Source organism: Hippichthys cyanospilos, chromosome 3 (assembly GCF_059441005.1).
Source record: "Hippichthys cyanospilos isolate Australia breed blue-spotted pipefish chromosome 3, RoL_Hcya_1.0, whole genome shotgun sequence".
Classification (NCBI taxonomy): Eukaryota; Metazoa; Chordata; class Actinopteri; order Syngnathiformes; family Syngnathidae; genus Hippichthys; species Hippichthys cyanospilos.
This window is the reverse complement of record NC_142371.1, coordinates 26,687,822-26,790,127: the sequence shown is the minus strand read 5'-3', so window position 1 is coordinate 26,790,127 and position 102,306 is coordinate 26,687,822. Positions and strand designations below refer to the sequence as shown.

Here is a 102,306-nt window from a genome sequence, read left to right as displayed (position 1 = left end):
TTTATTGCAGATTGATTCAATTACTGCAAATCCGCATAAAAGTGTTATGTTTTCTTCGGCAATGTTTGCGTAAAATATTATTTTAGGAGTCTATATTAATAGAGGTCAAAGGATAGATTTCTTTATTTTCATTTGGCATTTTTCCTCTTCATTGTCCTTCTTATTTGATTCATCTAATTAGATTTGTTTTCATTGCTTAAAATGAATAAAATTAGTTGCACCTCTATGAATTATATATTTTAAAGTTGGTCTATAAAACATGCAATCAAAGATTGTTGGGTTTACCACCGAAAAGTAGTAATCCCAATATCAGTGAACGGCAAACATTAAATACAAAAACAAATAACGATAAAGTTCCAAAGTTGCACAACTGAGTGCAAACAACAGAGAAAAGGAACAAGCTGCTGTGTCCTTGGCAGACATTTAATTATCATACAGCTTTGTAGTTATTTTCCCAGACTGTGTGCTCACTTACAGTATACGTGGATCAAATTGTCTTGTTGTTTTCTCTTCTGAAACCCAGCTCAAAGATCAGTAAAGGACAAAAGGACAAAGATTAACTTTGCCGTATTTGAACATTTTTTTCAGCTCACCACAAAAAACGCTCCAACATGCCTCAAATGGCGTGGCTTGCTTCCTCATGATCAAAACCAACAGGAAACGGAGCAGTAATCAGTTTAACTGATGAAATGTTAGTGTCCAAATGCCATCATATTGATTGGCTTGACTGCTAAAGGACAGAAGCTCTTGACAAAAAAATCTCATTAATCTCTACCTATACTTCCCACTATTACTTTTATACCATCAAAATGACAGACTTCTCTAACACCTGTCATTTAGTTAGAAGTGCATATTATCTTAAAAAAAAAAAAAACATGCTAATAGCAAGCTTCAGGTATAATAGTCAAAATTAGAGCAAAATGATGAGAAGTTCTCCATGGCAACGGGCCTAACAGAGCACATGCTCCCCAGATAAATGTGCTATCTAATACATGGAAAATTGTAGCAATTATTCATTGGAGAACATAGGCAGAAGGTTTAAATATTAATAGACTACAATGAAATATAATGTGCGGCAGAGTGTGATTTGATGTCAAAAAGAAAGAGGGGGGCATCTGTGTTGCGGTGCAGCATTGCAGATAGTTGAGAAGACAGAATTTAGGAAACTAGGAAAAATACTATAGTGCCAATCAAGGGAACCAAAAAGGCCCAGCAAAATATAGATATGGACATAAAAATGATCACAGTTTCATCAAAGAATTGAAAAAAAAAAGTATTTTGAAAAATCTGTATTTAATCTCTCCTAAAAAGAACTCTCAGAAAACCCCTCAAGCAGTTGTATCTTTATTGATTTTAAATAGTATTCTCCGGAGATTAAACCATTGAGTGATTTATTTATATAATATCTTGATATAGTATTTTTTGATGGCTGAAAATCACAATAAATCAATGAAAATGTTCTGTACTCATTTTCACATTTTATACATAGCGTAGACCACACATTAGGCCCAAAACATATGATAGAAACCTATCGGCGGTATACCTACATTTCAAGAAATGCAATAAAGTGCAAAACATAAATAATAATCTGAGAACAAGTAGGTATAGTTTGATTTTTTTCCCCACCTTGTTATATTAAACAAGGTCATAGGAGGCTCATGTTTTTTACCCCCATTTTTCCATATACAGAATGCTTATCAATGCAATAGAACGACTTCATGCCAATGCATTTTAGCGGGCATCAATCATGTGCACATTTTGCCAAAACTTGGCCGGGCTGGTCCCAATCCTCAGCAAATAGTGCTTGTCAACTGTACAGTAAATGTTCTCGAATGGATCTGATCACCTTGGTGATATCCTATCGTTTTTATTTTTAACTCGCTGATCGGTAATGTGCTACAAAACCCCGATTGTGGAAAGCCTAATTGTGATATCTTGCGATTCTTCATTTCTTTATTGCCTGTTTTTATGACTGTGGTATGATAAATGTTGCAGGCTGGCTGCACTGCAATCCAATGAATTACTGGGTTATAGGTGTGACCAAGCAGGGAGATGTAGTGCCACAGTGGGGAAACAATGGGTTTGAGGCTAAATTGACCCACACATAGCATACATCAATGCCCCTCTGGCCATCTTCTGCGCATTCCATTCCACGTGCAAAACCTTCTTTTAGCCAAAGTAAACGTGTGAAACTAAGCCCCTATTTACGCCCTTCATTTGTTCTAAAAATGTCGATGTGGGGAAAGGAAAAAAAAAAGCTCTTTTCTTGTTGAGCGCTTTAAATGGATTACAGAAGAAAATAAAGTCCAGCTGGCAGCTTGGCGGCCGATGATATCGTGGACTTTGTTGGCACCGGACAAGCTTTGAGAACAGTGTTGCAATCTGTGCTTTGGAGACAGGAAGGAAGTGTGCTACCGTTCAACCCTCCTCATCAGCTTGCCCCCCCCTCCATCGCAGTATATCACCGTGATGCTTTTTAGGGGTTTACAGTGAAATCTCCCGACTGACCCCTACTGCACTGGTGCTCAATGAGTGTGCTATAAAGTTAATGGGCCAGATCCAATCTATCCTTATAACACACTTCTAGCCACACATACACACTTGCAACTCTCACTGTAAAAATGGAGCATTGAGATGAGATTCTGCTTTTACACGGGTCCTGATCTAAGCGTTTGGAAAGCTGAACGTATTAGAACAGCAGGTTGGAAGTAATGAGGATATAAGAGCTTCACATCGGCGCTCACGTTAATCAGTCATTTTTATACTTGTGTTACATGAATCACTTTTTTTTGTTCTTGTGTACAGAAGGGACATTTGGTGGCAGCCTGTTTCTATTCATCAGTTTTTGTCCTCAAGTATTTGAACATGAATAAGGCGATGACACATTGGTTGTATTTAATGATTTCTTGGATTCATTCGCATGTCTTTTTTGAGCGCAACTTCCTGTTTACAGTTTTTCAGGGGATTTTTCCGAGGCTGTAGCCATCTAATATTGATCAGATTTCATATGTTGATGGAATAAACACTCACACAAACACACACGCGCACAAAAAAAAAACACTTTTTTACTTTGAATCACAGTGGGGACATGCTATTGACATAATGCATTTCCTAACCCCGAATTCTAATCATAACTATCACAAGATCTTTTCTATGGGATTTCCAGCAATATTTTTCATCAATTATAACTCGAAACTTGAATTTGTATACTCGTTGTACTTCAAATGAATTAACAGTAATTTTGATTTGATGATGAATGATGTACTTTGTTTTGATTAGTTTTTTTTGATAATTCATTGAAATGAAATGTTGTTTTTTTAATTGACTTCAATTCTTACGGAGCCTCATCTACAAATAATGCTTTTATAAAAGAATTTGAGACTTTGAATAGGTAGTCCAGAGGTATCTAAGAAAAATCTTTCAATTGTCACTTCCTGATCACTAAGCAGGCTGAATAGTGGAAGTTAGTTGCCATTTTAGACACAATTTAGAGTCCACTGCAGTACAAGTAAATTTCATTTATGAGAAAATCCTAGTTATGGCTGGAGGGCTCAGTAGATAACACTGCTAACTTCAAACCTTGTAATCAAGGACCAACTCTGAGTCAGAGTGAAAAGTAACATCCCTGCGTCTGAAAATGGCTGACCTTATGTCAGGAAGAGGATCTAGCGAGGGGGTGGGGGGGATGACTCACTTGCTCACTTGCTTTATTCCAGAAGTCTTAAAAGTACAGTAACAGTATCTGACAGTTAATTGGATCAACTGATCAAATGATTGTTTATAGAACGTCCAGTCAAAAACACACTCAATTTAGATACACATACAGTATTTTTCCCAGATAACTAATAAAGAAATTAGATCAAAATAGTTTTTTTTTCTACTATTTCTTAAAAACTATGTGTTGTGTACATCAATCAAGAAAAAAAAGAGGAAAAGTAAAATTAAACATATGAAGTAATGTCATTGCACAAATGTCACGAAGGATGTGACTGTGTTGGGAATTATCATGTTCAAGCTAATGCCAAATGGGACTTGGCACACACCTTCCACCATTTATAGTAGCATTACTTTAATTTACCCCAAATAAAGATTTGATGTTTTAGCAGGCTTTCAATGGAGGTCAAATATTGTCCTGGAATAATAACTGGAAGTACTTGGAAGGGGAGTCTGGTTTCAATGTTACATATATTTGCATATATAGCTTTTTCTTCTTTTTTATTTTTTATTTTATTTATTTATTTATTTTTTTACAATTTAAGGCTGTCTTGTACCTTTTTTTTTATAAGACCAAGATATATATATATATATATATATATATATATATATATATATATATATATATATATATATATATATATATATATATATATATATATATAAAGCAATATAAAGCAAACACTCCCTTCCATTGCAATGCATGTATCCTAATGCAAGACGCCAAACATGACACACTATAAACTTTAAAACTTTTAATGTGTTGATGTGTGTGATCCGTCTCACTATTTCAGCTCCAGTCAACTTTTCCTCTCGATTAAAAATTGATGCACCCTTCTGCTCTGTGTCACTTGTGGGGCTGCTCCCTCTTTTTCATTGCGATGCCTCCCCTCACTAAACCTTCTCTATTTTCTGCAGGTCACCTCTATATATCACCCTTCAACACACACACACACACACACACACACACACACACACACACACACACACACACACACACACACACACACACGCACGCACACACACACACACACACACACACACACACACACAAGTGCTGTATGGCTGTGCATATGATGAATACTGCACTTGCCCTGTTCTTTGCTTCCATTCTCACTCGTACCAGCATCGCTGCGACTCACGCTTCCTTTTCCTCTTTCTTTTCAAAAACATATTTCATCAAAGGCACGCTCATAGGTAAAACTCCCGATGATCTCATTAAGTGCTGCTAAGCGCACAAAACTTGAAAGAGCACACTTTTTGAGCAAACACAAAGTAGCAGGCATGCACGCTCACATGAGTAACAGTAGTTTCGGACCAGAAAATCAAAGAGGACCCCGCTCAAGGCTCCTGTCTAATTTCTGAGGCTGAAATCAGGTTTTTCATGCATTGAAATCATTTCAGACTATAGCAAAAAGGCTCAGCTACCGGCTTGTTATTTTACATCTACACTAAATGTGTGCGTGTTTGTATTTGTCTCCTCTCTGTCTCTGTCCTGTTAGTAGTTGTATTAACCTGGGGTCTCCCTACTCTCCTGATCAGTGTAACCCCATTAACTCCCATTTAGTCTCATTACCACCCTCATGAGGATCATTACTGCTTGCTTTATCGAATTCCTGAAACACCACTGCATGCTTTTCTGGTCTTGGCGGCCAAGTACAGCATAATCTCTTGTCAAGAGCCCTTGACGTTGTATTACTTTTTATTCTTACCCAAAGGAAAAATATGAACAAATTAGGTTTCAATAGAGTTTATAATTTTTACGACATGCAGTAAATTCTCCCACTGTCATCGATTGTTTGCTGATGTGATTTGTGTGCACAATGCATCATGTGACTTGTGGGCTTTCCAGTAAGCGATTGGCAGTAATTGTGGCAATGAACTTCCTGGAAAGGAGAGTTGGTAATGCTGAGCAAACAGAAGTGAGAGCATGCAATAGAATGACAATCTGACACAATCTCAACTATAATTACACTTGGCAGTCAGAGGGATAAAAATCAGCATTTTGTGGTCACATGACCGAGTTATTTCTTGACTACCACCAGGATCTCGCATTCGCCGTGACGTTTAGTACTGTGGAGGGATTATAGTAGGACACAATATTGGATTGGACGTGATGAGCAGTGCCTCTGGCAGATTATTATAATCATGCCAGATTGACACATAATTTTCTAGTATGCAATCAACAATGTCAGAGAACATGTGGTTTGTGAGTAATTGGAATTCACTCAAGAATTTTATGATGCAGTCAAGTCTTGTAAAGTTTCCAGGATCCATCATTGATCAAAGTGTGTCTGTGTCGAGTATATACAGTGATCCCTCGCTACTTCACGCCTCAGGTTAACTATAAATGCACTTGCCACGGGCACTTCTCGGACTTACACATTTTTACTTGAATCTTAAATTATTTAACCTTATACAGTAACTGTACTGTTATCCCTTCCCATCCCTTGGGCTGTAGTATCACGGAGCTCACTGTTTACACTTGAAATTCCAACTCATTACAAAAGAAATCTGGATAAGAGATTTACAATGTGCTGCTTTCTCCTCCTCTTCCTTTATGTGTGACTTTCGGGCACTACTACTACACCTACTACATGACACGTCATTGGCACCCATCGTGACCATCAACCATTGAGGGCAGGACTTGTAATCTATTCCCACCCCTACTCCCCAACTGTGTGTGTGCGTGAGTATTCTTCAGTTTACACCAATTACCCTAGTTGTTTCTAAAAATGATTTATTATTGGGTCGATTTGGTGAATTCCATTTTTTTTTTCAAATCCATACTACTGGTCATCCCGCAAGTGTGGGTGATACTTTTATAAATTTTTGGCCTAGAGTTGAAAAATTGTTCTGAAAAGTATTGATTGGAGATATGAGGATTCCACCTGAAGCCAGCAAATTTTTCTCCCTGGAGAAACGCATTCTGAATTAAATGGCATTTATCATTGTATTTTGTTTTTCTTGGTCTCCTTTGAGAACATTGGATGATTCAAAGGTAGTTCCGTGCGACATGCAACGGAACTCTAAAATCTAATTAGGTGCATGTGCGATTTGATCCACTACACTGTGGGGTGCACTACTCAAACCATTTTGCTAAAATATGAGCAATATTGTCCAAGTCTTTTCCTCTCCTGACAATTCCACCAACAAAAAAAATGCTGTTTGCAACGGCTAGAAAAAGGGCCACTGACAACAATCAGTTGTTCTTTGACAAGAAATCCCCTGTTAAGTTCTCTGCAGGCTCCAGTGGCATTTTACTGACCACCGACTCAGCGGGATTTTATTTCAGACCCGATGTGAACATAATGTTTAACAGGAAGGATGTTTTCTCCTCTATGCGATGCCTCTCTTGCTGTCTTATCGCTATTCCTCTCTCCAGATTGGGACGCTTTCATCCAATTCCCATAACCGAGGAGCTGCACAACACTGGGAGGGAGAAAAGCACAAAGGCAAGTTAGACAACCACACACACACACAAATAGGTGGTGCAAGCAAGACACACACACACACGCGCGTAGTTGTGTATATACAGACACAGAGGGCCTTATTTCCAGATGCTGTCAGCGGGAGGGCACAAGCTGGAGGAAGCACAGGATGAATTCTCCTCTGCCTCATTCCATCAAAGTGCCGTGACACCCCTATTTACCGCCCCCATCCATCTCGGCGATGACTGTCTACCACCTCGGTCTGCCTGGTGTGCGGGAGGGGGGACGAGGTGGGCACTCAGCGTCGTGCCCTTTGCTGGCGAGGAAGAAGGGCTGTTTTTGACTTGAAACACTTCCACCGGTCCCATCAGGCAAAATGAGGAAGTGACTCGGCTCAAGTTTAAACTCTGGTTCGACCTCAACTTCACCAAGAAATCCCTTCCATTGATTCCATAATAGACCCCTCCGCCCCCCCCTCCCTTCTTGACTCTCACATTTTCGGACTTTCCGCTGGCTTTCCTTCTTCTTGTACGAGGCGTTTTCATCAGTGCGGAGCGTCAGCGCTCTGTCCAATTCCCCGACCTCATTTTGTCTCTGAGAGAAATAGTTTCTTTCACGCGCACGCGGCCTCCCTCACATCGCTGTCCTTCTGTTCCCCGAGGCCACGGCCATGCATTTTCTGCTTCGAATTATTACTTTTTTTTTGTTTGTTATCGCTGGCCACCTCTGATCCATGACCACAGAAATAGAGGGAGCAGACATTGAATGGAATGAAATGGATATTAGCAGCATAGGCCCGCTTATGCTTAGTGGAGCTTGGCAGCAGCACTTTTCAAACCGCATTACTTTTGCTGCTTCTCCTTGTTGCAGAATTTTGTTTTTAACTCGACTTTAGTTGAATTTTCAAGAAATACACCCGCATGGCATCCGTGATGTCCGTAATGTGTAACTCCGAGAGCATGTTGATCTACTTTTTCCGGGCAACTAATCAAATCCTTAAAAATGACAAAATCCTACTTCATTAAATACTTCTACATGCCAGAAATTTTGATATTTCACAGAAGCTGTTTTGTGAAATTCCTTTCTTATGAAGAACATTTCTTGACTGAAGACAGTTGAAATCAAGGAATTGTTTTTCCTTCAGATTTTAGTTAAAAATTGATTTATTTTAAGTAAAAATGACATTCTGATTAATACTAAGTTGGTGGAGTACAGATTAAACAGCAAAACGTATCTATTTGTATCTGTGGGCCATTTTGTCACTGGCAGTCACCTGAAAATGATTCACAGTTGCTCAAGTAACAACCAATCAGAGATCACCTATTTTCATATGCATATGACGTTTGCAAGATGGGACATAATTGTTTATGAATTAAGCCAATGGAAACTGTGGTGTAAATTTCAGTTGACCACAAGAGGTAAAATGTCTTCTCCCTTAAATAGATGAAAAAAAGGTGGATTTTGCTGTTTGATTCATATTCAACAAATGTGATATTAATCACAATGCTGTGTTTAGACAAGTGAGAGTCCATAGGCCATATTTAATGTAAAAAAAAAAACAAACATATATATATATATATATATATATATATATATATATATTCTTACTTCAGAAATAAAGTAAGAATAAATTGTTCACAATAATATGTTCTAAGTTAATTTGTTTTAATACATATTATATTGAATTAGAACTAGACCTCACAATGATAGTAGTATTTGTATTTTTGAGGCCTCAATCTACTGCCAGAACCAAAAATGAGCTCCAGAATCTGCAAGAATAAACACAAATATTTCAATTGTGGTGCATTATAAATAAAATAATAATAAATAACATTTTCTGAACAAAAATACATCTCTGAAACTCAAGTTTGAGCCTTCAATCTACTCACAAAAACTAAAATAAACTCAGAAGTTTGAAAAGAAAAACACAAATTTTTAAAATGTGGTACGCTATCTATAAAACGCAAATATTTCTGAACAAAATGGCATATTTAATTTTTTTAAGCTCAAGTTAAGGAAATGAATGGGAATAGTGGACAAGTGGGTCTTGGGGGAAGCTGGCTTGAGTCCAAATGAATGAGTCCAAATCTTTCATACATTTATTCATTCATTATTCATTTATTCATCATTGATAAATGATCCACATTTTTAGAAATAACTTTTCCAGGTAACCCAACATACAGACGGCTTTTCAAGTGAAATCTTATCCAACAGAATTCAAATCAAAGACTGAATCGCGCAAGATTGCATTTGGACAAGATGTTGACTGTAAATGGAATTAGCAAGAAGTTAACATGACATTTTTTTTTTTTTAATTCAACTTCACTGCCTTCTTAATTATATCTGAGGACGATGCTTGTTTAAATTGCTCATCAGAGTGAAGAAAGGACAGGCTGTATTCACAGCCACTTACTACTTACATAACTACTCTGTGTTCCACATTGTCCAAATGTTATTCAATATGTATTAAAATATGACTACTGCATATGTTTCATTGTGGCAATCTGGATAGTGACAGCTGGTTTTATTTACCGTCTACTCTCTCCATCAAGCAAATGTTCTCGTTCTAAACAAATCCACAGAAACAACAATATAATAAAATGTCCAAATCCTTGTGTGTCTTTCAGTTCAGTCCCTGACAAACGAATGGTGGCAGCAACAAACATTCGCTTTTTCATGCTTGAAACTAACATTTATCTTCCAAAATAAAAAAAAATAACAAGCATAGAACTCCCAAAGGCCGTGATGAAATTGTGCTCCTAGTAGATCTGTAGAAAAAAAAGCTGCTTGCAGCAAAAAAAAGAAAGAAATTAAAGAATACATAAAAAATTGCAATGACTCTTAAAAATGTCAAAACGTAATGGACTCGCACAAAATTTGCAATTTAATCATTTTGATTTGCAGAAAGGGGCATCATGGAGTTTTAATTGGAGTTTTTCCTGTTTTGTTGACCTCTTTTATAATAAATTCAAAGTTTGGGGCAAATCGGTCCTGCTTATACGGCGGAACTCATTGTACGTCATCTTGAGTTACAACGTAATATACGGTTGTATTTCTTGTGTGCGCAGTGAGGCATGTTTAAAAAGCCCGTAGGCGTGTATGAAAAGTGCTTACAAGCTTTCTGCTGATTTAATTAAAATCCCCAACCAACCTGATAGGACACTTTTGAATTTGCAGGTGGGCCAACTGTTGTTCAGCTGACCAAAACTACAAAGACAACTTTTTTTTTTTTTTTTTAATCCTTTCACAATTTTGTACTTTATTGTTTGTTTTGGGGATTTTTCTTCTTCTTGACAGTGGAACAGCATGCAATTTTCTCGGACAATCACAGAAAGTTCATGTTGACCTGCAGCTTTACGAGCACTCCCAAGATATCTTCGGAAAACAACAATAATGGATTTTTATTTAAACAGCCATATTAAGCCAAGAACTGGCGATCTGCTAAGACAAAGGACACTTGCTGAACATTTTGATCAAAAATATTCTCTCTTACGCTCGAGGGATTCCCATGCATAATGTTAAAGGCTGATTATCCATTTTCAGAAGCAATAACGAGCCTATGTAGTGTCACAATTTCTCAGCGGCTCTGCGCACAACATTTACTTTGACATCTATTAAACGGCGTTAAATCGCCTTGGAGTGCTTATTAGTTATGCCACTTGGACATAACAATTCATATTAAAAAATGCAACATGCAGAATGAAAAAAAATGGCTCGAGGGCGGAAAGCTGCAGAATCATATGTGAGATGAGATTGGAATGTCTTACATATAAATGCATGCGACCGTGGAGAAAAAAAAAAGGTTTAATGAAAGAGCTGATTGCGAATGGATGAAATCGTTTTCTTGTGAGATTTTTGGGAATAACCACGATTGAAATTATCGGACGAGAGAATGATGTGTTTTGTGTGGTCACTGGTCAGCGACGATAAGCTAGTACACTTCAGTAACCTTAGGACAGCCTTTTTAAAAATGTTTTGAGCTGTAATGTGCCATATTTTAGTGATCGCAACTCTTTTTAAAATCGATTATCCAATTAATGATCCCATTTAATGAACGAGTAACCAAGTCCTCACCCCGCCTGAACCACTTAAAAAAGCATTACAATATATTTTACGTAAATTATTTACCAATAATATACCGAATTTTGGAGACTATAAACCAGTATATAAACCACACTAACAAATATTGAAGGAAAAAAATGGTCACGGATCAGCTACCCTGGACTATAGAACATAAATTGGATGTTTATGCAGGAAGATAGTGTACAGTATGGAAGTCTTTTTTTTATTTTTTATTGAAATTTTTATTTTTTAATTGCCTGCTTACAGAAATACCTTATCTTCAACGGGCACAACATGCTGCATGTTGCAGATCACCAACAGAATAGTGCAGAGTTAAATAGAAGTTCAAACTCAGTCAATATTTCAGCGTCTTCTTAAGTCATATTTGATATATACAATCATATACTTACACACACACACGCACACACGCACACACACGCACATACACGCGCACACACACACGTATATATATATATATATATATATATATATATATATATATATATATATATATATAAAACATCTTATAGAACAGATACACACATTTGGTGGACTGTCTCCTCGTGGCTAGAAAAAAAAAAAAGGGCTCAAATTATGAAAAAACAAAACTTACGTACTATAGTCCGAAAAATACAGTAATATTGTTTCATCTACTAAGGTTGAACTTGAGATCTTAATCAAACTACTCATTCCTTGCTATTGTAAGTAAATATAACTACAGATTTATTATCTTCCATCAAACTTTGCCTATACTAACTGGTTACCAATCGTGATTAGCATTAGCATGCTAGCAAATACGTTTAAGATAAAAAACAAACAAAAAAAAATACTAACGACCATTTAGTTGACACATACATATAAATGGGTAAAACATTTAATAAGGTCCTTAAAGTCACTTAAAGACAATGCTTCAACAATATTCCATGAGCAAATCTAAGCATGGAGCTGCTTATTGGCTACAAGGTCAATATCTTCCTCCTCTTCTTCGACATCAAGGACACAATGCAGTGTCATGTCACCGCCCCCTGCTGGTAAGTATGATATAATTTTCTCAAGCTGTTTTAAGTTCACTTTTTATTAATAAACTATATATTTTTTCTGATGAACAAACCCAGGTACACAATTTTAACATTATAATCTAATTATAGACATATGATTACCTTTTTAGTGATTAAAAATAGCTAAAAACGTAAAGTTGTTCTTTAAGATTTTCTGAAATCTTATACGAAATCACACACAATATAACTGCATTTTTTTGTGCAACAATTTTTAACAACTATTTGGGCTTTCAATCAGTGCATATCAGTCAACTCTTTGAAAACACTCTCTAATACTCTTTTTTTCAATATTATTTTTGTTATTTTTTCCAAATGCGCTGAATTCTATATCATAAATATACAACAACTACACATAAGTTTGATACCATTTAGATTCTTTCAAGTAGGCTTTTTTTTTTTTTTTAATTCAGATGACATATTTGCACATCTTTGGCATTTTTTCAATCAACATTACGGTGACGATGCCTTAAGGACCGGAATGACATTTCACAGCTGCGTATTTCCAAGGGTTAATAGCTTGATTTTGAATTTGAATGGGTTCGCAAACTTTTGACTGTTACTGTATTTGCTTTAAATATGGGTGTGTGGGGAGGGAGTGTACATAAGGAGAAGGAGCATGTGAGGATAATTTAATTATGGAGCAGATAAAGAAGGTTGCCGGGGTTAATATTCTGCATGCACTGTGCTCTTCCCTGGACTCACTAATTGCTTTAAACACATTAGGAACTTTATTGACTGCAATGGCCTTTTAAGGCATTATGTTTCTGCTTCTCTCTCTCTTTCGCACTATCTATCCTTCTTTCCAAATATAACCTCTGCTCTCCCTTTCTTCATCCGTCCATCCCTTCCTGGATATTCTTAATTAGAACCTCTGTAAATATGATGAGAATCGTATATTAAGGCAACTTGATGAGGGTTGATTGGCAGGTGATTAACTCCTCTTAACCCACAAATATCCTTCGTCTCTTTCATGCTAATGATGGCGTTAAAGTTGCTCTCGTTGAGTCGAGTTCTAGATAAAGAGCTTCCAGTGTTTTGTTCATGGGATGAGTTGTTCAAAAAAAAGTGCAGCCCCTTCACTTTTCTGTATACATATATCTAGTGAGATCAATCCTCTCCTCACACAACCCGCTCCATTTTCACTCAGCTGGACCTCTTAATGAGGATGGAGGTGAATGGAAAGGAGTTATTAAAAAGTCTTCACTTTCCTCCCGGGACTGATAAAGAGGAATTATATGCAACTAAGTGCACTTATAGCCACTGTTAGGAGTTATTTCACATTTCTGCCACCGTAAATCCACATTCTCTGCAGTGATAGCAGAAGGAGAACATAATTTCTGGACTTTTTTATGGTTGGTTCCTCTCATGCCCCGCCCTCGATAGGCTGGGTGCTTTTCATTAACTCATGCAATCCTGATCCCATTCTTTTAGTCTGGGACCCGAGTTTAAATCCACCTTGCTATATGATTTTAGGTAAAGTATTAATGTGATTAATGTGATTACTAAAGTATGTGCTAATGTATCTCATGGACACATTAAGAACTACAGTAATCAGTTACTTTAGGTAAGTACCTATGTAATTCATTACTTTAGGTAATCAGGTTCTAAAGTAATCAATTACTTTAAGCAGTAAAGAACAAATACATCTCAATTACATAATCAGTTGTTTCGTGTAATAAAGTAATTGATTATTTTACATACCCAAGTACTAAAGTAATCAATTACTTTAGTTAAATTGTCATTTATTTTAGGTACTTTATTACTTCACATAATTACCTATTTAAGTACTGTACCTCGTGTAATTGATTACTTCAATGCATACAGTATAGTAATTCACTATTGTTGATTACATAAAATAATTGGTTACTTTAGTACTTAAACCATTTTGGCAAACGCTTAAAATCAACTGATGACATAAAAAAAAAAAAAAACCTGAAATTGAATCTCTAGATTTCTGGACTAGAGAATAAAATGTGCCTATAGGATTAAATGAGTTAAAGAATTTGGTCGAAAAGAAAAAAAAAGAAAATTACAGCTTGTGAGGCAGCAAGCGTGAGATAGAGGAAAGGCGTGGGCGACGTGATGACAGACAAGCCTAATCAAATATTTGCATGGATTGCATGACATTTTTTCTACCGGTTGTATACACAAGCCTAGCACACATGCGCAGAAAAAAAATCACAATTGCTTTATTTAAACCGTATGGCAGATGAATGTCACAATGTACAACGTCTTCTTCCAGCTGTCCACTCTAATCACTATGCACTCTGCATGTGATGGAGGGTGGCTGGGGGCTAACAAATGTATTACAATTGCGCAATGCCGCTGATGAATAATCAAGAAGTTTGGCGTTTCTCATGCAGACCATCGTTCAATGGAAGACACCAACATGTGATTAGTGGTTCTGAGAGGGACTAATGTTTCATATCCGCCCCCCCCCCCCCAAGATGATTTGAAAGTAGCCCCATCTAGCGGTGAGTTCAAGCAGTGTGACAATGCTGTCAATCTGAAGAATGCCAGAAAGACAACAAAACAGTATATGAACACTAAGGAAGATCCCACTTCTGGCAAGACTTTCAGAAGGAATTTTGAACGTATCTGCAGATTTTTTTTTTTCCTACCCAGAGCTGTAGTATGGTGGGTTGAGGCTAGGGCTCTTGAGTTCCCATCTCTCACAATATACGACACATTACTGCACTACCACTTACCACGTTATTTAGTATGTGAATGAGTGCAATAAAACAAAAAAAATAGAGATTAACAATAAAATTATTTAAAAAATACTCCCTGTTGTTAAAAAAATCTCTCAATATTGTAAAAAAAATAAAAATAAAATAAAAGTAGTGATAATGTGGAGAAAAAGTACAATATTGTGTTGTTGTGCATAGGGCCACAGTGACAAAGACAACGGCTTGGCCACTCATTTCATTGTTATTTTATTGTTTCAGTAGGCTCAGTGGCATAAAGTATCACTGTCAATGTAATTTTGTTAAGCTGAAATGTAATTTTCCAGGACAGCTCAGTGAAGCAGTGTTTTAACACGTCCGCCTTACAATTCAGGGACCCCGGTTCAAATTTCAAAGTTCCCGCACTCCAGAAAACATGCACGGCAGGTGTATTGGACATACTAAATTGTCCTTATGTATGATTGGGTGCGTGAATGGTTGTGTGTTCTACGATTGGCTGGCAATCAGTTTTATGCCAATTTTACATGCATAATGTAATCGTAGATCCCATGGTGCCTGTCAGTTATTTATAATGACTGCAAATTTACATTTAAGTCTGTAGAATAAAAAAAATGTATTAATGCATTTCATGAAAAGAATTACTATATTTGCTCCCTCACGTATACATAATGTACAGTGAAACAAGATATATGAGATGCCAATTTGTGTGACTGAAATGTATATCCGCTAACTTTGCTGCAAGACAAGCAACATGGTACAAAAAGGTTAAGTCATGCTGTTACACTTCATACGGGCAGCACCTTGCTGTGATAACTTCATTAGGAATTCAATGTCAGCAAGCAAGAACATGTGAATATGCTAACAACCTTCATTTGGGCATCCGAACAGCTGGAAACAAAAATTCTCAGATGCTGGAATGTACAGTCCCTTGAAGGCACCATGTTTTCATATGAATAAAGCTTACTTGTGATGGTGGTTTGAGACGGATTCTGTTCACAACCCTTATAGACAAAATTTCTTTTGGTGCAGCCGAGGCGTTGAGGGTGTCTGGTCGGATGACCTCATTATGGTCTCTTTGCTTTTTTGCGAGCGATACGGCTCTCTTGACTTCACACATGGTAGTTGTCGATTCATAATTTGCTTGATTTAGAAAGGAATTGTATTGCCGCAAGAAAATGTAAAAGAATGAAGATGGGAGAAAAAGACAGGCTTCAAGAGTGTTTTTACTTTGGTGTGTTCAAGCCAAACAAAAATGAGGTAAAGTGCCATCTCCGCTTGGAATTTCTTTTGTTCAAAAAGGCAGCAGCCTCCTGACTTGTGCTAAGCCATAACAAAGGAGACACTTTTCGAACACAGTTGTGTGGACAAAAGGTAAGAGTGGCGAGGTGATTTATCATGAGGGCTAGCGTTTTCGCTGTTTGTGGTTTGAACCTGTCTTGTATTTGGAAGTGATGAATATCACACTTGAAAATAGCGCAAAGAGAAACATGCCTCATTTTGAAAAAAAATGAAGACTTCAAACCTTTTGTGTGTCTGGATGAATAGTTGGTTGAAACTTTAATACATTGTCATTTGAAAATGGATGAATGGGGAAAAAAAAGTTACTAAAGGGAAATCAACTCCAAAAATGTCTGTACTAAAATATGTTCTATGAGCCACCACTAGTCTTTCTGATTAATATTTCAATTGTAGAAAATAAATTATCATAATCCAGTATATGTTTTTCCCCATGCGGCGACCATTTATCCATGATGTCAACTGAAAATGACATTGCAGTTGCTCAGGGCCTGAGCTCAGGTAAATGACCAATCAAAGATCAGCTTGTAGATTTCACGTGACCTAACTCAGAAAACAGGTGAGCTGTGTTTGGTTTTCACTTGAGCTTAGACTAAGCTGTAACCCAAATAAACGCTGGAAAATAAGTATATAGTTAATTAACAGTTGTTGAAAGTTGGCATTGTTTTTCTTTTGTTAATGTTAAAAAGGATACAGGTTTAGGTGTACTGATAATTTTTTATGAATAATAAACTTATTTATTGTCAGCGCGTTGAGGGGGGCAAAAGGTTTTATCTTTCCCAGGGCTTGGTAAAATAAAATTGAGAGGCACTGCCCGAAAGTTATTTAGGTACAAAAGTACTAAAGTAACTGATTAATATAGTCCTTTCACACCCAAAGGCATTGGTTTTGAATTACGTGTTTACATTAATACTTAATTTTCTTAAGTAATCTCTTACTTCAGTCATAAATTACCTAACGTTATATTAAAGATACCCAAGTACTAGACTAATCAATAATTTCATTAGTACGAGAGACTTGATGTATTTTGGTTAACCAGTTATTTAAAAAAAACTACACTGCAGCCCCTGATAGTGACCGCTCAAAATCGTAGAGCCTTATATGGGCATTTGTCTCCCACTGATGATGCCACGTAGTGTCATGTTCCTCTATCAAAAGAGGGACGGGCAATGGGTGTGGTCTCCCGGGTCATGAAGATACACTCAGGGCAGATGTGTGCAACTTGTCTAACAGGCACGTGAAGTTATGCACGATATGCTGAAAGGTGCTTCGACCAGATAAACAGCCCTGAGGGAAAATTGCATACCAGCAGAATTTCTAGAGGATTGACATCAGACTGGAAGGCTGGCTGAGCTTGAAACATGAGGCATTAGCAGCTGGTTTGGAGTATTTGCATTAGAAACAGCTGAAAGGGGGCGAGAGAACGAGCCTCAAGGCGACAGCACAAAAGAGTAGGAGTACTTCAACATCAGTAGGAAGCGTGTTAGTGGAGTTTACAGTACTTGAAAATTTCCTGTTATCTTCAGCATGGGCAAGTCAGGTAAGCGCAAGATGCGAATCAAATTACAGTACTTGTTTCCTTTCTGACTCGAGCAGCTCTTATTGTATTCGGTGCCGGTTATAAGGCAGCCCTGATGTTTTGTGTGGCCACACATTACTGTATGAATGTGCCCATTGTGTTGGAGTTGAGGAGAAAAGAGCAGTGAGTGATGGCACCACACTTGAGCGACAATCATTGGTCATCTCTGTCTGGCCTCCAAACGACCACACTCAAGCTCCAGTATGGATTCTGCAATAACATTTATTGAACCTGGTGTTCAATAGTCGTGTCTCCTTTTTGCCAAGCTGATGTCTGACATTGCCCGCTGTCTCTCCTTGATGTGTCTCTCAGCATCAAAGCAATTTGCAGAGGAGGTGCTGCAGTGCCATAACGAATACAGGAAGACGCACCAGGCTCCGGCACTTAAACTGAGCAGCAAGCTAAGCAGAGACGCCGCCCGGTGGGTCCACGCGCAAATATCACGCAACAGAAAACCGTCACACCTATTTGGACAACATGGACAAATGCAATTTCCGCAATATCCCAAACTGAAGTTGATGTTGCTTATGGCGAGCTTCAAAAACAAAGGGAGCTGTTGATTCATGTGCACTGTTTCTGTGCCAAACTAACCACATCTTGCGCAAGAATTTCCTCAAGCTTGATTTATTCACAGGAAAGCATATAAATAACCGTTAATTATAGGACACTTAAATGAACGAGGACTAGATTGTCACGCTCAACGCGTAATTAAGGCCATGGTGATGAACATCATTCAAACATACAGTAAATCACATGATTTAAATAGATAGAGCATCTGATATTGACAGTGAACGCACTTGTAATGCAACTACCTTCAATTATAACAGTAAATGCATTTATATCTTTATATGGGTAAATTAGTGTGTCCGGTTACATTATTGTGGGAGTTATGTTCCAAAAAATATGCTCAATAAGTGAAATCCAAAGGAGTTGTCCTATGTTCTTTTAATAATTTTCTTAGACAGGCATTAACTTTTTCTAAGATTTCTCTCAGTCACATTCTCACAATACAACCTTAAAGAAGGGGTAGGGGTCCATGAAACAGCGAGGGCGCAAGATGTGAACCCCCAACCCATTATAGTGAGGGCACACTGTACAGTGCAGCTATTTTTCTGACCCCATAGTCAAAATATTCTATATATTGTATGTTCTATAGTCAGATATGTATAAAATGTTAGCATTCCCTCATTTACAAAAACAAACATTTGTAAAACTGACAAAACAGATTGTTTTATTATTTAAAATGAAATGTTTTGACTTTTTCAAGAGCAGTTCATCTTTAACACAGAAAAGAAATAAGATGTGAATATGCTAAATAAGCTACATAGAAGGCTCTCAGCCACATTATCTCCTTTTGCGTTCTTGTTTTTTTTTTCCTCAATGGTTATCTTGAATGTCTTTTTCTCCTTAAAGTTATGCTGAGAGTTTGGCTAGCACACGCATTCTAAAACACAGCGAGGAGTCCAGTAGGGGAAGCTGTGGAGAAAACCTGGCTTGGGCTTCCTATGACCAATCAGGTACATCAATGATGATCTCTACACAATGATAATGGGACACAAAACCCATCACCCGTCTAATATTTTCTGTCAGCGGTTGCCTTTGCCGCAAAGATATTTGAAGTAAAGTGCTAATGTGCATTCTTCTATTGAAAAGCTGGGATCCTTTTTATTCCCTTCCATTTTAGAGCCCAGAAAGCGTGATTCAGTGCTAAAAAATGCGCCACTGTGAGTCATAAAGCATCTTCAATGGAGCTGAATGGGGGTGACCAAAAGTGCAGCATTGTAAATAAAAATGTAGCCCTCGGGGATTTGCTCTGATCAAAAAAGATTCCGTGACAATGCTGTCATTCTGATTATGGTGTGTGACAGAAGAGTGATTTGATGGCGCCTAAATTGAGGTTACTCTACGTGCAGGAAAGGATGTGGCCGACCGCTGGTACAATGAAGTGAAACAGTACAACTTCAGCTCTCCTGGATTTTCCTCTGGCACTGGTGAGTATCTCATGCATTGCTTTTACTTTGCTTTTTCAGTATTTTCTGACCTTATTTGAGCCATTGCACATACGCTGCTGTGAGAAAGTCGTTGCTACTTCCCCCTTTTTTTCTCTTTTTGCATATATATCAAAACCAAAGGTTTCATTTCATCAAACCAATTTTAATATCACATTGAGAAGACCCAAGGACAAACATATCAGATGCCGTTTCTAAATGATGATTTTATTTATCAAGGAGGGAAATTTACAAACTTATCTAACCCTATGTAAAAAAGTAACCCCTCTTTCTTATATCACAAAGCAACTGAAACTGTGACTAACCACACCTTTGGGAAATGCGAGTGCCCAGAACTGTTTGCCACCACCTTTGTTGAATCAAAAACTCACCTAAATGGAATCTGTTAGACAAAGTGAAATAGGCTACAAAATCCCAAGAACGAATGCAGAAAAAAACCTCAATGGTGTAAAAATGGGGTGGTATTTAATGAAAACAAAATGGTTGGTAGGTAGGTAGGTAGGTGGGTAGGTAGGTAAGTAGTAAATTACCTACAGTATAAGGAAATGAAATTTTGACTTAATGGTCTTTGCTTATTTCAGACCAAGACAACTTGCTGTGAATGATGAAAAAACAAATCTGCTAATTGTCAGAGGATCCTGCAGGAAAACATCCGCCATCCGTTTTTGCTCTTAACCATTTCACGACCCATTTATTTATTTATTTATTTATTTATTTATTTATTCATTTATTTATTTTAATTACATTTTTTAGCATACCGTATTTTCCGCACTATAAGGCGCACGTCAATAAATTAAAACACACACACACACAAAAACACCCATACAAGGCGCACCGGATTATAAGGTGCATGCAATCAAAGCTACAGTGGTGGCTGGGGCTGCATTTGCATTCTGTTATGTATCCACTAGATAGAGCTGCGCTCAAAGGAATGTCAATTCAATGATCAGATCAGTCACTCAAACTTCATTAATAGAATATAAGCATTCTCACAGCTCTGTTCACTCCAAAAATGAGTAAACAACAGTTTTATTTTTTTCCATATGTAATGTTAGTGAGGTGGTGTTTTCATAACACAAATGTAAGGCTTTTAGGGTGAGCATGGTATCAAAGCTACAGTGGTGGCTGGGGCTGCATTTGCATTGTTATGTATCCACTAGATAGAGTTGCGCTCATAGGAATGTCAATGATCAGAAAAGTCAGCAGTTTATGCAGTCAGCACATGATGTGATCCATATATAAGGCGCACTAGATTATAAGGCACACCGTCATATTTTTTTTTTTTAAAGAAGGATTTTAGGTGTGCCTTAGAGTGCAAAAAATATTAGTTATTTATAAATCTAGGATACTTGGGAAATTAGTTACTAGCTTAAATGACCAAAAAATTGTACAAGGCAACCTACCTTGTTGAAAAGTTGTGAAATGGCACTAGAATCTGTGCGTAGGGGTGTAATGAACCTCTGGAGTACCAATTCATGTTATTTTTCCTTTTTAATGTGACGATAGAGGAAAAAAATATACTGAAAACCAATTAATATTTCTTCCTAGTGTCATTTATGTGGCAAGATCTTTTTCTGTTTGTGATCCTTTCATTTGGCCTGTTAATTCCGCGTCCATTAGCCGAGGCATGCATGAGGTTGTTGTTGTCATGCCGATGTCACGCCTCAATCAGAATGCGAGCGCGTCTGACTCAGACACCAGCCATAGTTAAATTGATGCTAAATCACATTCCTAACCTTCGTGTCACTTCAAGTGTGGCGCAATTGTTCTATGATGTATTTCTAGACTTCAGTTTGCATGCAATGCATCACTTCTAACAGTACCACATCCTGATTCATGTTCAACTAATGAGGAAAAAGATTTACCAAAAGGATTCCTGTCTGTGTAAATATTTAAAAGAACATCCATTTATTTAAGAGTTTGATGACTTGGTCCTTCAAACACAGCGTAGGTACTAACTTTACTGTAAAGAAAATTAACCGTTTAAAAAAGCAAAATATTATTTGAGTGTTAAGTCTGATGTTGATTTACATTTTTTTCAGTTTGTTATACTCAAGTAAAACAGAGCTGAAGCTCTGCGTTTCCATTCAAATGCAGAAGCCTGCTGTATATTTATTTTCTTTCAAGAGGAAGTTCCCATTCGTTTCTGTTGAGAAATAAGCGGATGTCAGCATTTGAATGAAAGTTGTCTTGTGACCGTCACGTAGGTTGACAACTGAAAAGATTTCCTCCAAAGGAACCCTAAAATAAGGCAATGCAGATGTATTGATGTCATATTGATGCTAATTTAGCTGGCCTACAGCCAAAATTGAAGTGAATTTGTGCAAGCCCTGAACCCTCAGTACAAGTTATATTTGAATAACATTATATAACCTAACTTTAAAAAATTTAAACTGCTGTTAAAAAAAAAAAATAAGAGCGCAATTAGGTAAATAGTCCATACATTTTAATTCCGTTCCGTCTCTGGTCTTCCATGGTGGCGTCACAACAAAGCAAAACCTACTAGTCTGCAATTATGGATCAATTGCCCCATCTGCTGGTAGCTGCCCAGTACTGAAATCCACCATCGTTTCATTTACATTCCATTTATTGAAATTGTTAAATCGTCAGTAGGTGCGAATGGTAGTTTTTCTGTATTAGCCTCACTTCCAATGACTTAATTAATTTGTTTATAGTCCATTTGAAATGAGCTAAGTACAAACCAGGACTGTGAATTGAATTTTTAATGAAACATGATAATCAACCTCGCCGTTGGCTCGTTGTGATCTGATGTTCCAAGGTCCTGTCTGGGGGCCATTTGCATTTTTTTTTTTTGTAATTGGCTCACAGAATATTTGAAAAATAATCTTCATACACGACTTGCTTCATAACACTACCTAGGCGCATGAGAACCACGCAAAAAGGATCAAAAGTTTCCAAATGGCTCCAGTTATACGTCACCTTGACATCTTTTTTTTAATACAACAAAAACCTGCCATTTTAACAGGGGTTTGCAAACTTTATAGGCACCATACGCAAAGCTGAGATGCAGGCTTTTAAATATGTCTATCTGCTTAACACAACTATGTTTGAATCTATTGTCAAATGCATATAAACTTTCAGTACATTCAAAGATATTTTCAAACACATATGAACTTACTTAAATAGATTTGAATGTAGTTGTAAGCTAAATGCTAAAAACAGCATTTATTCAACGCCCCATGCAATGTTTTCAATTTACCTTAAAGGTACGTTCGAATGTGTAGGCAAGTACATTTGGATGTATTTACAGGTATGTTCGAATGATTTGGCAAGTATTTTCAAAAGAGTTTGAAATACAACAATGTTTAGTCTATAATGGCAGCTGCGCTAACATATTTCAGCATGTTTACTAGAAGAGGAAAAAGTAATGACATGTTGAGGAACTCATTTTCCTTTGTAAAGAGAACCAGTGAGTCATAGGTAAGCGAGCGTCTTTTGTGTGAGTAGCTTTTAAATAAATCCTACATTACATCAGTAGTGTGTTGCCTTACAATGTAGGCTGGATGTATGCTCCAAAATCTCTACGAGTATATGCTCGGGCACAAAATATCTTTCCGATTCTTTCCTAAATTTTGCTTTGCCTTGCCTCCGTAGGCCACTTCACAGCCATGGTGTGGAAGAACAGTAAGAAGCTCGGTGTGGGTAAGGCCATTGCATCCGACGGTTCGTCCTTCGTGGTGGCCAGATATTTTCCAGCTGGGAATATTACCAACCAAGGACACTTTGAGAACAACGTCCTCCCCGCTAAAACGCCGGGTTCCCCATCATAAAGACGCCAATAACTTGTCTTGAAGCCACAGCAGTGGCGAGTTCTCGGGGGAGTGCCACTTATTGCCTTGCGGAGAATTGTGCTACCATCCCGCACTGAACTGACTGAAGGAGCCACTTTGAAAAGGACTTATGAATGGAACAGTGTTCAATGAGAAAGGCCATTTACTACTGTAACACACAAGAACTCAATATGGTCTGTGTTTATATATACAGGCTAATTGTTACAAGAAATGTATGTTTAACTTCACATTTATGATTCAGCGTGTGTTTTTCTAGACGTCAAATAATATTTTGTGTTTTACTAACATGTGTTTCATGATTAAAGTGGGATGAATTCTCAAAAGATTGCTGCTGGAAACTACACCTGGAGCAAATTTGAACTGTCAAAAAAAAAGTATGCTGTAGTTTACAAAATTAGACCACATTGCACTACTACATTGCAAATATTAAATCAATAATATTAAACGTAAATCGATTAGGAACATTATCACAGGAGCACTAAAAAGTGCCAAAAATATTCTGGTGAATGTTTTCTAAATCCACAGTAATCATTAGTTTGATTAAAAAAAAATGTTGACAGATAGCCTGCTTATTTTATTCCCGCATAGTTTGACAAAGAGTGTCACTGCATCACCTAGTGGCGCGGATGTGGAATTACACTTCACATTTTTTGTTGTTGCACGAATTGACCGTCACCCAATGCTCTGAAATGATTATGTGAGGATCTGTTTACCAAGTATAGTGAAATAATAATCATAATTGTTTAAAATCATGTTGTTGGAATTTAGAAAAAAAAAAAAAGACAAAGAGCCACTTTGGTGTCAATGCCAGAGGGGCCTATGCCTGGGTGTCCATTAAGCGCACCTGCTTGTTGTCCCGCACACTGAAATCAATGCAATCAATCCAGCAAAGCTTCCATCCTAACAGACTTTATTAATTCAGCAGGTTTTGGAGATGCAACATACAGCAGCAGCGATGCAGAGTGGTGTTTAGGCTTAAGGTCGAGGAGCAGTTGGAGGTCAAGCTTCAAATCACCCACACCATTCACATGGTCAGTTCCTGGAAGGAAGCGGAACAAAAAACGTGTAACTTGCTGAAAAAAACATGTTCTTTTGTATGCACAGGACACATTAATCGCACCAGCTTTGCTTCCATCTTGTGGTATTTTTATACCAAGGAACTATGTCGAAATGTTTTCCAGAGCTGTGCTTTGCCATTTTTTGTGGCATCTTGGTGACACGGAACAATGTTGGAGTTAGTTGAGGAGCTTCATTGTAGACTAATGGTTCTCAAATGGTCTTAATGTGTACCTCTTGGGTATATAAAAGTACTTCAGGAAGTGTGAGGCAGGTAAATATGATTTCCACAGGGTTTCTGCAGATATTTGCAAATCAATTGGAGCATGAAGCATGTTCTTGCTAAACTGTGACTCGCTCACAAAACATTGTCTTTTAAATTGAGCCCAGTGATATTACCTCAAACGTAATTCAAAAGATTGATAAAACATAAATGGAACAGCACTGTTTTAAAGCTCCTGTTTATTTTTATTTTTTTAAATGAAGATGTTTTTGGCTAGTTTGGGTGTAATTGGCTGAAAAAAATATTTCACAGGGTGTACATTGTTTAAAAAAAAAGGTTGAGATTTAGACAACATTAGTGCTTTGCCACTTTCTTGTGGCATTTTTTTTGCCTGTGATCAAAAGTGGATATGGCCTGATTGTCGAAAATCTGAAAAATGATTCCTAGTGTACTACTGTATTATTTTTCCCTGATCTGCTGGGATCCGCTGTTGGTCAAAATCGTTATGAGCATGGTCAATACATATAAGGTTCTTAAGTCCTTCACCCCAACAGAGAAGATATGGAAAAAGGTATGCAAAGGCAAAATAGCTATTAGATAAGCTAACTGTTAGCTGCTAACAGTTAGCCTAACTTATTCTAGTAACACAGTGAAATTAACAACTGCATTAGAGCGAAACTGATTTCTATTCTATTGTAGTTGTTTTTTTATTTATATTTTTTATTGTTAATATTAATATTCCAGACAAATTGGAGCAGTCTCCCAATTTTGTTTGTATTCTGTATACAATGGCAATAACAGCATTCTATTCTATTCTATTCTATTCTATTCTATTCTATTCTATTCTATTCTATTCTATTCTATTCTATTCTATTCTCATCAGTCTGGATGCACTATGTAACAATGCTACCTCACTGAGGTCAATCTTGGTACTCCAACTATCATCTGTTTTGGATTGTCGACCGTGTCGATTTGTTTATTCTTCATGAGGGATCTTTTCAAAATTGCTACACATGTAGCTAAATCTGTTGTTCAGTTAGCTTCTTTATCTTATACTGCCATCTTGTGGTGAGAAAGTCCTCTCAGAGTCACTGCGGAAAGATTTGACTTGCCGTTGACCTCCACCCCCCCCCCCCCCCCCCCCACTCTGTCTATTTATTCACCATCTGCCATCCTTACCATGATCGCATTCACTATGTCATTCTTGTTGTGTTTCAGAGCACGCACGGCTTTGGCTCGAGACACGTTAGCCTGAGCCATCACCAGATCGATGTCCCTCTGCTCCAGACCCGTGTCGTCCACCTGGAAAGACCGATTGTGGATGGTAATGGGTTGCAAGTGCCCTAAGCGGTCACTGAAATCAAGGAGTGTACCTCCTCTTCTTCCTCTTCGCTCTCCTCCTTGATGGTCAGGCTGGGTGGAACAGGGGCCACTAAGGGAGTGGAGGTCACAGGCACCTTGAATTTCTCCGCAGCAGCTTTGTGAGCCTGTTGAGAAAGATCCTCAATCTGGCAGGGCGAGAGAAGAGATGAATCAGAAACGATGCAATCATCGGAAACAAGATTTCAAAATAAAGACAGTCTTACCTTGGCTTCCCCAAATACAATATAAATATCTGAGGCAGGGCTTTTAAATACATCTGGTCGGCTGATGACAAACAGGATGCTTTTGGACTTCCTTATGGTTATTCTGGTCACACCGTGGACCGGCTTGAGACCTAGTTTAGACATGGCCTACACACATGCAGAACAGCAGAAGAAATTTCATGATATACATTGCTGGCATTGAGTTTTATTAAAGGAAAGTTTGTTTGTCTGACCTTGCGGGCCTTCTTTTCACTGCGGCTTTGTTTCAGTCTGTTTGGGCCTTCATCTACAGAGGAGAAGGACTGGAAGGGAGTCCGGGTGTTATTTGAGAGGATTTGAAGAAACATGGTACCAAAAACAACAAACTCTCCTCCACGCATTACCGACTCAACTACTCACCCTTATCAATTAGCTGAAAAATGAATAAAGCATGTAATTTTACCAAGCAGCGTTTGGATAAAGCAAAAGTAGAACATTTCCTGCAAGTATTAATTTCTGGTCATAAATTATAGCCAATAAGCCTTTTTTATGCACGGTGATACACATGAGAATAAAACATGGCATTACAGAATAAATATGTTCATTTAGACCTAATTTCTAATATTTTGCCTGCTTCATTTAAGTGTAAAAATAGCCTAGAAGAAAAAATTGAGGCAAAAAAATAATTTGCAACCAGGCTCACCTGTGGTTGAGGAGTTCTCACTGACTCCCCCTCAAGCTCAAGAACCGAGGCTTCACTCTCTGACTCATTACAGGAGGCCGCCCGGGAACCTAGACAAGCACAAAACACATGAACAGTAAATGAGTTCTTTTATGATTGTTGCTGTTTTTTCTTGTTATTTCTGCAGTTATTTATCACAACGGCTACAACAAGACCTGCAATTGGTCCTCAAGGGTTAAGATGATGTATTGGAATTGAAACTTAGCCAGTTTTTAGGTATTAAGGACCTTTGTATTTCTTTTACTTTATATATCAAAACAAGCTGGTCTGACTTGATTTGACAGTGATACAAACACCAGAGCATGAGATTTGCCTTGTTCAACCTTTTTGCAAATGCAGGATATGGATCAGTTCCAAATGAAATGAGTTCAAATTGCAAGGACAATTCTTTCAAATTGGCAAGGTATTAAAGCCAGAAATACATTTTTGAAACAACCCACCGCAGAAATACTTAAATGGGGGTACGTTAATGCCGTGAGAGTAAAAGTATGGTTTTATTTTCAAATCAAGCGCAAATTAATTGTAACATGCAGCAACCTATTGGTAAATTTTATTAGTGTGACTACTTTGCAAAATATCATGTGCCTTTATGTTAAGTTTTATCCGGGTGTGTATTGTCATTAGTGATGCAGTGAGTGTTGCTGGTCCGATGAATGGTAAATTCACAACACCCCGACGGTGCATTTGATAACAGTAGTAATACAAATTCTTTGTAAGAAAGAGCTTGCGTACCACGGAAGCAGTTCAAGTTTAGATTACCACATAAATGCAAAGCAATCGAGCACAGCTAACGATGGCAACAATGCACAAGGAAGTCATAGCAAATCTCTCTCTCAGACTCGAACACCCTGTATTTGAGCAAGTCTGCAACAGATAGGAAGGAAGATGTTTTACTTTAATGTTATTTTCTAATTATTTGGTGATTGACGAATCAGCCCCATTTCTGCTGGAATTAGTGCTGGAATCCAATGTAAAGAAGAGGTACTCACAATTGTTTTTGACATCTTCAGAAAGTTCGTGGCCGTGGTTGACTGACTGTTTGTCAGTTTGCCGATGAGAAGAGAAAGAGTGACTTTCCTTTTGACTAGATAGAGCAGTCCTCTCCGTGGATCCATTTCTATTTCCCGTCGCAGAGCCTTGAACACAACGGAGTCCATAATCCTCCTCGCGATCCGTTCTTCTCTGGGCTAGACTGGAATCTTGTGGACAAATACCAAATGATTAACGCTTCATTAAATTACTCGGAATATTGGTTATTACTTGTAAAACACGTAACTCTTACCTTTGGATATTTTTTTTGTGCCTTGTTTGGTAGGATGGGGTAAAGGAATGATAGATGACTCCTGGGTTGGCTTGGACATCCCAAAAGGTGGAGAAGGTAAGGCAAGACTTAAGTCAGATGTAGTAAGCACTTGATGGTTGATGGTCGAAGGGGAGTAAATTGCGGAGAATGCATAGGTGGTGCTTTGGGAAGTAGGCTGGTGGTCTGTAAATGCAGGTTGGGATTCTTGCACAGGTGTGGGAAGGTCTTGTTGTGGCCCTGTCAAAGTCCGAGGAATGGGTGAGGTAAGGATCACTGGAGGAACTGAGGAAAGAGGACTGGATATCATGTTAGCCTCAAATGTTAGGCTCTGATCGTCTTCTATGTTGTCATTGATGTCCACTCGGATTATTCTCTCAGTATTTGACGGTGGTCTGTCATCCAGCATTTCCTGTCTGTTGTCAAGCCTGTCTTGTTCATGGTGTGACTCTTGGTTTGTTTTGACCGCAGCATTGAGGTTCTTTGGAGTAGTCCTGTCATCCTTGTGACTCAAGTTATATAAACGTTTTTCAACTTGTGATCCAGATTTGTCTTTCTTCTGCTGACACTCAACTGATACCATTTTGTTGTTCGATTTTTGGCCTTTATTTGTTATTGGAAGGCAATCAACAGCAACCGAGTTGTCATCTTTTGAATTTTGTTTGGGAGCAAGTGCTTTCTTTTCATCATCAAGAATGTCATGGCTGGAGTCCAAATCATTGGTTACCTTGAAGGCCTTGTGTTGTTTCCGTCTTCGCCCTTTCTTCGTGGTGCCAACTTTCTCTGTGCAAAATGCATCCTTAGCGGTGTCACGCGGATCGTCTTTATTCTTTCTATCAGTTTTAGAGCAGCTCTTTTTTAATTTCTTAGTCTTTTCTTCCTCGCCCATCCCTGAGTTCAAATGTACACACTGCTGTCCCTTAAAGGCATCTTTAGGCTTTGGTTCATCAGCAAGCCTGTCAGTCGCAGGACTGGTATCATTTCTTTTTTGGGCTCCAGTTTCAAGCTCCATTGTTATCTCATCTGTCTCTGATTGCAAACCCTTATTTTCACCTCTAATGGGTACAGATGGATTAAATCTACGTCTAGGATTAAAGGATCCAAAGGATCCATCCAATATAGTAAGTGCTAGATCTGGGGTGATTGTCCGATCGCCTGGACTTGTTTCTGATATGCTTTTGAAATTTTGGCTTGTTGCATATTTTCCCACTGTAGTATTTTTTAAGAGCAAGCTACAATGGTCTTCTTTTGAGGATAGGGTCTGTGTTATGTGGAATGCTTGGGTAACAGAATCGTCTAGTGATTTTTCATCGTTGGGCGTTGCAGTCGAAGCTTGTACTGGCGTATCCTCAAGGGGAATATTCGAAACAGATTCTCTGATTTTGACATTCACAAATTCGGGTCTCACTTCCTCAGAGAGAGCATTTAGTCCTTCATGCATTGCTATTTCCAATGAATCAAAGGTACAATCATTATTATTGTTGGAATCCATCCAAGTGACTTGTAGTTGTGTGTGTCTGTTATCGTCATCATTATGATTTAAATCATTGACATCGTCGCTAAAGAATCTTCTTTCTCCACCACCTGCCTCTGAGATCTCCTCGATTGAGTTCCAACAAACCAAATTGGAAGCAGAAGTCATTTCTCCTATCAGTTCTTTGCCTAGTGTTTGATTCCTCTTTCCATCCATTCTGTTATTATCTTTCACTTCGAGATCATAGCCAAAAGCATCGTCATATTTTTGATATGCTTCACTACTCATGTTAGGAATAACAGTTGTTTCTGTCCTACCTCCTTGCGTGTCACACATGAGTACACTTTCTGTATCTAACTTGTACTTCTTCCCCAGTGACAAGGAAAGAGACTCCCCTGCTCCCCATACTCCAAGTTCAGAAACTGACCCTGAATGTAATTCTGTCTTGTCATCACACCAGATCCTGGGTTCAGGATCAATTTCTCTTCTCGTACCTGTTTCTGAGTTTTCTCTTTTGGGTGAGATTGCAAGAGGAGAGTGAGGGGATCCGCAAGCTCCAAGTATCCGCTCATCAGTACTCAAGTTCTCCTGACTGGAGTCACCGGGGCAATGTTCAGGAGTCAAGGTTAGATTGTCTGCAAGGCCTAAAATAACCTCTGGAGAGGTAGAGATTGGGATATTACTGGGGTTGGGATTTGGGTCTTTAGGATAGGAAAGAGGAGGCACTCCTTTATTCAAGTCATTAGTAGCAGTTGTCATACCCAAATTCAAGGAACCCAAGTCAGTAGTCCTACAGTCCACACTTCGAGGCTCTACGCTGCCAATTTCATTCTTCTTGTCCCAGTCTTCTCTCTCAGGCTTATTTGATCCACTGGAGGACCACTGCGATGATAAAAATGTGCTTGCTCCTGTGGCTACATGGTTTCCTGATAGATAACGGCTATGCTGTATAAGCAATTTATAAGAATCTCTTTCTGGAGTGGGCTCTTCCTTGGGCTGCTCTATACTAATGTAATTCATTTCACCCTCATCTGCCGTTTCCTTTTGAAGAACTGGACTACATGGTTCTGCAGTCTTGTGACTCCCAAGAGAAGATGAGGGATATGATTTGGCAGGGCAAGGACTGTGTTTAGATTCCTCGGGAGAAACAAAATCTTGTACCATGTCAGTCATATTCCTATTGGGTTTGCTCAAGGACTCGCATTGATGGGAAGCTGTGAATTGTTTTGCCAAGATCTCATCCATTTGTGAAGCTTTTGTTTCGTCTAATGGACTGGAACACATTTGCGCTTCTGCAGGCTTGTGTTCCATTTCATTGCATTTGGACTCATTGGGAAGACAAGTTGTTTCAGGGTGATCCAGTATCCTATATGTGCTTTGCTGAGTGTGAAAACGTTCGGTTCGACCGGTTGCGGTGGCAGATCCTTGTTCAGATTCTGATTGCATTTCTGTAGAATCAACCGTTGGCTCCAATGACTGTGCATGCCTCTCAGTGCTGTACAGGCGTTCATCTTCCTCCCCGTTATAGGAAGCAGAATCTAAAGAGTCATCAGTATCATCTTGGAAACAGAAGAAATCATCCAGCCCATCGTTTATAGATGTCTCTGAGAGTGTGTGAAGAAAGGAGGCTGAGCTGTCCTCATCAGTAGCACCCTCTACTAATTCTCTGACGTATTCCCCCTCTTCGTCATCTTGTTCTTCTTCATCTTCTTCCTCCTCAACCACTTTGACCTCCACGTTAGCTTCCTCGACCCCCTCACCACTGTCATCTGTGTCGTCATCAAAGTTCTCCTCGTCATCACCATCATCCCCAACTTCCACTATTTTGTTACCGTTGACATCATCGTCAACATAGTCATCATCATCTTCTTCATCATCATCTTCAACATCTGCCTCCTCCTCTCCTGCTGCATATGCATCGACATCCTTGCCTTCATTTCTGTCCATTACTATTTCATTGTCATCTTCCGTGGGGAAAAGCGTGATTTCAAAGGAATCGGCTTTAAAAATAAGGCTTGTGTGAGGGGGAAATGGGATGAGAGAGACAGGGATCATTCTTTCTTCTTCTGGTATATCTTCAGCACAAGCTGCCTGAGCGAACATAAAGGAGCCGGGGTCAAGCCTATCAAAGCCTCCACGACTGAAAGAATCCAAGTGAACAACAGGAGAGTCAATATTCGGGTTAGGCGAGGCTAAATCAGGAGTGACGATTGTGGACAATGTCTCTCGTTGGTCAGTCGTGTGTCTGTAATCTACCTCAGATATGCATGGCTCCAGTTGCAGGTTGAGGACTGAATGCATGAGACTTAATTGTTCCTCCATCCCTGCATTGGACTCATCTAAAGGACAGAGGGAGCTCTCAGACTCTCCACCATCCTCCTGCGAGTCACTGGTGTGGCTGCTACTACTTCTTGCTGGAGGTGTATGTGCAGTCACCCAACAAGGACGACAACTTTCTCTAGGAATCCTGTTTTCAAGTTCATTATTTTGAGTCTCTTCTTCTTCAAGTATTGGTGTACCTGTTATTCCAAGTCGTGGATTTAATAAATCCTCAGAAGAGCGCACACATGATTCCCCTAGCCTCTCCTTCTCACGGTCTTGACTTGTACGGACCTTGTCCTCACCAACTTCATCTCCGATCTCGGACAAGGAGCCGACAAAGGAAGCTCGAGCCTCTTGTGTGTCTTCCGCGAGGAGCAGGTTGGGAGAAGTGGAGGGGGAGGCTGATGATGCATAGGAGGAGTTCCAGCTTCCTCCTTCAGCGGTCATATAAGAGCCAGAGGGGGAGGTCACGGGGGAGCAGAGGTCATCACTGTCTGAGGGTAAGCCTGGTGAGGGAGAGAAAGCAGGAGAGCCTGGATAAGAATGATGTTTAAGATGTGAAGAGCGGGATCCCATCTTGATTGGAGTTGAAGGGGCAGTGTAATATAAGTCAGGGTCGAGGGATGAGGGCACACCCACTCTGAGCGGGTCTACAGAATAAGTTGGCTCAGAAAAGGACAGAGTCACGGGACAGGCCTGCTCGTGGACAGATTGGGAAGGCACTTCGACATTAGCAAGGCTTTGACCCTTGTCCTTTGCCGTCAAATTGTCATTATTTGTGACAGGCTCCAGACTTGAGGAGGGCGGTAATGCAAGACTGTTCACAGGGGATGTGTTGATGGGTGAGGGTGGAGCGGACTCTGTTTGTTTATTTTCATTGTCTGGGTTATTAAATTTGCACTCTTCATTGTTGACTTTTGTCTGAGCTTCAGCAAAACCCGGGGTAATTGATGACTGACTAGCCTGACCAGAGTGGCCATGCATGTGGGTTCCTTTCAGAGTCTCTGACGGTTTAAGGAATGTCTCCTGGCCCATCACTACCCTAGTGTCCATGGTCTGTGGCTCTGGATAATCACTCTCCACTTCAGAACCTGTCAGGACCTGGGGGTGATACACACATGTTAATGTCACACAATTGCAGCAGGGATAAGAAAAATAGATCTTACAAGCCTAACACAGACTTTGATTCTCTCCATTTTAACGGGGACAAGGCGGCCACAAGGTCCATGACCACCTAACTTTACGGACAATCTCGGCAAGTTGTTGCGTCGATGATCAGACCCTTCAGGTTGAGGCCTTGGTGTCCCGGTGGAGTTGGATGTTGTATGAAATAGTCTGGGTCCAAATGGGGATGTATATGATGGTAACAGCTTCTGAGGAGTGCTTGGAGAAGGGCTCGAACCACTGTCAGAAGGAGATGAGCCACTGTCACTGGGCGTTGATGCTGTGGATGGGTGTCTGCTTTTGCCTGGGAAACAAAATAATTTTACAGATAAAATCAAAGCGTCATTCTCTGAATATATTCATGCACGAGCGCAAGACTAAAAAGACCAGTTTTCAAACTACAGCGTCTTCTTTCTTCTATATTGTCTTCTTTCGTCAAGTTCTGGTAAGTGGTCTTTCACTTATATAGATCTTTCCATCTTAAGTATTCAAAGCATTTGACACTGATTCCTTATGACACGGCATCACAATCAACTGGGAGTTGGTCTCTTGCTCAAGGACACAACGTTCGAGAATTGAGCCCACAGCCTCTCGGCTGGGAGATGACCGCTCTGCCACCACATGCCGCCCCGAAAACAAGGAGCCAAAAACAGTAATGCCCGTTCAAAGCCCTATTTTTAGTTCTCAAGCTCACTTTTGACCTCAAGAACCTTTTAAGGGCCTTGTCTCGGAACTGAAGGCTTTTTAAATTAATATCACATTATTACCAACGAGACTTGGGTGAGACCAAGACAGAACTGTGATCAGCAATAAACACAGAATCCAGATTCTACGGTGCCTTCTTGGTGTCGTCTTATGTTATTTGCCATTTGTTTCATTATAATATTAAAAAAGCTGATTTTTTTTGTGTTGCAACAGTAACTCAAAATAAGTGGTCATTTTGTGATTTGTTTTATATACTGCATAAATACAGCCTTGGTCTTGTCTCGGTCTTGATCTCAAAAAGTCTTGGTCTCGTCTTGGTCTTGACCTCCGAAAACGTTGCTCTCGCCTTGGTCTTTACTGTATTCTACTGTCTACTGTATTCTCAGTTTCAACAATATATATATATATATATATATATATATATATATATATATATATATATATATATATATATATATATATATATATATATATATATATATATATATATATATATATATACATATCAACCCTCTACATCAAAATGGATGTGGTTTGATTTCCTCTCAGTAACACAGAGGGAACAGAGGCCTCATTTTAACTAGGCCGTTGCCATCATGACCTCAGTCCGCATGCTGATGGGCCATTTTGACACACAAGTGGCACAGCTCTGTGCCAGCCACTGACACACACACACACACACACACACACACACACACTTGCACACACACACACACAAGTCACCCTGCCAGTTATCATTGTCACCCTGTTTCATGAGCACTGCTCATGGCTGTGGCGGATGCAAGCATCAGCACTTAGCATCTATGCTTGCTCTCCACCCCAACAATAAGCTCTGAAGTGAGTGTGCGAGCTGAGTCATGCCTTGCAGACTTGGCTCAAATGAGAGTGATACTCTGCTAAGTATGGTCACAACTAAGTTAACAAAAGGCAGACTAACAGGACAATAAATGCTCCCCATGCCATTGTTCTTCCCTGCCCAGATGAATAAATGGTAACTAACTGGGTAACTGTTACTGTGGTCTAAATGTTGGCTACCAGTTTCTTAAATAGCTTTGTGCTGCTCCTTTGGGGGAAGACAGTGGAACTATAAGTGGAGCAGAATCACTGAGGCCGCAGCGCCTTGCAGGCCTGAGGGAAGTCAGCTAGTCTGCCAATGAAAAAAGGAAAAAAAAAAAAAAACACTGACTTTCAATGCTTAGCCTGTCTGATGCTTTCAAACATATAAATATGAAACTAAATATGTGATTATTTATGTGTGACTGTTGGTCTTAAAACTGGTAAATAAACAACAGTCTTGCAAGAAGGAATATTAATCATGCAGAAAATGCAAAATACTTAATTGCTGAAACACCTTTTATCGCATATATAGAAGACTTAACATTTTGGAATAAGGAACAGAAAATCTACAATTGTATAAATTTTCCATTAGTTATACTTTCTGACAGGTTTTATTTCTCTTATTAGCAGCAACATAGCTTGGCCGATTCAAGCTCATGAACTAAACAAATCATGGATTGTTTTCTTGCTCTTAGGGGAAGAAAGTTCTTTTCTCATCTCTCTTATTAGCGCTGGACATTTTTTTCTAGCACAAAAGGTGAACTTAGACGTGATAACGCAGCTCAGTAGGCAGAAAGGCACATATTTCCCTAGAGATAGAAAAAAAAACATATAAACATGGATGAGTTGGATATATACTTGGGGTGAGAATCTTTCAATTCTGATTTTAGGTTCACAATTTGATTTAGGATTGATCTTTGATTCAAAACTATTTTTAATTCAAGATGATTTGATTGACAATGATTTATGATTCAATCTACAGACGTGCAAAAAATTGTCATAATATACTTCAGTCTACTTTGCAAAACGGACAAACGGAAACATTAAAATGTCATTTTTGTTACATTTACTGTCCTATGTTCTGAATTCTAAATTTTCCTCTTTTATCTGTTTTATAATTTTATACTTCATAAATTCGATTTTGAGAGATGTTCACTTTTGTGACATATCAAAGTGTATTTGTGTGCCATCCCTTACACCAGCGGTTCTCAAAATGGGGGTACAGGTACCCCTGGGAGTACTTAAAGGAACTTCAGGGGGTAAATCCTGTAAAAATAATTATTGAATTAATTGTTTCAGGAAAATCTAAATTCATAAAACAAATTTTACGTTCAGTAGGTAATGCAAATGAATTATTGTAAAAAGCCAGATTCTCCTCCATATAGAATGGTTGGACCCAAGTTGTCAAGTGCCACCTCTCGTTACCTGTCAAGTCCATGCTTTATTTTTGTGAAGGCATTTCTACTATGATCCCAAAAGAGGAAACTTTAAATTGACCATTTTTCTGTAGACAAATATTTATGTATAAATATGTCTTTTTGAGAACAGGTCTGACACTTTATGTTGATTATTTTTTGTAAACAGATCTCTATCGTAATCCCAAAGGATGACGCTTTATGTTTAATACTTTTCTGTGAACAGATATTATTTGTAATTATTTCTTTTTTAGAACAGGTCTGACACATCGTGTTGATTACTTTTTGTAGACAAATATGTATTAATAATGAAGCTATTTCTTTTGATAACATATTGCTTCTATGATCCAAAAAAAAAAGACAGTTTAGGTTGAGTATCTTTTTTGGACCAATACAAATGAAGTTTGAAAGGGTCTAACGTTTAATGAGTCAGACACTGAGGGCATGTTTTTTTTTAAACCCAAAGATGCTTCGCACTGGTTAAGGAGTACTTGGATGAAAACATATTTCACAGGGGATACATCACTGAAAAAAGGTTGAGAACATCTGCCTCACACTGCTGTTAGTGCTATGTTTTTACATGGGATTTCTGCCATGCTGCTGTGTCATGATCTAGCTAAGGCAGGGAACGAAGGGCGGAGCCACATCAGTTCGCTCATCTGCCACTTCACAAACCTGCATACTGCATGAGGGTCGAGGATGAGCCTGCGTGCGCATGAAGACGTGGAGGCACTGGAGCAGAGGATGAGGCAGTGGGCAGAGGGCAGGGTTAGGGCGGGGAGGGGAAGCGAGAAAGATGACAGTCGCAAACATGCTTTGCAGGGCCGTTTTTTTGCAAGTCACGGGGATGAGAGCGGGGAGTTTCTAATAGCGACTACCACGACGGAGGAAGGAGTTTCCGTTTAGCAGATCGTCCACATTCTGTCTTAGCAATGTCCCTGTTTGTGTCCCACAAGTCCCAGAGGTCCTACCTGGTCCCGGGAGCCCGGTGTCGTCCTCTCCCTGTCCCGGAAGCTGGTTGGTGGGGACGGATCTGTGAGCGCTTTCCCCCGGCATGCTTCTCTCGTGGCTGCTTCTCTTTGGCTCTGACGCAACAATAAAAGCCAGAACAGACAAGGTGAACAAGGGGGGAGGGATGGAGAAGGAGGAAGAGGAGGGAGGGAGGGGGAGCGGAGTGCTTAGCGACCTAGCACTCGCATCTTCCCTGCAGCACGTGTTTGTTGATGAGTGAGGTTTTGTTTTTTTTGTTTTTTTTATCTATGCTGCAGCGCACGATTGCGCTTTTTTCCCCACATTTGATCTACTCAAACTCTGCCCGTGTATTACGTGTGTATCAAATCCGCAGTCTCATGTCCAAATCTTCCCCTCCCTCCTCTTTCTCAGCCAAGCGCCGACTGGGTCTCGGGGGTGATGTCAGCACATTTCGTGCATCCCTCTCAGTGCTGCCCTCAACTGCGAAGGAAGATACTGCAAAAACAAGGACATTCTAAACAAGTCGAGGAAAGAGAAAGTCCGAACACACATCCTAGGTATAATTAGACGACTTATGCCTCCTGCATGGATCGCAACCCTAATGAGTCCCTCGAGGACAGTGGGAGCATCTGTTTATCTCCCTCCACCTTACAGTATCTGCCTCCTCCGATTTATATTTTGGCAAATAACAAGTGCAAAACGCATATAAGCGCTAATGGAAAGAGAAAGACAGAGGAGGCTGCAAACATTGAGCCGCATGATCAGCAAGGGCAGTTTCTATGGCAACACAAAACTTCCCACGACAGTCTTAGTGTTACAGAGCAGAGCACAAGTCATGCCGACCATACAAATGCGTCTAAGCAGCCTCGGTGCCAGGGTATGAGAAAAAAAAATGCTAGTCTCTAATTCTGTACACTCAATTTACAAATCTGTTCATTCAGTTAGTAATTTGTTCAGTAACAGTTGCAGACAATAGAGATGAGAGTTTATAATTTAGAAATCCTAACCTAATAGCCCCAAAATTAAGTAACCTGGAAATATTGAGTACCTCGGTTAGTCCAAGAGCCCTCTTCTTTATTTTCCCATCTTGTGACACATTATGCACCCTAAATGTGATGTTAGAGTATACTTTTCGTCACTCACTAGTTTCCTTGCTCGAATTACCAATAAAACGGGACAATTCAAGCGCCTTTTTGCCTTTCATGAAATTGTTTTAAATGGCGCATGTGTCCGAGGCTGCCATCTTCTGGTAGAAAAGTGGACTCGTGTTGCGTGTCAGATGTTACGTAAACGCGTAGAAAACACACCAAAATATGTAGTACGTATGATCCGACCAGATGATAATGCAAAGACTGTGAAATGTACAAAGGCAGTGGCATTGAATAAATTTCATTTTCAGAATTTATTTTATTCACATTACTTTATTCATTTGTTTATCTGAATTATTACGTTACCCTTCATCACCTCACTATTATCGTTTATGTATTAGTAGACGATACATGCATGTGTTATGTACTGTCGGTGTAAATTATTGTGTTGTATGAAGTTAAAAACAAAACACGTGCGCATGATTTTTGGAGCGCAATGGCAAGATGCAGCTGAAGCATTTAAAAATCTCAACTTGAATTCATGTTCAGAGAGCTATGACATATCATTGCGAAGGGAATGGGGGGTGAGGGAGGGGAATCTTATTTATTTATTCATTGTGCTCGTACGTTTAAACACACTGCCACACTAACTGTTAAACACATTAGTTCATACTACTTCACCATACTTGGACATTCTTATTCATTAGATTTTATTCATTTAACCATGTCATTTCAGGATAAATATTTTAAAAGTGTATACGTTTTATACATCAAATTTTCTTAGTTTTGTTTTTATTCAGACAGCTTTTTTTCTACGTCTGTTTCTATTTTGATATGATTTTGAGCTATGAATAATTATTTTAATAATGCAATCAGATTGTATCACGTACAAAGATGTAAATTTTCTTTTGGTGATCCCAATTTTACATATTTAATTATTTGTATCATTTTTAGTTTTTAAATAAATATTGTATAAAAGTAATTAAATATAACCTTTTTTCCTAATATGCCATTACAATTACACTTGCACACTATGTGCATTTTCAGAACCAAGTGTTACTCTTTAGTGAATATAATCATGATTTTTTTTTTGTCTTTTATAGCAATGATAAAAAGGCATTATACATCCTTTTTTTCCATGCCATACCTTTATTTTCTACTTTGTTAGTGATTACACAGTTATACAAAAGACAATCAGATGTGTGTCATATTTGGATTACGATATTGTGAAGCAACAATGCTTTAAATGTTGTAGGGGGAAAAAAAACACCAAAACAATCATTTTATTTTTCTGGTGCACCTCAGTCGTATCTCTGCAGGTCAGTTTCCTCTTTGGGAGGCTCTTGGCCTCCACAGTTGACTGGATGGAATGGAAGTTCTTCCAGTTGAGTCTTCCCCTTCAGTGTGTAGCAGATGTCAGACCATGTCAGCACAGAGCCTCTGGACCATGGGGGGAAGGGAGGAGTAATGAATTGATATTTCTTTTTGTGTTGTAATCATCAGAGGTCATCTGACTTGACCTCTGGTTATGATAACAAGGCTCTTACTTGTAGTCATCCTCAGTCATGTACTGGTAGATGTTGTCGTTTGAGGGGAAATCCCACATCTGCAGGTCTGTCACATGACCATTCAGACCAGACATCGTGATCGCAGGCTCAGCAGCGAACACATACTTAGGACACAAACACATATGAAAGGTCAACATTTTTAGGATGGACAGATGGACGGACAGACACACCGTACCTTCTTAGGTAGCCTGGTTGAGTATCTCTCGCCGCTTCCTCTGTAGAGCCTGGCGATGCCATAGTTGGGGTAGAGAACCAGGCACAATCTGGGCCACTGTCCGTCCTCAACCCTGGTTCCAGACCACTCGTTGGCCTTGAATCTCCTGCTCCAGGTGGTTGTGTGCAACCAAAAATCATCGTTGGGGCCTGACGTGAGATTCAAGGGGGTCTGGCTGTAGGGGCCGAGGGTGAAGATGGTGCGGGGCCGCGTCTTGGTGTCAAGGCAGTAATGCAGACAGATGGTCAAACCTAATGGAGGGAGAGGTGGAAGACAGGTGGCTCATTGACAGATGATAGATGGACTGACTGATTGATACATGGTCAGATGGATTGATTGGTTATAGGCAGATAGCAGATGGGTGGATGTACAGTATATGTTGATTAAAGATGAATTGATGGATGGATATAAGTTAGATACTGTAGTTACGATAGATGGATGGATGGATGGATGGATGGATGGATGCATAGATAGATAGATAGATAGATAGATAGATAGATAGATAGATAGATAGATAGATAGATAGATAGATAGATAGATAGATAGATAGATAGATAGACGGTTGGATTGAGCTCTCTATAATCTCACCACTTGGGTAGGTCTGAACATTGCCAATGCTGAAAGTGAAGTCAGGTGGGTAGAATGTCACTCCTCCTCTATCTGTGGAGGACATTTTTTAAAATTAGTGTTATTATTTTTTGGAAACAAGCAGGTTAGCATATGCCCATCTGTTTATTAATATAGGGTGATAAATAGATAGATAGATAAATTGATCGAGTGACATTACTCTCACCTTTCCAATAGCCATCGTAATACTCCGTAATATTTTCGTTTTCATCAGTAGAAAACAAAGTGATCATTTTCCCATTTAAGTCGGCGGAGCAACCTGCACACACACAGAGAAGATGTCAACACAACAGCAGCAAGCAAACAAGTTTGAGTGAGGAAAAAAAAAAAAAACACTCTTAAAAAAAAATGATGTGAAATAAATTGACCAAGATAAAAACAGAGCTAACATTATAGTTCATATTAGTGAAAAGTAACTGCAGTCACTCTTTGTAAATCCCCCATCCCATAACAAATATATCGTATGTGCATGAGTGTGTATACCTTTGTTTATGGGATAGCCAGAAGCTCCCATGATGCCCAATATGATCATCAGGGTGGAAGCACAAAGACTTGTTTTCTTCAACTCCATCTTCAGCTCGGTGTGTGTGTGTGTGTGTGTGTGTGTGTGAGAGAGAGAGAGAGAGAGAGAGAGAGAGAGAGAGAGAGAGAGAGAGAATAACTGAGTGAACGCGCTGCACTCTTTATATATTATCAGCCAAGGACACGTTCACATTCTTGCTTGGCTAAGTTTCGTTTTCATAATTTTCCTGACCTGATGCTCTATCAATGGTACAATATCTCCACAAACACGAAGTTAAAAAAAGCAATTTTCAGCAAGAACATCGCCATTTTATTTTTATATTGTGATAGTGAGTTAAAAATTACTCAGATAATTATGATAGTAAAGTTAAATACCAAAGGTGTGGAATGTGAATCCAAATGCAGGGAAGCAAGGAGGCAGGAAGTACAAAAATGATTTACCCCCCCCCCCCCCTCCCCCTTTGGAAATTCAAAAAATAACTATACAAAATCTAAAAGAAAGATTGTTCATTCATTAAAGTCTCAAGCGTGTCTCAAGGCAACGAGGCTTCATATGTCCTCCATGATGTAATTTCCCGAGATTTAATCATGCTCCAATACGCGTTTTAGAAATTTCATCCTGGATTTTTCGACGCACGTATCGAAGCTTCGGCACATTTTGACCCAACGCTACAAGAAATACAATACAAATGTATTTCCAAACCAAAATAAACATAAGACAGATCATGACATCGTGCGTAAATGCTTAATTAAAAAGATACTAATGTGCCTGTGAAATTGATGCTTTTAGACAGGTGGTGGGGTATTCAAGAAAGTAGCAGCACTCAAGTAAAGTACAAATATCTATTAACAGAGCACAATAAGTACTTGGTTGCTTACATTCTTCATACCATGGGGGATGCGTGATACAAGAAATCAGGTGTGTCCAGTGTTCCACAAGTTGCTACATTGTTGCAGGGGTTGACGATATCTTTCAGATAGCTCAAAGTGCAAGGTCATTTTTTTGGGCATTCAGTACACTGGGAATCGTACCTAGATTTAAAAGAATGAGATAGCTAATTGAAATGTATTAAGAACGTTTAGTGTATTTTGTTACACTGAAACATAGAGTGCGTGTGAGTGAGTATGTGTGTGCACTTGTGTTTTTCCACAAAGTGGGGACCAAATCCTGGGTTTTGCTGTCTTCGTGAGGACCTCTCGCACTTGGACGCAAGTTCAGACCTGTTTTTTTGTTTTTGTTTTGAGGGTCAAGACTTTCTTTTAGAGCAGGGAAGTCAAACTTATTTTCAACATGGGCCACATTGTAGTTATAGTTTCTGTCGAGGGTCGTTATGACTTGAATTTGAAGTATGATCGTCACTGATTTACACTTTTTGAAAACAGAGGCCACTAAAAACTGTTCAAAAGTGAGAATGACAACAACAACAAAAAAAGTATGTAAAATTTGAAGTTTGAAAACCTGTGACTGTCCATCACTCCATCAGTATCTCTAACAACTGGAAGACGCCCAATGTGATTAATTGTGGTTGTCTATTTTTATTTATTTTTTTTTTGGTCAACTTAAGGTAACATGCTCATTATTTCGAGTGGATTACAATGTACTCGAGGAAAATCACACGACAGCAACCGTTAACAATAAAAACATTTTATTCCATCACATGATGACTCACACATATTTGTTAAATTAATACCATCAATTGATTGCTTCCATATAGCCAAATGTTTTGTATGGATAAAATGTTCCTTCCAGATGCTGCAACTTCAGCCTGGCTGTATCAAGACCAAGCGAAGCCCTTTCTGCACAAAAACTCCAGCTCACCATCTCCATGGAAACAGGGTAAGCCCCATACATTGCCACAGCAACAACAGTCAATATATATATATATATATATATATATATATATATATATATATATATATATATATATATATATATATATATATATATATATATATATATATATATATATACTGAATATATATTTCCGTTTTTTGCAATGCCGCACTATTCCACATATGAAGACGTGTGAGTGTAAATTTACTGCATTTGTGTGGAACAATTGGGCTGAGTTTGCAACTGGGATCCAAACAAAGCAGCTCATTTGGCCATGTCCTCGGCCACAGCCTTGCCCATCTTGTCCTTTAAATAAGCCAACTTCTGATGTTCCGTCTTCAGCTCCATCCACTCGTAATAAGGAACCTGAAACAGCAACGCGCGTTTTGCGATGCCGCCATAGGAAAAGGTATCAGCAGTGCCATAAACAAAAAAAAAGTTTGACCATCAGTTCCCTTTTAATTACAGAAATGAGATATGGCGTGACCATTGGCATCATTAGAAAGGCTCTTACCTCCACTACAATAAGGCCAGATAGTTGCAGGTGTCGCTTCATCATGCTGAAGCGTCCCAGGAGGTCTTTACTCTTGGAGCCAAAGTTGGGGAATTCCCACGCTACAAAAGCGATTCTAAAACACAATGCCAAGAGCACAAACTGAAGAAAGTAGATTCTACAAAAAGAAATTGGAGGCAAAAGGAGACTCTGGTTTATGTTTTTTCTCCCCCCCAACTCACCGTCGTGCACCTTCGGGTAAAGCCTGCTCGCCGCCTCCTTTCGGAAGATGAGGAGCTCTCAGCTGGGACAAGTCAACTGGTTTGTTGTCACTATCTAATACCACTTCACCATCTGAAAAGACATTATAAGGCAAGAACCCATCTAAATGTTGTCACTTGCTGTACAATGTCATGAATTAAAAAAACAAAAGTAATTCTTAAAAATTTCATGAAATGTGATAATCTGGGAAAAGATGGAGCAACTGTCCAAAATTGGTCAAATATATATTATGTAATGAGGTTATTTCGAACCACTTGTTAATATATTCTAGATGTAAGTTGCATGTCAATGTAATCCCCAAATCTATAAATTACATCTTGAAAAAAGCAGCCATCAAAAATATAGGAGCAGGATTTTCCACAAGTTAAATACTTTACTTATTCAGCCGGCATAAAATGTAATATTTCGTTTAAAGAATGCAATAACAGCATTATTTTGAATTTACAATTAATGCCTTTAAAATGCATTTTGCCACTTATAGTCAAATGAAAACTGACATCAAATGTGCTCAAGATCGGTAACAAGCAATTGTGGATCACCTGTTTTCTGGGTTCAGTCGTGACATTTGCAAACTGAGCTGTGATTTGTTGTTACCTGACCTCTGAGCACATCATTTTCAGCTGACAGCAAGTGGCCAATGCTTTTATAGAGGTATTCATTTTACATGGAAAAAAATGACATCATTATATGCATTCATTCACTGCCAGCCATTTTAAAAACTTTTGACATTTTCAATACCTACAAGATCACGTGCTCAATGATTATTTATACACCAAATCTATCAAATGAAAGCATAGACCTTGCTAGATTTTTCTGCATTTTTTAAAATCAGCAAAAGAAAAACATGCAGATTTACAAATTTCTGTCGTTTCTTCAAGTGGACTCTGAAAATGCGTTCATCTCAGATCTAAAATAGGCCATTGTTGTCATCTACTGGTGATTATGGCGATGAATGAGATACTCCCCATCCCATCCTTGAAGGGAAAAAAATACTTGACGATGGCAGCGAATTTTGTTAATTACAAATAAAACGGCCAAAAATGTAGCGTCTCCTTAAGTAAGCAAGAATGAAACAGATGTGAATTCTGTGATGACTACAGATGCGAGCGGTAGTTCACGCAATACAATGTACAACATATGCTTCCCGTATATTGAGTGTAAGCATGGCCCCTTACCAATCGTCCATCCGTACACAGTGCTGACCCTCGCACGAAGCACGTTACTCCTCCTGTCCACCAAAGCGTCCAACGTCTCTCTGAGGCTGCACTGCAGTGGAGATAGCGGGGACGTACGAGCCGGGACGGGTGGAACGTACACGCCAGATGGCGAGGATTCAGGATGCTCCAATTGTAGAGTAGCGGCGAGATGGAGAAGCTTTTGTCTGTAGTTTTCCTCTCGAACTGGACTGCCATCTGTAGCGGGTTTGTTGATGTAATTAATGATGCGAGAAATGTTAGGACGCTGGTCACTATGCTCACCTGACAGTTTAGCAACATGTTCTCGCTGCAGGAGCGGGAGGAGATAGTGAGGCCTGGCCTGCTGTAGCACGCACAGAGACCATGCGACATCGGTCCGGAGGAAAGGTTCCAGGCCTGAGAGGGAGCTCTCCAGAACAGGATGAACCTGAGCACAACACAAACAAACAACGTTTAACGCAATGCTCTCTCTCTCTCTCTCTCTCTCTCTCTCTCTCTCTCTCTCTCTCTATATTATATATATATATATATATTTGAAATATGTTTATTATATATTCAATAAAACCAATCAATCAATAAGTAGTACCTTTGCATAAAATTCGTCTCCTTTGTTAGGCTGAAAGTTCAGTCTGGCAAACGTCATGAGCATGTTACACAGCTGCAGATTGCTGTACTTGGCGCTGTGCTCCATATAGTGCTGGTGACACAAAAATACGACGTTAACACTTTGTTGTTTTTTTTTTTAATATAATGTTCAAGCATTTGATCCAGCCTATTCATTCGTATATGGCCATCCATTCGAGCTGCCATATTATGTCTTAACATCCCGACCTTTCCAATGATGATTCCTGTGTTTGAGTAGGATTTAGATATAGAGATAAAATGGACACAAAAGTGGACACAAATGAATAGGCCAGGTCGCAGGAAGACGTAGCGTTTCGGCAACAATGAATTCAAAAGTCCTGCCCGACTGACCTCCGCAAAGGCCTCGAAGAGCGGGATGTGAAGCCATTTGAGGAAGCCCATTGACTTTGCAAAACGCGTGACCTCGGCGGGGCTCAGTTCAGAGACCCGAGGCATCAGCTCGGACGCCATTCGCTGAAACACTTGGGATTGGTGGAAATTCAACTTGCCTGGGGAGCCCAATCGTGTGTTAGGAGTGATAATTCAAATTCAATAAAACACAGAAGTAGCAACTACAAACACTGTTATCCTTGTACAGGCGGAAATGTTTTTTGACCGTTCGGCATTTTGAAGCTTAGATTAACCCATCGTTACGGCCTGATGAAGTGAGACTAAACACGGAGAGTGTTATTACCATATGCAAAGGCCATATCGAGTAAGAGCGGAATGGTGAATTCTGCCGACGGTCTCTGGAGGAAATGGTAGGACAGGGCCCTGAGAAGGGGCACGGACCTGCGGTTCAGCACAGCCAAAGACACACACACTTTGCGAATTTCTTCTGCTGAAAAGCTTTCAGCAAGCTCCAAAGCCTACAGAGGAGAAGAAGAGAAGAAAGCTTAGCTCATTAATTCGTTGTGGGACCATTGCTTGGGAAAATGTTGAATTTTTGCTGAATCTGACTTTGGGGCATAAAAAATGAGCTGTACGTTTTGACTTTAAAATTGGGAGAATGTGAATCTGTTTTATTAAAACTGGCATTGGGTATGAATAGGTAATTTTTATGGAAATTGTATTGGTGAAAGTGTTGCATTTTTGATTCATGTAACAATTAATCAACAATTAATAATTGTTAATGGCAATTGATCGTTTGGATTCCATTTGAATTTAAAACGATCAAAATGCCTAAACATTCAGTTTGTGAACAGTAAATATTCTCAAATTTCTGTAGTCCTACATTAAAGCAGACTGATTTTTATGTATAATTGTATTAAATCATTGTTATTTTGGAAAACAATGATGAACATTTTTGCCTATTATTTCAGTTACGTACCAAAGCAACATCTAAATCACGCTTAATGTATGCTTGTGTATTTTTTATTATTATTACTATTATTTCTATTTCTGTATCTATTACAGTACTTCTACAGTATTTCTACTATTTAACCTCTATTTGATATAGAAATGAAGAAATGCTTCTTCTTCTTCGCCCCCCAACAATGTATTTATCGATTTAAAAAAAAACTACACAAAAAAAAGAAAAAAGAAAAAGAAATCCATGAATTGATTATTGAAATATTTGTTAGTTGCAGCCCGAGTGAAATTCTCGATTAGTGTAAACTTTTGGTAAGTTGAAAATCGTTCCCAAGGGGAATTGAATTAGCTGAATAATCTAAAATTCAGATGGAAATAACAAACAATAATAATGTGAAGTTGAATGCGCCATTGGAATGAATAATAAACAACCTTTGAAGGAGAGTTGCCCTCATTTGGAATGAATAAGTAATTTTTGGGTGACACGTTGAATTTTAGCACAGTCATGCTGTCTATATTCAATTTGCTGTCAACTGAAAATGACATCACGTGCCTGCAGCACATGTCATTTTCAGTTGACAGTTGACATTATTTTGCTAACTAAACAATTTTACATGGCGGTTTAATGCCATTGAAAATACTTTTTTTTTTTTACTTGCTGTCAACTGAAAATGACATCACATGCCTGGAGCACATGGGATCTCATTTTCAGTTGACAGTCGACATTAATTTGCTAACTAAACGATTTTACATGGCGGTCTAATGATATTGAAAATACATTTTTTTTTACTTGCTTTCAACCGAAAATGACATCACATGCCCTGAGCACATATAAGGTCATTCTCAGAGACATTAAGTAAAAACAAAAAACGTATTGTCAATGGCATTAACCCTCCATGTAAAATTGTTTAGTTAGCAAATTAATTACAAAGCAATAACCCTTTACTGCTGAAAATGGCTGGATAAATGTATTATCCCTTTAAAATTTTCACTAAAACTGATGACATAACTGATCATCATACCTTGTCCTCTAGTCTGTCCATTAGGACAGGCGACACGTATTGTCCTTTGGAAATGAGCCCACTGACAGTTTTGGCATCAGAGATTTCAGTCCAGCGTAGTTCTAGTTGTTTTAGCGCCGCAGTGACGATGGCCACATCCTGCTGTACCTTCCTGCCGGCCCCCCACTCTACTAGGAAGCCCAGTTGCTTATAGCTTAACCGGCGGATCCGCCACAGCACCTCTGTTTGGACAGAACCCAACACCGGATCCACGCTGGGGACGCCGATCACCCAGACAGCCCGCAAAACGGAAATAAGAGCGCTGTTCCATACTGTTGATATCTGGAAGGTAGACAAACGAGTAATTTCTTACAATTTTGACCCTAGGCCCGTACACTGCAAAAAGTAAAAAAGGCTTCTAACAAGATATATATTATTTTTTGGGGTCTAAAAAGGAAAATATTTTGTGCAGTAAAAAAGTCTAAAGAAAAAATATTAATTTCAAACTACTAAATGTAGCATTTCTCCTTTAGAGTTCTATGCTCAATAGATTTATGCTTTTCTCATAACAAGATGGAAAGATGATTTTGAAGGCATTAAAATTGATTTGGAATTATGTTTACTTAAACACACCACATTGTAGTATTTGTTTTGGTTGATAAAGTTTTTACAAAGATATTTGGGGTTGTCTTGTTTTCAAATCACAGCTTTGCAATGGTATAATTAAAAAAAAAATCAAATGTATTGCTAATTTAAGAAAATGCAAGTAGGAAAGTTTTTTTTTTTTTTAATAGAACTGCAAAGTAGGGCAGCATTATGCCCAAAATATTATTATTTGTAACGATTATTCATCATGTTTGCTCAAACATGTCTATTTTTTTTAAACAAGTAGTATATAAAAAAGGCTTCAAGGCTTGATACTTACAAATAATAATAGTAATAAACTCAAATAGATAAGAGTAAATAATAAAACAAATGAATACGTTGCAACACAGCTAACTTACTTGCTGAGTGCAAACCAATGAAAAAAATAAGTCTACTTACTCAAACTTGCTCAAAATTTCAGACTCATTTTTGCACTCAAATTGTTCTTGAACTTAGAAAAAAAAAAAAACTTAAATTAAGTTTTGTAGGCTAGAAAAAAAAATCTTACCCCATCGGCAGATTTTTCTGCATTAAACAATCAAATTTGCCCAAATTACCGTTTTGTTTTTTTTTTCATCTTGGTTTTTGTCCGGTACTTTTTGTAGTTTAGCTTCCTCACCTGCTGAGTTATTGTATCCATCAAGTCACGCAGCCTTGAGTCCTTGGCGGGCTGTTGGGGAAACCTGGTCTGCGTCTTCTGCATCATCCTCGTCCATGCCAACAGAGTACAAGCCGCTTGATTAGCATTTCCTCCATGTTGTTCCCAGGCTTGCAGGATCTGCTCGGGCATCTCGGCATTTTCCACCATATCCTCCAACTGGGTGCGGGTGGGAATTTTTGAAACCACGTCGGCTTTTGACAGCACACTACTTTCACACATTGATCTCTCTGATGTCAACGGGAGGCACCGATTCCTCCGCAGCTGAACCAGGCCAGCGGCTGATTGAGGTAGGCAGGCAGTTGGGGTTTGAGAAGAGGCCCTGCATAGCAGACGGGCATATCTGCCGAGGAAACTAGTGGCCATTGGGCTCTGGAGGCAAGGCCGCAGCAGAGAGATGAGAATATGTCCTCACTTGTCAGTAGCCCAGAGCACCATTCCACATCAGCCCTAAGATGGTAATGGAAAAATAATTAGTCTAAAATATTTAATCAAAAAACAGTTTAGCAAAATACACTTTAGAAACAGACTTGTGGAATGTTGGGATTGCTGGGAAGTACTTTGAAACACCAATTATGTATACTTTCTTGAGGAAGAAAGCATTTATGATGACGCTGCAGCACATGTGGCCAATTCATGACTTTACAGAAGAGCATGATGTGATTGATATGTAGCAAATGTGTTGTTCCAGCCTAAACATTCAGCTAGCTCAGTTCAGTAATGAAACATTGGGGAGAAAAGGCATACTAATTATCACTCCTTTTTTTTTTTTTTTTTGCTAGTTACTTCACCTATTAGCAAACCTATGGCGATTTTTATGCCATTTTCTTTCTTTTAGTAAAAGCACTTTTAAAGTTATTGAAGGAAGCAAAGTTTTGGTATTCACTTTTGCATATAACTTTACGCTGTACATCAACATCACATTTACTCAGTTATAACAAGACAACAGATTACAAGCCATATTATTAGTGCTAGCATTGAATACAAAACAAAGAGAATTAATTAACACCTAGTCAAATCTATTACGTTTAAGAAAAATATAAACGTTGTAAATGTGTAAATATAGTGGTACTGATAAAAAAATAATTTAATGACACTTAGAAGAAAGCAAATTACTTCCATTTTGTTTTCTGTTCAAAGCTACTCTTAATAGCTCGATAATTATGGCATTTAATTAATTGTTACTCAATAGCAAACTGAGAATTTTCAGTAATACTGTCGTTAATCTGTTTCCTCGCTTTAATTGAGTAAACGTGAAGGGGTTTTATTGCAGTAAATGTTCATTTATTCCTTAACAAACAATCAAAATTTCTACTTTTACGATTGTTTTACACAACTGAGCATGTGAGTACTTTTTCCACATCGGTGCTTCTCACACAGGTGAAGAACCTCATTTTGCTAGTAGCCACTAGCATGTTATATGGCTCTGGAAAACGCCGGTTGTATAACACGAACACTCATTCTTTTAGTCAACGATTAGTTGTATAACAGCTGTGCGGCAAATGTCACCTGTCCTCTTTTGACAAGAAGTCCCGAGAGACAAGACGTGGAAAGAAGGCAACTGTAGTCTTAGTTGTCAAGAAATATGAAATGCTGACCTTGCCGGGGAAAGGAAAGGCGTCTCAATGAGCAATTTCTTCACCTCTCACGGGTTTCTTTGCAAATGGCAGTGGCCCAGCATGAATCGGAGCACTGTTGCCTGTCGCCTATAACGTGCAACAGAGATTAAAATGGTAAAATATACTTATTAGTGCCTCACATGGAAATTCAGGATGCAGTCGCCGGTCGCAGGAAGATTACGTCAGAGGACACCCTTACGTCACATCAAAAAACTACACTTTGTACATTTTTTCCCGTGTTGTTTCTTTTCTTGTTAGAATGTATTCATTTTAGGATATTTATAATTATTTCTTTAACAAGAAAAACATGTAAAAAGGAAATAAAAATTAAAAAACATAAGAGTGCCGGTTGTTGATGCTATTCTTCTTCTGCTACATGTTGCGGGTTTCAAAACAAGTTGAACATATTACCGCCACTTATAGGACCGGAGTATACACTGCAACATAAACAGAAAAGCAGAAGAAAAAGCTATCGGATATTGTCAATACATTTCCACTATCAACACACAGAACCACAGATAAGGCTTCATTTGTTTTTATTCATTTTTTTATTGACATTTTCTTTCATGAAGTAATGAATTATGAACACTTTTATGAATTGGCACTTAAAAAAGAGCTACAAAAATCATTCATTCATTCAATAATAATTCAAAGAGGAAGGATATTGGATATTTGTTGAAACGTGAACGTGTCTTTTAAGTACAATTATGAAATTATCTGCAAGGGAAAAAAAGAGATAAAAACAATTGCTTTTTTTATACTTCGTCTCACCAGTTTTAATTTTAATATAGTGAATTTGGTTATCAAGGCATTCATATTCAAGCATGAGAACAAAATGGGCAAGCAAAAATGTAAGCTGCAGTGTCCTCAGTTTATTCAGTCGCTCACTCATCCCCTTTATTCACCAGTCCGCGTCCTACTCTACTTTCCAGATGGCTATTTTGCCATCACGCCGGGCAGATCCGCTAAGTACGTAGCGGTCCTCGGCCGAGCAGAGCGTCTCGATACTGTCCAAATGGGCCTGCAGCTCCTTTTCTACTGTCAGAGTCTCGGGGTGTACCACCACAAGCTGGCCTCTCGGCTGACCATCACAATGGCCTCCCACACCGCTCTCTCCACAGCAGCCCACCCAAATCTGGAGGCCCGAGAACATCAATGATAATTGTTCTCATTATTAAAATGAATTATTTGCAATACAGAAACCCGGCTCACCTGGTCCTTGACTCGGATCATGCAGGTGACTCCTGAGCAGCCTGTCAGGGAGATCTTCTTGAAAGCGGCTTTATGGCCATCAGTGTGCCACACGCAGAGCTCGCCTGCGTCAGCCAAGCCGGTCCAAAGCTCACCTCGCTGGAACACACAGAAGAAGACTGACAAGTCAAATTTAAGCTCAATTTGAAAATTGAGGCAATTTTCTTTCTCTGCAATCTCAAGCTGAGACGCAATGGAAACATTCCGTTGCCACGCTGGTATTGAGACATGTACATGTATGACAACGCTGCAGATGAGTCACCTCGGGGATGACAATAAAGCTGCTGAATCTACTTGTTGTTCCTCGGAGGTGCTCAGGCAGCGGCAGCCTTCTTTGTGGCATCCCGCTATTTTTGAGCTCTACAATGCTGTCTTCGCAGCCTATAAAACAAGTCATGACGAATCATCAGGAAATGTCGGTGTTATGTGCGTAAAGGGATCACAGAGTGTGCGCTTACAGCACCACAGCGTATCGGCATGAATCTGGATGGAGGAGAGACGCTTGCAGTTGACGTGAAACTGGCGCTTCACCTTCAGGCTGGATGAATCCCACTGCAAGATTGTCCCGTCGCTGCTGCATGAGTACATCTCAGAGCTGCGGAGAAAGACCAGCTTTTTTCTTCCACAGTATTTGCAAATTACTTTAACAATCGTTAAACAAGTGTCTACCTGCTGCACTGATCACTTGCGTCCAACGCGAGTCCAGTCACCTCATGTCTGTGCTCGGTCAGCTGTTTGTTGCAGGACAGGTTGTGCGTGTCGATGATGTAGATAACAGAGTCCTGGGAGCCGATCCACACCTGATCGTGGACCAATCCCAGCATGCAGTTCTGTTGGGGACATCTCTAATTTGTTAGAATCTGCATGGCAGCCTCCGATCGTATGATCAATGTTTTTTTTTTTTTTTTTTTTCATCTTTTTCATATAAGAGACATCCTGACTGCACTCACTAATTGCGATTGGCCTAGATGGATGGAGTCCTGCAGCATGGACCAGCTCGCAGCATCAAATACAACCACTTGACCCCCGCTGAGTGCCACCCACAGCTTGGGATTCATCTCTTTCTTTGAGTCATCGCATGTCAACTGACCTGTAAGAGAAACGCTTTTCATTGATTTCTTCTTTTCAAATCTTTGTACTGAGTTAAAGACGAGATGCTAATTAAACATACTGAACTATCTTGATGAGGCTATAAGAAGTGAAAATGATACAAGGCAGGATTAAAGGAGTAATAGTCAAGTTTAAAAAAATATTTTCAATAATGTTTAGTGCAACTAAAATAGTCTAAAAACTTGTTTGTGGAATATGAATTATTAGGTAAAATTGGCCCTTTTTGATCAGAGCTGGTTCGCCAATTAAATCAGTGTCTTTCAGTCAAATCAAGTGACAAAAGATGAATGAAAACATGTGGCTTTTGTGGCTCAATTCATATTCAACAAACAAAATACAAATCAGAATATTGTGTTTTGACTAGTGGGGGTTACATAGACCATTATTTGAAAGAAAACCCACCCTTTAGAAACAATACTGTATGTATCAGAGGTGATATATTCACAGTCCTCAAGGGCAATTAAAAAAACAGTCTGACAAAAGTGCAAGAATATTCAAGGTCCATAAAGTAGTTGTATCAAAAATGAGAAAAGTATCAGTTATGAATGATACTGTTGCTAGGCTTTTCTTGTATTTTTCCAGTTTCACCCAAAGGTCCACTGAAATGAATGGAGCACATCTTATGACTGCCGAAAATCAAAGTCAATATGCATCAGCAATTTCCATCAAGATTACAAAATGTGATACTATCTCTGATCTCATCACATAAAAATTTGACAACGTTTGACTGAGGCCTGAGTAACTTGGAAACAATGTTGTTGACATAAAGATGTCAAACCAAGGCATAAAATATAATTTTATGTTTACATACAACACAACAAGGGTTTTTAAGTTTTTTAAGTTAGAGAAGAAAAAATGACAGTGAAGAAATGTACACAATTATGTACTATGAAATAAGATATGATGCGATATATCAGATTCTTATGTACATACATGAGAATGATCAGAAAATCGAGTACCTGGAGTGTAGAGCAGCACATGGACAGTCTGGGGCTCCGCAAAGTCCAATGATGGGTTAATTTTGTGTTTTAGTGTTTCAGAGGTAGTTTTAGGCACCATCATGGGCACTGGTTGGAGAAAAATGACAACAATTTAACGATGATAAGAACAAGAACATAACATCATGATGTCTCAGATTTGGACTAGGCTTTGGAAAAGGCCATGCTCCAAAGCATAGCATGTCTTATGGAAGAGCTTTCTTAGAAAGGCCTTTGTTCCTAAAGCACTGCTAATCCTATTTGTTCAACATAAAAAGTGCATTTCTCCAATTAAAGAAGGGTTTGTTCAGAAAATTAGTTCTCCCTGAACCCTCGTGGGTTTGGTCCGGGGACTCCACTTTCCCCCCCACAGTCCCAAAAACATGCATGCTATTTATATTTGACACTTCAAATTTCTATTAAGTGTGATATTGAGTGTGAATGGTTGCTTGTTTCTGTGTGCCCGGTGACCAGTTCAGGGATGGATGGATGGATGGATGTCAAGCAAAGGAATACGTAGCAGGAGTAAGTCCTCACCTTCATGTTTGATCTTGTCAAAATAAGCTAGTTTTGAGGCAGCACAGATTGACCTTTGGGAAGGCAGACAGCCCACCACGGCATCCATCAGCAGCACATTGGTCAGAGCCTGAGTCATGTACTGAGGGTCCTAAAAAACACATCACCTGAATGGCATTTCATTGCATGATCCCGTTCATTTCCAAACTCAAGTACTTGTTTTGCTAACCTTATGTTGGTCGGCCATCTTGCGCCCGGCCCACATCTCTTTAACCACAAGGTTCCAGAGATCAGTTTCCGCCTTCAGGTTGGCCTCAAAGGCCTCGAGCTTGCCGGAAGTCTGAATTCGCAGGGAAGGAATGCGCACAAGGAGAAAAGGAGACGAAGCTATCTTCACCTCCTGCATAGAAAAATTGCTCGCTTGGATTTTGATAGAAGACATGATTCGCTCGATGTTTGGCCTAGAAAGGCACCTGTATATTTGTGAACATCGTGATCTCCCTGAAGCCCGGCTGACCCTCTGGGAGCAAGAAGAGACGCTTCTGGGTCATGGCGATTTTACCCACACCATGAGAGGTCTTGACGCAGGACGACAACTTGTAGACGCACTCGCTGTGGTCCAGGTGGTCGATGACCTCGGTGGGAAGGTTGAGGTCTTGAGCCTCTGCCTCACTTTCCTTCCAGAAGGTGTAGAAGCCTTTGAAGAGCTCAGGAGCCACTTGCTTTGACTCACCTAGACATATTACACATACAAGCAAAGTCAAACCTCCACAGGTGCAACAACATGCCAAGCTGATCATACATGAGCAATTGGCCTGTTTATTTCACCCTTCAAATTTCATGCCCTTGATAGCATTGGTACTTTTCTGTTGGCGGATTGGTTGATAAGAACAAACCACATTCAACTAGCAAAGCTCATCCAAAGTAATCTGCAGATTACTAGAATTATTTATTATTACTGGTTTGATCCGTAAGATGTCAGAAAATGTGCTAAAATATTTACATTTGTTATCCAAAGTAAGTATGATGTATTTTAGTGATGATGCAATTAATTAACTAATTAATTAATTAATCTGTCAAAAAATTGACTATTTGGAGCAATGCTAATGTTTTTAATCTCTATCCCTTTAAGAAATAAAACAAAAAACAAGACAGTGTAGAAAATCAAAGTTTTTTATGCTTTAAATGCTGAATTTGTGTGTAACATGTAAAACAAACAGAACCGTTGTTTTTATATGTCTTGTAGCACAATGATCATCATAAATCTGACAATATTTACGGGTGGGGGCTAAAATTTGAGATTTAACACATTCAATCAATAATAATTATCGGTTACCTTGATTATCGGTTAATTGTTGAGTTACCCGTTAATTGTTTCGTTTACTATGCATTATTCAAGTTTTGTATTTTTTCAAAAAACAATTAATATGATGATTCTGAATTCGTCATGCTCTATGTTCTCTGTGTGTGTTCGGCTGTTTTGATTTAATTGTCAATCTTCTCATTGAGCGTTGGTGAGCAGCGCCAACACCACAGTAAAGGCACAGTACACCCATAATGGATCCCAGTTATTCAGGGCCCGAGTTACTGGGGGACTAGGGGCAGTCCTGACTACCTGCTCAGCAGGAAAATTTCTGAGTTTCAGAGTTTCCTGTCTTTCCTGCCATTTTCATACAGCAACATTTTTGTTAGATCGCTTTGCCACATTATAACGACAATTTCAGAAGTTTCATGATGAAAACAGATGCGGACAGCATATAAATGCCTTGCAGGAAGATTTGAACAACCATGCAAAAAAAAAATCTCCAAGGAGCTGTTATGAAAATTTCTCAAAACCACCTTAAGTAACAAATTATCAAAGTAAACGTTTGCTAAATTTGTTAATCACATCAATGTTAGAAAAGCTGTGAACAAAAGCGTCCCACACACCTGATCTAACACAATTTCACCAAAATGTCAGAAGACGTTGCTTTCCATTTCTGTTAGTATAATGCGATTTACTTCATGTTCTGCTTTTTTAGTATATTCTAGAAACATTAGGATGTAATCATGGCATGACGAATGTGCAATGCTTGTGACTCTAGGTTGCGAGTGAGTAACTAAACACGCTGTGCATACTGTACATTCCAACGTTAAGGGTCATGTATTATGACAGTTGTATAATTTACAGTCTACGTTATGTACTTCATGCTCAATGCAAATTAGAGTGGAACAGATTATGAAATGATTGCTTGGTTCCACCTTCACAATTTGTACCAGCGATGTGAATAACATCAATATAAAGAGTTCTATGTTAAGGGACTCTTCAAGAAGGCAGGATGCAGGATTTATGCACTTGTTGACCCAGCGTGCTGCCAAATCCAAATGTGGCTGCCGGAAAAAATGTGCGGCAAATGTAATGACTTAAAGTTTGATATGGTCCGTGGCAGTTGTGTTCTGACACGAACAACAAAAGTATTAATCTTATAAACAATACAATAAAAGTATTAATCTTATAAACAGCCATTAAAAATCATAAAGGTTGCCGGACTTAATGCTACTTGTGTAAAAATACATTGTCCTAACATAACTTGATGGGTCACACCTCCTTCATGGGAATATTTGCAAGAGAAAAGTTCCCCTTTGTACACATCGGTCTATTTCCTAACCAACACTTACCGCCAGTGAGAGCATCAAATAAGCGATGTATAGTCGCCACATTTTTAACGATCCCGCCCTCTTGGATGCAACGCACAAACTCCTCTCGATCCAGATGGTTACGGGGGAGCTCAAACTTTTTGACATCATCATCGGGCTGCACTGACGGCTTCTCGTTTTCAGTTTTCACCTGCGGGACAATTTAGAGCAATCACAGAGCAATCCAAGAATCATGTGCAGTGTGCTCCATATGGATCATACAATTAGTTTAATGAAATGTGGCGCTCTTGAAGACAAATCAGCTGTACTCCAAGTAAAAAAATTTAGGACTGTCGGCAGTCTCTTGTCTGAGCCAAGCAATTAAATGTGTTGGCATAAGGTCCAAAATTTATATCGCAAACATCGACACCAAAGCACCACATTGATGTGTGAGGACATTGATTACTGTACCTTGAGGATGAGTCTCTTGAGTGCAGGCCATCTGTTGGCTTGCTGTTGTTCTTCCTGTATGAGCGAATCCACCAGCCATGTGACCACTTGCGTGGGGAAGATGGCTGTGTCCGTCTTGTAGAGCGTCTGGAAGTCGCCCAGAGCATTGAGGCGACGCTGACACAGCAGATTGGTCAAACCGCGCAGGTAGTAGTATCTAAGGAATCACAAAACAATTTCAGTTAATGGCCCATATTCAAACCCATCCATTAGCACTAGGTCCAAGTGATTAATTGTTGTATAGTAAATATACCTGGCTAATAGAGCAGAGTTGTCATTTTGGACCGAGTTGATCGCCTTGCCAAGGAGATGGATCAGGTCAATGTAATAGTTTTGGACAGTGTGGAAAGACAGAAAATCTGGGAATTCTGGAAGCTTGAATATTGTCACAGGCTTAGGGGGCAATCTTGGGGCTAGGACAAAAGCATACAAATATGAAAATATAAATGTGTGTGGTTCTAGCCAGTCAGTTCAAGCACACGGTGTGTTCTAGTCAGCCTCACCAGGTTCGCACATTAAGATTCTGGTCAGAAGTGAACTTCTTTGAAAGCTCATAGTTTGGTCTTGATCTCCCAGGTTGGGAAGATTCATCCCTTGTCTAGTAATTAGCTTGTTTTCAGGGAGGGAGCTTTTTCTCCGGGCTTGAATCTCCTGCATGGTGGGCCTGCGTGGACTTTCCACTGATGCCTTCATTCTGGCGGAAATAGAATCAGATAAATGTTTATTCAAACAGCCCGTCAACTGTGAAGATAGCATGGCTGGACTTCATGAATCAGAAAATTTCTAACATGACATTACATGGATGCCAGCTGTTGGATGACTTAGGATATGCTACATTAAGGATAGCATATACAATAGGTAACATTACTGTACAATAGTATAAGACATGAGAAAGAAAAAGCTTACTTTTGCATCTCTGATCGAGTGCTTAGTTCCATGCGAGCAAAATTGTCCATCTTCCTGTTGAGACGGTCCCTGAGGAAAGAATGGAAGATGTGTGTCTCCAAAACCTGCAACAAAGGCAGGTCAAAGTCAACACAAGAATATGTCAACACTAGAATATGTTTCTGCAGTAATGCCCCCCATGGGTATGTTAACTCAAGCTCCGGTTACTTTATTGGGCACCGTCAGGGAGAAATTTATCTCAAAGACAAATAAATACATGTCCCGTGAAGGAAGACTTTAAAATAAAACCTTTTTGAGAAAAATCATGCTAGTATTTCTATTTTTTTATGGCCCTGTGAGTGTGTATGTCATGTGTGTTAAGAAGATAGTTTAATGCATAAAATACAATACAAAAAGCAATTACATTCTTGTAGAAAAGTTGTTCTGATGGTTCTCTACTTTTCAGGAACTCTTCACTGTTAAATACTCGATGTTCGTAGTTCAAATGACTGCTAACAGGCCTGCACAGACAACATAAAAACAGATGACAGTATTTGTAATTTGTTATTTAAAAATAGACTGAGCATTTTCATAAAACACGTGATCATACATGGTTTAAAAAAAAAGTCAGAATTAGCTAAAAGGCTAGCAAAGAATTAGTAAAGGTGGGAACAACAAATATAACTGTCTCCATATTGGTCATAAAAATAGATTGTGAAGGCTTGGCTAATGTATTTGATTTAAATTTCAATCTAATTTCCTCCTCCTCTTCTTCCTCTCAATCTCTTCCCATAAATTTAGTGCTATAAAACGAATTTACAAGCTGAAAAACCACATAATTATGGTTTGGATGGTGGGGATGTTAGCATTAAAGCGTGCGAGCCATTTACGCCAATCACGCCAGTCTATGTGGAGCACTGTTAGCTAGTGACTAATTTATGCTGGACACAGCAACCAGTACACATTGGAAACAGGTGCCGTACGTCAATGTTAAAGTCACTGTAATGAAGTCGGGTGTTAGTACCCTAAATTGGCAAGTAAATGTGATCTCAGTACAACATAGTGGGTTTTTTTTGTATCGGGAGTCTGCGCCTACAGCTAATGTAAAACCCTAGGCAAGCTTTTTGCCGTGATACACTGCCAGAAGAAATTCATAATAGTGTACCAAGGCATTTGTGTTCATACATTATTTGGTAAAGTAAGATTTATTTTGAAGTTGGCCGGCTACTGTCGTGCAAAACATTAACGTTTGTAGCTGTGATTGGCTTGACATGTTCTCTGACGTGTAAATTAATTAATGGGTTTCCGGGGCAAAAAGAAATGCCTTGAGCATTTTTTTAAATTCAGGTACTCAAATTAATTGAGGATTTGTTTCACAACGAATTCGGAGTATGTACATACAGGGAAGTGATTTATAAAACCATCTCCGCTCAAAAGAACTCAGTGACAACCTGAATATGTTGACAATGAGCTCAGTGGTGATTCTCTGGATTTCATGGTTCAGATTGCGCTGCCACGCTCGTCTCTGGGCGCGATGATCCGCGATGTCGGTGCAGCTTGCACGCTTGCACTGGTCCAAGTCAAAATGGACCTGCAGGGATTGATACCTACACCAAAACACGCTAACAATGAAACAAAACGTATCTTTACAAGACTGTAAAATTGATCAGTATATTGTTTACTTGCCTCTGTGTAAAGCAGTGTGCTGCTAGCGACGGGATCTCCGGTAGGTCAACCGTTTCCGAACAAGAAGTGGACACACTTCCATGATCAATGTTGATGAGGACCAGATCATCAGTTTCCTGCGCGGACAAACACAACACCATATTTGAACACATCATTTTCAGTTAACTGAGCACATTGTCATAACACTCACTGCAGCAACTTCTTCAAAATGGCAGAGGTGACAGCCCATGAGAAAGGCGGTCGGGGCCATGAGGAAGTCCAGCATGCCTCTGGCCAGGACGGGAACGTAAGGATGCTGCCATGATAGAGGCTGCAAAAACAAAATAACCGGCAGAAAAAATCCTTACAAGATAAAATCGTTTCTTATGTATGAGAGGAAGCATTTTTATCTCTAATGGTTGTAACTTGATTATGTCCAAATGAAAACACAAAACAACGCTAGGAAATTTCCTCCAGAGTATTATTCAAACAAAAAGAATGAATAGGTTTGTAAATAATACATTTCTTACACCATACTCAATTTATTGGATCAGCAATAGCGGAGCAATCTAAAAACAGCATAAAGTTAATTTAAGAAAACTTAACTGACTGTCAAGTCATTATTCCATATTTATTTTGCTAGTTAAAAACAAAAGCAAGGCTTTGAGTTTAAATTTGCTGACAATTGTTACTTAACCAAATTATACAAGCTCTAGTTTAACCCTAGTTTACAATGAGAACATAATGTATGAGTATATAATCATATTTCGTTAGTTAAAACAATTCAGTGTATAGCGAAATAATATCTACACATCTTGAAGTTAATTACACAAAACACAAATTTGTCAATTTAATATGCCATCAAAACATTAACACAATAAAAATGTATTAGTCGCAAGAGCTAATGGACAACAAAGTTAACATAAGTTTTATGATTGTAGATTCCTGCTGTTGCAAATTAATTCAATAGTATCCATTTATAAATACAACACCATCAAATCAGGACCAGAAAATTAAAAATAATATAAAATATATACCGTACCAGTAGAATATAATTATTCTTCACCTGCTTTCTTAGTTAGCAAAAATAATCGTCATATTTTTCAATTGTATTTATAAAAACACCACAAGGCTGCCCACGTGCAAAAATATCAGTGATAAAATGGATTCAGTGTTATGCCACCATCGATCAGCATACCTGCAGAAAAAGCAACAGGCTCTCTGCCACTAGCGTCAGTCGGGCCCAGTTGGCGGAAAAGAGCACTACCCTTTGCTCCTGGAGGAGGCAAGATAACACCTGCACAGAGAAGGGAAGGTGACATTTCCAGCCCGGCATACCTCCAGCCAGGGCTGCATATTAAGCAGGTCATTATGTGTACCTGCAGGAGAGGTTGCGGCCGGAAGCAGACAAAAGGCAGGTGAAGGTCTAAATCTACAGCTGGGGAGTCTTTATCTTCTCTGGATGGCAATTCAATGGTTAAAGGATGCAAATTGAACATCTAGTGGGGATGAAAATAAACATTCAAAGAGGTGCATCCATCAAGTTGAAAAAATAATAATAGACAGGGATGGGACAAGATCGCTTATGACGAGATTAAAACGTTGCAAGAGTTCTTGTCGGTGCACAGCACCAGATCACTTTTTTATGGCTTGTTGGACCACGCTGGTCATGGCAAACTGCAAACGGCAAACTGTGGTGAGAAGGCCTCGTAATAACCTTACCATACCATATAATGTATCAACATGAACACACAATTGGAAAGGTTTTATTTTGAAGTTAGTTAAAACGGAAAAGCGTGTTTTTATATATATATATATATATATATATATATATATATATATATATATATATATATATATATATATATATATATATATATATATATATATATATATATATTTTTTTTTTTTTTTTTTTAACCAAATTAAACGTATTTTGTATTTTTATCTGAATATCAAATACTTAATACAGTAGAAGCAGTCCAACAGGAGAAACAGAAGATGCACTTATGACTTTTAAATCACAACTGTGGCGATTAGAACTGTGTCCATTAGAAAAAATGAATGGTAAAATATTAGCACATTACACAGTTCATAAACTGCAAAAAACAAAAACCGCCAAACACAGCAGCTAACACAAGCTGCAAGATTTTTATACGTGACTCTCCTGTTTATGTTTACAAATCTTTGAAAGCTGGAAAGTTTATACTGGGCATTATTTTATTTTACAATTTTTGCCAAAACCTTTTTTGTTCTTTGGAATCAGTCTATAAGAAATCCTGTCTCATGGGATTTTTGTCTTGTTCCATCCCCAGAAACAGAGACTTAAAAAAAAAAATATGACTATTAGAGATACCAAGTGGAGTTGTCCAGGAGGAGGGATGGGTACCAGCGCCAGTTTGGCTGTAAACTCCTTCACCTTCTCCTCAATGTCGGAAAAATGACAAGCTCGGAGCTCTAATAGAAGACTGACAAGGAAACAGCTAGAATGACTTGAGAAATCACAACAAATTGAAATCCTAATTTATTCTCACTCACCATGACAGGCAGTCCTTGAGCGCACCGAAGTAGGGATACATGGATATCACGCAGAAACTGAAGGCACAGAATAGTTTCGAGCCGTCTTCGTTCTGACAGGAGGACGTCCACTCCTGAACACACAGCAAACTTCATGCAACCTGACTAGATCTGCCTGGTCCTGTTTAGTGCTGCTAACCTGGATGGGGCGAGAACACTGCATGACCACTCCATGAGACTTGTTGCCAAAAACATCAGTGAAAACCAGGAAGTGGAATTGTTCCTCAGACTTTACATCGGTCACTTGGAGTCCACCTGGGGAAAAAAGGCAAGTCATTTAGGTCATCACGTTAGGTCCGCATTGGAGATCAGTAATGGCACTATGACATAATGTGCACAATAAACAGCTTTAGAAAAAAAAAATATCTTTAGATCTTGGCCTGAGTGACAGCCAAGTCACATATTGCCAAGTCCATAAAAAGGATTTTCGTTACAGCAATAAATATTTATGATTTATTCTGTATTTCGCATACATTTTCAATTGAGAATATATTTATAAGATTAAAATAAATAAAAAAATACATTTTGAAAGTGAAAACATAAGAACTACCAAAATATAAATTACAACTTGAATGAATAGAAAATACATAATAATTCATTATGCGCCTTTTACAAAGGTTTTAATTTTTTTTAATTATTATTGTTAAAAATGAATGTTTTACAGAATAATGGATGGATGGATGGATGGACAATTATGTGAAATTAAAAATTATACCAAGATTCCTCACAAGCCGTTTATTGACTTCAAAAATACTTATAAAATCTAAAATTATATGATATAAAAATTTAAATTAAATGTAAAAAAATAAGAATAAAATAGTAACTAGCATGTTATCCACAGTCACAAGTTGTTGGATCAGCAAACAAACAAATTTTGGCCATATTATCATACATCAACATTCCTACAAAGAAAAATACATCTTAAAAACAGTCGTGGGCCAGATGTCACGGACACAAAACAACAAATGCGTCACCGACTGCTCTCAAAACCACACCACCCTTCTCACTACAAAATGTAATATCAAGAGCGGCCAGAGGTGGCGCCAAAAAACAAAGATCAAGCCAAACAAAGCACTAACTAATGAACTGTTAAACTAAATCAGTTCTAAACCATTATTCCAAGTGCCGCCCACGCGGCCCGGTACCAGTTGATCCATGGACCCGTACCGGGCCGCGGACCAGTGGTTGGGGACCACTGCTGTACAATATAATGTGCTATACCTGGGAAGCAGAGTTGAGGTAAAGCTGTGAGGTCGATTTTTTTGGGAACAGTAATATCATCACTGCTTTTTCGCCCGTTCGCTATATCGCCGCCTGCACACTTGTGATGTGCTGTAGGAGTAGGACACAAGAAAAAAAAAAAGAAAGAAAGTTGAGTCATGCAACACGGATCAAAATGTTAAGGATGTATGGATTTCGGGTGAAATAAATCAGCCACTGGTTAAAAAACAGCAAGTACTGGTAAAAATACTGAAACTTTGTAAGTCTAATTTCAAACCTTGGACACCTGTTGTCAGGGATGAAGATCTTTTCCTCTTCTTTCTTATCAAAGTCCGATACCTCCTCCCACGTGACCTCCCCACTTCACTCTCAGCTTGTGGCCTGCTGACAAACGGAGGCGCCAGGACGTGTAGGACCTCCGGTTCCAAAATGATGCGCTTCGGGCTTCCCTGACAGCTCACGGTCTTCAAGAAATTTGGAAGATAAGTCTTCATCAGTCCATCCAACCTGTACATTATGTTTGAGATGTGAAAAATACCTGGCAGAGTTCTTGTAGTTTCTCACTGGATGCTCCCACTACCACGCAGGCCTCCAGAAGAGGGGAAGGAAGATGGTCCGTCATTGCTGACACAAACTCAGACTGTGAACAAAGCCTTCACATCTGATCACGCAATACAAGCTACAAGAGGAAAAAAAAAAGTGGGAGGGACTTGACAGGCAATTTAGACACAAACACGTTATTGTTTTAGCCAGTGATGAAAAACATTCAAAGTAGTGCTGCTAGTTGAGTCAGATTAAAATCGGTAGACTTTCTGCTTTTTCAGATTTACAGAAGATGGTGTTAATCATTAAGGGATTACAGGTTTGTATTTTGTTCACGTTTTATCACATTCTAAGCATATATCCTCTGTTTCCAGGAGATTCAAGTTATTGTAAATTTTGGACTACAAGCTGCAATGTTCTTCTCATGATTTGAGCTCTGCGTTTGAGGTTGAACTGATATATTACGATGACTATATTACTATATTACTGCAGTATTCTGCTGGAGTTTGGCTGGAATTATGTTGGTGTTAATCTTGCAGGCATGTTCAGTCTGTTGAAGATAGGATGTTGTTTCAAGCAGGCAGCTAAAATATGTTCTAAATAAATAAAACGAAAAAATACATATACCATCTACCTGCATAAAATATCTGATTTCACAGCAAGTGTCTTAAAGTTTGGTTTTTTTGCTGCTTACATGTCGACGCGGCTTGTTGTCCAAAATTTCGGGTATTTGAAAATGTTAAACTACTACCTTTTGAAAACAAACCCTCAAGATCCTGAACAAGACCCTTCCTTCATACAGTATTCAGTTGCGTCATCATTTTCAAGGGTCTTCCTGTCTTCAGTACGCGTAGCTTGAAATCCTGCAGAAAGTCCCAAATGGCTTTTCATGGGAGTCAATTCAAATGGCTGTTCAGAGAACCTCCCGAACCTCCCTGCATGTTATTGCAGGAAATCGATAATCAAGTGTGATGAATGTAAATATAATTGGTTTTGATAAAGTTTTACATTTGTGACTTTGCTGGACAAAAGCTACAGCAGTGGGCATAGTTAATAAAGGGTAGTAAAATTGTACTAAAATAATGTATTAATAAAACCTGTACATAAAAGTGCTGGTGATTATTGTGTTCGTCGAATGCCACCAGAGTTAGACCTTCTACATCTCATTGGTTGTTTTTCCTCAGCCGCTGGTATTTTGTATATGAAATACAGGCACAAGAAGGAGGTCAAAAACATCCATCCATTTTCTTGGCCGTTTATCCTCACGGGTCTTGGGCATGCTGGAGCCTATCCCAGCTGTCTTCGGGCAGTAGGCGTGGTACAAACAACCATTCACACCCCAAACACACTTAAGGGCAATTTGGAGTGTCTAATATACCTACAGTGCATGTTGTTTGGGAACGTAGGAGGAGTACCTGGAGAAAACCCATGCAGGCACACGGACAACATGCAAACACAGAAAAGTTGTCAACCTCTGAACTGTGAGGCAGATGCGCTAACCACACTTGTACCGTGAGTTTCTAAATCTTCATTTCAAATCAATTGTGGCGATGTAAGAAAAAATACTGCAATTAAACGTGCATCTTAGATTCAGAAAGGCTACAGAACAGCCAAAAGTTGCCCACAACAGCAGATAAGAATGCATGTCATTCTAGCGCTATTTAAAGATGCAGGCGATACAAATGTATGAATTTACCATAACATTCATGCTTCCATACATAAATGCTGCTGTTATTATAACTGCCCTGATACCACATTAATAGAAGCGCATGACTGTTAATTGCGCTGCACACCACAGCTGGACTTGCGTAACGTTGTTCTCTTTGTTGAACAAATTGCAATGCATAATCCTTTTACGAGCTTGACGTGGAATGGGACTAATTATATAGCTTGCTTCTTCATCTTCCTTAAACATCCCTCATTCTTAATAACATCCAACAAACCATTTCTTATATCACAGACAACAATTAGAGATGGACAACCATTCATAATTCATATTGGTGGTCACTTAGTGGGAATGGAACCCAAGATATCAGCATTTATTGTTTAGTTGAGCACCAAGCTAGTAGGGGCCAGAACCGGCAAACCTATGTTTGACCCCCCTGGCTTAGACAAAGCTTTAACCTGTATAAATGCTGTAAAAACAAAAGTAGTTACGTTTTATATATTTATTTATATATATATATATATATATATATATATATATATAGCTTTTTCCTTGTGTCAGTGTTAAAAGGGATACAGTTTTAGGTATACATATACCATTTTTATAATAATAATTTTATTTATGGTCGGTGTGGCAAGTGGGGGATTGCAAAATGTTTTTTTCTTTCCTGTTCTTTCCTGGGGGCTTTGCAAAATCGAATTGAGAAGCACTGGATTAAATGCACCTTCTGACATCAAGAGGTGAGAACATGTGTCTGATTGAAATACTGTACTAGTGCTACAGTAACTGTTGTCTGAACTGAATGTGAGCCAGCAATCAGGTCCTTGATTGCAGTGAAAAGTGAAATAACAAGTATGAGCTTTGAGGGGAATTACTGCACTGAAATCACGTACTGCTTCGACTGTTACAAAAAGTGTGATAATTCACATATTTTGTGTTCATGCTGTAGATCTAAACAATCACCCCAGATATTTTTCTTTGTGACTCCCATGAAGACCATACAAACACAGCATGTCATCAAACCCAGGAAACATACAAAGTACCTTTTTGTTCTCCATATTATGGACATCAATATTGCTATGATAAATTAACGTGCAAATCCTGCTCTACTATTGGCTGCAAATGTAGTCATTGAAATACACAGCCGTACGAAAATAGATATACAGTACAAAGGTCCTGTTAACACGTTACAGTGTTTACATTATATAAACACGCTCGATCTTTCATCCATTAAAGCGTTGGTTTTTTTTCCACTTAACTCTATCAAAAACTGTCCCATGACTGAAGTTAAAAGAAAAAAAAATGCGTCTATTGACGCATATTTCTTTTATTGGCTATTGATGCATATTTCTACAATATAGGTGCGTATTTGACGTGAATCTAAGATGCTGTTTCCCAACCCAATTTTGATACCTAAAATGAACAGGTCTCACGTTTGCGTGAGCATCACTTACCTCTTCATCAAACAGACCAGTGCAGCCCTTCATCAAGCAGCACACTGAATAACAAGAAAAGACCAAGAAGAAAAAAAAAATCATGCGCACCGACAGCAGCAGTTTGTAATTTCATGTGACTTACCAACTTATTAAGATTCACTTGTAACACAAACGCACGTGATGTAAGAAAAAAATAACCTCCAAATTGCTGTTTCACAATTAAGCAGTAGAGGGCGTACATTCCCCGTATGCACTATTCAGTATTATTCCAAGGAGACTCAATAAATTAATTCGATTTGTAGTCTGCAGTATGGCCTAACCGATCCTTAATTTTAGCTTCAAACATACTGGGACTTCACATAAGATCAAGGGACATTCTCTACTTACATTTCTCCCTTGCACTTTGTGACACTCACACCACCTCTGCAGTAAAGGAAAAAAAAACATGGACATTATGCCATTGTTGTAATAGGGCACACGTTTCCACCTGTCCACCGTTGGCAGGTGCCAACTGGACGAGCTTTGCACATGACCAAATATATTAAAAAAAAAAAAAAACACACACACACAAACACAGAAATGGTACGTGTCAGGTGCGCTAAAAAATATGTAATTAATTCTCAGCAGGAACTATTTATAACAAATTTAATCACGAGTCAATTTGATGACTGGTGGCTACTTTCAATTTTGATAAATGTTATCTTGGATGGTAATTCAACAGTACGAAACATGGTTGGAACATATCTTTTTTTTTGTACAACCCCTTGTTCATAAAACTGAAAATCAATAGGCACAACATACCTCGCTTTCCCACTTTGGAAACATGCTGCCAGAGGCTCAGAACACTCAAGATTGCCTTTGGTCTGAAATTTATTTCCCATGATTCATTGACACAGAAGCAAGCAGTAGTTAGACGTCCACTATGATGTGAAAGTAAACAGTTTATATTCCTCTTTAAATGGTTTAGTGTATAAATGGTTTTCCGTGATTGTCGACTGTGATTGACAAAACATGGCCCAAACAATTCGCTTGTTTTTTTTTTTTCTTAATACCTATTCTCTATAAATAAATAAATAATCCGCTGTTATCATCTGCACAATTTATCTGACAACAGTTGAATAAGGAGAGTACCATCACTTTTTTCCCTACTGTGGTCAAAACAAAAAGGAGGCCCCGAATGTGTCCAGATGGAATGTGTTGTTCAGAAACGACAGACAACTTTAGTTGGGTTTATCCTTTTTGAGTATTTGTTTTGAAAACAGTTTAAATCTTTGATAAGAAAAATCTGTACAGCAAAAAAAAAATAAAAAAGAAAACCACCCCAAACTGGTGGATTAACTTTCAATTCAAAACTGAAAGGAACGCAGGTAACAAACCTTAAAAGGTCTTGACATGCACAAAAAAATCCAAACTTTTCACATACACACACACACACACACACACACACACACAAAAAGACACACCCTGTTTGAGGCTTCAACGTGCCACTGGTACCAGCAGGATAACAAACCAAAGTCCTTTGGTGAATCACAGCAAGGAATCTGCTGTTCTCTTCAAATATTAATCGCCATCATGTCCTGAGTTCTATGAGGTTTGCTGTGTAAATAGTTTCACAACTCAAATTATGACTTAAAAACTAACCACTTTGCCTACTTTGACCCTTCAGCACTAAAAGGCACTTACAGTAACTTATCAGACTGCATAGAAGAATTACAACTCCTGAATAACCTTGCATATTTTGTGGTGTTAAGGTTTTCTCAGGCTGGAAGACTAGCCTAATTCTTATTTAAAGGGCACTAATCCCTACTACTACTAATCCCAACATATGATTAAAAACCACGGGAGGTAAAACAAAAATAAATAAAAATGGCAACAATCTTAGAGAGATGGGTCAGTCATAAGAAGTTGACTCCCAAAGGTGTGCTCGTGAGCTAGGAAAATTGCGGTTGAAAATGTGTACAATTGGCATCCTGTATCATTTCTCGATGCGATTAAATGCCACTGGCGTCACAGTCTAAGAGAGCACAGCACTGCGATCAGTGATACAGTTTGAAGGCATTACAAAATACTGCAGCATCACCAGTTCAGGAATGAGACACACACAAAGTGCTATGCGTGCTTCCCATATTAGAAGTTAGCTAAATGCACTTCCTGTCTGGTACAGCCCATCTAGTCCACATGAACTTGTTTGACTGAGGTAGCTATGGAACGTGCAGAACACACTCGTCACACAAACGAGACAACATTGTGCAAATCCAATCCCCGCTATGATGCTGTGCTTATTTTTTTTCCAATGTTTCCATCTCAGCCTCAAGTCTTTTTCCGACAACACTTGTGTAATGTTCAAACGACTGAGTTCTTTTCGGTATTCTTAAGGCCTTCTCTGTCTGCCAGCTTCTGCAGAGCCAACCTCTCACCACCATGGTCTTCATTGTGGCCCGGCTCCACTGCCAAAAAGGTCAACTCCGGGTCCCTGGAATCCTTGCCTGAGCCCTCCGGCCCCTCGTCGGGGTAAATAACCAGGAAACAAGCGGCAAGGAAGCCGAGGAAGGAGCTGCCAGACGCCACCATTGGAATGACTCGCACACTGCCGATGGCCTCGATGACCGCTCCCAGCGCCGATGCGACCAGGATCTGGCTTATATACACCTGGAAACATACAAACATTAAATGGCCTGGAATATCCATCCATTTTCTAGCACTTGTCTTCAATGAGGTCACGGTTGGAATGTAGCAGACAAGACAGCCTGAGTAAAGATTTGAATCCAAGAACCTCGGGACTGTGCTAACTACATGTTCACCATGTTTCCTCAGAAAGGCCTAGTTGGAATTTCAAATGATTTTCACGTGGCAAAAGAGAATTGAGAAGCATTGTCTTAAACTCATTCACTACCACTGACAGCTATAGATATCAAACATCTTCTTTTAGGAGGCTGGCAATAAATAAGCTAACACTCTCATTGCTAGTGAATTTTGAGGTTGCTCCTCACGTTGGAATAACAGTAATGGGCTTAACTCACTTGGCAAGATAGGATAGCGCAGTCAATCCCAAAACCTCTTTTAGTGTTTGCTGGACTGTGGTGGATGAACTGCCAAAAACCAAGAAAGAAGAGAATGTTAACATTATCAAGCAAATTCAGTTTTTCTGTTTAGTGATGAGACAGTTGTGCCGAGACATACGAGGTTTATTAACTCAAAATGCTTGTTTCTGAAATCATCTTTTCGTATTGAGGAAAAAAGCCATTCATCCATTTCTGTTTTGACAGACAAATGTACAGTTCACATAAGGTTTATTGAAACATCTCACCTACTTTTAACATATATATATATATGGCACTAAAATTAGCCAAGGATTAGAAATGTAAGCTTGGGAAGTAGTTTTTACATGGTTTCTAACAATATTTGTGCTCAATATCCCATCACCTAAAGATGAATAAAACTGCCACGTTTCCCATTTAAGTTAGCATTCAGGTAGTGGAGGCTATGTTGTTGTAATATGTCATTCTCTTTGTATTATGTTTAGTTTGTCAACTTGTGTGTAGCAATGAGCAGCTTGAGGGCTCTTTTTGAACAATATTTACAAATTCCATCTGCCAAAATGCCACTTGTGAAGGGAGTTTAGTCACCTGCACCTCAGCCAACCAATGAATTACTGCTCAAAAAAGACAGGGTCACTCGTATCTCAAGGCACTGTTGTACATGCGTTTTTAAAAACTTTGGATGCGGTAAGTACCTCTTTAATTTCATGATACTGTCCTAGTAAGGCATAAGGACAGTAGGACATGCTCATGGAGATGATACCCATGCTGCTGATCATCACCATGGCAACATATACATTTGGAAAGATAGCCATCACTGCAGTTCCTAAGGTTAGAAAGGCACACATACTGTATGTAGGCGACGCTATCAGATTTCCGCTGTTCATTGTGTCCCGTAATCTCACCTAATGCAAAACCCAAAGTTCCCACAATGTATATGACCTTGATGCTCAGGTCAAAGTTATCCAGGTACTTCTGAAGGATGGCTGGTTGAAAAAGCAACAGACACATAAGATGGAAGGGTAATTGTATCACTGATTAGAGACATCATGGTGATAACGGAGTCAATTATTGTCTTGAAATGTTCATTTGTACTTGTGCATTTATACCTGAGCAAACAGCAGCAGTTGCCGCATTAACCACAAGGCCCCAGCACCCCATCTGGACTCCACTGTTGTAATTCTGGAACTCTGTGGAATTGGACGGTGCCTGAGAAAACAATATTCATGCAGATTAAGTGAACATCATCTTAAATTAACCTCACACATGTACCCAATGTTAAAGCCGTTTGCAAACTGGAGTGAGTGTGTACCTTGGGGTCACCGTTAAAGATGACTTGTCCCATAAAATCTGTGTAGAAGACTGCTTGAGCTATATAGGCGAACCATGTGACCAGGTGACATACACACAGCCTCCACAGCTGCTTGGGCATCTGTAGAGAATACAGCCAAAAGAGAACAGGAAAGATTGTCATTTCATAAAAACACAGTTCATAAACATAAGGGATGATAATGATGACATTGGAAATAATATTTAAATTATCCTTCACCTTCAGCATTGACAACCAGAGCAGTCGTACTGTCGTGCCCCTGCTGGGCTCGCCATCGCTGCTAGAACCTTCTGAAGACAGACTGTTTTGCGAGAGCCGAAACTCCCGCCTGTTTGCATGCAGCTGCAGATCGCTCAGATCATTCAGACTGCGGGAAGTGGTGATTGGCGGAGGGCTTGAGGTGGCTGTCCGTCGCAGTCGGTGACGCTGGGATCCCACTCGTCCGTAGTAGGAGAAAGTGAAAGAGGGCTGAACAAACAGGAAACACCAATTTGAATTCCGAGTGGGTTTTTTTTGTTTGTTTTTTTTTGTTTTACAATTCACACTCCTTCAAAAAAGACAATTCGAAAATGTGTCTTACTTGTCGGTAGAATGTATGTTTGTGTGGCCGTGGAGACGCTGTGGCACTGAGGAGCCGAGTGAAAGTTTTGTTGTTGGTATGGTTTCTATTTGCATTGCAGTTCTCGGTGGGGTAGAAGCCAACATTGACACCGACACCATTAGCCGTCTTTGTCTGCTTAACAGGAGAGATACGAAAGCACTCATCTTATCGTTCCTTCAAAACAAAATGCTTCCCTTCATTTGAGCATGCAATAAATGACATAATAGAAGTGCTTGATGAACCTTTGGTTTCACGTGTGAGGCTTCAGAGGCAGGACTAACTTCAGGAGGACCATTAGTCTGACCCTTCAGCTCAGATAAGGCAGAATCTCCAGAATTCACAACTACCATTCCATCTGTCGGTTTAGGTGATCCACCAGGACTCAAAGAACCAATACTCTGATTCGAAGGCTTGAAAACATCTTCTAGATTTTCCTGGACTTCTGGTAACGCTTGGGTTAGCTCTGGCAAGAATAGTTGGACCTGTAGGTCAAGGTCAGGGTCCAGCTTGATTTTCGTGTCTGGCATGGCTAAGACTGAATCGCTTTTACTCCGCATTCGTTCCATAGCCAGAAAGTCCAGTTCCTTGACATCAGGATCTGATTGGCGGTTCTCTCTGCATGGCGAGTCTTCTTCTGCAATGACTTCCAGAAGCGGTGGTGTGTGACTAGCCAGTCGGTAAGATGATTGGCTGGTTGAATCCCTTCTTCCTGCGATGTTAAGCTGCTGGGATGCCACAAATTGCTTCTCTGGGATACTGAACATATGCAATATGACAGAGGTAATGAAGATGATGGCTGCAAAAAGGAAGAGCACTTGCTGCTGCGACTTAAACGCTTGGCCCAGAGCTGTGCCAGTCCAGTCGAGACCACCTAGCATGTAGCCCAAAGCGCCACCAAGACCTGCAGAGAACACAACAATGGCATGATTGTTTGGATGCCACATAATGCTTCATTATACGCCTTTCTAGTAGATCATATTTTTAAAACAAAAATACAGGTAATAGGGTGTCAACGCATTTTACAAATCTTGTTTGGTCAGATGTGAAACCATCAGCATTTAATAGTTTGCGCTTTTTTTTTTTTTTAACCATAAACTGGAAGAATCTCCCCCCAACAAGTGTCAATATTTTTTTCCAATAGCAAAACATTTTTTCTAAAATTAAGTGCCATTTTTTGCTGCTCGCTAATGCAAAAAAACAGTGTGAATGATTATAATTCACTCAGAACGGGTTGCTCAAGTAAGTTTGAAACTAAAGACTGTCTTGTTGGTCCAAAATGCCACTGCACATGTTCTAACAAGATCCAGGAAAAGAGATCATATTTCTTCTGCGCTAGCTAAAATACATTTGGGAGTTACAGTACGGAGCTATCAGGTTTTTTCACCTATGGAACCATCTTCCTGATTCAGTCCTGAGGGCAGATAACATCATTTTACTCAAGAGAAAACGTAGTTTTATGTTTTTTAAGTCTTCGATAAAGCTTTTAGTAGAGGATGACTTAGACGTGCCCAAACATATCTCTTAGTTCTCTTGTCCCAGACTGCCAAGGGATCTCCCTTGATGCACCCAGTTTCTCATCTCCATCCTTCTTACTTTTTATCAAAACTCACTCACATTACCAAAGCTATTCCCAAGGATACAAATATTTTTAAATGAGCTGTCGTGTCATCACCATCCATGTACTGTATGCTAACAATTTTCTTCCAATGTCTTTCTCTCTCCTGTGTGGTTGCCGCTTGCTGTTTCTGGAACTGCAACTACTATGAGGCCAAAATTACAAGCTGTTGTCAAAGCAGATGGCCAACTTAGCAGTAAATCAAAGGCGATGAGCTCTCTGGTTGAAAAAGTTGAAGTAACAAGGTGTGGTACAGAGAAATCTGGACATAAAAATGTTCAAATAGACACAGAATATAGCATCTATTTTTACCCTGCGATTCACCCGTTTACCTCTTCATGAGATTTGTTGTAGTTGGAAAAATAAGAAAAAACAGTGACAAGACTGTCTTCCAGCAATTTTCATGATGAATGTCAGATTATTCAGGGAGTGGGAAAGAAACATACATTGATAATGAGGCGGGTGTATACTGTTGCATAGTGTGTGTTATGCGGGCTGGGCTGCAAGATGGCACCCATCTTCCAGTTGGACAGACTGTTTATATACAGTGCCGTACACCTGCGTGTGCTTTCTTGTGCTGGGCGACCCGTTACCCACCTATTGTTATGCCACTAAACAAGCTGGTATAATTTACTGCGTGCAGTTCATAATTTTGACGATAGCATAAAGCAAGGACTCTCTGCCCATGACTCAATATTAGTCTGCGAGCAATCTATGAGTCTTCACCCACCAGCTGAGAATTCACTTGTATGTTCTGTGAACACATGCTGAAATCATTACTTGCTGAAAAGGCGTGGATATTTAGGGCCAGATCTTGCTCCTCTGTGTCCGCAACGTCAAGAAGGTAAGCCCTGATGGGTCCATCACACGCATCAGCACAAAAGTCCAGCACCACCACTCCCAAAACTGTGAGGACGATGCCCATTGGCTGGCTACTGGGACGATCGCCGATGGAAAGGCCTGGAACACATTTGCATAATACATCATTCAGTGGCATTATTCGCGGTGAGTGACATGTTCTAGTAATTAAATTTCACCTCACCAATTAATGATCCATTTAAGAACAATGCCATACCGAGGAGTACACCAACACACAAAGCCAGTATGAATGGTCTCCTCCGACCCCATCGTAGCGTACAGCGGTCGCTTGCTGATCCCATCACAGGTGTGAATATGAGACCAAAGATAGGACTGAGGAACCAAGTGAGGCTGTAATATTGCTCAGGCAAGCCTGGGACAAAACACACACAATGGAGTCAATTCATTCATTAAATGCTCTTCAAGGAGAGGTCACAGGATGCTCAAATGTTGACTTTGACAAAAGAACCTTATAACTGATTCAGTCTCCATCACAGGGCAGAAATAGTCGAGAGTTGTCATCATTTGCAAAATGTGTCATTTCAATGAATTGCTACTCTATAAGGCATCTTTGTGAAGCCGCTTTGGCACAAATGCTGTTGAACAACAATTTATTTTTTTATCATGGAGCGACTTAGATTTGAGTGGGATGCATTTGAAGTAGGCAAACACACCACTGTGATTTTTTTTTTAAACCTAATTTCCTTCAACTTTTTTCTGTCTAGTGACACACATATAATTCCGTGCATAAATGAATGTAGTTTGACTATTCGGTGACTTATTGCAAGACATATCAACCAGTCAGCCACCATAAGATCTCCACGTTTAAGTACACATATTTTGTTACATTACAGTACACACATTCACATTAGGCCGCCTTCAAAACAACGGCCAAGGTTTTTCCATCCCTTTTAGAGAAGTGGTGCTTTGTTTTTGTCTCCATTGGATTCCGAGCCAGTCAACTGGCTGGTTCTCACGGGAAGAACTTGTTACCCACGCGGCCTTCCTCTGCAGTCTTAAGTCAACACATTTGCAGCAACAGTTGCAATGCATGGAGGGGAGCAAGCAAGGACGCTGCTGCAATTTGTATACATTCGTCTCAATAAATTTGCTTTCACCAACTCCAACACTGTTGAGTGGTGGCTAATTCTTAAAACACAAACAAAACAAGTGAGGCATTGTAAGACACTATTTGGCAACAAATAGCGCATTCATCTCAAATCTCACCAAAATAACATCTGTGAAAAATTATACCAAAAGCTAACATACTGCTGTAGGACCACTAAAAAAACAACAACAAAAAACAGCTATTATTGTTATTATTTTTAAAGAAGTCTGTATTTCTTAATCTTTTCAGTCTGTTTTTTTTTTATTATTAAATCATGTGCATACAAATAAAAGTTGGGAATTCACTTTAGAATTATGTACTTCATGTTCCAATTATTTTGCTCTTAAATTGAAAAGCAAATGTATTCTTTTGTCGCATGGCATTGAAAAACATTGGCTAGATTGGCTGATCTTTTTTTTTTTTTTTTAATAACCACTTAGCAGGACTTTTCTTCTCAAAAGTTGATCAAATAAAATTTGTGGTGGATGCATACTTCTTTGATTGTTTACCAAAACGTTTTCATACCACTGGAGAAATTACCACTACAGGATACGCCCAAGAAAAAGACAACAATTCACAAACAAACTGCATCTGCGTTTCCAGCGGATGGGAAACAGCCCCGCAAAGCTGGATGCTTAGAAAATGTAAATTCCTCCATTACACCATGAATAGGGTTTTAAACCTAATCTTTTGCTCAATATTGCAAAGGCGGAAAAAGACGGTGGAGCTGAAATGCGCTGTGCTGGACATTCTTGACATACCAGGAAAAAGTGCCTTTGTTCCATTTGCTATTGACATTGCTGATAACTATTGCTGGGCATGCAGGTTACATGACAGTATGCTGCAACACATCCGCTATGCCAGGCCAGTTCCCAAACAGTTCTGCTGTTAGCCCATTACTCTTGCGGGGAATTTTAAGTGTGGAGATGGGCACTGCTAAAAGCAGTTAATGCAATAAATTAATGATGCAATAAAAGCTTGCTGAATTAACAGTGAGGCCTTGCCAATTTATGACTTTTACTTAGTTACCTGGTATGCAGTGCAAACAGAGCTGTTCATAAGCTTTGAACCAAAAGTAAACACAGTGCATAGGTGCAGTTAAATAACATACTGCAAGAGTGTTTACTTATCAACCTAACAGAGTTTCTGATAAAGTTCGAACAGTCAAAAATGGTATTTGCACACTATAAGGATGCACTAGCATTGACTTGTTAGTGACCATACTGATTTAGTTAAAGGCTGTATTTTGACGAACACGACATTCTAGTAAATTCGGCAGTTAAATTTCCCCACTTCTGAGGACACTCACCAACCAGATTAAAAAAACTAATTTGAGATCCCCAAAACCCCCAATAAGGTTTGAACTAAGTTTCTAGGATATTTGTTATTTGATGAATTGGATATTGAAAAAACATGTTTCAATTTCCAACTTTTTTTTTTTCAAAATTAAAAAAAAATTACATAAAAATAAAAAATCCAAATAGCCAGTGCATGAAATGCACCAACATTTTTTTATGATTCACTTACTTGTTTTGACTGGAAAAATCAGAAAATAGGCCAAACTATAGTGATCATTGTTTACAAAAATAAAAGCAGATGCTTGTAATTGTTTAATTTAGAACAATGCGAGTCTGTTTAGTGAAGGACTACTGGCCAAGTCCGGGCCTTGAGAGCCACAACCCAGCCTGTTTTCGATGTTTCCTTTCAACCAACACAGCTGATCACTTCTAAAAACAAACATCAACATAAAAACAATCACAAAAGTCAAAAGAAAAAGAAAAAAAGTTATGGGTGTCCAAAAACAGTCCTCAAACTTTTGATGTTTGCGTCCTCCAACACACCCGATTCAAATGCTCAACTCATCAGCAAGATCAGTGGAAGGTAGCTAACGATCCTGATGATTTAAATCGAAGGCATTGGCGGACTGAAAAAATGAAAAACATGCAGGAAAGTCGCCCTCGAAGACCAGGTTTGAACACCCATGCGATAAAATGTTACACAATAAAAATCAAACCTCACCTCATCTGAAATTAATGTGACAAACTCAAGAGTTAATATTTGATTCTCAAAACTTCAAACAAAAGATTGAATAAAATAAAATGAATAAAGTGGTTGATTGCTGCGGGCAATAAAGTCACCAGTCGATTTAAGCACCTCGAATAGCAAGTACAGTACTTAAAAGTAGGGGTCGTCCGTTGTCTTCTTACCTATCTGGAGCAACACCGGTGTGACCAGGGCAGTTTCCAAAGCGTAGCAAAATTCCCGTCCAAACATGACCGCGCCGTGCATTACCCAGCGGTGCAGGGGGATCTGCGTGCCTTTGCTGTCACTTGATGCTTCCTGCGCATCCTCTGTTTCACTTTCACAGTTGTCTTCCATTGGCTTCCTTTTCGGACCAAAGGCAACCAGTTCTCCCATCGGTGTGTTGCTATGCGCTTCCTTGTTGAATTAATTTGTGGTTATGGCTCTGTAAGCGATACAAAAAACAATAAGGACATTTTCACTTTTCACCGGCAAAGAAGAGCTTCGCATTCACCTTCAAACCTTCAACTATTCATATCACTCAGTACTCAGGCTATAGCATAAACACAATAATCTGACTAAAATTGTGTGTGTGGCTTTTTTTTTTTTTTAATCCATCTCGGAGGGCAGCCATGTTACCACTTTCAGTGGACTGAAAATGACATCACAGTTTCTCACGACTCATGTTGCAAACGTCACATGCGTCCCGTTGAGGGGACTGGTATGGTATTTGATTCTTGATTCTTCCACAACTGTTAATGCATTGTGTGATTAACAGTTGCCTCCACAACTTTATCCAGGACCTGACTGGTGTGTTGCTGTTTTACCAGGGAAGAGATGAACTCTCATGGGTCAAAATCTTGCAAGATTATAACACCACGAGATTTTTTTGTCCCTGCACAGCACAAGATTATTTTTCCTTTGGCTGTTTTTTTTAGTAACAAGGTACAATACAGTAGAATACACTGCTAATTCCTGCTCTGACATGAAAAATGTTGGTGAGAAAAGGAAGGTAAAATGTTGTCAGTAGACAAAAAACAGTGAAAAAAATTGGCCATACAATGCAAATAACAGGATCTGTATGCATTTCCACAAACTCTTTAGTACTAGGAATGCTCCCAATATTATCTTATATCACAAATCTTGCAAAATTCTTATTTCATCTTGTTCCGTATTCGTGGGCTTAATCTCGTGAGATATCGCGTCTCGTGAGATTTGTGTCTGATCCAATCCCTACAAGTATACTCTTAACAGACTGTGACCAACACAAAGATGTTGCATTCATGCTGAGAATAGATAAGGTGGACTATTATTCATCAGAGATTTAGGTTAACATTAGATCATTCAGAAGTCATCAGGAAACTTTAAAAGCCAGACGGCTTTAACAATCATTACTTTTGTTTCACATTGCAACTGTCTCCTACTTGATGCTGATTCTCCACGAAAGCCTTATTTTTTGGACTATAAGGCGAACTTTGAATGCTTCAACTTTAGCAAAAAATGGACAGTGCCTTATGATTAGGTGTGCCTTATGTATGGATGACAAATTCAAGTTGAATAAAGTTTGACACAGTTTCTGTATTGGTTTGCATTTTTCCTTGTGTACCTCATTTATGAAAATCTCCCCCAAAATATACCTGTTCATTGAAAAATACAATATACCGTATATGTTTTAATACTTTAGACACCAGGGTTTTTGTTTCAATAGTGTAAAATATTCCATTTTCGTATCACTATTTCAAAAGGTTGTAGCTTGAAAATGGTTTGTGATACTGGAAGTTGCTTGATATTGTTCTGCTACTTTGGCGCTTAAAGTGTTAAGGCTGAAATGTGGCAACATTTCAGTAAGTTCATGGGAGCTAATAATTTCACAAGGCACTGTACGTCCTGTACAGGGTAGTATATACTACAAAGACATTTTGTTTACATACTGTAAAGACATTTTTCTTGCTTGCATTAGCTAAACCACTTACCTGCAAATGTGTGATAATGAAAATCCTATCCCATCCATCCTACTTTCGGAAGGTTTGATAAGTGAAAAAGATTCTGTAACTCAGCAGTGACGCAGAGGTCTTTCTTAATATTATAAAAACCAGAAGGGGTATGCAGGGTTGGGTTTTGGATTTACTTAGGGACTGTAGTTACAGTGGAAGCTTTTGGATTGTGCAAGATTTTGAGTATCCGAGTCAGCAGGAAAGGCTGCTTGGAGCCAAAACTTGTATAAATTCCTTGACAAGGGCAGCCACCTAGAAAGAAATGGAAGGGAAACCGTATGTTGAGAGTTGAGATTATTTTCCACATGCATAAACATGGTCTTTACTGCAGCCACATGAACCATTAAAGGCAAGATTGCAAATCAAACTTATCTGAATAAACCATCAGCCTTTGAGCAAAGACGCAGGGACAGAATGGTGGCTTAGTAGACACCCTGGCTGATCTCCGCATTACGGTATCTTATGTTTAAATCACAGCTGCAAATGACACTTGTGACTGCTGTAGTTAATAAGTTTAAGAACGAAAAGTATACATGCAACTATGAAGTATTGATATAGCTAACCCAAGATAACCTTGCAAACATGCCCCTTAGGAACTTTGAACATTAGAATGATGACTAGCAAATTCAATGTTTCAAATGTGTTCTCTTTGTTGTTAACAGAACCAGTGCAATCTTCAAGAAAGTCAGCAGGAGTATACAGTACTTCTGATAATTAAATTCTACTCTGAGCAACATGTGAGGCAAGTGTCCCCCAAAATATGGCCCATAGAGTGAGATATTGCCCCCACAGGAAAACATCACAGCAAGCTGACTGTATGCCAAAAGCGATGACACAAAAAGTCTGATTAAGGCTTTGCAACGGCATACTGACAACCCATTGATGAGCTGCCATTAAATAAACTGGACGACTTGGCCATGTCAGTATTTAAGCCTCGACTTGCATCAAATTTCAAATTTCGAACATTTTCACTTCTCCGGGGAGCAGCGTGGGAACAAATGTTCCCTACCTGGGAATGAATGGTATTAGTGGAAACTGTTGGAGCCAGTCGGGGCATGCTTTAGTAGGTTGTCTTTACCTGTCGATGTTACGAGATGCTCCCCTTATTCTTCCGTGTGCGTTTAATACAAGCAGGAGGTTGGCAGGTAACGCACAAAGCATTTAAGACATTTTCAAGTCCAGCTGAACCTTTGACTCATTGGCTAGCGTTAAACTTAAAACGCTAACCTGCAGTTAAACGCTAACTTGAGTAATTCCACGCTAGGGACGAAAGGGTAAAGATGCCAAAACATACCTGAGGATGTTCTTTCATACACGCCCCTTCTTCGCCGCGAACCGCCTTCGATACCGTGGACAGCGAAGCTCTCAATTTAGGCTAGCGAGTTTGGCTAACCTTTGGCAGCTAAAATGAGTACGCTTAACCGCTTCACTCGAGACTACAGTAAACCCCCCCCACCGCCACCTCAACCTCACTGGTTTCCACAGTAACAAAGAGAGGCGTGGCCAGGATCGCGAGGGAGTTTCGTCACCATACGTTTCATTTCCGGAAGGTGACGAAATCATTAAACGCATCACGAAACAAATGTACAAAAATGATGATCATTGAAAAGTAAAAGATAGTTAATAAAAAGCAAAGATAGTTTAGCTAAAGAGATAGTATTTACAATGCTTTAACATGCACAACAAAATAAAATGATAGTTTTGTATCCATATGGGACTTTCACCAAATTGTTTCTATTTAATAGATAGCGTGCATCTAATTATTATTCCTATCCATACATTTTAATTTTTTTTTACTCATTATTATATCTTGGTGCAAATGTAAAAATTATAGCTATTTACTTAATTCCATTATCAAACCGGGGAAAACATATTTTTGTAGTTGGAGCAGACATTTTGCTTAATTGGTTTGACTTCTCAAACAAGCCCGGTGGTTAGATCAGGGCATAAGGTGAATTCTGTTTGAAACGCATTATCCGTGTTCAAAACAGGTAGAATTTCACTGATGAGGAAGATCTTCACACATTAAAGAACAGTACAGTACTTTGTAATGCTAGTTGAGCTTTTGTGGCGTTTATGACAGGTGTTGCGCACTGTACAGTAGTGTTTCAGAAATTTTCTCTCAGCAGTGCTGCCCTCTGTTGTACAAAAGCGGTTATCGTTAATGGTCCGAAGAAGCCATAAAAATATTCGTCCGAACAGGGAGAATTGTGGTCTGTTTTTCTTATTTTAAATGCTGTCTTTCATGCCTCTTCATCCCTTCCGTTAAGCCTTTTTGTTAATGACGACATTTGATTTATGACCATTTAAATCTTCACTGCTTTGCTTCCATCTGCAATGTAAAATGTCAGCATTGAAGTGAGTCTTCACCATCCCCGTAATTGATTGTATTTGTCATATCAGTACTGTTCAATGATATCCAATACGGTGTCCGTCCCACAGTTAATGCTGCAAATTCCTCAAGTGTTTTACAATTTCTGAATCATCGGCGATCCTTTCTGCAGTGATGGGGGAATCATGCCCATCATGATCACATTAGGGCCGGCCGTGGCGCCTTTCTCTCCTGAGGCCTTGGAGCTGTGCTGCATGCTGATGATGTCACCACTGCTTTGTTCTGCCTCTACACGCCGAAAAATATTCTTCATAGTTGCCTGTGCAATAAAATTACAGCCTGTTATGACTGCATGACTCATTAAATAGTGTTTTGAAATCTTCTACTGTTCAGCTTCATGGTGTTGTAAAATGGTGGTGAATCCTTATAGTAGGAAAATTATTGGGAATCCAGTGAGAGAACAAAAGGTGTGTCAGAGGACAGAAAGAAAAGAGGATAGCACAAATAAAAGAAAAACAACACAGTATACAGTTACCACAGGGCCTGTCAGTACTAGGTGTCTGACATGCCTAAAGTGTAAATGAGAGGGCAGCCCGGGGAGTTAATGTATTCATTATATCTTTCACTGAGTGGCCTCAATTTTGAACAGTTCAAAATAGCAGTCATTGGTAGCATAAAGCCTGCTGGATTTTACTGGAATGAAAACACAAGTCAGGAAAAGCCAACTAGAAAAACTGAACTTTATTTTTTTTAACAGTTATTAGAGGGTGTGCACAGTTGTGCAACATCTCAGTCCTTTAATTTTATTTAGCGCGTCTCAAAAAGATGGGTTGCAAAGGTTTATATATATATATATATATATATATATATATATATATATATATATATATATATATATATATATATATATATATATATATATGTGTGTGTGTGTGTGTGTGTGTGTGTGTGTGTGTGTGTGTGTGTGTGTGTGTGTGTGTATTAACAACATGTTGGTTTAATTTAAGTTAGGTTAAGATTTTTTTTTCACCATGAAGCTGAAGTCGTAACCCTACCTGGAAGTTGTTAGTCACAAAGCAGTAGACCACAGGATCCATGCAGCTATTCAGACTGCTGAGTGTGACGGTCAAATGGTAGATGATGGCATGGTGAGGCATATCTGGGTAGAAAAACACAACCACCTTCCAGGAGAATACACATTGCAATGTCACTACTTGACAGTTGCGATGGATAAGAGCGTGTCAGTTCTTCTCACCCACCTGTCGTACGTGGAATGGGGTGAAGCAGACAGTGAAGATGATCAGCACCGTGGTAAGCAACTGGGCGGCCCTCCTCCGTCTCTTCCTACAAGGGTAAACAAGGACACAATTTAATCTTGCACTTATTTTGCTATGTATTAACTTTCCTTTACCAAATACTTTTTTTGCAACATCAATAAATTATATATCAATAATTTCATCCAATCCAAACGCATGCCATAAGATCTTATTGCATAGTAAGCTTTACCTTCACATCTGTTATCCGTACCTGCTCTGCTGCATCAGGCGATGATCGGCAAGTGCCCATACAATCCGCAGGGTGAACACAACAATGACGACAAGTGGTAGAAAGAACTCAGTGATGGTGAGGAAGAGGAGCGTGGAGAGGCAGCAGCCTGCATGTTGGAAGGCCGTGGAGAGGAATGAGTAGGTGACCACGATGGCGAACAGCCACACAGACACACAGACACATTTGGCCACGCTGGCGCTGCGCCACCGACGGGACGCTTCAACCTGTAAGGACATCAAAATGTTAGTTTTTATTCAAAACAATTTACATCAAGTGTTATCAGAGAACATGCCTAGACTGACTAATCCAACTGGCCTAAAATGAATTAAAAAATGGAGAGTTGTGAATTGATTAATATAAGCCACTTTAACATGATGTAATTTGAACATTTACAATTCTATAGGAAAAGAGAAACAAAATTGTACTTAAATGATTCAAATTAGAGCGGAATCAACAAATAATAATCGTTAGTTGCAGTCGTAATTTAAATATAAAGTTTTGCATATCAATGTGAAAAGAAATGTATACTGAAATACATATTTAAAAAGAAAAAAAAAGGATTCTACTTACAAGTTAAAATCAGAAAACAGGTGAGCCATGATTGGTGGTGTCATTTTCATTGACAGCCACTTGCAAAATGGCTGCCTCATGGGATTGATTAAGGCGAGTATCTTTTACAGTCTAATTCCAATTTCACCATTGTAGTATTAGTTAGTGGGGGTGCATAGAACATATGGTGTAGAAAAGTGTTGGGTTGACTTCCTTTATAAAAAGTGAAAAATATGCTGTACTATAGAGTAAGAAAATGCAATTTGTTTCTCTATTCTTCATTTTAGCAATAAAGTATGTTACACACGTTTGTATAGGATATTATTTCATTTTTTGGTTGTTTACAAAAGTGAACTCTTGATCATTGTGATCAGTTGTATCAATGACCACACAAGTCAAAAATATTAAAAGGAAATTGATTACTGAAAGACCAAAGGAGCAAAGAAACATTGTTTTTAGATGAACTGCAATTTTCTGTCGACTATCAAGCTTTACAGATTCAAGAGACTTGCCTGCACTATGGCGAGGTAACGATCCACACATATACAGGTGAGGAAAAGGATGCTGCAATACATGTTGACAAAGTAGCTGAAGATGTGCAAGTAGAAACAGGTGAGGCAAGATCCTCCACTGTAGTAAAGCAGGATGCGAGTCGGCAGCGAGAGATTGACCAACAGGTCCGTCACGGCCAGATTGATGGTGTAGATCACTGAAGTGCTCTTTTGCTTGGTGCGGAAACAGAACACATAAAGAGCCAACGTGTTGAGCACCATGCCCACCTGAAATAGGAGGCGGCCAAGTCAAACAGGGAATGAACAATTCTGAGCCAAAATGATCCATTTAAACAAACAATACATGGTACATACCAAGAAAATGAGGGAATTTATGACCATGAGTGCAATCCAAAGTCCATAGAAGTCTTTGTAAAGTCCCTCATCCAAATAAGCTAATTTTTGAAGATAAGCTCCCATGCCACTTGTGTTGCTGACACTGGAAACACCCGCGGGGCTGACAAGGGAAGTGTTGGTAATGCTCCATGATGCTGTGCAGTTTGAACTTTCAGTGATCATGACAGACACGGATGATGATGATTAAGGTTGCTGAGGATGATGAAACCCTGAATAAAGATTATGACATGAGCAAAGTGCAAATCCCATCCATGGTTTAGAGAATACGTGCAGAAAAAGATGTTCTTGCATTCATTTTCACATTTTTCGAGTGGAGAGATTTAAAACCTTGTTGCGTATACTGAATGTATTTTTGCTTTATACTTATTGTTATACTTTACTCAGATTTGATCTGCTTGATTGTGATTGAAGACTTTTGCCATTTTATGCAAAAAAAAAAGAGAACCAAACAGTGCTTTTTATTAAGATAAGTAAAATAAAGCTACTTTTCACATTTGTAAACCAACTAAAACCTCACTATGATTGTTGCGGAAATGTCATTAGATTTTGTCATGGTCATTTAAATTCAAACATGAGCTTTTTTAGTTGAATTAATAAACATTTTCTTCAGTATTACAGTACAGCTATATGGAAGAAAGAAGGCGAAACAGTTTTTAGTGAATTATAGTTTACATGGTGACCTCGTTTTTTTATCTTTTACTCCACAACTACTCAAAAATTTAAGAAAAAAAATCTAAAAGTAATACACAAACTACTAAAAGCTTAGCTAAAATGAAGTATTTTGGAAAAACATAAAACTATAAAAAATAGATAATCCCATTCTAAAAATAAAACCTAATTGAAATACAAAAGTTAAAAAGAATTAAAATAGGGGTAGTGAAAATGAAAAAAAATTAATTAAAAGCGATTATAACTTCGCTTGCAACCGTTGGAGAGTGTCGTCTGTCTTTTGCCTAAAATCAGATGAGATAAATTCCCATGACCCTGAGCAGCTGTGGAAAACAAAAATGAGTGAATGAATGGATATCTTGTATGATTGTCCTCCACTTATTGGAGCAATTATACAACAAATAGCGTTTCATTATTTTGCCTATCAGGAAAAATGAAATGACCAATCAATACGTCCAATGGGATATAATGGTACCATTCATTTCTTGTGGTGTACAACAGCAGTGCATCAAAGGAAGAGACATTTATTTATTTATTTGGGGGTGGGAGGGGGGCATTATTTTAATCCTCAGCTTCAGTGTAGTTGTTGCTGTTGGCATGTCAACAATATCAAGCTAAATTTAGGGCCAACTTCAGTTTATTTGGGCTATCTATTTATTATGTTGTTTATTGCCCAGAGCAAAGGGAATATACAAAAAAGATTATTCATTTAAGTAGTTTTCATCAAGAGAAACATTTAGAGATGAGCTCATCTCAACAGTGACAGGAAGTAAATGACTGCATTTAATGGGGATGGGCATTTTTGGATAGTCGGTAAATGGATCTGAGCAAAATGTTTTGTTTTTTAATTTATATTAAATACCAGTCATATATTGTCAACTAGGTTCTGACAAGCGTGAAAGCTATGAAAATTAAAAGAAAACATAGACTATACAGTAGATATTATGTTCCATAAAGCTAAAAGAATTTTTCAAAACATACGCATTCTGTCTAACAATAATTGAAACTTTAATGCACCAGCTAGCAGATTTTATTTAGACTTGATGACATGCTGTACTGTAATGTGAATAATGTGACTGGTCTTTGAGGCAAAAGAAAAAAAATGATGTCACAATGACATCGCCTTTTAGTCGCATTTGAAATAATTCATCTTAACCGGGCAGTATGTCTTCATTGTAAAAAGCAACAAGAGAAACAATGTTCAGAGAGAAACGACAATGATATGTGATACATCTTTGTGACCTTTACCTATTGCACAGCAGAAACAAATCGTCAGCGAAAAGGCATTATTTTTGCAGCCAACCAAAGGAGACATTTCAGCTCATAAATTTGTTGTCCATATTTTCCATTTTCCACAGGAGAAAAAGTTACTTGGTGGAGATGTTTTTTTTTACTAATTTACATCATCTACAGTTCCAGTGAGCATCTGAAAGCTAAATTTGAGAAGCCAGATTTTTTCCCATATTACATGGCTTTTACTTTAAATGTAAAAGTGCGATATGTGTTATTTTTATGATGCCATAACTGAAGGGTGCCAGTGATGGCAAAGACATAACATGCCACATAACATAAGATAGCAATGAACATAACATAAGAAAACCTGGCTGCCTATTAGAATACTGTATAAGCAGGCACAGACGTACTGTATACAAATACTAAACACAACATACATGAACACCAGCAGCTTTTATGGGCAGGTTGTTTTTCATATTAATAAGCAGTGGTTAATTCTTTTTACATGTGTATGACAGAACGCCTTTGTAAATGGTGAGAAAGGGTAAGTAGTAAGTACCATTATGAAATCAGAATATTGGGCCAATACCTGGCCTTCAATGTTTTGGTGTTTGCAATGGCAGCCAATACTGGTATCGGCCACTCTTGGAGCAGTATGATGGAATTTAGAAATTACACATTGGGATATTAAATTTAGGTTATTTTCATTGCATTTGAAGCATAATGATATCTTGGTATAGGGAGGGTTCTCTTTAAAATGATCAGCTATTTTTTAGAGGATTACTGTATCAAAAGTACTAATGGTATCTGTTGTTGCATACTCAAGAGTTCAGTATTGGTCTGAAAAATCTGGTGTGGAACATCCCTAATAAACCTCTTTAATTAAGGTTTTATAATGGCTACAGTTTAGGGTTGGAATAAATAAATTTATTTTCCATAATAGTACCAGCCAAACGTTTCAAAACACCCTCTAATTCATCGTCCTTTTTTATTATATAAAAAAGTTCCTCAATTGTAGATTAATACTTCAGTCATCAACATCATGAATAAATGTTGATAGAATTCTTTTCTAAACAATAAGTGTTAAGCAAAACTGAAGACGTTTTAGAATTTAGATTCTCCAACTACTTTTGCCCAGATGGTAGCTTTGCACATCAGGATATTTTTTCAGTCATCTTTATTATGTGGAACGAGGTTCAGTTTACAGCTGTGCATTTTAAATAGTTGATAGCTTGAATTTCCTGACCTCTGAAGGCACAGGTGTCAAACTCAAGTCCTCGAGGGCGGTTATCCTGCATGTTTTTAATGTTTCTCTCTCTAACACTGTTGGTGCAAATGTTTAGGCTCATATTCTGCCTAATATAGCACTCTTCTGCAACTTGTTGATCTTGGAAGGGGGCTTCTCCCACCTGCAGTCCCTTCTGAAGGTTTCTTATTTTCCCCAGATGGGGTTTTTGACTTTTCCACCTGTGAAGCCCTTTGAGACTGCGGTGATTCAGGGTTATACAAATAAACTTGACTTTTCAAGCTCCTGCACACCTAGCTAAACATTTGAATCAGTAGTGTTCGGAGGAGAAACCTGGAAAACATGCAAGATACCGGCTCTCAAGGACTGGAGTTGGACACCTATGTCTTAATAGGTTTGTGATATTTGAAGTTTAAATCTTCTCCAATTTTTCAACAGTAGAGTATGCAAGGAAAATCGATTTATATGACCAAATTAGAAGTCAACCAGCATCACTGACCAAATTTTTGAAGAGTTTCATTGAAATTTACAATTGATACTAATATTTCCTGTGATAAATCATAAAATTTTTAAACATTGACGGGTTACTCATAAGACACACTCTGTATATATTTATAGTTTTAGGAACTGCGGTTGTGTGGCCTTCTAATGGACTCTACATTTATTTAGTGCATTTTTCAAACCAATACATCAATGCATACTGTCAGCATGTTGCTGTATATAGGACATCAAATACAGTGGTGAGGCAATGGCTACAAAGAGACACGGAGATGAGTCCAGAGGGCTCAGAAGCACTTCACAAATAAATTCCAGCAGCGTGGGAGTCTCTATAAACTTGTACTTGTGTGTATGTGTGTGTCTGTGAAAAAGCCTTAGAAGACTATAGCAAGGGAGTGATGGAACAAAGATCTCATGCTGCCCAGCATCATCTTATTGCATCACAGCCCCTTAAGGCAATTGACACATTTTGTAGCTGCAATATCTTTTGATTTAAGTGTCATAACTGTTCTGGTTGCAGGAAAAGTCCACTTGTAGGAAAAAACAAAATGGGCAATGGGAATACAACACTGTAGGTTTGCCTCAACACTACACATTTATGTAAAACTCCTATCATAAATAAACTTTGTATGCAAAATGAGTATTGTAGTGTAATATTAAAAGCAGTAAACACTTGATACTGGGTGGTATTTAATGCTAAACGCAAGCATCTTTTCATTGCGCTTCTTGCAAACCAGATGAAGTGTAAAGGCAATACAATAGAGAAAATCTTTTTCAGACATACCTTGAGATAAAGCCCAACAGGATAGTCACATAGTCTGCATGGTGGGCACTGGCTCAAATCCTTGATGCAGTGATGGTTTCTAAGCGGGTTTTTGCATTCATTGTCTTGGCTCAACTTGTTCTAAACAGGTTCAGAGAAACGATCATCATCTTCTGTTCTTTTAGTTTCTTTTCTGCTGCTGCTCTGTGCATTGTTTCCATAGAGAATTCACTAACATTTTCTACTGTGTGCTATTCTCCCTTTCAGTATCTGTCTTTCTCCACCTATTAACATCCCTCTTAACTTCCCATCTCCCTCTTCAGTGTATCCCTCCCTTCTTCTCACCCACTTTAAATATCTCCACTGTTTGGACCTCACACAGGAAGTCTGAGTATCTGTTTACATTGTGATCAGACATGCATATACATCTGAACTGGACGATAATTTCGCGGCTCACGCAAAATGGGCAAATGGTGGCCTAAGGCAATGGTTCCAAAAAGAGGGAAGGTGAAGTGTAGGTGAAATTTGACCAGTTTCTGCAGGTATCAGCAAATCTAATTTAATGGTGTGACAGGAACAGTTAACTTTTCTTTACAATATGATTTCTTTTATTTACAATGCAATCAATCATCTGAACAGTTTACCCTCTCGTAAGGTATTTTATCATCAGTTCTGGGATCTCTTTCTGCAACTACCGTACATTTCTGACTAAAAGCCGCTACTTTCTTTCCCTCACACTTCGAACCCTGTGCCTTATAATCCATTGCAGTTTATCTGCAGTTGTTTTTACTAACCACCAGAAGGGTATCGTCTATAATCAAAGAGAAGATGCTGTCCAATGATTGATTCTTGAGTTTGAACTTCTATTTTAGTCGCCACTAGGAGGCATTCTCTCTTCGTAATCATAAACAAGCATTGTGCTGTTGTGTGAATTCTAACAATCCGAGTGCGTCATGTTATGTTGAAAATATTTTGGTGCTACACCTTTTTCTAAGCATGCAGGGATGTTCGGTCTGTGTTGAAGGCATGATGTTGCCGTGACCAGGCAGTGTGAAAAAAGCTTTCCTTTAAAAAAAAAAAAAAAAAAAAATCTGCGGCCAGATTTATATATATATAAAAAAAAAAAATCTGCGCACAATCTGCGGCCAGTGTATGGTGTGGCCTATACATGACAAATATATTTTATGTTACATTTTTGTCGGTGTATTTTAAAATCATTTTATTTCAATCTACATATTTAAAGCAAGATATGTCACAAACACTAGGTTGACGCTCCTTTGTTGCGAGCAGAGAGCCTCCCATAAAAGAACGACAGTATTTGTTTTAGATATCTTAAAATATATGAACAACTACATATCTATTTTTGCTGTTTCATTCGATGTTAATGGTTGCACAAGCATGCCGTTTTGGGTTTCCTGAAAAATGACGTTTTTGGAAAAATGAGTTCTGTTTACGAAGTGTTGTGGTATCACTTTGACGATGCATAGTGTCTGAAGTCCTTTCTACCTCAGCCTCAGTCCTCTGCTACATCCCATCTGACAGACTGAGACAGGTTTGTATCTCCTGGTTTCCTGTGGAGAGGATCATCATCACTCACAGCTTGGCAACGTTCCTCGGAAACATCCGGAATAACGGATGTCTGGATGAGAGCCATGGATCAACCTGTTACTGAGAAATGACAAAAAGAAAAGACACAGGACATGGAAGACAGAAAAGAAGTGAAGGGCAACCTCTCCAAAAAAAGTTTGTCAAAGCAAGTGAACACAGTCGAAGACGGAGGATGTTTTTTCTGTATTTGAATGTATTAACAGAAATGACAGATGTGAGAATGATGTGTTTTCGTGTGGGAGTGTGAGGGTCAACAATGATGTTCCAGTGTCTGAGTCAAACAAGGAGAACTGAAAGACTGTTCATGTCAGGGATAAGCAGATGATGGACGACAGAAGGCAAAGTTTCGGCACCTTGTATGTGGCCCCCTGTTCTCATGATGCATGACGAGATACATTTGTCAGGGATGAAAGGCCGATATGGAGGTGTCTGTCCTTCACTTGTCTCCTTTTGTAGCATGTTTACCTATTTCACAATATAATTTTCATTGTGCACAAAAGACATCTACACAGATTATTTTATTTTATTTTTTTCACTCATGTAAAAAGATAAATCTAGACACGTTTTGATGTTGGAAGACCTTCTATTTAATTCAATGTCACCATGATGAGAAGCAGACTTGCAAACTCGTCCTCATGTCCTTGTCCACATGATGAGAATTCATCCTAACTTGGTTTACTTCTTAAGGGTGAAATGAGGCTTGTTTTGATTTAAAAAAATAAATAAATAAAGCGGTTGTGTTGGAGGCATTTGTTTACCCACCATACAAAATAATTTACTGTACATTAAGTTTTAGTTATAATCAAAAATAAATGCAAAGACAGTTGATAAAGTAAAACTCACATTTATTTCCTTAAACACTTGACAGCCCATCAACTTGAGTTTTGTATTAATATTAAAATATTTAAAAATAAAATAATACAATCTGTACCAGAATATAATCTCACCAGCATACTTATTTTCTGTGCTCATTTAACAAAGCTGACAAAGCTCAATGACAAACACACCATGACAATATCAACTCAGGCACTTCAAACAGACAGAATGAACATTATTATTCACTTTTTCACAAGTGCAGTATAAAAGAGGAGAACATAGAAGACAATATTTCCACATAAAGTTTTGTTCAAAGTTTACAAGTCCTTTCTAAACAAAATTAAAAAACGTTTTATTGCAAAATATTGTTTTAGTGCAGCATATTCATACTTTGAGGTATGCAACAATAAACATTTATTTTTTATGTTATATGCACCATTTTCTACTACATTGAAGTGTGAAAATGCTGCGAGCTGAAAACAAACACAAGGACAAGTCACCAAGATACTTCCAAATATCATTCCTATCTTTCAAAGGACAAGAAAGTACAAGAAAAAAAGACTTTTTACCAGCAGTTAAAAAAACTGTTTGGATTTCGATTTGACTTTATAAGATATTGTGTCAAGGAATTTGAACAAAAATGAGTGGACGTATAAACAGATATTATAGACACTTGAAAATTATATTCCTGCATAAAAAGAGTTCATCACCCAGATAAAACTAAAGTAAACCTCATGGATACTATGGCAAAGTAGTTCAACTGTGTCTGCCTACCTGTTAACTACTTAGAGACAGGCAAAGAATCAAATCAGTCGGTCTCTTGTCGGTAATTCAAGACATAGTAGTCGTGGACGTACATTAGGACGGCGAATGGTTGTCCAATTATGATTGAAATCCACACTGCAGCGTTGCCATAGTTACCACGAAGGTTATGGCCAACAAACCAGGCTAATGGAAGCTAATGAGGAATAAAGACAACAACATTGATGTTTATTAGGAGAGAAGAGATTGTACTGTAATCCCATAGAGATCAAACTATGTGTCACTATGCTCAAAAGGTTGGCAAAGAACCATATTTTGTTACTAAATTCAAGTTTTAGTGGCGATGATACAACTCACTATCAGGCAATAGAAGCACGTGAGTTCTCACAAACAACCAGAGTAAAGCTAATGATAAAAACAAATGTATAATTATGATTAAAAACCTAAAAAAATGTTGTTTATGTTTTGAGTACAGTATACAGAACTAGTTTGCATTATTAATAACTTGCACCAAAAAATATTACTTTTTTTAGCTCCTTGTAACTACTGTCGCAGTTAGAATATACGGGGATCTAAATCAGTTTACCTGAGCCATCATGCCCATGAAGGCCCAAAGCCGGAACATCCTCAGAGGGACACTCACCAGATACTAACAAAAAGATAGGAAAAAGAAACAACAGTTTTGGTATTGAACACTTGAAACTTTATATCTGCTTCTAAATGTTTGCATTTGGAGAGGGTAAGTTCATAGGCTCAGTTGTACCTCATGAAAGAATGCCGACAAGAAGAAAACTGCAGACTGGCTGACTATCTTACTAAAACCCTTTCTCAGCAAAGGCTTGTAAAAGTGCCTGCAAAAAGAACACAATGTGATGTGGCATTACATTTAAAAGGAAAGAATATATTGCATAGAGTTAACTACTTGTCATAAGATATCTTGATATTTGTCTAAAGATAATATATTTGTCTTAAGATAATAACAGGACAGAGCTATTAAGTAGTAGTCCAATGCACATCTAAAAAAAACACTAAAAAACCTTCACATAAACATAAGCACAAACTCACTCACTTGTGTGCCTTGGCCACGTGAGGGCAATATATTACAGGCATACAGATATGCATTGTTTTCAGAGAGGATAAAGAATATATGCATGCGAGTATTATTTTGTCTGACTTTTTTTCTGATTGAAAAAGGAAGGAAGGAAAAGAAAATGTGGTTAGCAAAGTATGTTTCTGTAAATACTGAATATTTCAATCGGGTTTTTGTACCATAGTTTTTTTAACTATATAAATATATGTTTGAAAAATATTCATGAATAATTGAAAGACTTTATTTTGGATAGTGGCGCAGCATTTTTTTGATACTTAGTTTGATATTTTTGTGTTTTGCTTGTGACTCGCACTTTCTTTCGAGTGATTTTCCAAACACATCCTAGTGTCAAGTACAGTCTGCTCGCATCAAACCGAATGCTCCCCTGAGTTTACGTCGACAATTTTCACTGCGCCATCTCCAAGTTTAAGTGTACGAATAACTCACCGGAGACACCACTTGTGAACGGGGATGTTCCAGTTCTGCCAGAAATATGTCACTGACTCGGAGTTCCTGAAAGATGAGTCAGGGAAAAGGGATACTGAGGCTTTACAAAGCCTAAATAATGGATCAATGTGTATGACACTTTCATTAATACTGATGGAAAACTCTTTCTATCAGACACTTTTAATACCCTCTTGTACCCTCTAGGCTTTGCAAAATGATGAACTGTCACTCATCACATTCACAAGCATAAATTATAGTAACACGAGATTCCAAAGAAAACCTAATGAAAATGAGGAGAACACAACAAGAAAACCCAGAGAAGCAATTATTTACCACCAATCTTTGTAGAACTGTCTGTCTCCAAATCGCAGAAGCTCTGCTGTAAAATTCAAAGATGAGTGGAAGAACCAGTAGAAAAACATCAACCACAGCAAGTGGTTGGGAACCTATACCAAAACAGGGATCCATATATAAACATGAGAAGGACATACAGCATGCAATGATATGAAAATGAATGCCATCTGTCAGCAACAAAGCCCTGGATAACAGCCACCCCATGTTTATATTTTGTACTCACGGCCAGTCTTAAGAGTCTCTCAGTCATTCGAGATAGATCCATGTCCTACAACACACGATAGTAAAGAAACTGTTAAACACTCAAAACGGTTCTAAAGATGCCTGCCATGCAGGATCTTCACCTCCAGGGGCTTCATGGAGCTTTGAATGATCGGAATAATCCACTAGAAGAGACAGAAAAATAAAACAAATGTTAGGATACACTCAATTTTGCATCATATTTCATCTTCTCAAGAGATAATGAAGAGATTTCAGTGTAAATGTACCTGTTGTGTTAGACCCACTAACATCTGGATGAGGAAAAGCTGGAGATACATGTACAAAGTTAAAACTTCAACGTATTAGTGCTTGGGGTTGTTAGACAACAACAATTTGATGATTACGCCAAAGTACACTGAAGCTAGTGTGCATTACCTGTTATTTCCCTATAATAAGTAATTCATGCCCTAAAAGTGCATGCAGGGTAATTTGACTTGACTAATAATTGATAGTGGTATGAAAAATCTTTTTACCATCTCAAACAGTCTCCTTAGGAGGAAACTCATGCGAATCTTTGGGGAGCGAGGAAAGTTGAGCTCATAGCATAGAGTCGGAGCAAAGGCAAAGTAGTACAAATCTACAGAGAGACAATGGGGAAGTCAAATGTAAAAATGAAAAACAACAATGAGCTCACAAAAAATAAAAGAAAGGACCTCTGATAGTAAGGTTGCCAGGGTAACACACTTTTTGGTTTCCGTTAAAGTACTTTGAAGATGGACCTATGGCCAAAAAAAACAGGAAGGTCAAATATATAGAGCATAGGTAAAGCTGCAGTAACATAAGCTTGCCTACAGATGTCACTGTAAGTTCACCAGCAAAGGATAAAGCTAAGTTTGAGCGTATGCGTGTATCTTACAAGACAGTGACCTCGCCAGTTTCTTGGCCTTAATGGTGCTCAGCTCCCGACACCACATGTTGACGTCCTTGTACGAGTAGAGTTTTAGGAAGAGAATGGTGTAAGTACTGAGTGCAAAAGCACCTCCGACTGAAAGACAGGAAAGAAGATGACATCCTATGAAAAATGCCCGTATGTAACTGTTATCATACTGAGGGTGGAGCAGTAGCTTTCCTGCAGAGGATCACACTCACTCACTTTATCAGACTAAAACAATTGAACACACGTGTTAGGCACGCAAATAAAGACTTTGGTGCAAGCAGGGTAAGGAACTGGTCAGAACACCTGGCGTCAAATCACAACCGATCCTATTTGTTTGCCATCTTTCTCTCCTAATGTAGCCTGCAGACAGCTACTGGTGACACAGACAATGACATAAACTTTCCATCCAAGTCAGAAAACTTCTATTAACATTGCATGTTCTCTGACATGTTTCTTTTTGAAAACAATTAACTCATACATTGATGTAAAAACAAAAGGAAGCCACTGGAAATCCTTAATCAAATATGACAATTACTATGCTACTTTCCTTTTATTAACCGCCACATACAAAAGAAGTCTTTATTAACACAGTATTTTTTTTCTTATGATTTAAAAAAAAAAACATTTGAATCACTGCAATATGTTCATAGAGATTTTAAAATTGACATGTCTACTTTGTGCCGACAGTGAAGAACATCTTCAGTGAGGAAAGTCAGACTTTTGCAGATTTTGCATGTGCCCCTGAAATTACTGTCCACCCTGTCATTACTGCCCCTTTGAAAATTCTTCAGATTTTTTCAGTGACAATACCATGAGTATTTTGGCATTCATCAACAAAGAACAAAAATGTGGTAAGTGGAAGTGCATATTTTTAAACATCTTTTGCAATTTTCATCACGTGCAGCAGATGTTGTCAATTCTTCTCAATATGGATGTATATATCTTAAACGAATCTTTTTTTTACCTTAAAACTACTCATTACAGATTAATCGATTGATTAATTAAAAAATAAAATATCATTTGTTTTGTATTGCGAGTCCCAGGGACCCAACAGTATGCAGAGGTAAAATGAGCACGGCAAAGGTAACAAACACTAAAAAGAACCCACGAAATGTTGGAGTAGATGTGTTTAACATAGCAAAGACTGCAGGCTTATTCATTCCCTTTTGATTTTGGCCACTGTGAAGGCAGAAGGGTGTGCATACACACTTCTTGGGCTTGCATGCACACACACACACACCTGCGTCTTGTAATGCCCTTCCGGTGTGAACAACAGAGCTAGGAGGGGAACAGACAGATGGGCTGACTCCTTTACTCATTCACCTCCCAGTAAGAGGAGAGGACAGGACCCGAGGACAGGGGAGAGGGGACAAAAAGCAGAAGCGACACTTTCTGCTTTTTATGATGTTTGCACATTCAACTTATCTCAATGCCAAGTCAACATCTCGACATAATACATGCAATAGAAGAAGCAAATTACCATGCATTTGCAAGAAATCCATTATCTGCCTCATAATATGTCTCATAAAATTATACATGGCTGCATTAGACTGATGACTAAAAGACAGAAGCAATGCCAAGAATCTCTTCTCACCATGCCGTATATGTTAATGGTGGGAAACATTTGGGGGTTAGGTGACAGAAGTGACCTTGATTGGGATTTTATTTACATCTGCCTGTTGTTCATGGTGAAGGGCGAAACATCTTTAAAAGCAACATCAAGTATAAAAAAATGTTCTGAAAGTGAAAGCTATACTTGGTAGTTTTTGTGTCATTACGCAACTTCTGCATACCAGTTTCCACTTTGCTATGAGTGATACCCATCTGTGAGGACATCATGTTGGGAAAGGGGTGGGGGGTGGGAGTAAGACGAAGCAAAGCACACACAGTGCACCACAGGAAATTATTGAATCTATTCACTATATTTTTCTGACTTTTAAGACCTTAAACACAACCTTACACATGGGTGTCAGCTTTTCCATTTGCCTTCCTATTTACTTTCTATTTAGGGTTAGACAAAGTACAAATAATTACATATTAGCACCAATATAATCTTAATAGGGCTAAAACTAGAATGTCAGTTGAATCGAGTGTGAATTATTTACTATACTGGTTTGTTTTTCTTAATGTGAGGAATTGCGTCTTGCGACCCGGTGCACCACATATATGGACATTTCCAAAACTAGACATGTTCATTGAGACTGGGATTCATGACTGGGGGTATCTTATGGTCCAAAGAATTTAAACTCTAAAATGGATGTATTTCTGGATAGGTTTTTTTTTTTTTGCTCATTGTATGAACTTCAACTAAACTTTAAATTTTAAAAGTGAACTATAACGACAATGTGGTTTTAACATAAAATCTGACAATGTAAACCATGTATTGTTAAGCCTACTGTGCATGCATTCATTTTACGCGTTCCAGTATTTAGCCATAGTTTCAATCAGGCAGAAAACTGAACCCCTGATGACCTTTGTCCTGCAAACCATACACTCTTTGGCAACACTACCCTCCTCCTATACTCCTGTCCTCTTCCTACGCCAGCTGGATACAATCCAGTCATGACCAACTGGTCCATTACCACTAACCGGTTCCAATTATGACAGGCTTATAGGAGATGTCTTTCATTGCACAATCAAATGAGTCACATTTTTGAAGGATAAAGATAGCAATGCCTTCTTAAACTAAACTTTAATGCAATCACATTGTTTTCTATTTCCCACAGAGTGATATGTCAGGAGCTCAGTGAGGACGACAATGTAGTACTCACTCCCGCTAGCCAGCAACATCGCAATCTAGTTACCAGCTAATTGAGAGCCATGACGTTTGACGAGCCCAAACGTTTTTTTTTATTAACAATAAGAAAAAAATAAAATACCTGGGGTCGCGGAGGGCACCAAGAGGACCACTACAGCGGGGAATGTTAGCATCACCGCCAAATTAAGACTATGGACAAGTAAGCCCACACGCTCACTGAATGAACCCTAGGAAGGAGAAAGACACACAAGGTCAGAGAGGTTGGTTGTAATGAACCAGTCACTGATGCCAACCATATTGTCCTGCCACTGACATTACAGATACATGACAACTTCATAAAGGTAGAGTTTTAAAAGGCTTTTATTTTGTTCCAAATGTCCTAAATGCACGTAAAGTTAAATTTCACTTTTCTTTGCAAAAGAGAGGGCTAGTCAGTAATGTAAGATGGGCAGAGAAAACGGATGAAAAAAAAAGTTCAGTCCATGTTTTGTAAATAATAGTAAATTGAGAAATGCAGGGTTTTGCTACTTACCTTGGACAACTGTCTCTCTGTATACAGAGCCACCATGATAAACACATTGGACACTGTAGAAAACAATCAACAAATTACAATTGTTTTTCCATACAAAATGCTAATAGCATACCGTATATAGCATAGCATGATGCAGCTTTTACCAGAACAGATTTCCAGAGAACTTACACGACTGCAAAATATGACTTGAGGCAGCATATTTTAGCAACAGTTTTGGCAGCCAAAAGAATGACAGTTGACATTTTTTGTTTTAGCTTAACAACAAAGCATTACAAATTTTACAAGGAAACTTTTCTTCCTTAAAACAAGCACAGAAACCCTGTTGGCTTTGCTCTCACATAGACATAATACATAATTACACTCAATTTAACAGCCATTCTGCAACAAGAAATGAGCTAGCACCAACAGACCATACGAATTGTCATGCATGCATACACAAGTATTACAAGTAATTAATTTCCTCTCTTTTACTTCACTGCAGGAGGTTTATTAAATGTCAACATTTATAAAAATAACTGCTCTTATCACTGGTGTGTAAAATGTGATACATTAGAGATCAGGAATGGATTCCATCAGGTTTAGCTCTGAAAGAAATGGTACAGTGAAATCCTGAAATACAAAAAGGATTATAAGAATGTTGAGAAGTCCTAGTATGTTTGTGGAATTTATCTAACAGTGGAAAGGGTATTGCTTTAAAATAAAGTTGAGTCAGGTTTATCAGGCAGTGTAAAAGCAATGTACCTTCCTTCGTTTCTTTGCAGCACAATGCCTATGCGGTATTATCAGTATATAGGCCAAGTGGGCATCCCTCAGGAGGCAAAATGAGCTGCACCAATGCAGACTTTCACCTTATGCATTGTCACATGGCCACATATCTATCTATCTATCTATCTATCTATCTATCTATCTATCTATCTATCTATCTATCTATCTATCTATCTATCTATCTATCCATCCATCCATCCATCCATCTATCTATCTATCTATCTATCTATCCATCTATCCATCTATCCATCTATCCATCTATCCATCTATCTATATATTTATACCCCCCCCTGAACTAGATGCCTATAGTACCTACCAATTACTAGGCACACTGCTGGCCAGCTGTAGGGGTCCTTCAAAAATAAGGAAATCACTTGAATAGGGTCAACCAGAACCCCGTATCTGTCAAATCATAACATAGAAAAAAAAATTAAAACGTGTTAAATTGAAATTGGACCACCGCATGCACTTAGTAAAGCCATTGAATATAAATACCTTTCTATTATCTCCCAAGTTTTCAATTCTAGAAAGAAATGCTTGGCGATAGAGATACATTCTTTTAATGTTGCAAGGAAGTAAGCTTAGCAATTTGACTTATTACATGTGAAAACAGATGTCACTGAGGAAAATAATGCACATTCAGGGTTGAATAAATACTGGAAACATAAATATTTGTCAGTCTGTTGGGAGTAGTAGCTTGTAACATCTTGATGGCGGAAAGTGTTATTCCTTTCCACTAGAAATAGTTAAAAGGGGCCGTTTCATGGGAGTTCAACTTCACAATGTTGATTCCTCATCCTAAACACCCCCAACATGTTATTTCCCTTCACTGACGTACTGTATTTCTGAGCATTTCTTGCTTATTCCACGCCCTCAGCAACAGCCCCGCCTGAGCGAGAGGCCTGATGACGATGGAAAGCCCCCGCGTACCACTGGTGCAAGAGTAAATACACACCGACTTTGGTATTTTTGTTTCGTTATGGTTCTGGAGTTAAGGGGGAGAGATATTGCATGAGTCGGCCAAGTAAACAGCAACCTACCAATTATCAGTTACAACGTGTTACTGTAGAACATGTCGAAGTGGTGAAAATGTGTGTTTGGGAGCACACAACTGGACTATCGACATCAGTAGTAAAACAATTCACCCGCAGGCGGGAATATTATTATGAGTATTGGATGGTGTATTGACAGTTTTGTATTTTGATGTCAATAAAATGGCTGTTTTTCGCCTCTTTATTCACTCTGCTGGGATAGGCTCCAGCACCCGCGACCCTCATGACTATGAGCGGTCAAAATGATGGATGGATGGATGGATGGATGGATGGCTGTTTTGTGACTGGCAGGCATTAAAGGATGTTATGAAGGGGATGATGCAGCCACACGGTTGGAGGCACGGCTTCCGTAAACAAAGCGTTTCACTTTGGTTAGAAATATTGGTACGATAAAACTCATATCTAATAAATTCAATTGCAGATGTGCTAAATGTAAAGTAAATACATATTTTTTTCATGTGAAAAGTTTGAAATATCATGATATGGACTATTTAATGCATTGCCATTCATTAGCTTCTTTGATTCTGTACAATAAATGTAATGGCATGAAAAAATGTATAAAGAAACTATCAATAACATAATACACAAATTGGA

The 102,306-nt window shown here is 38.7% G+C and overlaps 8 protein-coding genes across 16 annotated transcripts in view; 1 reads left to right on the top strand and 7 right to left on the bottom strand.

Annotated features, from left to right (window-relative positions):
* Positions 1–17,431: 17,431 nt before the first annotated feature.
* LOC148426595 (Golgi-associated plant pathogenesis-related protein 1-like) lies at positions 17,432–24,205 on the top strand. Its single transcript, XM_088410842.1, has 5 exons — positions 17,432–17,788; positions 18,140–18,248; positions 19,241–19,344; positions 19,741–19,818; positions 23,452–24,205. Exons 1-5 carry the CDS (start codon positions 17,776–17,778, stop codon positions 23,625–23,627), a joined length of 480 nt encoding a protein of 159 aa, XP_088266968.1. The 5' UTR covers positions 17,432–17,775; the 3' UTR covers positions 23,628–24,205.
* Positions 24,206–24,541: 336 nt separating this feature from the next.
* On the bottom strand, positions 24,542–37,548 carry LOC148426594 (uncharacterized). The gene is made up of 10 exons (XM_088410475.1): positions 37,423–37,548; positions 33,512–33,798; positions 28,517–33,431; positions 28,224–28,433; positions 27,196–27,284; positions 26,747–26,815; positions 26,514–26,660; positions 26,301–26,435; positions 26,107–26,229; positions 24,542–24,687 (listed from the first exon to the last, which is right to left on the bottom strand). The coding sequence occupies exons 1-10, from the start codon at positions 37,505–37,507 to the stop codon at positions 24,673–24,675; spliced, it is 6,075 nt and encodes a 2,024-aa protein (XP_088266601.1). The 5' UTR covers positions 37,508–37,548; the 3' UTR covers positions 24,542–24,672.
* Positions 37,549–39,637: 2,089 nt separating this feature from the next.
* On the bottom strand, positions 39,638–41,570 carry LOC148426593 (uncharacterized). The gene is made up of 6 exons (XM_088410850.1): positions 41,404–41,570; positions 41,087–41,179; positions 40,882–40,953; positions 40,255–40,544; positions 40,059–40,183; positions 39,638–39,951 (listed from the first exon to the last, which is right to left on the bottom strand). Exons 1-6 carry the CDS (start codon positions 41,489–41,491, stop codon positions 39,813–39,815), a joined length of 807 nt encoding a protein of 268 aa, XP_088266976.1. The 5' UTR covers positions 41,492–41,570; the 3' UTR covers positions 39,638–39,812.
* A 1,853-nt stretch (positions 41,571–43,423) lies between these two features.
* LOC148426592 (FAST kinase domain-containing protein 4-like) lies at positions 43,424–51,275 on the bottom strand. Its single transcript, XM_088410625.1, has 11 exons — positions 51,085–51,275; positions 49,448–49,936; positions 48,205–48,525; positions 46,566–46,740; positions 46,223–46,380; positions 45,834–45,944; positions 45,530–45,674; positions 45,227–45,463; positions 44,012–44,123; positions 43,791–43,905; positions 43,424–43,642 (listed from the first exon to the last, which is right to left on the bottom strand). Exons 2-11 carry the CDS (start codon positions 49,850–49,852, stop codon positions 43,541–43,543), a joined length of 1,881 nt encoding a protein of 626 aa, XP_088266751.1. The 5' UTR covers positions 49,853–49,936; positions 51,085–51,275; the 3' UTR covers positions 43,424–43,540.
* Positions 51,276–51,654: 379 nt separating this feature from the next.
* On the bottom strand, positions 51,655–68,919 carry LOC148426591 (DENN domain-containing protein 3-like). Its single transcript, XM_088411472.1, has 31 exons — positions 68,880–68,919; positions 68,466–68,501; positions 68,097–68,140; positions 65,728–65,839; positions 64,972–65,112; positions 64,711–64,897; positions 64,434–64,544; positions 63,352–63,467; positions 63,174–63,286; positions 62,992–63,103; positions 62,015–62,134; positions 61,834–61,932; positions 60,847–60,966; positions 60,657–60,772; positions 60,422–60,577; positions 59,395–59,491; positions 58,992–59,095; positions 58,589–58,779; positions 58,339–58,498; positions 58,047–58,242; positions 57,618–57,786; positions 55,433–55,692; positions 55,189–55,359; positions 54,981–55,110; positions 54,426–54,533; positions 53,307–53,446; positions 53,026–53,186; positions 52,815–52,951; positions 52,619–52,737; positions 52,318–52,455; positions 51,655–52,240 (listed from the first exon to the last, which is right to left on the bottom strand). The coding sequence occupies exons 5-31, from the start codon at positions 65,053–65,055 to the stop codon at positions 52,022–52,024; spliced, it is 3,834 nt and encodes a 1,277-aa protein (XP_088267598.1). The 5' UTR covers positions 65,056–65,112; positions 65,728–65,839; positions 68,097–68,140; positions 68,466–68,501; positions 68,880–68,919; the 3' UTR covers positions 51,655–52,021.
* Positions 68,920–68,930: 11 nt separating this feature from the next.
* Positions 68,931–82,102, bottom strand: LOC148426590 (polyamine-transporter SLC45A4-like). 4 transcript variants are annotated; one of them, XM_088411468.1, is made up of 14 exons: positions 81,939–82,102; positions 80,624–80,896; positions 78,836–79,095; positions 75,705–75,893; positions 75,443–75,622; positions 73,290–73,948; positions 73,027–73,182; positions 72,666–72,914; positions 72,429–72,548; positions 72,226–72,325; positions 72,022–72,102; positions 71,812–71,942; positions 71,099–71,167; positions 68,931–70,727 (listed from the first exon to the last, which is right to left on the bottom strand). In XM_088411468.1, exons 3-14 carry the CDS (start codon positions 79,044–79,046, stop codon positions 70,422–70,424), a joined length of 2,451 nt encoding a protein of 816 aa, XP_088267594.1. In that variant the 5' UTR covers positions 79,047–79,095; positions 80,624–80,896; positions 81,939–82,102; the 3' UTR covers positions 68,931–70,421. The 4 variants fall into 4 exon arrangements, with proteins under 4 accessions (XP_088267594.1, XP_088267597.1, XP_088267595.1 ...); XM_088411471.1 differs by having other exon boundaries at positions 73,027–73,179; XM_088411469.1 differs by lacking the exon at positions 81,939–82,102 and adding an exon at positions 81,723–81,746.
* Positions 82,103–83,016: 914 nt separating this feature from the next.
* LOC148426589 (G protein-coupled receptor 20-like) lies at positions 83,017–91,918 on the bottom strand. The gene is made up of 8 exons (XM_088411207.1): positions 91,897–91,918; positions 90,412–90,531; positions 85,940–86,190; positions 85,586–85,852; positions 84,504–84,748; positions 84,236–84,320; positions 84,032–84,157; positions 83,017–83,295 (listed from the first exon to the last, which is right to left on the bottom strand). The coding sequence occupies exons 3-8, from the start codon at positions 86,141–86,143 to the stop codon at positions 83,113–83,115; spliced, it is 1,110 nt and encodes a 369-aa protein (XP_088267333.1). The 5' UTR covers positions 86,144–86,190; positions 90,412–90,531; positions 91,897–91,918; the 3' UTR covers positions 83,017–83,112.
* A 917-nt stretch (positions 91,919–92,835) lies between these two features.
* The window catches only part of LOC148426588 (diacylglycerol O-acyltransferase 1-like), a 12,117-nt gene continuing 2,646 nt past the window's right edge, over positions 92,836–102,306 (bottom strand). For 3 of the 6 annotated variants that reach the window (XM_088411260.1, XM_088411262.1, XM_088411261.1), the window contains 14 exons: positions 100,977–101,062; positions 99,896–99,948; positions 99,485–99,590; positions 96,585–96,713; positions 96,382–96,447; positions 96,202–96,305; positions 95,956–95,994; positions 95,812–95,853; positions 95,691–95,735; positions 95,447–95,559; positions 95,114–95,179; positions 94,340–94,427; positions 94,163–94,225; positions 92,836–93,772 (listed from right to left, as the gene is read on the bottom strand). In XM_088411260.1, the coding sequence (XP_088267386.1) occupies positions 93,623–93,772; positions 94,163–94,225; positions 94,340–94,427; positions 95,114–95,179; positions 95,447–95,559; positions 95,691–95,735; positions 95,812–95,853; positions 95,956–95,994; positions 96,202–96,305; positions 96,382–96,447; positions 96,585–96,713; positions 99,485–99,590; positions 99,896–99,948; positions 100,977–101,062 (1,150 nt within the window). In that variant the 3' untranslated portion in view covers positions 92,836–93,622. The remainder of the gene's footprint in view (positions 93,773–94,162; positions 94,226–94,339; positions 94,428–95,113; positions 95,180–95,446; positions 95,560–95,690; positions 95,736–95,811; positions 95,854–95,955; positions 95,995–96,201; positions 96,306–96,381; positions 96,448–96,584; positions 96,714–99,484; positions 99,591–99,895; positions 99,949–100,976; positions 101,063–102,306) is intronic. The other 3 variants (XM_088411263.1, XM_088411264.1, XM_088411265.1) reach the window with 1 other exon arrangement.

Excerpts from the sequence above, each read along its gene's own strand:
- LOC148426591 (XM_088411472.1), bottom strand. The coding sequence starts at position 65,055 with ATGACGGACCATCTTCCTTCCCCTCTTCTGGAGGCCTGCGTGGTAGTG. Across the intron at positions 62,135-62,991 it reads CTCCTGGACAACTCCACTTG|ATGTTCAATTTGCATCCTTT; the intron begins GTATCTCTAATA and ends CATCCCCACTAG. Across the intron at positions 57,787-58,046 it reads TCAAGAGACTCATCCTCAAG|GTGAAAACTGAAAACGAGAA; the intron begins GTACAGTAATCA and ends ATTGTCCCGCAG.
- LOC148426595 (XM_088410842.1), top strand. Across the intron at positions 18,249-19,240 it reads CTAAGCAGAGACGCCGCCCG|TTATGCTGAGAGTTTGGCTA; the intron begins GTGGGTCCACGC and ends TTCTCCTTAAAG. Across the intron at positions 19,345-19,740 it reads GGCTTCCTATGACCAATCAG|GAAAGGATGTGGCCGACCGC; the intron begins GTACATCAATGA and ends CTCTACGTGCAG.
- LOC148426594 (XM_088410475.1), bottom strand. The coding sequence starts at position 37,507 with ATGCCGGGGGAAAGCGCTCACAGATCCGTCCCCACCAACCAGCTTCCG. Across the intron at positions 33,432-33,511 it reads TTAAAATGGAGAGAATCAAA|GTCCTGACAGGTTCTGAAGT; the intron begins GTCTGTGTTAGG and ends TATCACCCCCAG. Across the intron at positions 26,661-26,746 it reads GTGAAAAGAAGGCCCGCAAG|GCCATGTCTAAACTAGGTCT; the intron begins GTCAGACAAACA and ends GCATGTGTGTAG.
- LOC148426592 (XM_088410625.1), bottom strand. The coding sequence starts at position 49,852 with ATGGCCACTAGTTTCCTCGGCAGATATGCCCGTCTGCTATGCAGGGCC. Across the intron at positions 46,381-46,565 it reads CGATATGGCCTTTGCATATG|GCAAGTTGAATTTCCACCAA; the intron begins GTAATAACACTC and ends TGGGCTCCCCAG. Across the intron at positions 45,945-46,222 it reads TCTTCGAGGCCTTTGCGGAG|CACTATATGGAGCACAGCGC; the intron begins GTCAGTCGGGCA and ends TTGTGTCACCAG.
- LOC148426590 (XM_088411468.1), bottom strand. The coding sequence starts at position 79,046 with ATGGGAGAACTGGTTGCCTTTGGTCCGAAAAGGAAGCCAATGGAAGAC. Across the intron at positions 73,949-75,442 it reads TATCCACGCCTTTTCAGCAA|GTCTTGGTGGCGCTTTGGGC; the intron begins GTAATGATTTCA and ends TGTTCTCTGCAG. Across the intron at positions 71,943-72,021 it reads AACTTTGGGTTTTGCATTAG|GAACTGCAGTGATGGCTATC; the intron begins GTGAGATTACGG and ends TTCTAACCTTAG.
- LOC148426593 (XM_088410850.1), bottom strand. The coding sequence starts at position 41,491 with ATGGAGTTGAAGAAAACAAGTCTTTGTGCTTCCACCCTGATGATCATA. Across the intron at positions 40,954-41,086 it reads TTACGATGGCTATTGGAAAG|ATAGAGGAGGAGTGACATTC; the intron begins GTGAGAGTAATG and ends TGTCCTCCACAG. Across the intron at positions 40,184-40,254 it reads CAACCAGGCTACCTAAGAAG|TATGTGTTCGCTGCTGAGCC; the intron begins GTACGGTGTGTC and ends TTGTGTCCTAAG.
- LOC148426589 (XM_088411207.1), bottom strand. The coding sequence starts at position 86,143 with ATGATCACTGAAAGTTCAAACTGCACAGCATCATGGAGCATTACCAAC. Across the intron at positions 84,749-85,585 it reads GTTACCTCGCCATAGTGCAG|GTTGAAGCGTCCCGTCGGTG; the intron begins GCAAGTCTCTTG and ends ATGTCCTTACAG. Across the intron at positions 84,321-84,503 it reads CGCCTGATGCAGCAGAGCAG|GAAGAGACGGAGGAGGGCCG; the intron begins GTACGGATAACA and ends TTACCCTTGTAG.